This window comes from Varanus komodoensis, unplaced genomic scaffold (genome assembly GCF_004798865.1).
Source record: "Varanus komodoensis strain SLA01 unplaced genomic scaffold, ASM479886v1 scaffold11, whole genome shotgun sequence".
Classification (NCBI taxonomy): Eukaryota; Metazoa; Chordata; class Lepidosauria; order Squamata; family Varanidae; genus Varanus; species Varanus komodoensis.
The window spans coordinates 31130049-31272288 of NW_025335317.1; the positions used below are offsets into that span (position 1 = coordinate 31130049).

At 49.3% G+C, this 142240-nt stretch overlaps 3 protein-coding genes across 4 annotated transcripts; 1 reads left to right on the forward strand and 2 right to left on the reverse strand.

The window, feature by feature from the left end:
- Window positions 1–9275: 9275 nt before the first annotated feature.
- On the forward strand, window positions 9276–80220 carry RBFOX3 (RNA binding fox-1 homolog 3). The gene is made up of 12 exons (XM_044420029.1): window positions 9276–9377; window positions 65676–65936; window positions 67291–67431; window positions 68281–68334; window positions 70400–70492; window positions 71631–71691; window positions 72080–72133; window positions 73193–73325; window positions 74975–75014; window positions 75963–76033; window positions 79043–79124; window positions 80161–80220. The coding sequence occupies exons 1-12, from the start codon at window positions 9276–9278 to the stop codon at window positions 80203–80205; spliced, it is 1137 nt and encodes a 378-aa protein (XP_044275964.1). The 3' UTR covers window positions 80206–80220.
- Window positions 80221–88202: 7982 nt separating this feature from the next.
- Window positions 88203–105588, reverse strand: ENGASE (endo-beta-N-acetylglucosaminidase). Of its 2 annotated transcripts, none has more exons than XM_044419865.1 (14): window positions 105526–105588; window positions 103183–103259; window positions 102897–103098; window positions 101406–101554; window positions 100327–100487; window positions 98119–98267; window positions 96871–97036; window positions 96255–96358; window positions 95937–96045; window positions 93683–93867; window positions 90736–90887; window positions 90141–90243; window positions 89326–89440; window positions 88203–88657 (listed from the first exon to the last, which is right to left on the reverse strand). In XM_044419865.1, the coding sequence occupies exons 2-14, from the start codon at window positions 103244–103246 to the stop codon at window positions 88235–88237; spliced, it is 2082 nt and encodes a 693-aa protein (XP_044275800.1). In that variant the 5' UTR covers window positions 103247–103259; window positions 105526–105588; the 3' UTR covers window positions 88203–88234. The 2 variants fall into 2 exon arrangements, with proteins under 2 accessions (XP_044275800.1, XP_044275799.1); XM_044419864.1 differs by having other exon boundaries at window positions 90141–90246.
- A 17018-nt stretch (window positions 105589–122606) lies between these two features.
- Window positions 122607–129229, reverse strand: C1QTNF1 (C1q and TNF related 1). The gene is made up of 3 exons (XM_044419866.1): window positions 129099–129229; window positions 126132–126268; window positions 122607–123157 (listed from the first exon to the last, which is right to left on the reverse strand). Exons 1-3 carry the CDS (start codon window positions 129227–129229, stop codon window positions 122607–122609), a joined length of 819 nt encoding a protein of 272 aa, XP_044275801.1.
- Between the last annotated feature and the right edge of the window lie 13011 nt (window positions 129230–142240).

The window sequence follows — 142240 nt, forward strand, 5'->3', positions numbered from 1 at the left end:
AGGTGGGTCTCCCCTTCCAAATGTGCCTGCATGTCTGTGGTGCATCTCAGGAGCTCCAGCCCCCACAGAGATTTTTATTATTCAATGCAAATAAACAGGTTCATCACAATTCCCATCTTCTCCCTACCCCTTCTCCCTCCCTCCCTCGCTCCCTCCAATTCCAGAATCAAACAGGGAGATGGACACGTTATTTGGCCAATGGGGATAAAGCAAACAATAACTGTCTGTTGCTAAGGAACTGAGGGCACTAGAGAGTGAAGGTTAGAAGTGACTACTTCCATGTCTCCTCTTGCCAGGGAATTCTATGGTGTTTCATATGCGCAATGGTAAAATGATGATCCTGGGTTCAAACAACCAGAAAAAGCTGGAGTGAAGTATGGAAACTTTAGAACAGACACTTGAGTCTCTCTCTGGTTTCAGAATACTAATCCTACCACAAAGGGACTCTGGGACTGGGTTCAGATGATACAGCTGACCCACAGTAGTAAGGTTTCACTATGGCTTTGCTTGCCATGCAAACTCAGCTACTGTCAGCATCACCACACTGGCAGTGTTACTTTCAGTTTAGAAAGAAGCTCACGGGAAGGAGAGCAGTCCTGGCAGGCATCTCCCATGTTGTAAGGAGCCATCAACACCACTGCCTACTATTCCATTGCGGCTCACAAGGCAATTCGTGATGCCTTTTGCGGATCATTGTGGAATGGCATGATTGAAGCCTGGCCTCTCAAGTGTTCTTCCAAGCACTCCATCCCCTGAGGGGTCTTGATATTTGAACTGGGCCTTGATTCATTCTGAGTAGCCTATCCCTACCTGCAGCACTCCATGGGAAGATCTTGAACTACGTGATGTAGCCAAGGAACGGCAAAATGACTTTAGCGAGGGTTAACTATATAGAACGCTACGTGAATATAGTGACCTTCTGGAGGCAGCACACAGGAAATATGAAGGGGAGAGGCCAGCAAAGGATTAAGAATCACAGTGGACTGCAAAATAAGTGATCGAAGAAGAAGTCATTTTAGGGGGGAGATTTAGTGGAGGAGAGAGAAGGTAGAGCAGAGAGCAGGGAAGGTGAGCTTGCAGAGAAGGCATGAGGTGGGAAAATACCACGGTGGTGGGTTCAATTTTGACGTCCTTTGATTTTCTCTTGCATTCACCCTTATTTCCCTTCTTTTTTCCTGTGCTGCTCTTTATATGTTTGCAGTATGCAGGCAAGGTATGAGGAGAGGCAAGAGCAAGGCTAAGTGCAAGCAGGCAAACGGAGCGGGTCCACTGGCAAGGGAGCATCCTAGCTTGCCACACAGCATGAGGATTGAGGTGCCCCTTCCCAGCAGATCCCTTTGTGGGGGGGGGGGGTGCTCCGGGATGCCTCCTGAAAAGCATCCAGGACACATCCTGATGAAAAAGCATTTCTTGCAAGTAATCAGACCAGCTTGCTGTTTCAGACAAGAGCAATGCTCCCCACATGGGCTGTATGCCCTGTACAGCAGCAGTAGCAGTCTCTTGCTTCTGGCACATCCTGAAAGATACCACACCAAAAAGCAGGTGTGCGGCATCTTATTTGGGAGCTGGTGGACTCAAAAGATCGTGCAGACTGTGGGTCGGAAAGAGGCTTGAGGAAACTGGACTGCCTTCACCCCTCCCAGCTTAATTTTCTTGGGCACCAGCAGGTTGTTTTTTCCTTCTGCTGCGTTAGTTCAGACAGATTGCTTTGACTGCTCTCTCTGCTAGAATATGGTTTGGAGAATCTGCACAAAGAAATCTCCTCAATCTTATTCTCCAGCACCACACACACAAACATATTTTCGATATTTTGCTTAATCAGAATTACTGTGTCACCGTCAGACCTACAGGCCTGCTTGCTGCCAAATGACACTGTTCTTATGTGCCTTTGACATTGTATTATATTAGTATTAGTGTGAAGTGTCAGAAAATGAACGTATATTTATCATGAGTTGTATAGATGTCTAGAACTCCAAGTCCTGGCAGGTTCCTTGGCTGGCTAAGACAAAGCCATGTGGTGTCACGGGATTCCTGCTTATAGGGAGGAGGACAAAATGGGGTCCCTTTGCCATCCAATGGGAGCACGGGGGCTGCAGCAAAGGCGTGATTAGGATCTGAGTAAAACCTGAGTTACAGTTTAGAGTTTGGGGTGTGACCCAGGATTCAGCAATATGCTTGTGAGCTCACTGGTAAGTACACTTGTCACTTCTGTGAAAGAAAAGAGTCTGGGAGTGGCCCCTTCCTGTCTTTTGTGCCTAGAAAAGTGTGAAGGCACTCTGTGGTGCCAGGTAATTTCAGACGTGTGGAAAGATGGCAGGGACATTCCTTAATGCATCATCAAGCTTGGCAGACGATTTAGAGAGTCTTTGTTTATTTATTGCATTTTTATATCACCCCCTAGCCCATTGGGCTCTCTGGGTGGTGTGCAATTTAAAAACATATAATGACATTAAAATAAGCATATTTAAATTAAAAAATAAATAAAACCAACATGAGTTGACAGCCTACAGCAATTAAGGTAAAATTAATGCATTAGACTTTGTGCTGCTTTGCAGTGGCTTAAGGTGCAATCCTATGTATGTTTACAGGGAAAAAAAGGCTTACAACTCCCCGCATGCATAGCTGGCTGGGGCTTGCTGGGAGTTGTGGCCCTTTTTTTCTGTCTAAATATGCATCAGATTGTGACTCAGGCACACACTCCTGTCCTCCTCCTCAGCCAGGAAGGCAGGGTTCACTTCCCGCAGTTGCACTGCTTCGCAGGCTCAGTGTAGTGTCAGAAAACCTTCTCCTCTCCCTCTGAAAGGAAGGGTCACAGTGAGAACAAAGTTTGTATGAGCCCTGGGTATAAAAGGACAAGTAAGCTGTTGTTTTGGGGAGTTTTTATTTCTTGAAAATTTTGCAAATTAATTGTATAATTTACACTCAATCGCTTAGTTCAATCAGCTTAGAGAGCATCTGAGTTCATTTGTGCATTTAGTATCCTCCTATGATATCTGCTGTCTCCTATTTATTCATGTTTATTTTTCCATGTAGCTGCATGGGAAGACTCCATCTTCCTAATACTAACAGATATATTCCCCTCCCTTCCTTAGGATGGTGGTTTTTTTGTTTTGTCTTTATTGCCAGCATGCTATTATTCTGGTCATCACATGTGGCATTTTAGTTGACTGTATAGTTAAGGTGGGATGGTGATCAGAGGAACACTGGGATGTTAGAAGCTGCCATATACAGGCTCAAACCATCAATCCATCTACCCATGTATAGTTGACAGTAACTGGCAGCAGCCCCCTAGGAGCTCAGGTGGGAATATCTTTGGCTGTACCTGGTGATGTTGACGATGATGGCAACCTTAAATTTATACCCCACCTTTCTCCCTCTTACACGGAACCAAAGTGTCAAGGGCCAGTTTCTCTCTTTCCCAAACTTTCGCCTTTTCCCTTCCCATCAGATCAAAAAGAGGGGCTTCTTACTACCATCTTTATTATGTTAGAGTTGGCCAGCCAGAACTTGCTTTGTCAAAAAAAGAGAGTCACATAAAGGCTGTTAGCAAGAGACATCCATCAAGCTAAAACCCTCCAATTGTGGTGTTACTTCTTGCCCACACTAGGAGTTCATTCCAGACTGAATTCCCTCCTTCTCCACCAAACAGAGGTGGCTCCACGCTGAGGGAAGCATGCACTGCTTGTGGGCCAAACAATGGGATGTTACTTAAATGTTCTGCTTATTTAACTAAATGTCAAACTTCTGGATGGATAAAGTTACACCCCTCCCACTCTGATCCTCCCTGTTCCACAGTGTCTCTGTCCCTCCCTCCTAAATTGGAGGGGGTCTGTTGCTCACCGGCCACTTGGCTTATCTTGAAGCTTGTTGACCTGGTATTTTGGCTAAGCAATTCTATCCTGTCTCTTCCAGTTCAGGTTTAAAGTTTGAGATATCCACATTGGAATGCTGCATTTTGGGAGAAGTTGGCCCAGTCCTTTTACCAAAATGGCTTTCAAGATTCTCCTCCTCTTACAAAACCCTGTGAGGTACATTAGGCTGATAATGACTGTCCCAAAGTCAGACAGTGAGCTTCACAGCTGAGTGGGGACTAGAACCCAGATCTCCCTAGTCTTAGGCCAGCACTCTAACCACCAATGCTGAAATTGAGCTGGGAGCTGCCCCATGCAAAGCGTGATTCTACCAAGTGACCCACAGTTCTTCCCTGAAGAACCTGGCAGAATCCTCTGCACATGAAGAATCATGGGATGGTAGAGTTGGATGTGACCTATAAGTCCATTGAGTCAGACCCCCTGCTCAAAGCAGGACTCCAAAGTAAAGTATCCTTGACAGATGGCCGCCCAACTCCTTCTTAGAAGCCTGCAGTGTGGGAGAGCCCACAACCTCCCTAACTAATAGGCTCCATTGCTGTACTTCTGTAACAGTCAAGACATTTTTCCTGATATCTAGCCAGAATCTGGCTTTCTGGAGCCCATTCTACCATATCCTACATTCTGGGATGATCAAGAAGAGATCCTGGTCCTCCTCTCTGTGACAGCCCTCCAAGTCTGCTCTTCTCTAGGCTAAGTATGCTCAGTTCTTGCAGTATCTCCTGATAGGGCTTTGTTTCCAGCCCCTGATCATCCTTGTCACCCTCCGCCAAATCCCCTCCAGCTTATCGACATCCTTCTTGAAGCGCAGCACCCCAGACTAGACACAATACTCAAGATAGGGCTTAAGTAGTGCCAAATAGAAAGTACTCAGTAGCTCATTTGATTTAGACGAGTCTCCCTTTTGCTTCAAGGACCTAGCATATAAGGGTAACTGTAGATCTGTGACCTAACTAGCCAACTCCACTGAAGCGCTATTTTCCCAAGCTCCATCTCTGCTAGCACGGGCAACCTTTGGCATGCCTTCAGCTCTCTGTGGCTCGTGCCATAGCTCCCTTTGCACCAAGAGCTCTGAAGTGGCAGCACATATAAATCACTCATTTGCCTGTATTCCCCAGTCATGGAAGCTACTAAGGACTCTTCGTTTGCTCCTCACTGAAGTGGATATTCTGCCCCATTTGCTGAGAAAATGTGCCAAGCCTCATAGCAGTTTTTTCTCCAGACTGTAAATCTGAAAATGTCTGTACCCCATTTGTCCAAATGGCTATGAATTGCAGGTGCACCCCCTGGCACATTTTCACCAATGCTCAGTACAGAGTGGCACTCCTATACCCCCTGCAGAATACCCCATGGCACAATGAAAAGAAGTGGGGATACACAACACTACCAGTGCTCTGAAACAGTACTGTTCATGCACTCACGCGCGTGTGTGTAATGGGGAGAGTCAGATCTAAGAAAAATTCAGCCCCGTAATCCTATGCTCTGCATTTTTCAGATGGTTGCTGCACTAGGAAGAATCATCCAATAAAATGCACTTAGAATCATCTCTGCCTGGCAGGGAATATTCTGCCTTTGAGCCTTGGAAGGCAGCCCAATTGCAGTGTACCCCATGTCCTGGCTGAACTGAATGCAGGATTCACGTTTATACCACACAGTGAAGCCCAGCACAGGTGGCTTTGCAGCTGGCTGGAGCATTTAAACTGGCCCTGCAGTGCATCAGCACGAAACAGTCAGAGAAGCTAGACTGTGGGTTCGGAGGGCTCACCAGGAAGCAGGAGGTCTTTTCATTCAGTGCAAGCCACCAGCTCTATCCAATGGACATAAAAGCCCGGACCTTGCCCAAGGTCTGCAGGTATCACATGAGCTTGACAGTCACTTGAGAGATGGGCTGCTGCCTCATGGCCATCCATGCAACAAATCTGTACCATGAGTCATCGGCTTTTCCAGAAATGTGGAGATTCCTTCCCCTGGAGACTCCCTGATGCCTGAACCCAAACACTTGCTAGTAAGGCATCTTTCTCTAGCCAACTTTTATAGCGGAGGTTCAGCCCACTGGAAAGGTTTTCGTTGTGTACTTACCACATTTTATATTTCACTGGCATTTTATGAATTTTAGTGAGTCATTTTGTTACTTGCTATGATCCCTTGAGAGAGGTTTCATTAAAAATCCCAACACATAAATCAATCTGTGTAACTAAATTTTCTGATGTGACAGCTCTGTGACTTGGCTATCCGTGATCTACTAGGCTGGATAGCATCTTATCACAGAAATGCAATACCTATTGCCCAAAAGCAAGTTGGGCTGTAAGCCGGTTATGTTTATTAGCCCTCAGAAAGGGCAAGGCATATCCCTGGTTGGGCCAAGGAATCCCTCCCCCAGTTAAACTCTTGCATACTTTCTCAGACCCTCCTTATTGCTACAGCTATCCCAAATGCCACTGTTGACTCACTGATCAGTAGCAAAGACTTCACAGCAGACTTTCCCCAAAATTGCTCTCTGAACCAACCATCAGGAGGTACAACTGTAGAGGCACGATAAGAAAATGCTAGGAGGTGAATACAGGTAACTCTTTGCTTGCCCCATGTTCATGTGACTATGGGATGAGAAGCTGATCCTGTCGAGTAGCAAGGAGGATTTTATTTTGCTTTATTTTATCAATCGATCCATGCATATAAATGCATCTGTAGAGAGTTCAGAGTGAACGAGGGAAACTTTGCCTGCGTGCAGCCCCGACCCACCGTCTGAGCTGGCAAAGAACTTGTGTTGCCACCTCGTGCCCCCTCATGCCGCTCCCATCCCACCCCCTTCCTGTTACCTTTGTTGCTGCCACATCAGCTCTTCCAGCTGCAGAGCTGTCATGAATGCCCAGCCGGGCGAGGCCCCATAGCTGTTTCCTTTGGCCGCAGCAGCAGCAGCAAAGCTGAGAGGGACACAGCACAATGGAAGCAGACAACTGGCGGCTGCTCCAGATAACTTTGCCAGCTGCTCTCTTGCTGTGACAGAGGCTACGGCAGCGGAGTCGCTGGCAGGGCTTTCCAGGGCACCCACTAGAGGTCACTGGTCTGTGGGGGCAGAGGGCCTTTCTGGTGGACACAGGAAAGGAAGCACAGTTTGCTGCTCGTCCCACTCTGCTGCCTCCGTCGGTCTCATAATGGGGCCAGCCACATGTCCCAGACAGGGAAGACAGACCGCCTGGGGAAAATGTGTGCAAGATACATTGGAGAGAGAATCTCCCAACTATAGAGCCTCCTATTTGCTATGCCATGCGCCTGTGAAAGCTTCCCTGCAGATCTAAAATGGCAACTCCTGTCCAACAGGAGTTGTATCGAAAGAATAGTTTAAACAGGTGCAATTTATGCAACATCAGTGGCGTAGTGAATGATGGAAGAAGCAAATGACAGGAATGCAGTAACATATGTGAAAGGCTCTTCCTTCATCTTTGAGCATCATAACATGGAGCACTGAGCCATGTCCTGTGGGCCTTAACTGGTTTAATATCCTCTTTTATAGGATGGTGCTTTACAGCAGACTCTGGTTCCTTTTTCAAGTTAAGATACTTTGCACATGCTTAAAGGCTCTGCGCTTAAGGTACTAGGCGGTCGTGAAAGTGTGCTCCCTTGAATAGAAAGGCACTCTGCATTTGCTCAGAGACCAGATCTTTTCAAATCAAAATCTGTCAGCACAAAAATACCTACATCTTCCTCTTTTCCATGTGTCTTATGATCCATGTACACATAAAGGGGCAAGGAATGGAACAATAATTAAATAACTCTGCAGCTTCTAGCCATTTCTGCTGGCCATCCTACTTCAAGACCTTACGAAGACAAGAGGAGCATGTGTTGTATGTTGCACAGTATGTTTGCAGGGCTGCTGCCATTGCCCCCAGCCACCCCCACCAGCTCCCATCTCACCCAGAAAGCTAACAGGAAGTATGGCAAAAACATTTCAACATTCATCCACAGTTTATAGAACCAGAGTATGGGGCAGAGATACTGGTGCTCCTGAAGCCTGATTACACACATACTGAATGATGAGGAGTTATGTGATGTGATTGCTACAATCTGACCTACCAAAATAGCAGCCTGTGGTGAAAAGTTGAAAACATGCTCAGGCTTGGCAGCTTCTGGCAGCTGCAAAAGACCCTGACATTGGACAAGAATGTTCCCAGGTAGCCCAGGCCTAGTAGGGGGAAGGCAGAAGGAAATACCTTCCTGCTCCTGCAAAATCTGCTGGGAACTATCTCCGTGCAATGAGCTGGGATCCATTTACTCTCCTATGGGTCATGCTACCCAGTACTCGGGAATAATCTAGCAAATGCATCACTTGCCAAATTCTGCTCCTGTTTCAGGAGAGGTCAGCTGGCTTCCATCTGCTTGGGGCTGGCATGCAATAATAATGCGTGCTTGTAGGTGTGCAAGTCCGTGTCTGACCACAGAGTATGTAAGGCCTTTGATGCAGGCATCTGCGTGTGAGAATCCAGGTCTCCTTGTCTGGCTGTCTTTTCCTTGATAAACAGTTTTTTCTGAGTGTATGAAGGCCATTCAAGTTCCTGTGTCAATCAGTGTGTCTAAACAAGATATCCATAAAATTGGGACACTGGTGTGTGCGTGTGTGTGCGCGCGCGTGCGCGAGTGCGAGGAGGATGGAGAGGGGGAGAGACTGGACCAACTGTGTGGGCTGAGACCCAGCATTTTATGCTAGGCAGGCTGTGCATAGGCCTGCTGCATCCTAGGGGTGCTTCCAGCCCTCGGGGATTTGGGGTGGGGTGAAGGTGGAGAGAAACATTAGGAGGAGGGTCCAAATTCCTTCACTGTGGGTCTCTGCATTATGTTGCTGGAGCTACTGCCAAGACCTCCGTCTTGTTTCCCTGGGCTGACACAAGATTAGGCAGCAGGCGACCGGGCTCGGTACCCCAGTTGAGTGTCGAAGCTTGCTTGGTGGCCTATTTATCACAGGGCAAGAGGCAGAGCCGCAGTAGGTGAGGGGTTAAGTGCAGGCTCAGCTGTTCCGGATTTTCTTGGTTTCGCAGCGAGCTGTTTGATGTCTGAATGCACAGGGGACTCCCCCGCCTCTCAGCCCTTGCTCCCCCCTCCGCTGCTCCCCCCCCCCACGCGCGCATACACACACACGCTCCCTTTGCAGACCATGCATTCATTCAGCAGCTTCGTCTAATGGCACCAAGTGACTCTCAGCCTGCACGCTGCTCCTTCTCCGTTTGAGCTGAGGGCACAGCATGCAGCTCCTCCGATGGAGCCTTCTTAAATAGCTCCGCACGGGGGAGCTGCCAAAAGAAGCGGGGGGGGGGGGCACACGGAGAAAAAGCAAGTACTGTGAAGGGAAGAAGCAGAGGGTCTGGGAGCAGAGGGAGCTGCCAGCACAGCCGCTTCTGGGCTTGCCGGCCACACATGCTCTGCTCGATGGCGAACTCGGGCTGCCTCCTGGTCTCCAACTCAGCCTTGCTCCCGCACTCCCTGCCCTGCCCCCCGGCCTTCCTCTACCTCCAGCAGGTAAGTCCTCCGCTTCGTGCCTCCTGCTTCCCACGTGGTTGGAATTCCCTGGAGCTAAAGGTCAGGGCTTTTGCCACCCCTTCTTTCCCTGTTCCCCCGAAGGGCACGTCCGGCTTTGTGAGTTGTCACATGAGTTGCGAACGGTTCCCGGGTAGCACCTGTGTGCCGTCTGGCTGCAGAGGAGCTGACATGCCATTGTGGCATCGGCTGTGAGCTTGAGATCAAGGAGAGGACACTTTCCTGGGCTTTCACGTTGCTAATGTGGCTACAGATATATGCAACTTTGAGAAAAGCATTTCTAGAAAAGGGGGTGAATGTGTTGTCTATGGAGAGTGTGTATGTTTACGGCACCAGCAAAATCTCTTTGTAGGGATCTTTGTTCGGAACACAATCTGTGTCATCAAATGATGTGTGTGTGTGGTTTTTTTTTTTTTCCTTTTCCTTCTGTTCTAGTTGCTTTTCTGTTGCAGTCAGTTTTTTGCCTCCAGGGTGCTCGGATGTGACTTTTCTATATGTATATGTGTGAAGTCATTTAAAATATAGCTCTGTCTGTCTCAACTTGGCCCTCCAAAGTGCTGCAACCCTGTTTCCAGCCAGCTTTGGTATTGCCAGCTGAATCCCAGGCGTGTCTCCCTCAGCTGAAGAATCTCACTGCAATGTGAGTCTAGTTCCTTAACTTCTCCGGTGGGGGGAGGGGGCGTGAGTGCCATGCCCGCACCCTCGCCACCAGCAGTGCCACTGCACTTCCGTGCACTTCATCACTCTGGTCCTGGAGCTGCACATGCTTCCTTCCCCAGGATCTCCAGAGGAAAGGAAGCCACTGCTTCAAAAACCTCCTTGCAGCATCGGAAAGCCCCATCTCCCAGCTGTGCTAAGCTTTCCATTTGTGCATGCAAGAGTTCTTTAAAAATAAAAATTAAAATGTGGCATCCCAACCACTAGCACTCAGTGATCTACATGGCCAACAAGCTTTTTGGGGGCTGGGGTGGGGGCTTGTCCTAAGATTTTAAGCAAAAGAAAGAATGCAATTGCTATTTGCTGTAATCCTTTAAAATCTTTAAATGGAAGGCTTCAAAGCTGCAGAGACAAGCCAGCTCAGACCCAGGACTTCTTCAAGTTTTGCAGAGTAAGATAGGTGCTTCTTCTTTCCAGCACAGTCTAGAAAAGAAGAATTCTCTGAAAGATGGTGTCCTCTGAGCTGAGCATGCGTTGAGTGGAAACCCAGAATTACCTGTCCTAGAGAAAGACAGAGGTTTTGGATGGGGTCTTCCTATAAATTCTGGTATCTTCCTCCTTGTGGTTGGGACTCCCTGCGGAAAGGAAGACTCATTCAGAAAATATCCTTCGGTTCCAATCAGTTGCATGAGGGATTTATGAATACTTGAGAGAAGCACTGTGGGAATCTCTCTTGTTTGGAACTAGAAGGCAGTCTGGGCTAAGATGATTAAAACAGGGAGGGTGTTCTCTTGGAGGAATCCCTTTGGGTTCCTGCTTTTGGTCGCACTGCGTAGCACTTCAGTCAGCTAACTCTTCAGCAAAGCTGCATGGACACGTTTAGCCTAGTGTTTATTGCATTTCCCCTAGACTGGGCAAGGGAATATTGTGAGCAAGTTCATTAAATGAGTGGCTAGAGCCCACAGCACCAGCACAGAGGAATTTAGGGGAAGGAGCGGTTTCACCAAGCAGCTTCATTTCCCTAGCCTTTCTCAAGCCCCTTCGATTTTATTTGGCCTCCCCTCCCGCTTTGCTTTTTCCCAGCCTCCTGCACTTTAGATTCAGATTTTCAGGTATTGGAGAGACTATATATATTTGGGGTGAGTGGGTGACTTGTTTGGGGTGGTGTTTTGTTTTGTTTGGAGGTTTGGCTGACATAGATCCTCTCATGTTTGGCAGCAGTCATTATTCTGCATCTGAAATGCATATTAATTTAAAACAGCATTTCAACGCAAACGAAATATGAGGGGCAATAGAGTTACGCGTGCAGATGGCCTGTGCACAGACTCTTCCGAAGCCTGCAGTTTGCGGCATGAGTGTTTTTCTTGTCCCCACTTTGTTCTGGGGTTGGCTCCTGGGAGGCCTCGGTGCATGTGTCTGAGCGTGGGTTCTCTGCCATGTTTTTCTGTAGCTCAAGGTTCTTTCGGGGGATTTCAAAGTAACTCTAGGCTTGGATGTTGTCTTTAACCTTGCCCTGGGCAGAGCCCACTTCTAACATTATATAGGATGTAACAAACCACATTTTGTTGTGAGCGACTGCCTGAGAACTCTGCTTTCCAGGGAGTGGGGCCTATAAACAAACCTCCACCAGGTGAAAATCTTGTATTTTAAATTACCTAATCCATAAAATGAAGGCCTACCAGCAGGCAGGAGATGGTCCCAAGTTTACAGTTGCAATCAGTATGTCACTATCTTGTATCTTGATTGGGAAGAGCTGGATGTGGACAGCAGGATGGCTGCATTTCAGGGCCAGCCCAAGACATTCTGGCCCCTGAGGCACTAAATGCAAGTGGAGCCCTTCCACCTGTGCCCCAGTAATAGATAGTTTGGCCATTTGGCACCTTTTAATGGAGCCCCAAATCTGCCAACAGTAGCTCTCATCTGACTGCCTCTGGAGTAGGGTAAGACTGATCCTGCCCTTTCAAACATCCATTTTGTTCTGTGGATTCCTTAGAAACAGTCAGTATTTTATTTACTGAGAAGGATATTCCATTTAATATCCTATCTCTGTCAGTACCCTAACACAGTGACCATGAGTGAATGTCATTAATTTTAAAGAAAAAGCAGCCAAAAGTGAAACCGCAAATTAACATTTTGCCTCAACCTTAGCAGTGATCCCTCATCATATGCCTTGTCATAACTGGGCTATATTTGTGCATTTTAAACATTTGTATATAAGTTCATAGATGCAACACACAGAAGGGTGTTCTGACACAATCTCTAGTGACCCTTTATCTCCCACAGGCCCATTAAGTGTTCAAGCAGCTCCTTCTCTGAACCTCAAGATGAAAAGCACTAATAAAAACACAATCAGCCTCTCCTTCAGTAGCCCTTGTTAACTGATTGGCACTCTTGGTGTGCCTCTGAATGGATGTGTGTACATGTTTGTATAATATACTCTTTTATCGGATCTGTTTGGAAGAGGAGAGATGCAGCCACAGTATTTACATACATTTATTAGCAACTGTGTATGATTTGGCAGTACAGTGGGATTCAGAATGGATTTAAGAAATGAGAAGCTGTGGTTTGGCTGGTGGGAATTCTTCTGTGTGTAGATAAGTAACAGGTGTGAGACTAAATAAATCAGCATGCATTTTCAATGGATGCTACATATATGTTTGTGCATGCATTAATTATATACATATGATGGTACCAATTTTAAATAAATGGGTGACATCTGTGTGGATGTGTAGAAATAGGCAGAACATGTAGGCCTTTATTGCTGGAGCTAAAGATTATTATTGTGTGTCTAATGGCCAGACTGAATGCCGATGTGAATTTCCAGACTCTGTTGGCAGTGAACGCCACTAGTAAACGGCAGGGCTGAAACAAATTAGGTGTTACCAGTGCCCGAATAAAATTTGAACATTTGGCTCATTAGGTTTGATTTATTCAGCCCCTAGTAAAGCCAAAGTTTTAGTTGAATCACTTTCATATTAATTAATCCCTTATATTTCACATTATTAAGTTATGCTCATTCAGTAAGGCAAGGTGATCCACACAGCAAATTCCACTGTAGAATTATGATTGGGTTTGATTGAGAAAATAACAAATCCACAAACTGTAACAATAAAATCCAAAGCTGAATTATTTGCAAAATCATTTTTTCATTATCTGCACCTGCAAATTTTGAATTGATGTGCACAAGTGTTTTTCTAAAACTCGGTTCACTTCACATACTTGTTCTTTCCTTACAAGAGGTATGTGTGAGTAGGGATTTGCCCATGGAAAGTGGGATAGAAATAAGAGCATCAGTAGCCATAATTATTCTCTCTCTCTCTCTCTCTCTCTCTCTCTCTCTCTCTCTCTCACGCACACACGCATGCTTGAGCAGCAATTATCTCTTGAAAGAATAGAGCAGAAGCCATATTAAAAGACAAGAATGTTTCTTTTTCAGTTTCATTAGAAATAATGCCTCTGTCCCTTGTCCATGCTTTAGATTGTTTAGTGACGGATTCGTATTTCTATGTCTCCAAAATTATGTTTTCGCAAGTTCAGGAATAGCCAAGAGTCTGAGAAACTCCAGCACCCTTTGGGGCCAGTGGTGGAATGGTTCCTGCAGTTAGCAAGGGCAGCAGAGCGGGGCTGCCACCATCCCAGGCCTGTGGGAATTGAACTGCACAGGTGTCCGCTTGGTGTGCCATCACCTGCCAGACATGCAGAAACCACCCGCTGAACCGTATTTTCCTCGTGGGCACAGGTAGTAGGATACTGGGAGGGGGAGAGGGAAGTGTTTGTAAGTCCCATTGTGCTAAAAGAAAAATAGGTTCACCAGAAGTGAATGACTGAGCTAAATCAGACATTGGGGGGGGGGGGGGGGACACGCCGCAAAGCTATCTTGAGAAATTTGCTACAATTGTGGCAACATTTCCCCTTGCTGCATACCTGGCAGAGATTGCCACCATCCCGCTGAGTTGCTTGGTGTTTCAAAACGGCCCTCAACCTCATTAGGAAAGAAGGACAGAAAATCTTGCGTGGTTTCTGCAGCACGCAGCCTTTCGGGTGGCCCACGCGGTGCAAGATGCACCATGAAACACCCTCGGTATCCGGTAATGTGTGCAGCGGTTCCTCTAGCCGATGGGTGGCTCCGTTCACGTGTGCTCATTTGCAGAGTGGGTCAAAGCTAATGTTAAATTTATGCTCACATGCCACCACATGTTGTTTGAAGTCTGAAGGCTGCTGAGGATCCTGGAGAGCACTTGGGTCACCCCAAGCAGAGTGCATCTCTAAAATGACAGTGCCTTCCTGAACAGAAAATTGCCATAGCTTAAAGGCAGCTTAGAGGAGGGGGAAAATGATGTCGCCAGGTTAAACATCTCCAGAGAATAAATGTTCCTTCATCGCTAACCACATTGTTGCAAGTGAAATCCTTTCCTATTCATCTATCTATCTTTGCTACTGCCTCTTTACCCCTTTCATTTTTCTTTAGTTTTGACAGTCACAGCCTAGCTGGGATCCTGTTTTCTCCCCGGGCCCTTCACCCATGAAACAGCATTTGGGTAGCAGACACAGCTGGGCCAAAGGAAATATTTTTCACTCTGAATTTTCAAGATATTCTCAAACACAGGTTAATATAGCAGATTTTGCCAATTGATTTTGTTACCACTGTGTTTTCAGTTTACGTTGCAAACCAGCTTTCTCTTAATAAAGAGTTAGTGAAAAAACAGTAGGGGGGAGAGAGAGAGAGAACAGATTAAATGGGAGTTAGTGATTATTTAGCTATTTAGGCCACACTGCTTAATCACTGGAAGCATTTTTTTTTTCCTTTTACAGAAGCAAGAAAAATTGTGATAGTGGGAACATACTGTGTCTCTGTGGGTAAACGGACCCCATTCAGACTAATGTGACGGTGTGCATGTTCACTTAAGTTACACCTGCTTATGTTGTTTGACCCCTGCACACGCAGGCACATGCTGTCAGCCTCATGCATACTCACATAACTCACATCCTGTTTCATTGCACTTTCTCACAGACTGCAGTTTCTGTATAGGCACCCCCATCATCAAAACTTCTCAAAACAATATCACGAGTTTTCTGTAAATTCAGAAATACAGTGCCTCACTCTGAGGGTGCTTCCAGATGGGGAACGCATAGCACTACCAAATGAAATATACCGCACATCTACTCCATCTTTTTCCCTTAGCAAATGCTTTTTTGGGGGAGTGGGTGTTTGGTCTTTTTTGGCTCCAACTTCTAGACCCCAATAAAACTGTCCAAGTGCTGCAAAGCCACTGCACAAGTCTTGTCTGGAAGCACCCTTACATTTAAGAGGGCTTACCCCAGCTTTATTCTTTATACAAGGTTATACAGAACGAAATAAGCTCTGATGGGCAACTCTGACCTTATTGATGAATTCAGGAAGAACCTTCCCTTCTGCACACTCTCATGTTTATCGTCACCCTTTGGCATCTATCAGTTCTCTTCGCTTAGTTGCCACATTCGCTTTATGGGTGGCGTTGAGGTGGAGCTGAGGGAGAGGCGTGTGTGATGACGATGCCGTTGCCATTTTAACTAGGCAGAACCATCCTGCAAATTCAGTGTTGTTCTCCGACATGTTCCATATTTCTCTCTTTGAAAGGAGTCTGAGATGTTGTGCCATCATCACGCGCAGCATCCGAGGCTTGCTTATGCTTCCAGGCAACATAACCTGGTTTGGCTGTGAGAAGTTCCTGGATTTCATGACTTGGTCATATTAGTCCAGCAGAAGAATTAAAGATGGAAAGGCCACATATGCGGAGATACTATGCAGTCTCTTAATCTGTACTGGCCAGTGGAGAGTTACGAGAGAGAGTAGTTTTCGGGTTCAGCTCGTGATCGCATATTTTACTTCTAACCCCAGAAGTTAACCCTGGAGCTTGTACTGTGTTTATCTGTGAATGTGGGTGTGACAGTTTGGCCCTGGCATCTCTTAGTCCTGATATGTACGGCCAGGGAAGGGAGGGTCCACAGTGCCTTCTCGTCCCAAGATGAGACGACCCATTTCACTGGGAAGTGCAGCACCAGGGAGCTGGGCCCTGCAGACCTCACCCCCGGGCCAAAGGCGTTGCTTGGCTGGCCTGGGCAGCGGGTGAGCCTTTGGCTGAGTCCAGCAAAAACCTGACTCAGCTACTGCCATTACAACCTTCAGGGCTTTGGGAGAGAAATCCTCCTGTGCTTTTGTCCTCCCTGCGGACTTTCTATGATGGCAATGCAAGAGATGGGATCTCTCTCTCCCCCCCTCCCCGTCTCACACACACACATACCCTCTGTTTGCATGATCAGCCATTCCACAAGCAGACCAGCAGGAATGGTGTTAGGAAAGGTAAAGATCCAGGGCTCCCACCACAGGACAAATAAAGGTGTTTAAATTTGCACGTGCCCATTTATATATGCCCTAAAGTCTCTCCCTCTTCCCCACTCCCTCTGTGCATGTGTGCCTTTGTAGGATCCCACCTCCCATAAGGAGACCCCTATTTGTAAGAATAGTTGTTTGGACAGGAGGGAAGAGGGCATTTGATTCCAGGAAAAATCTCAGGCTGAAAAATCCAAATGCAGGGCAGCAAGAACGGAAGCACATTTAGGCGAAAAGGCAGCTAATCCGCCGTTGCTGTCCCTCTGTACCCATGAAGAGCAGAGTGGTGGGGCATCCCAGAGATTCAGGGCTAATCAGGATCCTAATGGATCCCCACCCTGCTCCACATGGCCTCTGCAGGCCTGTCTCACAAGATCAGGCAGGATAAACCCATGACAGGGTCAGGCTTGCTTGCACTTGCCAGCAGACGGAGGAAGAGCAGTGCAGGTGGCCATCTTCACAAACAGCGGGAAAGGCTTATCCTTGCTCCTTCCCTATAATGTGGAGACAACCAGTCTGCTGAATAGTGTTAGGGTACAAAGGGGGAAAGAGAACCTTCTCCCTGCCACGGACTGCCTCATGGTGCTGCTGGGGGTTAGTTGGGGTGGGGGGTGAGAAAGAAGGCCTCAGGCCAAGAGAGACCCTCTCTTTCATTGTGTCCTTTGGCATAGCTCAGCTGTTCTGGGACACCGGTGTCCAAATTCAGGCTGCAGGAAGCGACTTTTTGGAGCTGTCAAACCCCCCTCCCCCCGCCCCAAGAGTGGCCCGTTCTTTCTGAAACTGTCCCTGCTCATGCCGTGGACACAACTTTTCTCAAAATACAGTTGTCTGTAAGCTTCTGTAGTCACTGGTGGGTGAAAAAATGGGGAAATGGAATATAAGCAGCCCACCCATCAACCATCTGACTTTCTGGAGGACCTTATTAATACCCATCGGGCTGGCATAAAGAGCACTGTCAAGCTTGCACAAAATCAGTTTTCCCTGTGCTAACCATATATTTATTTATTTATTTATTTATTTATTTAAAACATTTCTATGTCACCCCCATTGCAACAAAGCCTCAGGGGAGCTCACAAAAAAATACAGAAAAACATACATAAACAATAACAATATAACAATTTAAAAGAAAAAAAAATAATACATATACTTGTGGGACTAAAGAATCCCACCCCCCTGCCCCTGCCACCGCCAAGTTGGGATTCCAGGCAGGCTGGAGCCCAGCTCCTTCTCATTTTAAAAATGAAGCGACTTCTGCAATGAGAGCAAGCTAGATACCAGCCTGCCTGCAATCCTAATGTGGGATGCCATTCCTTAGTTCCATAGATATATGGTTAAGTGCGCAGGGTGGATTAATCAGTCCGTAGTTGCTCAGTGGCATCATCGTCATCTTCACTATGTATCCATGGATAGAAGGGCATTGGACAGACCCCGTCCTAATGTTCCCCTGAGAGCAGATGCGTCACCCGCTGTCCCTGGTTCCTGATGAGGAATCCCACCGCATTCCAAGCACTGCTGTGGTCGGCCTTCAGATGCTGAAGCAGGATATTTCCTCTATTTTGTCACACTGCAACAGAAAACAGATGTCTGTGTTGGATAAGGCTATCTTTTCCCCTTTAATTTTCACTCTGCTACAGGGTCTAGCATCCTGAATTAACATTCTACCACCCAAACAGCCTCAATTCAGCTGTTATCATTAATTAAGAATTTTAACATGGCGAATTGGGGACAGGAGAGTAATGCAAACTTTTTAACAGACCAGACTAATGGAGGTGAAGGAAGGATGGCACGGGTATGTTTACAGACAACAGGGCTGTGGAAAGGAACTGTGCTGTATGGAATTCCCACTTCTTTCCCAGTGGAACCCCCACACTTTTATTAGCTTGTGGAAATGCCCTGCATCATTCCAGCTTTTCTTCATTGGTATGAATATCAGGGACTTTCTCTTTACAGGGCAAGATTTTGTGTTCTACATGAGATACTTCAGTTCTGTGAATTCTCTGCCCAGGAGTGTTGTTGCAGTCCATGCAGACCCTGAGACCCCTCCCACTTGGCTTATGTGGCTGTTCTGGAAGAGGTTCTGGGGCAGGAGAGGCTGCGTGTTTGTTTTCTGTTCGCCTTGTCTTTGCAAGAGAAGGCAGTCCTGTCAAAATCAGGCAGTTGGGCATCTGGCAAAGTGCATGAGGAAGTGGATGGCGCTGCAGTTCAGGGGAAGGTCCTAGCCCACTTAAAGCCCCCTCCTACTATGTCCTAGCCTGGGTTTCTCCCTGCCAGCTCTCTCACTGAATCCAGAGAGCTCCAGCTGGCTCTCAGCTACGCCATCTTTGGAGAGCTTCTGCCAGCTCTGAGCAACCTTCTTGCTGTATTTGAGATACATGTCCATTACTGATGGAGTTTGCACTGAATCAGCAGGGATCCCATCCAAGCTTCTGGATGAGCTTGGATCAGATCCTGCAAGAATGTAATCCCTGGCACAGGGCACTTTCTACAAGGAATGAGACAATCTCTGGCAGAGAAGACAGTCTGAATAAGAGGCCTGAGGAGGAACGGCCCCAAGCAAGAATATTGGGGGAATTTGGAAGCCCAGCTCAGGTAAGGACCTGAGGAGAAGGGCTGAAGCAATGTGTAACATAGACCAGGCTAGGACAGAAGATTCAGAGAAACAGAATTTTCTTGCAGCTAAAATCCTTGTTCTGGCAACTTGGCACAAGTGAAACTTCCTATAGCCTCAGGAAGCAGATACATCCTCTCTTTCTATTTCCTTCACTTTCCTCTCTTTCCGCTTTCCCCATAGCATGCAAAGTATTTGGACTGCCCTTAGCTAGTTTTGGGCCTGCCAGCAGAACTAAAACCTCTGATTCATCCTTCAGGGTTGTCTTGCTGTCCCTGACCTGGGACCACAGAGCACAACATTCCTGGCCGGTGCCCATGCCGGCTGCAGCTGACAGGAGCTGAAGTCCAAAAGTCTGGAGGGCACCAGGTTGGGGAAGGCTGCCCAAGAGGTTCTTCTCTGCTTTCAAGCAAGCAGTGTCCACAGGGGCTGGATGCATTTTGCGGCCAAGCCACAGTGACTCCAGAGCATCAGACCCCAGCTGGACAGCCTCCAGCACTGGGCGCTTGCACTGCCCCATCACCACAGCAAAGGATAAAATAATTTAGCATTTAGATAACATTGCCTCTTGGTGCTGAAGGGCTTTTTGCTGCCGTGTCACGGATGTTGTGTACAGATCATTATTGCCAGGGTTGTGCTAAATCACTTTCGTTGATTAATCATCTCCCCTTTAACAGACTCACCAATTAAACATTTGGAAAAATATATATGCATTTCTTGAACATCAGTATTGCTGTTTGAGTTAGAAAATGAAGACAGCGAGATGACTTACAGTTTAACAAACCAAAGTTACCATCCATTATCAGGAGGAGAGGCTATTTGTAATGTTCCCTTGCTCAGCTGCTGCAGCAGGGAGAGGCAGCACTGGCCCAGGACATTTTGCTGCCCGAGGCAGAGCAGCAACCCCCCCCCCCTGCCCCCACTACTGACACGAGGCAAAGTGTCGTGTAGCTAACACTTGCCTGAACACCTGCGGCAAGACGCCTCCCAAGCACCTCTCCTTCCACCTTCCCGGCAATAACGGGACAAGTATAATGGATGCAGTGGCTCATCGTGGCACCCAGACTTGCCTGCCCGAAGCAGCCACCACACTCTGCCCAATGGGAGGGCCTGCCCTGAGCAGTTTCACCAGAACCGGTACAGGCTTTTAAAAGCATCTGCCTTTAACATACTACCCAGCTCATTAAAATTTGTCCTTACTGATTAAACAGCTAAAGCCTTAATCGAGGAATTTGCTAATTAAGCCAGTTGTGGATAAACCTTTTAGCAAGGATGACACAAGTCAACCCTAATCATGGTAGGAGGTGCTGGATCCAGCATGGTGGTTCGACCAGCGGAAGGATCCAGCTGTCGGAGTGGAATTTCTGTGCCCAAAGCAGGTTTGGGGCAGGGTGAGCAGGCAGGAAAGGATGCAGAGTGGCGCTGCATTCAACCTCTGTGCACAGGGAAAATTTCAGTGTTCCTTACCAATTCACTCCTTGTGTACTTCAAAATGCACTTTAAATTCAAGATTAAAAATAATTGTTCTTTGTTGTGGTCTCTGTGCGTCACACATATGGGTGCTGCGCCTGCACAGTGCCTGTTTTGGGAAGATTCTCTCAGATAGCACGGTTTTTGGCGGGAACTGCACTCCCCCTCATATAAATGGATGGAGTCCCCACCCTCTCGCCAGTCTGCTTTCGACTGCCATTTGTTGAGCCTCGGGTTCTCAGTTTGATTCAATTCCCTCAGAAAACCTCTTTCACTTCACTTACCTTTAAACTTATCTTCACAACTTTACTCAAATACTTTATAGACCTCAATCCCTACCTTCACCACAAACGTTATCCTCGCACTCCCTTTTCCCCTACACTCACACATTTCATCCCCCCAAAACGTAAAAAAAAATAACAAAAAATTAAACCCTTCTATCGTCTCTCTTACCCTTATTTTCCATTTTCACTTTCTCCTCGATGGCACCGTGTTTTGCTTTTAGAAGGTGTGGCCAGTGCTGCGTGAAGACGCCGTCCACGGACATGCACTCACTCTGCTTGATCTGTCTTGGTGACGGGCATCGCATGGACAAGTGTGTTCATTGCCAGGCCTTCACCAAACAGGCTCGCAAGAACTGATAAATTCAAGAATAAAATTATTGTTCTTCAAATGAATTAAAGCCAGGCAAGGATCAACTAAAATCTCACCAAGTGGAGAATATAGTTTAGTGTTCTCAGAATGAACCAACATATATATTTACTTATCAGATTTGGTCAGCCCAAGGTAATGTACATGGGGACATGCCTCTTTATCTACTTCACAAAAGAATTCATGTCTCCAGCTATACACTGTCAACTATGACCCACAGATACCTGACAAAATTTAAAGGTATAGTAACTTTAGATATGTGTATGGTAGGCTACAAAGGATGAAGCGAATTCACCAGCATGAAACAGCCTGTGGGAAAATAAAGGGTTGCCCCATTGATTACAAGGTAGAAATGAGGCTTCTGGCTAAACCATGACTCACACTGGGAGAGGAAGTCTCCCCTAACAACTGTCTCTGATCACCCACCCTGAGAACCGGTGGATTTGATTAAAAAGAAGCATCACGAGGTTCTTGACCATCAGGGTGGCAAGTTGACTAGCTTGACATAGGTGCCCCTCCCCCCTCCAAAAAAAAAAAAAAGGAACCATTCTGGAAGGAATAAGCAGAAGGAAGAAATAGAATGAGCCAGCATATTGGTTTGAGAACTGCATGTTGTAGGGAGTTAATTAGAGTTAATTAGACTAATTAGCTTGCAAATGAAACTCAGCATTTCCTTGCATTTCTTCCTTTCTCTTATGAAATTCTAACTAGATACATATTGCAATATGGTTGTCCTGGACTAAGAAGCAAAGGCAATGGCTGCACCTGATTGAGGTGGGAGCTATCCTCCTAGAGTAATTGCCAACAATTACTGTTCCTTCTCATTGGCATAAGAATTCCCATAGCTTTTCTGCAGAGGCCCCTCCACGTAATCCAGACTGCCCAATCTCACACCAGGCACTGGGATTCAATAACACTCCTTGTTTAGGGAGAGTGTCAGGTTGTGCTTAACCCTGTGGTTCTCCAGGTAGCCAACTCTCTCAAATACGCTCAGAGCAGGAAGCTGTGAGATCAAGTGATACGGCTATTCAGAGGGCAGTGCTTCAAGATGAGACTTTTGTCACGCCTCATTCTGCCTCATTCATAGAATTTTATGGATTTGATACGTGGTGTTCCACTTGTAACCCTCCTGTGTTTTCCCACCGCTTCTTCCATCTTTTTCCTTGGAACAAAAAACCCATCCAAGGCGAAAGAGACGGAATTGCTGCACCGTGTCTTCTGAGTGTTAGCACTAGGAGAAGCACCCCCAGGCCTCTTGAGGCCAGCATCTCACGAACCCCTCTTGGCCACAAGCTTCTCTAGACTCCACTCAGCCTTTCCAGGCTTACAATATTCCGCATTCTCTGGCTGCTCCTGCAGAGATACTTGTATAACACAAATAGGAAAGTGTAGGGTGAAGATGCACATAACATATTTGCAACACCAGAAGTGACCTGGAAGCACCCAAACTGCTATCAGTCCAAGCGTATCTCTTCTTCACAATCATGGTACTCTTTATGCTGCTTGAGTTTCCCCTCTGGAGGTCACCAAGAAATCTCCCCTTTCTCCATCACCGGAGCAGCGTTCTTTTTTCCTTTCCTTTTTAAAATTTCCTCTTTTGATCTTAGTAAGGAAAAAATGAAAAGGTAAGTGCACATTCTCATATAGCACTTCAAGGCATATTAGAAGGCAGACAGTCCACCTCAGACTTCAGCAGCCGAGCCAGCGTTCAATTTGGTGGATGCACATGATCGTCATAAAGCCAGGCTCATCCTGCAGCTGCGCGGCGTGCTGTGGACTTGGAGCCGTCTTCACCTGCAGCCCACACTGTTTCTAGCAGAGGCGGCTGCTCCCTTGCGTACAGTACAGCACAGGTCAGGCCAGGCAGGGTTCTCTGGGCAGCAGGGAGGTAGCCCTGTGTCTGGGAGCAGGCGAGGGATTGTCCCTGGTGGTGCCAAATGTGTGGTTGTTGCACACAAGGGTTAGCTTTGAGACTTTTTAGGAGGACTGTGAGTTGTTTGATATGCAAGAGGTTGTGAGCATGATGATGTTGACCATGGCTCTGGCTAGTGGAAGATACCGGGCGCTCAGAGCTCTTCTGTTCAGATGTTCACGTGTTCCTGGGCATCTTTGTTGGGTGGCCTTGGCTACCTTCACATCGGGCAGCTACGCAGCAGAATGATGCACAAGGAGAAACTCAGTAGCTGCTTTACTAGCTCAGGATGGACAGCACAGACTGGCAGCAAAGGCTCTCCCAGGGAAGGGGTTTCCCCACCATACCTGCAGATACGGGGCACTGAGCCTGGAACTCCTTGCGTTGCAAGGAGGATGTGCTCTGCACTGAGTCGCAGCCCTCCCTGACCCGGGACCCTGTCCAGCACACAGCTGCGTTGGAACGCCTGCCTTTGCAGACCAGCCTCCAGCTGCAAATGCCAACAGAAGTCGTTTTCCCCATACAGTTCCTCGCGCGCGCGCACGTGCGCCCCACTGCACTGTTCCTGCAACCTGATTCTATTAATCGCCCACCCCTTTCCAGTGGCCACTTCAGCGCTTTCCCACCTAGCAGAGCCAGAGTGCTTTCCCCAGCCCTCACCGGCCCATTCCGAGCCCCTGACAGCCACGAATCCCTGACGCCGACACCTTCTCGCTCCATATCGATCCCCTCTCCTTTCCAATCAGCCCTGCCAGGGTGATGGATCAGAGATGCTGTGGCCTTGTGCACCCTTCTTCCCTCCCTGCCTGCCTGCCTCCCTCCCTCCTCTCCCGGCTGATGCACCACAAGGTCTGGGGGATTGAGAGGGACAGACTAAGACCCTCACTCTCCAGTGGGAGCTCAATTCCAGATTAGGCAAGACCTGCGCACTGCCCAGTAATCCCAGCGCTGCTCTAGAAACCCCCAGCTGTTATGCTCCTTCCTATGTAAAGCTGACTTTTTAAGCCCCTTTAGAGATTTCTTGTGTTTTGGGCCAAAACCCTGAACATGCATCAATCACTGAGTGAAACATTTGCTCATGCGTAAGGATGACAGACTCCAGGATTTCTTGAGTTGCCTTTGCTTTTAGGTAATTGAGCCATCAACTGTGTTCCTTCTTTTCTGTTTGGTTACTGGAATGCATGTGATGACAGGGTGAGGGTCAGTGCTGGGGGGACGTGGGTGGTCACGAGGAATTAACCTGCTCAGAACCTGTAAAAAGGAACTGCAGTGTGCAAGTTTCGGGGTTTGGCTCAAGACCCATGGAAGTTGTCCCTCTAAGTTTTCACACCGTATGTGACAAGGGGTTTTGGTATACTACCAGTCAGAAGATGTTGTGCAGCTATTCCATTTCTTCTCCCTTAATGGGTTTTTTTGTGGAAAGAGAAAGCTTGGAAGAAGTGCTGGGAAAGTGTGTATGAGAGTTACAAGTGGAAGAAGACAATGTCTCGATGCCTGTAAAATTCCGCAAGTGGGGCAGGGTGGCTGCAGAATAAAAGTCTCATGTGGAAGTATGGTTGGCCTTCGGGGAAAACCATTAAGTAAAAGCAAAGTCTGTGTGCCTGCGTGCATGTACGTACATCCATGTGCATGGATATACACGCATTTGCTCTCTTCCGGATAAAGCCGTGAATCTCCAACACTTTTTAAATAAATTTTTAAAAGCATACCTTTACCACAATTGAACTGATGTTCAGTCTTCAGTTTCTAATGTGTATTGATCTGAAGTGGGCTGAAGTGTTCAGTGTTTGTTGTTTGGGTGTTTGCTTGTTTGGGAATGGATAATACCTGCATAGTCCAGGTAATGCACAGACTGTAACAGACAATTACAAATTGTCCATTTGTAATGGACAAAATGAGATTCCTGGATGTAATATAACAGGAGAGCTCATTTGTCCCTTGATTAATTTGATGTACATCTGTCATTTCAGTGAAACAGTGGCTCAGTTATCTGTCTTGCACCTTCTTCATGGTTCCAGTAGACTACATATTTTTGAAATGGTGTTTTAAAATGGTTCATGGCTATTTATTCCTTTGTTGGCTAAAAAAAGGAGTATTCTTTTTAACAGCATAAAACTCCTTTACATCTTGGGAGGGAAACAGCACATTCACACCATGAACAGAAGGCTTCTGCTTCAAACCTACAGAATATCCCCACCACCAATCACCCCCACTCCCACCACAGCCTGGAGGGAAAGAGGTACATTTTGATTGATCCTAATGAGGGCACTTCCAGAGCAGCCCAGCATTCTTAAAAATGTTATATCTGTCATGACTTGTCCATGTTCACAGGGCTGAATCCAACATTCTTGTTCTACTGACAGAAGCCATTCCATCAGCCAAACACCTACAAAATCTGGCTGCATTTGGAAACCTTCCAAAACAGATTTGAGGGCAGCACAGAGGGCTGCAGTGGAGAGAAGAGTGGGAGGACGCCCTGTTGCACTAGAGGATTTTTGCAAACATGACAGTGGATTTAACCCATATTCATTCTTTTAAGAGCACTTGCCATGACTATCGGCCAAGACACTTCAGAATATGAATGCTGTCTCTGCCTTCACAGTAGCGAAGCTTGCATCTGATGTGGTGTTTATCTAGCTGCTTATGGAGCCCTAGTTGTCGGCTCACTTTGTGACAGACCATAATGGATCATTGGATGGATGAATAGATAGATATGGCAGTGAAAGATGAAAGATGGTGCAGAGCTGGCCTGGGACATTGTGCTGCCTGAGGAGAAACAGCAGATGGGCTGTTCCCCTGCACTTCAGGGGATGTAGTACCCAGGACCACCGCTGGTCCAGGATAGAATCTGGGACATGAAATCTCTGGCTGCACTCCCTTCTCCTGCTTCATCTAAACCGAGAGGGAGGTCTGCTGAATAAACAGTTCCTCTTTAAGCAAGCACTATGCACACACAGTTGTCCTGCTATGGCAGGACAGTGAAACTGCCTTAGTGAGAAGCTAGTGAACAGGTTAGGGGTATCATGTAGATAGTCCAAACTAGGTGCCTGTCAGAATGCATCCAAAATGAAACCGACTTGTGGAAATGCTTTCGTATAGACATAGCCAGAGATCAGGTATGGCCGAGCCTCCCTGTACAGTGACCAGATTTAAAAGTTTTAAATTCCTGAATTGAAGCTGACATACAAAATGGAGAAATCTAATAAGATTCATCTGGGTTCTCCCTTTTCCTTGTTTTAAATCTCCAAGTTCATATTTCCACCAAGGTCAATAAAAAAAGAATGGGTTGGTTTTTTCTTCTATGAAGGATGCAGCCCTTCTGGTGTCAACAGGTAGATCTACACACAGGTAGATTTACACACAGGTACAGCAAAGCCCAGCTTTGTGTTAAAATTGCCACAGCTAGTGTCCTTTAATTCCTCAACAGCAACACACCCTATTCAACTGTGTTCCTTTCCCAGCTCTGTAGTTATTCCTTCCCCGCTGTTTCTGCAGCAGCCCACGGGCTTTGTTAGCACAATGTGGTTCAAATGTCTGATTAGTCGTTAGGAGAGCAAGGGGTCAATTTGCCAGAGCTCCTTCCTCTCCATTTAACTAATTTAACTGTAGAATTGTTACAAATTCCATTTTATTAGAGCCCTGTTTCTCAGTCCAATTGAATTACCCAAATCTCATTTTCTCAGAAGTGCTGAATATGTAATTAGACGAAAAATTATGCTCCTGATTCCTATTAGTGTGGTGCGTGTGTGAGAGAGAGCGTGTCCGCTTGGGGGCGGGCCACTGCATGTTCCTCTCACACAGGACCATCCCTCTGTCTGTCCATCCATGTGCTTTTGCCATTTTCTGTAGAATCACAGATGTTGCATGCCAAAGAATCTGCATGTATGTTGGGTTTGCATCAGAATGCATGGTGTTAGTGTAAGTCCTGTTTTATGGATTATTTTTGATGCCATGGAAATCATGAAAGGGGAAAAAAAAGCAGGGGGGAAGATGAGAAAGAAAGAAAAAAGAACCTGGGAACTAAAGACCAGTTAGTCTGACATCAATCTCTGGAAAAAATCCAGAGCAAATTATAAAACAAACAGTCTGCAAACACCTTGAAGACAATGCAGCAATCACTAGAAGCCAGTGCTGATTTCTCAAGAACAAATCCTGCCAGACTAATCTGATTTCATTTTTTGACTGGGTGACCTCCCAGATGGACTGTGGGAATGCTGTGGACATAATCTATCTAGACTTTAGCAAAGCCATCAACAAAGGGCCCCATGACATTCCAGTGTCCCAACTAGCAAAAAGTGGGCTAGATAGTGCAGCCAATAGGTAGATTGGTTGTGAAATCAGACTCAGAGAGTGCTCATCAGTGGCACATTCTCAAAGTGAGGAGAAGTGACAACCGGGGTGCTATGGGGTTCTATCCTGGGACCAGTAGTCTTCAACATTTTAGATGAAAGTGCAAGGAAAGATAATTAAATTTGCAGATGACACAGTGCTGGGTGGAATAGCAAACACCCTGGAAGACAGAGATAAGATACAGGGTGATCTCAATAGGTTAGAAGGCTGGACAGAGAACAGAATGAAATTCAATAGGGACAAATACCAAGTCCTCCACTTAGGAACAAGAAACCAAATGCACTGCTAGAAGATGGGGAACACTTGGCTCAAGAATACTGCAATTGAAATGGATCTTGGGGTTGTTCTAGAGTGCAGACTGACTATAAGCAGGGAATGTGATTCAGCTGCAAAAAGGGAAAACGCTATTTTGGACTGCATTAACAAAAGCATCACTTCCAAAACGTGTAAAGTACTAGTTCTACTATACTTAGCACTAGCTAGATGTCACCTGGAGTACTGTGTCCAGTTCTGGGTACCTAAATTTTTAAAAGATTCATAAAAGCTAGAAAGGGTACTGTCTGAGCAGAACTACAGCAGAACTTATTACCTGGGGAAATTGTGGGCTCTCCCTTGCTGGAAACATTAAAAAGGATCTTGACAGTCATCTGAACGAGATGGTGTAATTTAGTGTCCTGCAACAGCAGGGGGCTGTACCAGATGAGCCTCTGACACCTTCCAACTTGACTATTCTATGAATTCTGTCGGGAAAGAATTTATAGAATTCTGTCCACTTCATGAAACCCAAATGAAGGAAAAGTGAGGTGGAGGTAGGAGGTGCGAATAAGATAAGGTTTTGCACACCAGTGTCAGTAACTGCCCACCCAGCAAGCTGAGGAGCCTTTCTGTTTCCCAAAACCAATGCAAATGTATCCCCCTTAATTGAGCATGTTGACTCCTAGCAAATTCCACCAGGCGTATCATCAACCTTAATTCTATTTTCCAGAGCCAAACAGCAAGCACTACCACCCACATCCAGCCCTTTGGGACACATGGATATGATTGGGATAAAGAGTAGTTTCTTCCGCTGTTCCGTTTATATTAAGTCAGGTAACACTTACAGGTAAAACAAGAGAGAAAATTGGGAGAGAAGTGCAGGATGGGATTCAGCCTCAGTGAGCATTTCTAGTTTTCCTGGTTCTGCAGAGTGCAATCTGATGCATGCTCAGCCAAAAAGAAGTCCTACGACTCGCAGCATTCCCCAGCATTAGCATTCACCAACTCCTAGGAACACAGAAAGCACCTGCATATCAGGTCAGTTTGTCCAGCTAGGCCAGTATTGCTTACTCTGACAGGCAGCAGCATCACTCCAGGGTCTCAGGCAGAGGCGTTCCCTATTATTTATTATCTGATACTGTCACACTGCAAGTATGATGCCACCTTGACCCTGATCCTGACCCGGGGTGAAGGCATTGGATGCCTGGGACTGAAACGGGCTTCTCAGTAAAAAGCATCTGATCAGCCATTGAACCATGGTGCCTAACCCCCAAATCAGGATGCCATGCTAGATTTATTTTCTGTGCTCCATTTTACCTCATGCTTCCACATACGCGACTTAAGAGTTCTTCAGAGATTCTGTCCTGGAAACAGCCCTGTGAGGTATGCTGGACTGGAAGGGGTGGGGGCAGGCCCAGGACTGCAGAAACAACGCTTAAGCTTGATTCAGATCATTTATGAAACACATCTCCTTTCTAATCTATCTCCCAGTGAATGTTACATCTAGGAAAGACTTGCACATAGATCCTTCAGAGCTAGCCCAAGATTTTGCTAATTCACAGCACTGACTCTGAAACCAGGACAAGGGCATAGGAAGTCTTTGGGATCCATAGATCTGCAGCCCATACCTTGGCTGCAAACTTCAACCACATACAATTTGTAACTGTATTTTTATAGATTCTGTGGCGAGGCCAGTCTGATTTCGGGGAGTTCTCTCTCTCTCCTCCTTTCATAGACTGTGGGATTTTGGGTTGCTTATCATAGGTCAACTGTAAAATCTGTCCCCGTTCCTGAATATTTTACTGTCACCAGCTCCACTTTCAGAGCCAGGAAAGCATAATATAAAGGAGTCATTCCTCTAGATTGAGGGGCCTACCATTTTTCTCTCCCCCACACCCAAGCCCTGTAGGCCATCCATCTCCTCAGACTACTCCTTAAATTAATTGCTGACCAAGGCCACAGAAGGTTCAAAACCATCTGTTTTAAAGATGACAGGCTCCCCTATGAGAGGAATTGGTGACATAATTTCAAACCTTTTCAAACTCATTCAGTCTCAGGCTTTCAGTGTAGGTTAAATATTCATATTTTCAGAGCCGTAACTTCTAACCTGGAGCTAGCCAATAGGTAACAGGGTTACTTATCTAGCAGAGAGACAAACAGGAAACGCCGGGTGGCAGGGCTTGCTGCAGGGTGGCTGTGCTAAGAGCACTTAAGAAGTCAAAACTGGGCTCTGAATTTCAATTTGATGGGTCATTGAGGTGGGCAAAGAAATAGATTGAACTACACCAAACAGGTTTTCCCTGTCACATTGCCTGATCTGGACAGATCAAAGCGTAGTTGTCATCTTGTTCTTAGGAACATAGAAGACAGTCACAGGTCTATAATTTTATACAGTTGCTCAGCTCAATTCCTCTACAGGATCTTTTTGTGATGAGTCCATTTCTGTGAAGTTCCACATTGCATTATTTTTTCTTTTTCCATTCCAGTCCATGAAAATGGCCAAAGAAAGGAATTTGCTTATCTCTTCAATGATTGACTGCTTGTTCAGAAACGCACTTGTGGTGGAAGAAACAAAATCTGTCCTGAACCAGGCCAAAATACAACACACCAGGCAGTGGGTGCAGTTTGAGGGATGATCCCATTAGACATATAAATGTGTTTATCTTGATCTCTAAGTCATTTCATTCCAGGAGCTTAGGACACATAAAAATGATAATAATTTTTTAAAAATCGAATAACACCCAAGGTAAAATGCCCTGAATTATGAAATACTGTATAGATTATTTTTAAATTACAATTATTTATATCCTGTCTTTCAGCATAGATACCCTTCCCAGCTGGTTTTAAAGTAACAACAGTTGTGTGTGTGTGCTTGCGTGAGTGTGTAACAAGTGATCAGTATCCTTCCTACAGAGCACATCCTGGTAAGGGAAAATATGACATGCTGCCTTATCCCAGCTCTTATTCTGGAGTGTTGGGTATCAGAAAAGAGTTGCTGTTAGCCCTCAAGGTACTTGGGGAAACAGGAGTGAGGGGGAAGTGTGGGGAAAGTCCAAAGCTAAAGAAAGGGGAAGCCATTCGTTCTGTTGCACTGTGTTGGTGGAGCTGAAATATTTTGAAAGGGTAATTGCTGTTCTTGCTCTCCCTCAAGTGTTATGAGCTTGGGAGGAAATTTGAGGGAAGGGCATGGGAAGTGTGGTAGAAATAGATTAGAAAGGAGATGGGTTTCATAAATGATCTGAATCAAGTTTAAGCTTTGTCTCTGCAATCTGTTTAGAAAACCATGGGGATTGGTCAGGCTAAACATCTAACAGCTGGATTCCAGCCCAAAGAGAGAGAGCCTTTTAACACTTCTAGATAAATGTGGTGCTTCAAACTGACAAATTCCCAGAGGAAGAGAAACTCATGCAGGGGTCTCTCCCAGCCTCTGCCACTCTCCCATTAACATCATGCTCCTGCTTGTCAGTAATCTTGCATGCCGTGTGTACTGGCATAGAAGACGATCCTTGGAACTGAACATAGCAAAGCAAACATCGGGGACCCTCTTACAAACCAGGTGAACATTTCCCCTTTCCATAGTTTGTCTTCTGCATCATATCGCAAGCCTCGCGCAGGGTAGCACACATGGCCACCTGCCTGGTCTTGAGTCCAGCGCCTGAGCAGCCCACCCGCCCACCCTCACCAGGGTGGGGCGCCATTCCGGGGGAGCTCATCCTGCATTGCATAACAAGCCTTGCACACAGCTGCATGCCCAGTCCTGAGTCCAGCGCCCACCTGCCCTCACCAGAGGGGGCAGCACACCTTTCCAGGCTGGCCAGCATCACTGCATCTCTGCTCCCAAGAAAGTTACGCTCAGTGTGTTTCTGCTTGCCGGTGTCACACCTCAGGATATTCATTTCCTTTCTTATAATAGTAATTCTGCCACTGAGCAACATTCTCTGGAAAGATTACATTTAAAAGACTAATGCACCAGGCAAACCGTTGAAATATAACCTACAGCCAAATATTTAAACTAATAAAACACAAAGCAGTACAATATAAATAGCACTAGAATGGATACAATGGATAAAAATCTAGAAGAATGTGTCCAAATGCCCGGGAGAAAAGAGACTTTTGTCTAGCAGAAATATAGCAATGTAGGCACTAGGCAATTCTCTTTGGGGAGCGTATTGTATAAATGAGATAGTCTTCTCGCTTGTAGGCCCTTGCCTAGCTTCCAGTTGGCATCCTTGTTCCTCAACACCTACAACTCATCTAATTCCAGTATAGCTGCACCGGATGGCTTTCTGGATACTTCCAGTAATGGAGCAACAAGAATCTAAGCCATGGCCAAAACAAGTGATTTTTTTTTTCTTCAGAGAGTGCTACAAATTTTTTACAGTGAGCTGTTGAGAGGGCGACCATTTCCCTCTCAGGGATAGATCATGGTGAAAGAATATATTAAACTCTGGAGTTAAACATAAATATTGGTGGAAATTCCAGAAAAACACCTGTTCCCCTTCTCTTTTACAAGGTTTTCAGGGTAGGTGTTCTGCTGTGGTTATGGATGTCTAAATGTGAGCTGCTCAGGAATTCTCTGCACTGGAAATGGAGTTGTAGGTTTCATCAATGAGTGCTGTGTGAACATGCTTTAGGGAAAAGCTGTAACTCAGTGTTGGAGGAGCATGTGCTTTACAGGAAAAATGCCCCAGGATCAACCCCCAGGCAGGGCTGGAAGAACTCCTGCCTGAAAGCCTGGAGCGTTGCTGCGAATCGTTGTCAACAGATGGATCAGTGGCATAACCAACTCAGTGTAAAGCAGTTTCCTATGTTTCTCTGGATATAGGAACAAGGCAGAACTGCCATTTCTGGCCATAGCCTAGGTCTTTTTGTACCGTGGAGCTTATTTGGAGATATGTGTGTAGCTCCTAATAGACTAGGAGGGAAATAAATGGAATCATAGAAATGGCTGTTGCATTACTCACCTTTTACAGCAAGCAGTGGTACCTGTAGCTGAACAGGCCCTCTTGCCCCTACAGCATTTCTAAAGCCTGAATTTGTTTCAGCACGGGAGCAGAGGTTTCTGTCAGGTACAAGAAGCCCATCCCAACTGTGTGTTTTAGGCCTCAAATTCTAAAGGAAAGAAAAGAGGCTTATAAATGGTTTCTTTTTTTTTTTTTTTTTTTTAAAGTCTGATCATCGTCTTAATCCTAGCAGGGAAATGAAAGTTATCTTAGCAAAGAATGTCCTCACCTGTAGTCTCTTGGGCAGAGTATCACATCACAAAGGCAGGAGCATTCTGCATTTGGGGATTAGCTAAGGACTCAGACAACCCTGCCTGGCCCCACCTAGGACTGCTGTGTCCCGATGCTTCTGGATGCTGTGCAGATAGAAACTGGGAGATCACCTGATCCTCTGTCCATGAAACAGATGGAGCCGGTCCCTGACTCTGCTGGTTTAGAGCGCATGCACACATACCTGCTCCACTGGGTGCCAATTAGATGTCCTTGTTTTAAGAGTCAGAGCTGGACGCAACCAGGGTGCTGTCTGGTCCTGGGTATCTTTCAGCTTGTACAGCCCAAGGAAATGAACAAACGGCCTGAAGACTGAAGTCCATCACTTGCTTTCTAGACTGCTGCTCATCATGGCTTGTTTAAATCAGCCAGAGCTGGGCTGTATGGGGATGGAGCCCAGCTTTCTGACAATGCAGTATTCCCAGCCAGACGGTTCAGATGCAGAATGTGAGATAAATGGGGTAAAAGGGGAGGAGTTGGCAGGGGACCTTGTAAAGTCAAGCTTAACAAGGAGCAACTGAGAACCTAACCATCTTGGGCATGGGGGAAGACACTGCAGGACCTGATAGGAAGGAGAGCGAATTTCTAGATCCAGTGAGGCAATGGCAAGCCAAATAGATGGACCACGCATGTAACATCAAACATTCCCACAGTTTGGATCACATGTGGCGTGAACCACCCTGGGAGTGGAGTCAAGACTCTGAAAAAGGGAAAGGAGGAAGGGGCCACTCCAATTTGGAATCAGTTTTTCATACGGGCAGAAGCTACTCCCACAGATTGGAGGGATAGTTATTTTGGCTTATGCAATGTGTTAGTAGCTCTTACAGAAAATCACAGCAAAATCTGTTAAGCCCTAATAAAGGACTCTATTTGCAGAGCTTTCAGTTTGGTCTGCTGGAAAGGAAAAGCTGGCGGGGAGAAACATGCTGAGTGTTTGAACCTTGGAGGTGAAGGAAAGGGATAAGCTCTACTAGTTCCCTTCCACTCCAGGGAAGGAGTGGCCTTCCCTAGTTTAAAGGAAGCAATAGTGCAGCCGTTGCTGAAGAAACCTGGTATAAATCCATTGGTTTCAGGGAAAGACTAGCCAGTGTCAAATTTGCTGTTCTTGGGCAAGTTGTTAGAGCATGGCTGACTTCTCAGCTCCAGGTAGTGTTGGACAATATCAACTATTTGGATCAGTTTCAATCCAGCTTCAAACCCAGTTTTGTGATGAAATCAGCCTCAAGTTGCTCTAGTAGGTGATTTACATCAGGGAATAGACTAGGGAAATTGAAATCCCTGTTAGTTCTTTAGGACCTCTCTACTTTGACCATGATATCTCAATCATTTGTCTGGGTTGTGCCTAGGAACCCTGTACTATGGTGGCTTTGATCCTTTCTGGATAAACCGTTTCAGAAGGAGGTGCATGGAAATCTCTGCCTTTGGTTCCATCTTATCCCCTGTTTTTTAACATCTGTGGGAAATCACTGGGGAAATCATTTAGAGGTTTGCATCAAAGTTCCCTCAGTATGCAAATAAGATGAGATTTGGTCCTAATAAAATGCAGTTGTTGCGGGTAAAAAAACAACAACCAAACTGGATAGAGGATTACAGCTGGTCTTCGGCTGGCTTGCACTCAGCCAGAAGGACCAAGTACATAGCATAGAAGGAGCTTCCTGGGAAGCTCAGATGGTGACAGTGGCCAGGAGTACTTTTTACTAGGTTAGGCTGGTACATCAGTTGCAACCCTCTCTTGAGCGAGAGGATCTTGCTTCAGTTACCATGCTGTGATGGCATCCAGGCTGGGCTATTGTAGTGCCATGTATGTGAGGCCACTATTAAGGTGGCTTGGGAATTTCAGCTGGTGCAGAATAGAGCCATTCAATATTGGTAGGGTCTGAGTGGTTAGCTCATGTGGCACTCCTACTAGACTAGCCCAATTTAAAGTGCTGGGTTTAACCCTGCGCACAAATTAGTTTTAGAACTGCCTTTTCCCTTACTAGCCTGCCCCCATATTGAAGTCGCCAGCAAAACCCGCCCTCCTTCACCTGCTGCCAGGGATGTTTTAGACTGTTGAGTAAGAATGAGAGGGCCTTCTACATGGAGGACCAGCATCTCTGAAATTGGCTTTCATGAAGACTTCTTGCAGGCTTCACAAAGACTCAGAGGACCAGTCTGACCTGGCTCACCTTTCTGTAATTTCTTGGGCTGCTAGTTCTAGGCAACGTCTGTTTTTACTAAGTTGTTAAAATCAGTAATTTTTTAAATTAAACTTTTACTGAATGTGTAGTTGCTGCATTCTGTTGTGTCTGTTCTGGGTGTTTTTCCCTTATAAAATTGTTTACAACCAAATGAACCAATTCTAAAGTGAAATAAATTAATAAATAAAGGGTGAGCACCCTGAAAGGGGCGTTACTCCTTCCAATGAACACAAGGCCCCTGGTTCTCAGGGTTATTGAATGTGCCGGCATAAGAGGTTCAAGCTGTGTCCCCTGTCCCAGCACATTGTTCCCCCCCATATGCCTCAGTTACACAACATTATCATCCCATCACACTCTGAAATATACATGAAGTTGGCTGAATGCAGATGAAATTGCACCATTTACAGCATTAATATTTCATGCTGTCTCAGCTCCTTGCTTTCCGGCTAAGGAAGCCAAGAACAGGACCCTCTCTCTCTCTCTCTCTCTCTCTCTCTCTCCCTCCCTCCCCCCCCCCCTCCCTCCCTCTCTCTCTCTCTCTCTCTCACACACACACACACACACACACACACACACACAGAGTGTCTAGTTCCCTAGTGGATGCTGGCCCTGTGGTGTGGGGGTGTGCATGTGTGTCCCGTCCATGTGTTCATCGACGCGCATGTGTGCATGCATGCATGTAGGGATGCCCAGGTGGAGAAACAGACAGTGAATATGTGCATGCTCCAAAATGGAAGGTCCTCTGCTATAGGATGAAGAAGAAATTCATATTCCCTTCCTTTCTGCTATTCTCGCTCGCAGTGGACTTTTTCTTTTTACTATACAAAGCATAAGCTAGCCTGGCTGAAAGGTGGAGTATCTGAGGCCTTCCTTTCTGGGCACCAATACTCTCTCAGGCAGAGTCCGGCCTGACTTGATCTTTTGCCCCCAGTACTACTGAGGGTGTCTGTGCCATAAAATTCACGGAGCCCCTCCTTTCCAGGTTACAGGCTAAGGAAGGAACTGAAATCGAACAGTACGTGCCTTTTTATCACTTGAGCTGGAAATTAGAAGGCAACTGGTGGCCTGAGGCTTTAAGGAGGCTGTATAGCTGGACAGCATGGTATGTGTCTGAGTGAAGAAACGAGGGGTTGGATGCCAGGGAGAAGATGGATTCTGCTTAGCTGTAGGCAAGGAGAGCTATTCGAGAACGTAGGAAGCCATTGGTGAGGCCATTGGTCCATCTAAGCCGCCCTGAAGCTTCGGCGAATGGGGCGGCATATAAGTTTGCTAAATACATCATCATCATCATCATCATCATCATCATCATCATCTAAGCCTAGTAAGCGTAAGCGGTGTCGCAGTGACTGTGGTAACCAGCCTAGGAAACTGAACCCAGACTGACGTCCTACCCGATGCCTTCACACACACCCCCCCCCGACCGTTGCCACTTGGCCGCACGTGTGCTGGCGACACTTGGCAGCTTCTCTTGCCGGTCGGTTGAATGCGGAAGTGCACGTCCATTCTATGCCGTGAGCTTATTCCTGGACGCTGCAGATCAGCGCCCATGGCCCTGCCTGCCTCATCCCCACTGCTGTCCCTCCTCGGAGAACCCACACTCGGCCAGGGTGGGGCAGCAGTGCCGGGTGCATCCATTCATGCTGCCGGGGGCACAGCCACCATGACTGCCTGCAGTCATCACTGCAGCGTGTTTCCCATCCCCTTTTGCCGCCTCACGTTGACTTTTACCTGCAGCACGGCAGAAGAGAAGCCAGCAGAGCAGCGTGAGAGAGAATCCTTCCTCCTACTCACCAGGGACATGACAACCAGCCTGCCTGAACTCTTTCTAGGATGCTTGTTTTAGCAAGCCGCGTGCCCCAGCCTCTCAGCCCCCTTGGACCCATTCCCCCTTCCCCTGTCAATGTGACCAGTGCTTGTTCCCACTGGCCGGGCTCCCTGCTTTGTATGGATGGTGCAGTGTTTAGGGTAATGAAATATTCACAGGTCAGTGCTTTGCTGAATGATGGCAGGAGCCGTCAGTTCCTTCTCAAGGAGGCCGTTGCTTCCCCGGCACGACCTCGGCTTCCTAGCGACAGGCATTGGCGTGAAAAGGAGGCCAAACTGGAGATGTGGCAGCACGTGAGTCGCCCAGAGCCAAACCCTGCTTGCACCAGGGCCCAGTCCCCAGTGCCAGCCACAGAGAGTGGGTGAATAAATTGACTTTCAAATGAGCAACAACTAGTTCGGGGCAGCGAGAAGGGGATCTCTTAAAAGGGGAATCATACTCCTAAGAGGCTGTTACATTGAGTTAAATTCATCTTAATGTTTTTCTTTAAACGGCCACATTAATTGACCATTTCGGATGTACTTCAGTGTGTGCGGCTCGAAAGTGGGCATCTCCATAGCCGCAGTATAGAGAGATCTTGTACCTCAGGTGGGGGACATTTCACGAGTGCAGCTCCCAGCAGATGCCTGGCGAAAATTAGGTTGCCTTTGATCAGGCCTCTCCTCTGCCTTTACAATGGGCTGAGATGAGCACAAGTGGGGTGGCTTGGTGGAGTGGGGGAGTGAGGTAGGAGAAGAGCTGGAGCCTCTTGGATCAAGCTCTGCTGCTTAATAGCTTTTGTGCTGGGAACATAACACTCTGAGCATAGTTTTATCTGGCAGGCAGCTCTGTTCTGGCACAGGCCCAGAAAACTCAGACAGAGACTACGGCAGTGCATGCATGAAACCCCTGACACACTGTGTTGTAGGCAGAGCCGGGCTTTCAGGATCCCCATCCCCAACCTCCTGTGGCAAGCATGATGGGCTATGATGTGCAGGACAACTTCACCTTCAGTAGCTGCCCTTCTCCACCCTGTAAGAGATAGCAAGCTATATGCGCGTGTACTGTTGGCTTTTTGCATGCGTGTGCCGATACATTAATTATTGGCACCTGTGCAGGACATTATTGCTGAATAAGCAGTTGGTGGTGCTGGCTTGTGTTGCCCCCAGAATATTAGCTGGGTGTGTTTTTGGTCGTGACACCCATGGAGAGTGGGGCAGAAGAACCATGTATTGTTTTGGTTTGCAGAAAGTGAAGGGGCCCCGCTGACTTCCTGGTACAGCCGGTCCTCCTCAGTGCAGAGGGGGCCTGAAGAAGCCGCACGGGCAGGGGGAACAGAGCACCTCTGCGAGGCACTGTGTGGCCTGGCTTGGCATTTCAGCCAGGTTGCCAGGGATCCCTACCCTGGACAGATGCTCACAGCAAGAACAGAGTGGCCAAAGGAGCAGTTCAAAAGGAGCTGCACAGAGGAGTAACAGAAAGACTGGTTCCTGCCCCAGTGAGATCACCAGCTAACATTCAACAAAGGACGAGTCCACAGAGGAAGGGGAGGAAGCTGGAGGCAAAAGTAAACAGGTTAGAAGATGAATTCAGTGAAACACCCTTAGGCTTAGTCTCAGTAGGGAATGAACATGCAGGATGCTGAGAAACTTTGTTTCTAGGTAGTTTAGTTTTCAGCTGAACTGAAAACACTGTTGGTAAACACGGCTAGGATAGCAAGTATGTTTTAGAACCAGGATAATTTAGCTGTCACCCTTGAGATGATAACATGCTTTTACAGGTGTGCTGCTTTTGTGTGGCAATAACAACTCTGCTATGTTTGGACTAAAAGACAGCTAATGAATCTGACCAGAGCTGGGCAAACTACAGTCAACATATGGCGCTTCTGAGCTTTTCTTGGAGGGGGCAAGTGACAAGAGAAGGGCAGAGAAGGGACTCCCAAATGAGAAGTGACGTAACATTTCCTTCGTTTGTAGGGGAAGAGGAGAGGATTTCTTTTGCTCTCCATTGCCTCAGAGAGATCCTTCTGTGTTTCAGGGAGGGGGTGCCATGGGCTCATGACCCACAGCCTGGGCTGGGTGCTGCTGCCCTTGTGGAACCCAGTGGCATCTTGATAGCTGTGCTGTGAAGGTTCAGCTGCATCAAGATTTAAGGTCATTGCTTTCCCCCAAAAAATAACGGGGAAAAACGTTAAAAATGGAGTCATCAGGCGCGAGGCGACAGGCACCATCAGCAAAGTGCCTTGTCGGCAGGAACCAGCCCCACTCACTAAATGACTCGAAAGGGAATGGCCCCGCATTTGTGCTGAGGCGGCAGAGAGCAGCAGTGAGAGAGCAAGCCAAGCAAGCCCAAAAACTCCATTAATTAAAGAAACTCGTTAATGAGGGACATTTAATCAGTGCAAGATTAGATCCAACTCTGAGCCTTGCCAATGAGGCAGGCGAGGCAGCGCGGAAGTGTCCGGAGCAAGATGGCAAGCGGGTGAGGTGGGTGAGACCAGGGCCATCTTAACAGCATTATGGGCCCCAGGCAAGCAGTGTACTGGGGCCCCGACGACAACTACAGCTACTGTTAATTTTGGAAGTTTTCCAGTTTTCCAAGGGTTAACATACACAGATGAGTATGGGGCCCACGGGCAGGTGCCCATCAGGCCCATGCGTTAAGCCGGCCCTGGGTGAGAAGCCAGGGAATAGGGGGAAATATAAGGGACAGGCTGGGGCAAGGGCGGGGTGGGACACAGGCAGGCTCCAGGCAAGGAGGTTGCTGAGAGTAGTAGAGACACTTAGGTAGTACTTGGGACGTAAGAGAAAATTGTTCCATTTTTGATCAGGGTTCACCTGGACCAAACATGGGCTTAGACACAATCCACTGTTTAAGTCCATACATTTCCATGCTTGCAGTGTGATTTGCCAACGCCTTTTCTCAAAATGTGTTCAGTAGCATGCATACATTTGAAAAACACACTCAAAAAATGCATACTTTTGAAAAATGTGGACCTGTCCAAGTAAGCAATGAGAGAAGATGTTATGCATTTCAAAGATGTGTACAATTGGTGTGTCCAGTGAGAAACATATGCATCAACATACACAGCGACTGATACAGACTCATCAGAACAAAATTTCAAGCTACCATTTGGAAAATTCTATAGAGCTCAACTTTTGTTGATTTTCACATGTCTGGCTCTTACTGATCCAAACGGCAGCCAGGTGCCACGCTGCAAGTAAGGCTTGTAGGGATTCCTAGAGGTTTCATCCCTTCCCCTTTCCATCCACCCATGTTAACCTGTGGAAAAAAATGTCTACATGAGAGGGGTCAGAAGCCCAGTAGGGAGAGCACAAGTGTGGGGCAGGCTGGAGTGAGGAACAGCCCATGAGCCACATTCCCTAAATTCCTAGCATCTGATGTGGCTTCCAGTTTCAGTCTAGCTGCAAGTATCATGCCTGCTGCTTTGTGTTTCTTCAAAAAGAAAGAAGAAATGCTTTCTGCTATGTCTGGGTCTAGTTTTGGGGCTCTAGTCTAGCATTTGGGATTGTGGAGACAGCAGCTCCACTTGTTCGAGATGGACCGGATGTGGTCTGTGAGAAACATGCCCAACAAACTGTACGGCACATCTAAGGGGTCTGACCTGCATGTACAGTAGAATCTGTGGATGGTAGGATGGACTGCCTCATCTTTAAATACAAATTTTATTTATTTGTTTGTTTGTTTATACTTTCATTTATATGCCACCTATTACTGTAGTCTCGAGGCGGCTTACCATAAAAAACAACAATTTTGTTGAATTGTTGTTTAAATGTTCCCCTACCCTTTTGAATCTAAAAAGCCAAAATGCTCCTTTGTTCTCTTGCATATGTAGGCCATACAAGAAAGAGGTGGTAGACATCTGGACTGTATGCCTTTCAAGCAGGACATCTAATGGTAGGGCTGGTCCTGAGACTGAAGGCCACATTTAGAAATCCTCGTTCGTGGTAAACAAGTATATCTGTTGCTCAACAACTATTTCTAACTCTGGGGTAAACAGGATTTTCTCTGCTTCTACAGACCTTGCTCTGCAGGGGAGATCAGTAGCTTTGGGAGTACAGTGTACTTGAAAGTGCTTACCATTGACTCAGGCTACCCCTAATGAGGCCTTTTCCATTAACACCCGTGAGAAAGACATGATACAACCATAGAAATGCTCCTGTTTCATCATGAAGGCCACGCTGAAGCACCAAGTTGGTGGAAGTAAATGTTCAGTTCCCTTCAGCACGCGCCTGCTCATCAAAGCACAAACCAGAGAAGGAGGCAAGAATTACAGGTTTAAAGGAGGGTGTGTGGCCCGAAGCTGAAGCATTAATTTGTCAGAAATAGGAAACATGAAATGCATTTGGGGAGGGTGGCATGGCGGGATCCATTATGTAGAGAGCACTTCCTGCAGGAGCAAGCCTCAACAAACGGGTGAGTGTGAGGGAGGAAATGGGGAGCCAGGCAAGAGCCCCGATTAGGGAGTTCTTCAGCTCGGTCCCAGCACCCCACGCTTTCTCCGCTGCAGACTGACGAGCGCGTGCACACGCCGTGATCGTGTCCTCATCCTTCTGCCAGAAGGGTTGTCACTAGGAGCTATGGATCTGGGCGAACGTGTCACAGAGAGCGCCGCCAAAGATCAGGTGAGCCTAATGGGCCCTGAAAGGAATCTTCTTCAGGATGATGTGTGCTGAGACAGGCCAAATTAATAATGGAGATGATTAGGGCCATCGTGCAGAAGGGAGATTAGAACCTACGACTTCAGTGGATGACAAGCATGGCTCTCCCGCGTTTTCTCTGCACTCTTCCCTGTCCCCTCTGGCATCCCTCCTATTAGCCACCCACTCGCTCCCACCCCCTGCGGCCCCATCTGCTTTACAGTTAGAAAGGCTGCTGCACACGCCACAGGTACGCCGGCATGGAGAGTCACGGCTGAAGACAGACGGAGAGTGGCAGAGCAGCACACAGAAGATGCCCCTCCTGGTGGCACGCTGGCTCTCTCAGGCTCTCCTCCCCCGTGTAGCACGGGCCAAGAGCGGGAGCTGTTGATTATGATTGTCAGGTGTCTGTTATTTTGGAGACACCCCCTGTTTTACACAATTGTCTCTAATTCCAGGTTATCGCCACACCACAGACTCTACTGTCAGTGACTAATTTCGGAACATTATGGAGTCCCTCAGCAGCTCTGCCTGTGTGTGCTTGTGTTATCTTCATATTAACATTGATGTGACAGCCCTTCATCAGCCGAGATGAAAGAGGGGCCTTTTTCTGTGGAGTGGAGGGAGGAGGCATCTGCTGAGGAGGACAGACTGGAAATTGGGGCAGAGCAGCAGCAGCAGCAGCCTGAAATTTAGTCCGTGTTTTTGCTAAGGCGTTGGATGGGCAGAATAACCGTATCCCGTCTGTGGGCAAGTGCAGCTCATGAAAACTCCCACCGAGGTGTGAGCTGGATGTAGGAATGATGTTCCTCCGCATCTGGGGAACAGGGTGCTCCTCTGGTGTTCTGCTCAGCACATGCTTAATTCAGCCTGTCAGATGACTTGCGCATGCTATGCCTCCCCCTCTGCCCTCCCTCCCTGCCCACCTGCCGCCTCCCCCTCTGCCCTCCCTCCCTGCCCACCCACCTGCCTGTCTCTCCAGAACTAGGCACATCTCATTTATTCTTCTTGATTTCACTTAGACCATTTAAAGAACAGTTTGCAAATACCCATATATATATGGGGCTCTGTGTTCTCAGAGCACAATCGTATATTATTTATTTATTAATGTGTGCCATTCCTATGCCGCCCTATTAGCCATGAGGCTCTCTGGGCAGCTTACAACACAGTCAATAAAATCAAGAGACGTAAGTTTCCTTGAGTTCCTTCCCAGGGACTTGCGTGTAGGGTTACAGCTTCAGGAGCTCTTTACTTCGCAGTCACTGCTTCTTTGGGAGTGTAGAATGCATTTTGTGCGTCTCACCTTTCAGATCTACTTCTGTTGTACATCCGAATTGCAGAATATGGTGAAGGAATCTTAGGTTGGACAACCATAGTCCCAATGTGTGTGTCCTATTTTCTTCCTTGTAAACACTCCATGTAGTAATCTAAGTAATTGAGAGCCAGTGAGGTGTAGTGGTCAGAGTGTGGAAGCAGGACTCTGGAGAACTGGATTCTAGTCCCCACTCAGCCATGAAACCTACTGGGCAACTTTGGGCTGATTATTGCCACTAAGCCTAACCTACTTCACAGGGTTGTGTTGTGAGGCTAAAATGGAGAGGAGGAGGAGGAACTGGTAAGCTGCCTTGAGTTCCTTGAAGATACAAATGCAGTATCATAATAACAGTAGAATAATTAACCTGCGTTCTTCAGGCAGCAACCTAACTAATCTAGCCATCTCACTCATGTGTTAGTTTCCTTCAGCACAATGCTTCGTACATGGAGTGCCATCAACTCTCAGCCGTAGTCCGAACTGGTATAGTCAAGAATTTGAACAGAATGAATTAGGCCCAACCTGGTTGTCCTGCTGACACCATGGGACTTCCCCTTCTTCTCCCCACTGCAGCCCTCTGGATACCCTCCAAATCCAGAGGGGAAGTGGCACAAGGAAGTTGGATTTAACCCAGCTACTTGTTTTTATTTAGTATCTGGCAAGAGCTTGTCAGAATTTTTCAATCTTTATTATTGTTTGACAATATTCTAATAAAATAATTACTTGAAAGATCTACGGCCATTCAATTTCCTGCAGGCTTTTGTTTTTCTGTGCTTTTTAAAGTGTTAAAATCTAGTAATCTAAGCAACAATTCTCCAGTTTAATAAAGAAGTACAGCCAGTGTTTGGCTTTGAATTAAGACCCATGTCTTCCCCTCCATCTCCCTAGTGATGTGAAAGAAACATGTGATGTGCTATCACAGCATTCATGTCCCCAATTTGCTCTGCTCACTTCTGAGGCAAATGTTACTGTATGACATCTGACCATGCCTTTTTCATCTATGCATTTCCCAGGAATATGCAGGAGGAGGGAGGGATGCCGGCTGATGTTGGCAACACATTACACTATAACTTGTGTTTGGACCTAAGGCAGCAATCCTGTGCTTGCTTCTCTGAGTTTAATTTCCACTGAGCTTGCATCCGAGCATAGGACTCAGTCCAGTCTTTGTGTTTTAAGTGCCATGGGCCACTTTGATAATGGTGATGCTGGAAGCCAGCATTTCTTATGTGGCAGTCCAGAATGTTCAAATTATGTTCAGAGGTTGCTGGAGCAGTTGCTGGGGTGATGTGTATCTGAAGCAATTGTTTTCCACTCTGGAGATGTCACGCGTGGTGGTGATGGTGGTGGTGTTTTAAATCCAAATTGCATGTTCTTTATTTAGAGTTGCTCTCAGCATTTCATACCACAGTGCAGGTTGATGCACTGAAAAACTGTTAGTGACAGCTCTCTTGTGAGAAGGTGTTTAGTTGGTGGTTTCTTCATGTCATAAAAAACACTCTGCTTTCTCCAGTAAAATTTTGACAGCTAATCAAAAACTTCCTGATGTGATTTATTAATGAAGAATCCAATGAAAGTAAATTTAAAGCTTATTAAAATGTTAATTTATTGTAAGATGTTTTTATTTTGTTTTGGATTAAGAGTGCTTCACAAAATGCATGACTTACTTTTTTTGCATTTATTTAGTGCCTGTGTATTGCAAGCTATTTGTATGGTTTAGAATGGACTGTTATTTCTTGGGATGCATAATATTGCTCAGGGAGTTATGAAAATATTTTCTTCCCCAGTCCAGGAAGTAAGGTTGTGATCAAAAGCAGTCTTCCACGCGTGGAGCTGATATGGATAGCAGATGCATATGTAGTGCATATCTCCACCTGCATTCCAATCTCATCTGAACCCCCATTAATCACCGGGAACTTTTTGATGTATTTGGAGGATGTAAATCTCACCACATGGTGCCACCAGTACAAAGCACAGTCAGTTACCTGCAACAACTACTAAATCATGTTTGGTCCTATGCAAGAATCCTTATCCTCTCTGAATAAGCAAGCTCATTTCAAGTAATCAGAGTGGGGCTGTGCTGAATGTTTGGTGTTGATAATTTTCAACAGGGTATGTGTGAAATGTTTTGTGGAAATCCCCGAACACCTGTGCCTTTTGTGGCCTGATTGGCTCTTCATGTCTTCATCAGATTTGGCTAGGTAATGATCTCAATGGAGGCAAATATAGCTAGTTCAGAGTGAGGGCAAGTATCTTCAAGGTGACTCAGGTTCATTTGCCCTTCGCAACGTTGCAATGTAGAAGAATCTGTTTGGACACGTGATGGTTCCATTATCGCAAGGAAAAGAAAGGCCTGAAAAAGGCACTATAGCAGAAGCCAATCAGGGTTTAGGACGTTCTGGGGTTCCATTATAACTGCACCGGAATTCCAGGTACAAGAGAGGAAAGTGTGAATGTCTCCGAAGGAAAAACAGCCATATGAACATGTTGTGCTTCTCTTTAGCCCACCCCAATACAGTTGATGGTGAAAGTGGGGCTATTGTGGTCCGTGAACATGGCTGGAAAGTAGAATGGGCCAGTTTGGGTCACCCTTAAATTCAGTACAATCCTGCACTTCACAACTATTTGGGCAACACTGAAAGGTCTTTGACATAAAAGTAAAAAGCAGAAAGGGTGCCTCCCTATTTTGTGCATTTCTCTTACTTGCAGTCACTACTTTGTGTGCTTCTAGTTCCAATACTGAAAGTTACAGATTTGCACTTAGAATTCATAAAATCATGCCTTTTTCTCATATTCTCTTTCATACCAATTTAAAGCTCAGCCCTGGGTGCTTGTCACTTGTAGTCATTTTTTAAGTCAGTGGAGCAGACAAAACTGTGCATTCATTTTCGTTTTGGTGAGCTTAGAGATGAGTGTCTGTATTGTTAAGAGATGTCCAGGAAAAAATCAGTTTTGTGTTCCTGACTTGTTTCACATTTCTGTAGGTTAGGGTGGGCAGCATAAAAAGCCCAGAGAGCTGCTTTTTATGACTCCTTGCATGAACATCCCTCTCGCCTTTGTCAGAGCCCCCTGACCTGCGTGTTCCTCCTAGCTCCCACCACGATCCCAGAGCCAAAAACTCCCCCTGCATGTAGATCCACCCATTCCACTTGAAGGGATCTCTCCGCATGTGGGCAGAATTCTGGAAAACCATGGAGTATTTGCCTGACCTGGCTCTTTTGCTCCGCTTAGGAGGAAGTTAGTAGGGAAGAGGGTTGATGCGATTAAAAAAACCTGCCAACTTGTACATTAGTATTGCAGCATCCTTTTGTTGAGGATGTTGCAGAACAGCAGCTTGCTGATATTGCAGCTGTGGAAAATTGCAGAGCATTTACAGTTCCTCACCAGTGACCCTGCAGTCAGAACAAGATCTTGGTTATTCCTGTTGGTGAGTCAAAGCATAGGGACAATTGTGAAGCTTCGCGCCCCCGTTATCTGCGGCTTCTGTTTCTTGGAGAGGAGAGAGCATTGTGGGTGGCCAGATCCCTGCATGCCGGTGGGGAGCGTATGGTGGTATTCCTTGTCATTAAGGCTCTTACTTGGCACCAGATGCGTGCACACACATTCTCCGAGCAGGATGCTGACTGATTTCGAACAGTGAAACATGCACGCTTTGCTCATTTTCAGTCATGTTAAAATCAGCCATTTAGATCTTTTAGATCTCCTAACTTATTTATGTATTTAAAAGCATTCTTATCATGTCTGTATCCAAGATGGATCTCTAGATGTCTTACAAAGAGCCAAAACCATAACAGCACATTAGAGAAAACATAATTTCAATATATAAAATATACAGTAAAAACATTCCTGTATTGTATAGTCAAAAATCATTCAACCATTAAAATACAGGGTGAATAAAAAGAATAAAGCATCGACACCAGGCATACCTCTTTGCAGATCAGGTTCCATAGCCAGGGCACTACCACGGAAAAGATCCTTCTCTGGGTAGCCACACTCTTTTAACCTCTTTCAGAGAGGGCTCCTGAAGAAGGACATCAGCAGAGTGGTGTATATGGAAGATGTTCCGTCAGATATGCCCCTAAACTGTTTAGGCCTTTATTTATTTATTTTCCTATTTATATCCTGCCTTTTTCCTACAAAGGGCTCAAGGCAGCTTACATCATTCTCCTCCTCCATCTTATCCCCACAACAACAACAACCCTGTGAGGTAGGTTGGGCTGAGAGTCTGTGACTGACCCAAAGTCACCCAGTTGGCTCCATGGCCGAGCGGGGACTAGAACCCAGATGTCTGAGTTTCCGTCCCGTGCTCTTAACCACTACCCCACACTGGCTCTCCAAAGGCATATCAAAGTTAATGCCTTAAATTGGGCCCAGACTTCAATCAGTAACTCTTGAAGATGATACAAGAGTGGAGTTACGTGGTCTCATCTCCCTTCCCTTTCATTCCCAACTGTTCAGTTACAGCAGTCTCCTTCCACCACTAGGAAAGCCAGCAGCTTTGCAAGTGGCTGCCTGGGATGGCAAAAACAGCAGGCGTTCCGAAGTGATACAGAGATTGAAAGGAAGAAGCAGGTTCACCCGTGGAGGGAGATGTGCCACTGGGATCAGGAGCACCAAGAAGCACAGCTCACTGCCTCTGGGCCCCAGTGCCACTGAGCCTGCGTCCAGTGACTTTCCTGTGGCATGGTCTGCTGCCTCCAAGCCAAGCCTCCCTGTGAGGCCGGCATTCTCAGCCCCAAAGGATTCACACACTGCTCTGTGCAAAGTCACAGGCAGCATGGGCAAGAGGGTTGAGAGGCAAAACAATGCTGGTCTGGAAGCCAGAAGTCTGCCGCTGTTAAGCATCTCCCTTCTGCAGAAAGGAGGCAGAGTCAGGAAGGGTAGTCAGGCCAAGAGACAACGTTCAGCGAGCACCAAGCCCTTGTTGGGAGATGTCATGTCTTCCTTGGAACAAGACTGGTCAGAGTCAGCTGACTCCAATTCTTGGCAGTTAAGTTCTTGCGCAGTCTCTCCCTGATGGTCCCTGGCTTTGGCCACCTGCTTCAGACCACTCCCCAGCTGTGGCCTTCCCCCAGTTTTCCTCCTTGTAACCCCCTTTCATGTTTTCTTGTATCCATTTGCATGAAGGGGTTACAATTAAGAAAACCCTTCTACCCACAACGCTCCTGGTTAGCCCTTTCCTGTTTCTTCTTTTACTTTTATGGAACCAAGGAGAATAATTTGCAGTCAAGGCAAGTCTTTGAGAAAGAAACTCAGTGCTCCTATTCCAACATACCACAAGATGGGAGGGAAGAAAATTAGTCAGACTAGGGGAGGCAGTGTAACTAAGTTGCTGTGCCAACAGGGCAAAGGCCAGGAGCTTTACATATTGAATTGGAAGCCCAGCCATGCTGGGTTTTCAGTAAACAGTCTGTGGGATTTCTTGGAATGTCTTTTAAATAGTGTTGGCCAACCAATATCCTTAGGAAGAGGTGATATAAAAATTAAGCACATGCTAAGATTGTGGAAGTGTGTATGGCAGAAAGCTGTGTTTCCAGCCTCCTTTTTCTTTTTAAAACAACTTTCTAATCCTGTAGTTGCAGAGGACAGTCCAGCATGACATTGGCTCTGTTTTGGTTATCCTTGCTTACTGTGTGCTGTTTTGCTAAAGACTTAGGCAGAGGCTAAGCCTGGATAAGGACTTCAGCAGTCAGGGAGAGAGACTTCCTTCCAGACGGAGGTTGAGACCTGTGGAAAACAAGATGCTCTGTGCATGCACGGGACTCTGTCAGCTACCACAGTCACAATGGGTGCCCTGCTGATATGTCAGGATCTGGATTGTGGCTTGCACATGATCTACAACCACCACCACCCTGTCTGGTTCATGTGGACACGATGCTTTAGAAAAGGAATCACCCCAGATAGCCCTTCCGGAACAGAATTATGTATCTGCCCAAAGGGTATGGCATGCTTACATCAAACTCACTTTATAAGCTAGCACAAGATGCATCATTCCAATTTCCAAATTTGGGGGGGGGGGCAGGTTTAATGCAAAATTCAGTAGTCTCTTTCTGAAGTGCAGGGGTAGCACAGCTGGCAGCACACATCTCGGAACATGAGTGAAGGTTTGGTTCCCAGGTTGGACCCCACAGAGATATTCTGATCAGGTGAGGCAAAGTGCCTGTCATTCAGTACCATGGAGAGCTCCTACTGAGCTCTGAGCAGGCTTCAAATTGGGCAAGATACCTCACTCACTAAAAACCCGAGGATGTTTCAGATCGAGCTGCACTCCCTCAAACCCAAGGTCCAAATGTGGTCCTCTTTGTGTTCCAGTGCAGCCCTCCAAGGTTCCTCAAGAAGCCTTGCCTCCTTGCCTGGGCCCATGCCTCCCTCCACCCTTGCCACAACCACCAATGCTTTGCTGGCTGGTTTTTGTCCCATTCTGAAAAGTCAGAGTGCCTTTCTGAAGGCTTAGTTACCATCAGGAAGCACTTCAAACTAACATGTGCTACAATTTTTGGTATTTTGGTCCTGCCTCTTTACCTTTGCCCCAGCCATTTTGCCTTCAGCCCCACTTGTGACTGGAAAAGAGCCCCCAAGAGCTTCTCTGAAATGAAATTCAGCCCTCAGACCAAAATGCACTCTGCACCTCTGCTTTATATAACCTGGCAGCAAGAGGTTTGGGGGATACCCTGCCTCCCTGAAGCAAGTCTTCCTGCAGCCTTAAAGGGACCGTGCCCTGTTAGGCAGGTGGGCATTCCAGTGGGGCTGGAATGGCTCTCGCAGGACCTGGGCTAGGGTGAGGGGGAGAGGTTGTGAGCTGCTGGTAGTTCAGGGAAGAGTCATCCAATTCCAAAGAACAGGGCAGATCCTAAGTGGATACTTATCTGTTGGAGTCACTGAAGGGAATTTTCTTGGGCCATCAAAGCATCCATTGCCCCAGCAGAAACATCTAACTTAGGATACTTAGGTCTGATTTTCTGCCACTCCCCTACTTTCTCTGTAGCATGTACACTGTGCGGGTGCGAGAGTCCTCAGGTGCAACAGTGCCACCACGCCATACTGTGCTACCGATCCAAGATAAGGCTCCCCCCGCCCCTACTTGTTGGTGGGAAAGGGAGCATTTCTCAGCACTGGGCAAAGAAAATGTCCCTGAACTCATCTGCATGGATCAGCTGGGGAGGTGGGGTTAGGAAATGTGTGCCTCTGTGTGTGATTCTCCAACCCCACCTTAATATATGTGCAGTTCTCGTTTCCCCCTGTCCCCCCATGAAAATTCAGTATTAACTTGATGCAGAAAAAAACTGAGTAACTCTTAAACCATTTGCAGATTCAGAGTGGCTTCCCCCTGCCTTTTATGTATTCCTCTTCACCACTGTGTCCCAGGTGAGCAGGTTTTGCTGGATCCCCACCTGCACATGTGACTGGGAAAAAGGCAGCTGAACAACAGAGCCAGGGTGGAAAGGTTTCCTTCTTCAAGCAAGCAAAGCTTGCCTGCCTAAGTCTGTCCCACTGTGATCTTGCCTTGTCATAAATTAACCACACACACAATTAAAGAGCCTGTCTCAGCTCCAGGAGCTGCGGATGTATTTCATCCCAAGAGAGAGAGGCACTGCTGTGTGAGGGCTATAAAGCATCTGAGAGCAGAAGTTGGGCTCCTAGCAGAGGGGCTTGTGGCTGTTTGTCAGCACCAGGCAAGGGACATGGTGTCAGATGGGAAGCACAGGAGTGGGGAGCAGCAGTGCACAGAATGGCGTGTTCGTGGGCAAGTGAGGGAGCTTGCATTTGAAGAGGGAGACCTTTCTGCAGGCCGTGTTCTCATAGAGCCTCCACATGCAACTCTTGTCTGAGGCCAGCCCTCTTATGTGCATAATGTCATCCACCGCTGCCGGACTTTTCTGGTAGCAGCTAGTGACTGGGGTGGGCATGGGCGCTTGCCTTTCAGACAGAGCAGGCAGTGCAGTTGCGAGCTGCTTAGCCCTCATTATGGCTATGGTGCAGAGCAGCTGCTGGGCAGAGCATGGTTCAAGCAGCTCCCAGACAATAGCCAACCCCCATAGCCTCGGATTGCGCTATGGCGCAGTTGTATAGGTTCCAGTCCAAACAGGGTGCGTTGGAAGAGGGTGTGGGGGGAACCCTCTCTTCTCTTCCCTTCCAAGTAGCAGGCGCTCCCGCTTCCCTGGCTTCCATGTCTTCAAGAGAGAACAAGGGGAAATTAAAACAGACACCACTAAGTTCCGCCACTGTGTCTCAGTTCTGGCTGCCGGGGAACATGTGCTCGTGTGCTGCCTGTGGGCTTCCCAGTGGGGCATCCAGTCAGGATTTATGGAAATGATGCTGCACTGGAAGGGTCTTCATCTGATCCAGCAAGGCTCTGCTTATGTTCCTGTCCTGACCACTGTTATTCCCCTGCCGACTTAGCTCTCCTGATACGGATCACAGGGCTTATGCAGTCACACCAACACACTTCCCACATTCAGAACTAGCCCGGAGCGGATATCAACATTTAAAAATATATTAGGCTAACTTGGTTCCATATCAGTGGATGAGCTTCTACTCGTACCGCCCTTCTCTGTTGATACAGTTAGAAATAAATGCAAACCAGAGTACGAAGGCTAGAACTGTCTGTTCCTTTTGATGGTCAGTTGACTGTTAATTTTTGAGATGGCACATAGGGAGTTTCTTAATTTCTTAATGGTGGCAGCCAAGTTATGGCAAAGTTCTGGAAATCAAATACAACAACTTCAGTGGAACATTGGCAGAACATATGGACCAAAAGAGCTGACTAAATAAATAAAAGCAATAAGAGACAACAAAACACTGGCAACTTTATGGAAATGTTCCATTTTATTGCAAATGGAAATAAAAAAGACAATACTTTGAAGGCTCCTGACACTCATGGATCACTGGAAAGACACCATCACATAAATCAGATTTTCTAAGTCCCTCTTATATATTAGCTATATGATGAGTTTATATTACCTTCAAAGGAGCTAAACTAGTGTCATTCTCTTGAGTTTATTTTTAAATCTAGCAGTTTTATAAACTTAATGGAAATTAGAATAACAAAAATGCCAGTCTAGCAGATACCGGTAGCAGAGTGGGACCTCCTCAATCCCCCCTCCCCCTCCCCCACATTCCCCAAATCAGTACTGGAGGTTTGCCGGGCATTTGAAAGTAGTTTGGAGGGTGCACACAGAGGGCAGGAGAGGATGAGGCAGTCTTGTGCCACCAGCAATATCCATTCTGCTAGTGGATGATGAAGTTGCATACAACCCCGTGAATAAAATGGTTTGTTGTTGAAAAAATCTGTTAATAAAAAGGGAACCAGCTCAAGTCTGTTCACCTCTTTCCTATATCAAACATGTCACTTTGCAATCTTGCAAAATTTTCTTCAGGGACAATATGAACAGAGCAGAAATCAGGCATATGAAAGATATAGAAATAGGTTTCACTAAAGAAATTCGTGCTGTTCCAATTTTATTTTTAAAAATATTTTAAAAGCATGTGAATTTAGCAAAAAAAAAACAAAAACAAAACATTGGATTGGGCAAATCTGATAATATTCTAGGTGAAAAAAAGCCTCCTTAGAGATTTTCAAGAGCTTTTAAATTTCTACTGCACTAGTCCTTTGCTCTGAAATTTTTCTATTTAGTTCACTCTTTTTACTTTTTTCTTTTAAACAGGGAATCCAGACAATACCTTTGTCAAATCATTGCAGTCTGGTGTCTTCCACGCTGTTTTCCTATATTTTTTCTTATCAGAGTTGTGATTATTTTTTCCACCCAGTAGAACAAAGTAGGAGTGCCGGCTTGTCAAATGTGGACAGGTTAAGCTTCTTGAGACTTTGTGGGCTACTGTGCCTTTAATTAAGTTTCCTGTTTGCAGGTATGTACTGCTGCTGCCTGTAGATCACAGTGGGGGCATTTGTGATAACTAGCCTGGTAACTGCCCTTTCAGTGGCCCAAGGCCAATTTCTCTTCATCTGGGGTCACAGGGAGTCTTCAAGTACGTATTTACTTGCAAAGAGACAAGTAATGAAAGCCACCCTCCATCCTGCAGGAACCGAAACAGATCCTGGAGCAATTAGCAGAGGTTATTCAGGGGGCAATTACTGGCTAGTCATAATTAATCCAGCAGCCATGATTACGAGGAAATGCTAAAATAGGTAGGACCTACAAATGGGAAAGTATTCCTTGACTTTGGAAGGGACCTTTAGGAATGGGATGCAGTTTTGAGGAAATTTCCTAGAAAGACTCCAGGTGCTGCTGGGCCGCACGGCACTCTGCTGTGTGTTGTGGGGCCCCCGTTCTAACACTGCTCTCCACATATTACAAAAGAGCAACACGGAAGGGCTCTAATGTGGAGGCAGCCTTGGGCGACTGCCTTTCCTCTTGGGAGTCACTCCTTTTGTGCCACCGCCCTCTGTGGGCAAAGCTGTCCCAACAGGTGCAGGCAGGCCCCTTCCGCGTAAGCGCCCTTCTTCAGGGGAAAGCCACTTCCGTGCTTTCGCAGAGGCAGCCCTGAGCCTTTGTGGAGGCGCGTTTTGGGACCCTTGGACAGCCGAGGAATTTCAGTGGGAGCCCTTCCCCACCATTCCAGTCTGCGCCCCCCTGGCAGGTTCCTGCCACATCCTAGACTTGGCCTCAGGATCTTCTTTTGTCGATTGTGATGTGATTCTTGGCTGAGGTTTCACTTCATTTTTCTTTTGTCTTTCCTTTTCTTTAGATTAGCATTCTTTATTTTCAGTTGTTAGATTATGTCACTGCCTTCGGGCCTTGTAGCATTGAAGGTGCCATTCTGCAAATGTGTCAAGTGTGGGAGCAAACCCCCGCTAACCAAAAGAGGTTCTCTTTACGTTTTTGCTTAGATGAAGTTTTCAGCCACTTTTCTGACCAGGTGCAGCAGACAACTTAGTCCCCCGGTTTGGATGTTCAGCCAGCCTCACAACAGACAACTGACACTGTCTGTACCAGGGTGGCCAAACCGAGGCTCAGGAGCTGCATGTGACTCATTGCGTTTATTTTGCAGCTCACCCACTTGCCACTTGCTGCCCACAGACGCTGCCCACATCTGCTGTTTACCGTATGCGTTCTTCTGTTGTGCAAGCCCAGCCACCCCTGGTCTGTACTGAAGCTGCTACTCCAGTGGCAGTCCCCTTGTGCAGACGGACCTGCATTTGTGGAAAACTCCGTCTCCCATGACTCCAACGTCTGAATGGCTGAAGAATATGTAATGGGTACATGAAAGGGATGCTGCATTCTTACTGCAGGCTCCAAGGCCCAACTCAATCGTAGCAATCTCACAGCAAGTAATACAGAGTCCACTCTTTGCTGGTGGACACAGAAGGGAGATGGCACAACTGGGTGGACGTGCATGCTTCCTCCCCCGCAGTCCTTTAACTTCCAGTATCCTACCAGCAGGCTGTGAGGGCACGTTGCCCTCCTTGGGAGCAAGAGAGGATTGCTATGTGACCATCTTCTGAAGGGCCAAAGGGCGCCGGCAGATTAATGCGACTCCTCACCAAGCAGACTGCGTCACAAAGGGAATGGTGGGTGCAGTGGCACTGCAGAGACAGGTGTAGCTTAAATTGGCAGGTCCTTTTCAAAAAGCTCAATCATGTATAAAATACCTTCCATTTGATGAGGAGAGCAATTCAAAGATGGGTGAGACAGTGCGCGTCCTCTGAAAAGCTAGGTCCAGAGCCAGGAAAATGGGTATAAACCAACCTTCATCTATCTAGATGAACCATAAGTGGTTGTATCGACCTGCTTTTCTCTCATCTCACCCCAGCCAGACTGTTTCTATCACCGGCAGACATCCTCAATACCAAGACACCAGTACAGATCCCCTCAGTATTGTCCCGACGGTGAAAGGTTGAATGTCACTGACAAATTGCACTTCTGACTGCCTCTTCTTGGCTTGCCCATCCTCCTTTGATCCCATCCTTGAATCTCATTTGACCTCCTCTCTCCCCGACAGTCAATTGCATCTGACTCATGGGTTTTGACTCTTGTCAGGAGGGGCTACACAATTGTCGTCCTGCCTTTAGGAGCTGTTCATATTACTGCCTTATCGCCTGTGTTGAAATCAGAGAATTTCCTTCTTAAGAAGGGAGCAATACAACCTTTTCCATCTCACCAGCTGAATCTGGGTTTCTCCTCCAAATGCCTCATGGTACTGAAAAGGGATGAAGGACCACTTTGTCCTCAGCCCTTCCATTGTTGCGCAAAGGAGATTGGTTCACCTCCATAGGCTTGAAGGAGGCATATTTTCAAATTGTTATAAAGAACTCTCACCAGCGTTATTTGCGCTTTTTCATTGGTGCCCCGGCTGACCAATTCACAGTTCTCCCATTTGGTTCGGCAACAGCTCCCAGAGAACTTACTAAATGCATGGCCGCAATATGTGCACACCTTCATCCGCACGGCATTCGTAGCTCTAGTTGTTAATTGCTGCCATGAAGCAAGGCTTGCTCCATTCTACCTTCCTTCCTTTCTGGTGCATCAGCCCAGTCTCTGTGCCAACGCTGGGAAATCTGTTTTCGTTCCTTCACAGGCAATCCAGTTGCCTAGATCCCACAATGGCTCTACAAAGCTTTTTGCCAGGGGATATTGTTAGCCGTTGGCAGTGGAGTTGCTCTTCAGATCATCAACTGCTGCCTTTCAGGTCCAGTGCTTACTTGGCCCCATGGCAGCCAGTGGTTCATGTTGGGTTTCTTTGGACCTTCAGCCCTTGCAAAGATGCTCATTGCACATGTCTTCCTGGCCCTTCTTCAGTCCTCACCAGAGGGATGTCACTACCTAATCTTATGCAGGATTCACCTTCATAACCTAACTGCCTACTTGGATGCTGACTAGCAACTTGTCTCTCAGCAGCTGGAGAGTCCATGTTTGAAGTCTCACCAGGGACTGTGACCCATCCCAAGTCTTGCCACCACATGAACATTCTTGATTTGCTAGCTATCTGATAAGTACTTTGGCTTTTGAGCACATAATCTACAGGCAATTCATTCTAATAGCTGTGGAGAATGCAACCATGATGTACTACTTGAGGCTGGAGGACGGGACTCCCAGAGACCAACTGGCAGGGTCCCAACCCCTGGGTGACAGCTTCTTTGCAGGCACAGAGAATGGGGGTCTTGGGGAAGGAGGTTATCATTCTGAGGAAGAGGGAAATGATCCCTTAGAAGGGACCCATTCCTTGGGAGGTGAGCATGAATCATCTCACATTGATGACATGCCTCTGGGGGTGAGGGGCTTCTGGGGGTGAGAGATTCAATCATTAGAAACAGATAGCTGGGTTTGCAGTGGGCATGTAGACTGCATGATGAATTGCCTACCTGGTGTGAAGGTTGTAGATACCAAGACATGTGAATAGCCTTATAGATAGTGCAGGGGTGGAGTCGGTGGTCATGATCCATGTTAGTACTGCTAGTTAACAAGGCAGGGAGGTGAAGGAGAGCATCACTGTGGATGCAAAAAGAGGTGATAAGAGGGATTAGACATAAGAGGAACCTCCGCAGGAAATGGGCACTGGGGCAAGGAGACAAAAGGGTATACCAGGTGGAGGTGACCTATTGCAGAAGGATTCTTTGCAAGGATAAGGCTGATCATGAGCTGAGACTTGCAAAGAATATCAGGAACAACAAAAAGGGCTTCTATTAACATGTAAAAAGCAAGAGGAAGGGGAGAGAGCCGGTGGGACTGCTTAAGGAGGAAGGGGATTCAGTGACAAATGTGAACGGGCACAGATGCTAAATTATTATTTTGCCTCTGTGTTCTCCCCAAAGCAGGATGCGGGAGGTCTATATGGGAGACTGGATGAGGAGATTTAGGGGCACAGATTAGAGTCATCCCTCTAGAAGTCAAGGAGCTCCTTGGGGCACTGGATGTTACGAAGGTGCAGGGCCTGACGGGTACTTTGGGAGTTGGTGGGGGTACTCTTATGCCCATTGGCCTCCATTTTTGAGGCCTCGTGGAGAATGGGTGAGATTCCAGAGGACTGGAGGGAGGCATCAGTGGTCCCAATCTTCAAAAAGGGTAGTAAAGGGGACATGGGGAATTATAGGTCTGTTAGCCTTACATCCATTCTAGGAAAAATGATGGAAAGGCTCATAATAGCAAGAGATCTAGTAACCCTAGATAAGGAAGGGAGGTTGGTGGCCATACAACATGGCTTCTGCAAAAACAGTTCCTGCCAGACGAACCTTGTGGAATTCTATGACAACGTTTCAAGGTGGCTAAACGGAGGGGACGCAGTGGATGTGGTTTACCTGGATGATATCCTGGTTGAGAAATTGAGGAGTTTTGGGATAGACCAATGCACTGCCCAATGAATTAGGGCATGTTTGCTGGACTGAAAGCAGAGGGTGACTGTTAGTGGGGAATCATCAGGATGGCAGCTGGTCCTGATGAGCAGGGTCCCCCAGGGCTCTATGCTGGGACCAATCCTGTTCAATCTTTTCATCAGTATCCTGGGAGTGGGGGAGAGCAGTCTGCTGATCGAATTTGCAAAAGATGCAAAAATGGGGGTGGTGGCTACAACTGAGGAGCAGGAACTCTGGATCCAGATGGACCTGGACAGAGTATGGAAATGGGCAGGGGACAACAGGATGGCGTTCAATGTGGATAAGTGCAAGGTCTTGCACTTGGGGCATAGGAATGGGTGTCATAAGTACAGGTTAGGGGACAAGCGGCTGGAGAGCAGCACTTGTGAAAGGGACCTCGGGGTGCTGGTTGACTGCAGGCTAAACATGAGTCAGCAGTGTGATGTGGCGGTCAACAGGGCAAACTCCACCCTTGGATGCATAGGCAGAAGCATCGCTTCTAGATTGAGAAGGGTATTACTGCCACTCCGTGCTACCCTGTTGCAGCTGCAACTGGAGTACTGTGTTCAGTTATGGTCTCTGCATTGCAGGAAGGATATAGCCAGGTTGGAGTCAGTGCAGCGCAGGGCCACAAGGTTGGTGGCTGGATTGCAGGGGATGCCGTATGAGGCAAGGCTGAGAGAACTGGGTCTCTTCAGCCTGGAGATGAGGAGACTCCAGGGGATTTGTTGGCGACATATGAGTACATGAGGGGGTGTCATGTGGAGGTGGGTCGAAACCTGTTTTCCCCTGCAAAGGAGGGCAGGATGTGTTCCAATGGAGCAAAACTCAGGGAACCAAGGTTCAATTTGGATGCTTTTAAACTGAACTCTTGGGGTGGGGGGGAGCCAACAGGAACTGGGAAGCATCTGATTCAGGTCAAATCATCCCTAGCAGGTGAAGGGGAGGAAATTTCAGCTTGCCCAAGTGTAGAGGGGAGAAAATAGGCAACAAGGTTACAGGAAGCCACAATAACTAGTTAGAGGACAAAGTGCCAGAACAAAAGTTGCACGTGGCTGGAAGGGGACACTGTGCTTAAGTGTTTCTATGCACATGCTAGAAGCCTACGGGCCAATGGGATAGCTGGGCTACTATTGATTCTAAAATCAGTAGCATTAAACCAACATATTCAAAACATATTAACAATATAATTAAAATATAAGGATAATATATCAAATTAAAATATATTATAAAACATAAAATAAAACAATTTAAACTAAAATTGACTAAAACCAACATGGGGTCAATTTTAAAACCAGATAGCCATTAAAATCCACTGTTAAAATAACTGGAGAAAAGGTGAGCCTTTCCCTGGCACCAAAATGCTCAAAAGGGTTGGTGCCAGGCGCACCTCTCTAAGGAGCCTATTCCAGAGGTGGGGGACACCTGCCGAGAAGGCCCTTCCTCTAGCCAGCATCCCCCTCACCACCCTAAGAGGTGGCTCCTTAAAAAGGGCCAGGTTTGAGCCTAACGGATGGGTAGAGACATGTGGGAACAGACAATCAGGACCCAAGCCATTTAGGCGTTTATATGTAAGTACAAGCACTTTTAATATTGCCCAGACTTCCCCTGGTAGCCAGTATAGTTGATATAAAACTGGTTTGATATGGGCTCGTGGACTAGTTCTTGTCAGCAATCGCGTGGCCCTATTTTGGGCCAGTTGCAGTAATATGCATGCTACAAGTATGCATATTCCTGGTAGCACAAAGTCCAGGAAATTACCAGCATGGTTAATACAAACAATCAAGAAAACTCTTAGGGAAAGCTTCCTTCAAGAACTGGAACTCTTGACCAAATGAAAGAAACAAACTGGACCACAAGTTCGCACAGGGGAGATGGAAGCAACGAATTAGAGAAACTAGGAAACAGTTTGAGAAGCACATCACTAACCATACCAAGGCTAGCAAAACAGAATTCTTTAGCTATACCAAAGGAAAGAAAGCCACTAAGCCATTGGACAATAATGGAATTAAAGGAGAACTAAGGGGAGGCAAGGAAATTGCAGAGAAGCTGAATGAATTTTTTTCAACTGTCTTCACAGCAAAGGATGCAGAGTGCATATCTGTTTCTGAGTGTATATATTCTAAAATAGAGTCTGAGGAATTAAGGCAGATGGTTGTGACAAAAGATGAAATTCTCAACATTGACAAAATGAAAGTCAGCAAATCACCCAGCAGAGATGGCAGAGTTCTCAAAGAACTCAACATGAAATTGCTGACCTCCTTATCAAAATATTTAACAAGTTCCTAGCATTAGCCCTTATACCAGAGGACTGGAGAATAGCCAATGTAATACCAATTTTTTAAAAGGGGTCCAGGGGGGGATCCAGAAAATTACTAGCCAGTTAGCTTAACATCTGCTGTGGGTAAACTGCTTGAAAGGATTATTAAAGATAAAATCAGGAAGCACATAGAGGAGCAGGCCCTGCCGAAAAAAAATCAACACTGAGTCCACAAGGAACATCTGGTCTTGCTAATCTATTGGAGTTCTTTGAGGTTGTTAGTAAGCACTTAGACAAGGGTGATCCAGTAGACATTGTTTGCTAGGACTCCCAAAAGGCTTTTGACAAAGTCCCTTACCAGTGGCTCCTGAAAATAAACAAAGCAATCATGGAATAAAAGGGGGAGGCGTCTTATGGATCACTAAATGGTTAAAGAACAGAAGATAAAGAGTGGGAATAAATGCCCACTTCTCCTAATGCAGGTATGAAATCAGTGGAGTCCCACGGGGTTCTGTATTAGGACCAGTGCTTTCCAATCTATTCATAAATGATCTGGAGTTAGGAGTAAGCAATGAAATGGTCAAGTTTGGTGATGCCAAACTATTCAGGGTGATTGAAACCAAACGGGATTGTGAGGAGATCCAAAGGGATCTCTCCAATCTGGGAGGATGGGCATCAAAATGGCAAGTGCATTTCAGTGTAAGCAAATGTAAAGTCACACATGTTGGAGCAAAACGATCCCATCTGATGCAGTCGGAGCTAACAGTGACTGAGCAACAAGGGGACCTTGAGGTACGTAGACGTGCACCGCTCAGTGAAAAAGTGCAGAGCGCAGGTGCCCTGAAAAAGGCCAGCGCCACCCCAGGTATAATTAGGAACCAAACAGAAAATAGAACAGCCAGTATCTTACCCCTCTTATGCAAATCTTTGGTATGACCACACCTGGAAAGTTTGTTCAGCCTTATCTCAAAAAGAGCATTACTGAGGTGGGGAAAAAATACAGAGAAGGGCAACAAGAATGACCGAGGGCTGAAACAGCTACCCTTTGAGAAACAGCTGCAACAGCTGGGACTGTTCAGCATTTAAAAACAGTGAGTCAGGGAAGGCAGGATAGAGGTGTTTAAAGTAATGCATGGTGTGGAGAAAGTGGAGAGGGAGACCTGTTTGCACTCAAACCTGGGGTCATCCAGTGAAACTGATTGGAAGCAGGTTTAGGACAGATGCAAGAAAGTGCTTCTTCACACAACATAAAATTAAACTAAACTATTGAGTTCACTGCTACAAGAAATGGTGATGGCCAACCATCAGGTGGTTTTAAAAGGGGATTGGGAGGAGATTTATGAGGGAGGAGGCTCTCAGTGGCTACTCGCCTTGCTGGCTGTGCGCTACCCCCTTGACCAGAGGCGGCGTGCCTGCACACACCAGTTGCCGAGGCGCTCGGGCAGGTGGAGGTCTTGCACCCATCCTGCTCGAGGGCTCCTGTGGGCAGCTGCTGTGCCATTGTGTGTAGGGAGTGCCAGGCCAGATGGACCTTTGGTCTGCTCCTGCTTGGCTTTTCTTATGTTCCAATGTCCTCAGGGAATGATCTCAAATATCAAAAGAATGGGAACTGAATCTGAGAGTCATGGATCTCACTGAAAGTTCTTTCTCTATCCAGACAAAGAAATCATCACATCCCATTGCTTATGAACTGTTGTGCTGCTATCAAAGCAAAATTCACCATCCAGACAAACACATCCTGAAGCTGATTGTTTGGAAGATTCAGAGCTAAAGGCTGTTGTGACTTACCTGTCAAGCTTCACTCTGCCCTTGAGAGAGCAAGAACGCCTGCACATGACTCGAGTATAGTAGAAAATGGAAGTCCTTTTCATCTTTGCTGCTAGGGCAGGATCTGATCCGGTCCAATGTTGAATTTGTCCAGTTGTGCAGTTCTTGCTTTATCTCTTTGAGAAAGGTCTCAAATGTTCATCTCTCCAAGTGCACCTTACAGCTATGTCAGCTTACCATTTTCCAATGCAAGGCTTCTCCCTGGGTTACGAATGATTTCTGGTCTGGAGAACATCTTTAAGTCAAATTTGTATGTAAGTTGGATCACATGCATACAGATTGTATTTAGCATGACTAAGTCAAATGTTGGTCTTAGTATATGTATATATTTTACCTTTCTATGCATATAAAACAAGAAACATTTCTATATATGGTTGGCCTGCTACATTCGCAGGGGTTAGGGCCACAGCACCCCTGCAAAAGTTGAAAAACCATGAATAGCCCCCACCAAATCTTAACGCAGTAATGTTGACAATACATGCACTGGATTGCTGCCCGCACCTCCTGAGCTTGGTCTGATCCAGCAGGCCCCTCTTCTTCACTTATTTCATTTTTGTGTTCTTATCCCCCCCCCCCTTCACTCACCTGCGCCTCCCCTTTGCACCAAGGAAATGCTGGCAGGATTTTCCTCCCCAAATGGGCAGAGCAGGAAAGCCCGCTTCAGAGACCTCCCTCTCTCCCCTTTCTCTTCCCCTCTCCCTATGGTGATGACAAGTTTCTGCAGTAGGCCATGGAAACTAGTTCACATTCATTATTATGAACTGTTTGTCTTTACCTCAATTATGTAAATTAATAGGCCTTATGGCAGATAATTCATAAGTAGGGGTGTCCGTAACTTGGACATTCATAACCCAGGGACTGCTGGTACTCACTCATCCTTTCTACAACAACTTCATTTTAAAAGTAAGGAATGTTGCGCCTCCAGTGTGATCCCCTGTACCTACGCTGGAGCATTGTGAGTTGCCTTGTAGGATTTTACAAGGAAACCCTTAAACCACTTGCTACAATTGATTTCCTTTGGCAGTCTTGAAAAGTGCCCTTTCTCATTCCTCGCACATCAGCTTGTAAAGCTAGGGAGCTTTGTGCTCTCCAAATAGACCCACCTTATTTGATTTCTCAAAAAGATATGACAATGCTGTGTCTGGACATTTCTTCCCTTCCAGAGGTGGTGTCAGGCTTTCACCTTAATCAGGATATTATACTACCGGCATTCTTCTCTGCACCAACTTGACTCCACGAGTTCACTTTGCGTGCGCTCAGGGTCAGATGGGCCCTTCCATCCTACAAGGCCCACATGGAGCCTTTTCATAGGTCATAACAACTCGTATGCTGAGGAACACCAGAGTCTTGCCTGCCTCAGCAACTGGCATCATGGCTGCTCCATTCAGTTACCCTGGATGATCAGTTCAGGGAATTGGAACTTGCAAGTTTGCCCCGAAACCATTTTACCCATGGAGTTTCAGCTTTGGTTACATTCAGGTAAGACACTCCACTTATGAGAACTGTATCAGGCAGTGAGAGATGGGATTCTTCCCTTATCCGGTGCTATAGGCGGGACATTGATGCAAAAGCTGACTGGTTTTGTGGAAGAGGACAGCCTCCCTCCCTTCTCTGATAAGTTAGCTTGCTTGTTGTTGATGTGCGCAGTACACACAAACCATGAAGAAAGTACAACAGGTTGTTTACCTGTAATTGTAGTTCTTCAGGTAGTCGCCCATGCATTCTCACAACCTGCCAACCACCCCTACTTTGGTGCTCATGCTCATATTTGTACTTCACATGGGTGCTTACACATGGGCGCTTACGCGGAAGGGGCCTGCCCTGCACCTGTTGGGACAGCTTTGCCCACAGAGGGCAGTGGCACAAAAGGAGTGACTCCCAAGGCAGTCGCCCAAGGCTGCCTCCACGTTAGAGCCCTTCCGTGTTGCTCTTTTGTAATATGTGGGGAGCAGTGTTAGAACGGGGCCCCCACAACGCACAGCAGGGTGCCGTGCGGCCCAGCAGCACCTGGAGTCTTTCTAGGAAATTTCCTCAAAACTGCATCCCATTCCTAAAGGTCCCTTCCAAAGTCAAGGAATACTTTCCCATTTGTAGGTCCTACCTATTTTAGCATTTCCTCGTAATCATGGCTGCTGGATTAATTATGACTAGCCAGTAATTGCCCCCTGAATAACCTCTGCTAATTGCTCCAGGATCTGTTTCGGTTCCTGCAGGATGGAGGGTGGTTTTCATTACTTGTCTCTTTGCAAGTAAATACGTACTTGAAGACTCCCTGTGACCCCAGATGAAGAGAAATTGGCCTTGGGCCACTGAAAGGGCAGTCACCAGGCTAGTTATCACAAATGCCCCCACTGTGATCTACAGGCGGCAGCAGCACATACCTGCAAACAGGAAACTTAATTAAAGGCACAGTAGCCCACAAAGTCTCAAGAAGCTTAACCTGTCCACATTTGACAAGCTGGCACTCCTACTTTGTTCTACTGGGTGGAAAAAATAATCATGACTCTGATAAGAAAAAATACAGGAAAACAGCGTGGAAGACACCAGACTGCAATGATTTGACAATGGCATCAGCTATGGAAGTTTCCCAAAATGAAGATCCCCACAGCTGCAGAACCCTTAAGTGTCATGCAGCGAGACCAGAAAGAACTATGTATTGTTCTCTCACACTCTCTCTCTCTTCCTTTCTAACAAGGATCTAGGAAGAGCCCTGCGGGATCAGAACAAGGGTCCATCTAGCCCAGTTTTCTGTTCCCACAGTGGCCAGCCAGTTGCCCATAGGAAACCTTCAAGCTGGACATGCGCTCATGTGTGTGGGTGTGTGTATTAGAAAACTTTTTTAATTTCTTTCTCTTTTTTTTACATGAATAAAAGTCCATTTCAATGGTGGTTTAAATAAAGTGTTTTACTTTTCATTTCAGGGTGATGTGGCTTTTAGATGTGATCCCTGCTAGAAGCCAAGACAGGGGTAGTAGAATGAATATACAAGTTTCTAATAGCATTCCGATGCAGGTCTGACGTTCAAAAGATGGCTGCACTTTGGTCAAGAGAGTTGTTGCCATTAGTGCACATAAGCAAGTGTGGTTCCTTACCGCAGTCCTCTTGCTTTCCCACCCATGCCCCCTCCAGCTGCACGGAGCAAGTCCTGGAACTGTTGCTCCTGCCATGAGAAAGGTCTTGCTGGATCTGACCAAAGCTATCTAGTTCTGCTTTCTGTTCCCACAGGGACCAAACACAAGGGCTAGGCCTAATAGCACCATTCTTCTAATCTCCACCACTTGATTGTTTTCCCCCTCATTCCCTGACGGCATGAGATCGTAATACCACAAAGGAAGCATGTGGACACCCCACTTACTTTGTCATGGCCAGGACTGCATATATGCTTGGTGCTGAAGCATAGCAAAAACATTGAGGTTGGTGTCTGGTACAGGGTTTGAGGTCCTGAAAATATCAGCCTCGTTTTTGAAAAGATCAAGGGTTAGATCCAAGATCTACTTTCCACAGGAAGAAGGCAGTGTCTTTTAACTCCCTGTACAGCATTTTCAGACAGCTAGAGGGTCTACCATGGGTGGGAGGCGGGGAAGTCCACTTCTACAAGGCTGATCCAGGTTCAATCTGAATTTCTGTCTCGGTTTCTAGCCTGAACGTAAGAGAAGGTTGCCAAGAGATAACCCTCCTAGCTGCCAGGGAGGAGCTAACTAGGCCTTCCAAAAGTTGGGTGGGGGGGTGTCTCATTTTATTGTCCTGGAGATGCCTTGGGTTGGATTTCAAGACCGTTGTTCCACCAGTAGAATAGATGACCTGCTGGAAGGAGGCTTCTCTGTCCTCTCTTTCCCCCTGCACATTCTCTAAATCTCTTGCAGGTGCTGGGGAACCCTCCCAAATAGATTTGGAGGGAGGGCTGCAGGGCAAGTAGGAGAAGGTGTTGCACAAGCTGTATCCATTCGACTGGCGGAACAACAGTGTTAGATCTTTCCTCCCTACCCCAGCCAGAAAGGCTGCCTTCAGTTGCTTTTTTCTACTTCAATTCTTCCAGTGGGTTCCAAAAGATTTGAATCAAAGTACCTGAAAACAAGGATAAATATGTGCACGCCTGCAAATCGCTCTCTCCCCACCCACACCACTCCTGTGGTCTTTGTAATGAAGGATTTGGGTTTGTTGCTTTATTTAGATACTTATTCGTTGGCCCAGCACATCCCTGGCTGTAGCATGTGGGACACTCCTCTGTGCACAGCCTCACACCAAAAGAAGGTGATTGTGGCTTGGAAGAGCCATGGGGCCGGCTCGTCCCAGCCCCTTTGAAGGGGAAGGAGGAGCGGGTAACCTGCCACGCATCGTGGCATCCTGGGCCTGCAGTCAGCCTTTCCCCCCTTCTGTCTCCGCAGGGCAACCAGGACGCCACGGCTCCGCCTGACGCAATGGCCCAACCCTACCCCCCAGCCACGTACCCACCGCCTCCGCAGAACGGCATGCCCGCTGAGTACGCGCCTCCGCCGCCGCCGCACCCGCACCCAGCACAGGACTACTCGGGGCAGAGCACAGTCCCCGAGCACGCCCTGACTCTCTACACGCCAGCACAGAGCCACGCGGAGCAGCCAGGCACCGATGGCAGCGCGCAGCCCATGGCGGGCACGCAGACGGCAGCGGTAAGCGATGCCGCACGGAGGCTGCCTGGGAGGGGCAGCAGGCGAAGGCTGCGTGAGGGACCTGCCGGTCAGGAAGGGCAGGCAGGGAGTGAGCTCCGCAGCCGGAGGGTGCAAAGCAGAAGCAAAAGAGTGAGAAACCCCGGCACAAAATGAAGTCTCAGTTGGGGAGATGCGGGGGGGGGGCTCCAAGGGGGAGATCAAGGCAGCAGATCTGACCTCTTCCTCCCCTCCCAGGTGCTGGCCTCACCCCAACCCAGATTAGAGCTGCCAGGTCCTGCAAGGACCAGAGTGGGGCCGGGCCAGAGGAGCAAGATGCTTGTGCGGTGGGAGGCCGTTGCAGGGCCCCGTTGCCCCCCTGGGTCTTTGTGGCTCAAGGCTTAAGTTTCCTGGCTCCCCTCATGTCCCTAATCACTTGTAATCTACCTGCTTGGCCGTGTGCCAATCCCGTCGTGCCAGTGATGTGGTTGTAATGCAGCTCAGCCAGGAAGCGCTGAGTGAGCATTTTCCAGCTGCTCTCCAATCCCCGAGTGCCAGGCTGGCTGCTGGCCACCACACAGCTAGGAGAGCAAGCCCTTCTGTCCCCCCACATGGCTGTGCACAGGCAGGCCCATGTGCCACACCAGGGCCGAGCCAGCCCCTGTCAGCCCTTTCTCCCCTTCCCGGGGTGAGTGCTCACACCAGCTCTTCCCTTCTGTGCCACAGATCCGCCCTCCATTATCCTCCCCGTCTTGTGCTTTGGGAATCCGAGGTTAAAAGAGGGCGGCTGCTGGAAGGCTAGAGAGTAAATGAAGGGAAGCCATAAAATTCAGTGGAGGGCCCCCTCATTCAGAGCTCCCATTTTAGCCCCTTTGCTGCCTCCATGTGCCACCCGTTCACACACACGTGCAGCTCTCAGCCAGCCACCCAGAGCGAGGCTGGGCAGCCAGATGCAGGCCTCGGCCTAACTTCGTGCAGGTGAGGGAAGCCCTATGGGAGAGAAGAGGGGCGGGAGGTGGGGCGGGAGATGCAGCAGCGGGAAGCTGGGTGGTTGGCGGGATGGAGATCACACCACTGGCTGCCAGAGGCATAGCAGGAAGGAGAGACAGACTGAGCGGGGGGGGGGGGGGTACCCTCTGCTAGTCATCAGTCTGGATTTCTGGCAAGAGCAATCATGTGGCCCTTGGCATGGGGGGGGGGGGGTTGCCCATCCTGGCCTGCAGCATTCCCACCCCTGGGAAAGGCTTCCCCTTTGGCTTGAGCAGGCGCCACTTCCCAGCCGCACTGGCCTCATCTCTCCGCGATCGGCCTTCTTTAAGGGAAAGTGAGAGAGAGCTTGCAGCCATGGTGGAGACACTGCTTTCTTTCTTTCCCCCAGCAGACGGATGAAGCGGCACAGACAGACAACCAGACGCTACAACCGCCAGAGAGTGGTTCTGACAAACAGCAGCCTAAACGGTTACATGTTTCCAACATCCCTTTTCGCTTCCGGGACCCTGATCTGCGGCAAATGTTTGGGGTGAGTCCATCCCCTCCCAAACATGCCCCCCACACACACACACGTATGGGGTCCCACATATGCTAGTGGTACAGGCAGAGTTTATTTGGTCCACCTCTGGGATCGAGTGTCGCTGCCAAGCCTGCCTCCCAGCCGTGCCTCTCCAGCACCCTCCATGCAGCTCCCTCAGGAGAGCCCATGTGGGCAGAGCGCAGGCCAGCCTCTCTCCCGCGCTCTCAGCTTCTGGCCAAGTCACACCTGGGCAGGAGCTCCCTCCTTTGCTCTCTAACGGCAAGTGCACTGCAGATCCTCTGACCCCAGGGGGGACCGGCGCGAGGGGCCTGCCATTAGGACAGAACACCCCTGCAGGGAGACACACGAGGAGGCAGGTCCAAGGCCATTGCCTACCAACCAGTCAAAAACCGCAGGCCTTCTCATCCTCACATGCCTGCTGCAGTGTCTCTGCCCCCCAGGTCTATTCCTGAGGGTGGGGGGACCCTCTGAAGCAGATGTGAAGGCTCTGTGGTGGGGGCTGCAGCAGGGAAGAGAGGACAGGGGAGTCCCATTCTGCCCCGGTGGAACAGCGGCCTGGGACCCAGCACAGGACAGTGGGCTGCTGTAGGGCCTCTCCTTGTGCTTCTGTGCTCCTGGGTCCTCGTGGCCCATGCAGGAACGAGTGGCAGGCCCCAACATCTGGGACTGGGGTGGTCCATCCCACCGCTTCCAGAGGTTGCTTGGCACACAGTGTCTCTTCAGAGTAAATCAAGACATGAAGGGCTCCTCATATTTCTAAGCTGGGGTGGAAAGGGAACGATGATTCTACTTCCATTTTCACCTGCCCTTCTCCCTCCTCTTTTTCCCCTCTACCAGCAATTCGGAAAGATCCTGGATGTGGAGATCATTTTCAATGAGCGCGGCTCCAAGGTAGGTTCAACATGTTGACGTCTTACACAACCCAAACTTCAGAGTAAGTGCATCATCCCGGGGGCCAGCCTAACACTCCGTTCTTCACTGCTGCTCTCCCTGGATTCCTCGCCATTCTTTCTGTGCCTTAAGTTGCCTGAGAGCTTACAGAGAGTTCCAAGCCACCCCTTCCCTCCACCACCTGAACTGTCCAGCAATGCTCTTGGAATCCAGTGCTGCTGTTTAGCTTCCCAGCAGAGGGCACAGAATGGCGCCACTTCCCTCCGCTCCAGCTCCAGCCTCCACACAGCTGGTGCTCTCCAGGTGTTTTGAATGGCAGGTTTCATCAGCTCCTGCTAGTATGGCTAATAGTCAGGGAAGATAGGAGCTATAGTCCATGTCATCAGAAGGGCACCAGGCTGAGGAAGGCCACCATACATATGCTTAATTTACAGTGAACTATATGCAAATGACATTTATGACAATAAAAGCAGGAGCCACAAATCTCTGGCTCAGGCAATTTAGTGCAGGAAAAGAACACCCTCTCATGGTGAAATCAGAAATCACTCTGTTGAAAAAGAGAAAATTCTATATTAAAGAGACTTGCTACAAAGGTTGGGAGGAGACACAGTGGGCATGGTTAAATGGCTTTCTCTTTAGGCGCCCAAAGACTGAGTCAACATCACTAGAATTTTGTTTCCAGGAGAATGGAAGAACACAGAGTTTGATAGGATTCATAATTGTTTTCAGCCCTAAAGAAGGACGCCTTCATTTGTTTGTGATATTTATATACCACTTAACTATAATGAAATCCTTAAGTGGTTCACAGACAACTTTTGCTGAGTTTCTCCAGGCCCTGCCATCTGTTCCAGTGTTAGAGGCAAAGCAGACTGTAACATGGGAAATCCAAGGTTAAATCCCCCAGCATCTTTTTCAAAGCATCCATTCAGAAGTAGAGGTGTTGGAGCAGGCACTGGGGTGGGGGGAGATGTTCAGCCCCTTCCCCTGCTACAGTGCTTTCCTGATTCAAATCACTGCTCACACCCGAAGCCAGTGCGAGCCTCGCTGGGGGATAGGACGATGGGATAATCGAGCTATTCAGTTGCTGAAATGGCACGTGGAGGAAAGAGTTATCCAGTAATGCATCCTGATGAGTCCCCAGCTGATCTTAAGCGCTGAAAAAGAAAGTGGGAACATTGCATTGTTGACACTGACTGGCAGTGGCTCTCTGCAGCTTCCGGCAGAAGATTTTCCAGCCCCACCTGAAAATCCCATGGACTGAATCTGGGACTTTCTGCATGCAGAGCAGGTGTTCCACGGAGCTATGCCCCTGGGAGTGCTGAGTCCTGGACCTCTCGCCTCACAGTCTGATGGGGCCTGTCCCTTAAGAAGGACTCCCCACACTTCCCTTTAATCAGCCAGAAAGACAACGCATCCAAGCCTCTGTGGGCTTCACTCCGATGGGCCGGGGTCCTGGTGTTTGAGCTCCTGTGTGTGATGACAGGGGTCCCCTGCAGGCTCAGCAGAAGGCACGCCAGCTCAGGAACGTTGCCGGCAGGCTGCGCATCATCAAGGGGGCAGGGCTGGCCCGGGGCATTCACGCCTTCCAGCAGGGGTGCCTGGCGAGGGCTGCAGCATCTCTTGGGGGCCGGCAGGCAGCTACTGCAAGCCCCAGGAGCCTGCCCACGCCTCCCTGAGGACCCATTCCAGTATGGGTCTGGTCATGTCCTCTGTACGTCTCGCCCTGCAGCATTTGGCTGCGGGAAGGCAGTACCTTCCCTGTGCCTTTTGAGCCCTCCCCTGCCTTTCTCCTTGCTTCCCCTCTCCCCTCCAAGTCCTTTGGGTGGCTCGAGATGTTTATCTCCTGCCTCCTCTCCCAGACCCTGGGAGGGTTCTGTCTCTGCTTCTCCTGACTCACTCCCTCTCCCTGTCCTGTCTCTCTCCAATTTTTCTCTCTTCATTCCTTTCTCCTCCTCTGACCTATCTCTTTCTCCATCCTTCTCTCTCTCTCTCATTCTCTTTCTCCTCTCTCCTCTCTCTCAATCTCTCGCTCCCCCACATTCCCCTTTCTCTCCCCAACTCACAGGGTTTTGGGTTTGTAACTTTTGAAACTAGTGCAGATGCCGATCGGGCACGGGAGAAGCTGAACGGCACCATCGTAGAGGGACGCAAAATCGAGGTGCGAACTGTGGCACTGCCTGCTCTGCGTCGGACACTAGGAGCCCCACTGTCTGCCCCATCACCCTCTCCTGCCTTTTCTAAAAACGCATTTCTGTCTCTGGGACCTCACAGGACAAGCCGGCGGGCGAGTGGATGTTGCATGCCCTGTGCTGTTGCTTCCTATTCGGACTGGGAGGGGCACGAAGAGGCAGAGTCGTGGGAGGAAGGCAGAATTTCTTCAGCGCGCATCTGCTGGAGCAGCGCAGAGTTGGTTCAGGGCTAAAGGCAGTAGAATAAGTATGGTATCGGGAAGCTTCCAAGCCTCCCAGCTTCCCAGATGAGGAAACCAGACTTGCACCCCCACGTGCTGGAAAGACCAGGCCTCAAGGGGAGATGTCAGTCATCAAATTGCCAGCTGCCAGTGGTCCTGGACTTCCTCTTGGTTGTTTACCCAGCTCACAAATACTATGTGATGAGCAATTTCTGTGTTACTCACCCAAGACATGGAAACGAATGACGTCTTGGTGTAGTCCTGGGAGAGCTGTGAGCCCTTTCTTGTTCCCCTGGAAGTTGAGGGTGCTCTGCTTCTTAAGCTGCTGCAAGGGGACCTGGCCACATTTCTCCAGGGCTGTGGGGAAGACAGGAGGTGCTGCTCTGCTGAGGCCAACTCTCTGCTGCTGGAGCTCCTGCCTTCTTGCTCTGCGTTTGGTTCCTTAGGTCTTTCTCCTCTTGTGTGGCTCCACAGAGCCTGCCCAGTAAAGGGTGATTCCACTGTGCATGAAGTCTGGGCAGGACCCTGCATGTCAGCTGTGTATGTGACTCTGGGAATGGGGAGTTTCAGGAACGTTTCCTTGCAAAGTGCCAAAATCGCAGCCTGTTCTCGCTTTGCTGATGCCCACACACTAGGAAGAGCTGCAGCTCAGAAGTCAAGCCAGAGGAGCTCCAGGCTTAGGAAATCAAGGGGGCAGAGCAAGAGGATGCCGAGCGTCACCAGCCCAGGCCATTATGGGAGAATCTGAACCCAATCCCAACCAGCATTTGTGAATCTTGAAACTTTCCTCGAGTCTCCAATCCCAGATGCCTTCCAGGGAAGAGGAATAACATTTGGATTCAAGCCCCGTCAGTCACTAATTGTATCTGCATATTTATCTCACCAGGTCAACAATGCCACAGCACGGGTAATGACAAACAAGAAGGCTGCCAATCCCTACACAAACGGTAATGGAGCCAAGATGTGGCGGGCGGGTGCTTGGGCTAGGCCAGAGCTCGTACTTTCTGATGATGGGCCAGGTTGTTCCTGCTACAGCCCTGGCTGAGGGTGGGGTTCTGGCAGGTGACGGGTCTCAGGTAATCCAAAACTGGGCTGTTAACCTGGTTTTGTGGTGCTTCTCAGGGCACACAAATGAAAAGAATCACTCATCCTGGTAAAGAAGCTGAAAGCACTCCTTGGGCTCCCTGCTTAATGGACCCGTCAGCCTGTCCCTCCAAGGGCAGGGTCCTTTGGTCCCCGCTGGCCCATCTTCCCAAATTGCCAAACATTACTCTGGTGGTGAAGTAGGTAGGGGCAGGAGTGACGCTTTCCTCTCTCTTTGCTCTTTCTCCCCAGGCTGGAAACTGAACCCCGTGGTGGGCACGGTCTATGGCCCCGAGTTCTATGCAGGTAATGCCTGAATCAGGCTGGCTCTGTGGGCAAGAGAGCAGTCCTTCAGGGACCCGCAAGATTGTGGGGGTTTTTGGCAGACTTAAGTGCTTGCTTGGTCCTCGTCTGCAGTAGGCTGTTGCTGCCGGGGAAGAAGCAAGGAGGGGCAATGGAAGAGCCAGGGCACCACAGCACTTAGAAGGCTGAGTCAGGACTGGAGAGACCCAGGTCTAAACCTCCACTCAGCGGTGTGATCCTAGGCCAGTCGCCATCTCTCGGCCTACCCCAGCGAGGAGCAAATCTGGATCTCCCGGTTGTAGTGGATTAGCAAGGGCTTTTGGCTTGCAGTAATTTAACCACAGCCATATCCGAGAAGTCATTTACATGCACACTTGAACGGAGAGAGAGTAAATTAGGCCGTTACAATGCCCAATCCATAGCAAATCAGATGTTGAGTTGTACTTGCATACACTGTACGGCTGATGGAATGCTGTTGGAAGGAACCTCAAAGTTTATCCAGGCCACCACTTTGCCTTTGCTGCTGCCTCCTGCCCTTATTTTGCACCTGCCTCCCGTTGGTATATCTGTGAGGTTCTCATGAAGAAACAGAGTAGATGGCACAGGTTTGAAGTCTGCCCATACCTGGTGCAAGCAGCCTCATGGGCAGGAGGGCAGAGTTTGGTTGTTGTGGGGATAAAATGTAGAGGGAAGGGAAAGCTGAACACAGCCTTGAATTGATTATAGGAAATGTGGGATATAGATGTAATGAAATGTTGCTCTTGTTAGGGCTTCAGCAAAGAAGATGAGGCAGAGTGATGTCAGGGCACTGTGCTGCCTGCCCCTTCTCACGGAAGTGTTGCTGGCGGGTGTTTCAGGAGCAGAAGGGCCTGAGCAATGGGGCAGAGGAGGCCTGGGCTCCTGCACTGCCTCCTGGCCCCGGGGTTTGTCCAAGGACACCACCAGGGGGAAGAGAGCAAGCTGGGTGCTCCCTCCGCGAAAGGACTCTTGGCTGCCGTGCGCAGGTCAGGCTTGGGTGCAACTCCCGGGCTGCGCTCACAGGTGCTTCTTTCTCTCCCGCAGTGACCGGCTTCCCGTACCCAGCCACAGGAACAGCAGTAGCGTACCGGGGGGCACACTTAAGAGGGCGGGGGCGCACAGTCTACAACACGTTCCGGGCAGCTCCCCCACCCCCGCCCATCCCCACGTATGGAGCGTGAGTATCTGGCAGGGACTGGGCACTGTGAAGGGGGCACTGAGGACTGAGGTGTCGGCCAAAAGCATGCTCCCCCATCTCTCCCGGGGCCCAGTAACAAGTCTGAGGCAAGCGCTTCGTCGTTCTCTTGGCTGGAGCCAGCCTGTGCCTTCGGCCATGGGATGCTGCAGGGTCTGGGCAGTCTCCTTTTCCCCTGGGAATCCACCTGTGTTTTCCCACCACTCCGTCCATCTTTCCTCTTACTTCAGAAGAGCCATTAAGGAATAAAAGAAGGAATAGCTGTGCCGTGCCTTCCACCAGGCAGTGCTAGGAGCTGTTCATCTGGAAGCCCCTTCCACACCCCTGGCCATGTTAGAGGTCAGGCTCACCTGGAGTGGCCGCAGTTTTCCCTTTTCTTAAGCTGGTCGCACATGTTCCTGTGTGAAAAGATTCCTGCCACACAGCCTGCATTTAAGCCGTGTAGCAGCTATCAAGCATCTGTGTACGTGCAGAAGCTCGCACTTTCTGCCTCAGATTTCACTTGGGCTCCATCAGGAATCTTGTCCCACTTTCTGAGGGTTCTGTTAAACTTTCCTGTGGGGACATGATCACCTCCATGTACGGAAATACAACATTGTCAGTATATGTCAGGTGGAGAGTGCTATTTCCTGGTAGTTCCCTAACAGGCAGCTAAGGCAGCGCAGCGGCTGTGGCTGCCTGTGCCAAGTGCTTGCCCCACAGATGGCATTCCCATGGCAGCCTGTGCATCACCTTCGACTCACAGCCGGGAAACATGCGCAATAGCAGGGGTGAGCAAGCTGCCTCCCTGGGGTCTAATTCCACGTGGCCCTCAGCCTCGCCTCAGAAGCCAGAAATAGATTGGATCATCTACCTCAGAGCAGAGGTAGATGCCTGGCGAGAAGAGGCCCCACCCACTTTGCTCTCTGCTCCTGCCCACTGCTTGGTTTGGCCCCGCAGGAAACGCAGCCCTCAGCAGGGGAGACTGTGCCCACCCCAGCTGCACAGCTATGCGCTTTGCCAACGAGGAACCCATAAATACCATCCCTCCCGAACGAAGCAAGCCCATTAAATTTATGCGGCTATACTTTGCACAAAATATTTATTTGCACACTCTGTTCTACATTTTGTGCAGGGTAGCATTTTTTGGTAGCAAGATATGTGTGAGGGGCTTATCACGTGAGCAAGAAAACATGACTAGAAAGACCCTGCAAGTGGGGGACAGAAAAGCATGGAAGGCACAGACGTTCCAGCCACAACCGTTTCTATAACCTTCCACCACAAGGGTTGGCAAGTTGCTTGTAGAAGAAAAGACTAAAGTGAGACAGAGGCTGTGCATGTTCAGGCACACAAAGCATGTCTGAGAGTGGCTGTGCCCAGATTCCCGCAAGAGCATCTGCTCCTTGTTGGTCATCCCACTTGCCTGTCAGGCAGATCATCCCATCCTGCGTGATGGCTGGTGCTTCTGCATCTCTCCGGCTGCCAAGGCAGAGGAAGGCAATTAACAGCCCTGGAAACCAGAGTCACAAAGGTCTGGCTGGTGCCAGGGGTGGGGCTGCCCTCGGAAGGAAGCTAGCAGCCCCACAGAAGCGGACTTCAGTCGCTCGCACAGCTCTAAGTTCTGGCTGCCCTTTTGCTTTCTTCCTTTGCAGAGTGGTTTACCAGGACGGATTCTATGGTGCTGAAATTTATGTAAGTCCCCCCCTTACAGTTTGATTCTTACTTCCCGATTCAAGCCACAAAAGCCAGCCGCCGATTCTCCTGCTGCCCCGTTCTCTCACACAGAGGGCCTTTTCCGGCACACGGTTGCCACCTGCCCCATGGGAAGGCCACCTCCCGCCTGGCAGATCCCACCTGTTCTTACTGGTTAAGCAGTGGGAGCAGGGAGGGCCTTGCAGAGCGTGTGCTGCAAAGTGGCACGGTTTCAAAACAGGACTGCTGGAAGGGCCGTGGCCGGTTGCAGAAAGCTGAGCAACAGAGATAGGAAGGCGTCTGCCGCACGTCTGCCACAAGCTCTCCTTCTGATCATTCCCAAATTGCCATCCGTGGCAACCCCGGTTCTGCCTCTCCCACTGTGGAAAGACCAGGAAGCGGGGAAAGGCTTGAAACAGGCCTCCTCTTGCACTTGTGCGAGAAGCCTGGGATGAAGGAGGAGAGGGTGGCAGTGAGGGCTGCATGGGGGGGGGGGGTGCCACCACAGCCAGTGCCATCTTCTGCATCAGCTCCCGCAAAGGGCAGGATTTATTTTCCTGGTTCAGTGTCAGCGTGCCGTTTGACAGCGGCATTTCCCCTCCATATATAAAGTGCTCTGGGCAATATTTCAGGCACACGCTGACGGATTTATCAGAGGCAACATCTCGTTAACACCGCCACCCGCCAGGGAGGTGACATTCTCTCCTCAGCATGTTTAATTTCTGCAGGTTAATGTTAGCGAGACCCCTGGGGAATGATAATGAGACGGGTGTTGGGCGAGTCTGGTGGGGCAGCTACATGCCTCCCTCCTGCGCTTGGTTCGCGCCTGGTGTGCCCAGCGCCTCGCGAAGAGCCTCCTGCCTCCAGGCACAGATGCCTCCGAACTGCCGGCCAGGCCAGTCCCGTGCTTTGCCCTGACGTTTCGCCTCTCTCTCCTTGTTGCTCCAGGGAGGTTATGCAGCTTACAGATATGCTCAGCCTGCGGCAGCGGCGGCAGCAGCGGCAGCTTACAGCGACAGGTAAGCTGCCTTCCCCAACTCTTGCTGTTCACAACTTGTTTCTGTGCCCAGAGTTGTCAGCCAGACCCCCTAAATGCTGGGGAAAGGAGTGACGCCTGCCTGCCTGCCTGCCTGCCATCACCCCTCTATCAGGGCTTCTGGCGGGATGCTTTGAAGAGTGCGTGAGGTGCATCCTGGGTGCCTCCAGCAAGGACCATTTCCCACCAGCTGGGCTGGGAAGAGAGTGGGCTGCCTCCATAAAGGGAGCCACAGCCTTGAACTGAGAACAGCTAAGCAGGGCTGCCGTGGACGGGACCTTAGGCGGGCTTGCCTTCTAGCTGGTTGCCGTGAGTCAGAGACAACTCAACGGCACATAGCAACAGCACTGGCCTCTTTGGGTGCACAAGGGCCATCGCCTGTCCTGGCAGACTCTGAAAAAGCAGCTCAGCCACAGGAGGGTGCTGAGAGCCAAGGGAACCTATCTTGGGCTGTGCCCCTTGCCAGAGTTCTCCTCCCATTCTGCTTTGCATGAGGTGCAGCTGCACTTTTATGCCTTGCAAAATCCATGTGTGCTCTGGCTAATGGAGATTCCTAGTTGCACGAGGACAGGAAGTCCCCAAGGAGAAGGGAACCCAACGCTGCTGGGCTGCATTCTGCAAGGAGGGCTCTGCCACAGGATAACGTGCCATTACAGGAATGGCCAGGGGGTGCCCACGGGCCCTTGGCCCTGCTGCTCCCGCTGCACTCTGGGAATTCAGCTGCCAGCTTGCAGAGAGGCCAAAGGGAGAGACAATGAGCCTGAATTAAATTGCAGGGGCAAACCAACAATTTTTGCTGCTGCTGCACTGACACATTTCAGCAACAAAGTGATAGCAGGGATTGTCCGGGGGGTGAAAACTGGTCTCCAAAGTTGCCAGGTCCTACATCATCATCATAATATTATTATAATTATATTACATTTCTATAATACCCATCCCCAAAGCTCTCTGGGCAATTCACAACTACTAAGTCACCCATCCAGATTTCAGTCAGGCCCAACCCTGCTTAGCTTCTAAGATTAGGCAGGATCAGACATTTCAGGCTATACAGAAGCTATTGTGACAATATAGCTGCATTACCCCTTGCTGTCTCCGTCATAATTCTCATCACCATTATTCTGGTGTGTCCTATCATGTTTTATTGTGAAGCTGCAGAAAACATTGGATATCTGGTTATTATTTATGCTTAAAATTCCTCTCGCCCATTTGCCACCTTGTTTTATTTTAAGCATTTTATCCAAAGTCCTACTTGATGTTCCCTGAATTTGTTACTGGTAAATTATAAGGAAAAGCATTGGACAGGACTCCTTTTTGTATCATTTCCTGAATGACCTCCTTCCTCTATGAAGGAATCCAGCTGAAAAACAGCATGACACAATGCAGTGAAACATTCACTTGAATTTTCAAGGAAAGATCTACAAGCGGCATACTGGATTCTTATCTGATCCTGCTCGCAAGCCTGTATGAGAAAAAATACAGGTTTTTCTTTAAAAAATCCTACCATCAAGTTTTCCAGATCTGTATTATTCCTTAGCAAAGGAAAATTGTGTGTTTAGCTATTCAATTTGGTTTAAAATGCACATACGTTTTAATCTAATTCATAGACAGACATTATAAAAGGTGTAATACAATGGTTCAAAGAATGAACCAAGGTTCAGATCTCATTTCAGCCATGAGTGCATTGGAATGGCCTTTGGTGAACAATTATTCCCTCTGCTTCCACCTTCCCTCCTGCAATACATGCTAATAGTACTGGCCTTCCTTATAGGGCTCTTTAAGAATTACTGGGATAATGCATGTGAAGTAGTTGGAACGCTTAGGAGAATCACTCTGTGAATACTCAGAATTCTTATTATAGAATCCCCTTAGGTTTCACTGCTTAAGACTTTGCTGTTGAGTATCAATCTTACGTTATTTTAACTCCATTCTTCTTTTGGAATATTGGCCCAAGAGTTTCTGAAATTCAGCGCTTTGTTCCTTCTCTCTTCCTCCCCCCTCCCTCCCCCTCTCTCAAAATCCTCTTATAATTTTCTCCTCTTGTTCATGTGAGCCTGTCCTGACAAAAGATATGCTGTAGTGGTGCCTCCCTCGCCCTGTTTTCCTAATGCAGCTAGAAAACGATTCCATCTCCATTTGCTTCACACCATACAAAACCAGTTCTGTTCAGCTTGACCCCTTCTCCATCCAGTTAACCACAAGGTCATGCATTCCAATTGCTCCTCTCTTGAGTCAAAGAACTACTGACGGATACCCTCATAGCCCTCGCCAAGATTTAGGAGCCAGGCAAATTTTTAGGAGCCAGATTTAAGAAGCCCACAGCCCATCCACAAAGAAGACAGGCACAGACTTAATTCTTCCCCCTCCTGCCACTTTCCTTCTGGCTGGGGTTCTACCAGATTAAAAGCACAATTGAATTTCAACAATGAAAGAAATAAGCAGCAGCCAGCCAGTTAGAAACCCCTTTGTGACAGAACAGTGAATATGCCCAAGGCCTGGCTGAATACAAACTCTGGAAGGAGGAGTTCCATTGCCAGTGACAAGACTCTGATTATCCTCAGACTGGCACCCACCCGCCCGCCCCATTGCCAGTGTAGGATGTCCCTGGTTCAAGGACCTTTCGTTCACCCTCTGAAACTGTTCGGGGAAATTGCAGCCAGCATATGGAGCAGGATTGGGGGTGGAAGAGGGGTGGACGGCAAGATCTAGTTTGCACATTGCTCACGAAACCTATTCTAAGGATGTCTGAAGCTTGAAATGATCTCTGCAGTTGCAGCAGAAACAGAAAGTTTGATTGTAAACTTTCAAGTTCAGACTTTAAAGCCTAGACTAAATGTAAATGCTCAGAAAATAATCCAGTCTTTTCTGTTATGTGTATCATGACTTTTTTTAAAAATGCGATGCCTGCGGCCTGATTCATGATTTTTTGAACATTTAGGGTTGGCAACTCTGCGGTCCCCCAGTTTCTAACGCTGCCCCCTGTGTTCGCTCCTAGTTACGGCCGAGTTTATGCGGCTGCAGATCCTTACCACCACACCATCGGCCCTGCTGCTGCCACCTACAGCATTGGCACCATGGTAAGAGCCAGCCCTTGCCCCGAACGGTCTGGGGAGCATGCCTTCTTGGGTCAGCTTAGCCGCCGAGGGTACAGGGAGGGCATAGGGCATCTCCAGGAGCAGCCGTGCTCACACCTCAGGTGCCTTCGCATTGCCAGTGCTCCCCGGAAGAGGAGACCCAGGAAGGGGGACCCCAGAGGAGAAGCACGCAGGCCAGGGCTGCCGCTTGCCCTGCTGCCCTCACTGCTGGCGGAAGCACATGTGCGCATACCTGCCGGCTCTCAGGGTTGTCACCAGGCTTCTGAACATTTAACCCACTCGCCTCGGAAAGGTTGCTTCCAGGAGACCCCCCTGCCCGCTCGGCAGAAAGTCAGCTGGAGCAAGCTGGAGCTGCTCAGGTGTGAGCGGCCCGTTGCTCCGGATCTGTTTCCCAAGGCGCAGGAGGAAGTAGAGCAGGGGGTGCGTGCGCCCTTTCCCAGCCCCTCCTGACCTTGCACACACAGCCCCACCCGGTACCTGCAGGGGTGCCTCCTCGTAAGCCGCCTTCCGTCTAGCACCAGAGAGGAGAAACGTCCAGGCAGTCTTGTGCCCTCCCCAGCCCTCTTCCGCGCACTGCCCACCCGCCAGCCCCCTCAGCCTGTGGCATTCCTGGCCCACCGAGAAATGAGTGGCCTGTAGAGGCGTCCCACAAGCTTGTGAGGTCAGGGGAAGGATTCTGGGCTGGATATGGGAAACGAAGGCTTGAGTGCAAGCCACGCACCTTGCGACACTCACTGCTGGAATTGTCTGTAGGAGACGGCTGGCCACCTGCTTCAAAGCCCCGTGCTGCGGTTTAATCTAGACCAGGCCCTTCCCTGCCCGTTATTTGGACTTCCTGTGAGCCCAGGCCCAAAGCAGCACTGCATGCTGAGAGTGGAGCCCCGCCCCCCTCACAAAGCAAGGCCTCAGCCAGCCGGGGGTCCTGAGAGACCACTGTATCGGCTGAAGTAACGGGGCAGGGATGGGCTGTGCCTCTCCTTTATACTGACTGGCTTTTTCTCCGTCTTTGATGTTGCAGGCTAGTCTATACCGAGGAGGGTACAGCCGCTTCACTCCCTACTAGCAAGACAGACCCAGCCCCTCTCACAATAGTAACACTTGACTGCTCCTTAGAAACCAAACCAAAACCAAACGGACACGGGCCCCTGCCCCCGTGCTGCTAGCCCTTGGCAGCCTAAGCCACCTATTCTTTACCTCAAGCCGCCTCTCACGCCTCACCCCCCGCCTGTCTCTGACGATGTGCAGCCGAGTTGGTTTCCCTTTTGCAAAGCAACCAGCCAGGGGGTTGGGACAGGGGCCTGCTCTTTACCAGACAGACAGACCACCAGCAAGCAGAACCGCAAGGGCGAGCACCCTGCCTCCGCACTGTGCTCCCAGGGCCCGTGCTGCCGGCCCCTGGTCACTCTCGCACTCAGGGGAGGATGCCCAAGGAGGGCATCCGGCGTCGTGCTGAGGGCGAGGATGCAGCTAGGAGACCTCAGGATATTCCCCTCCAGATGCCAGGGGTCTGTTCCCCACGTTCACACAGGGCCTCAGTGCCACTCAGGACCAAGAGAGCCGGGCGGCTGGCGCTCCCAGAAGCCCAAGACGCCCAGGCCCAGCTTCCACAGAGTTGCAGGGGGGGATCCTCTGTCCCCATAGCTCCATGGGTGGGAACCTCTCTCACACACATACAAACACGCATCCCGCATGGGAAGGATGGGGCTGTTCCCTAAACTGACTTGGAGAGGGGGCTCCCGTCATCCGGGATTAGTGTTACCGTGAAGGCACCGCCAGAGCAAGGCGGGGTCCCCTGCAAGGTCCCCTCGCAACTAGTCTGTCAGCTGCATGATGCGCGGGCTGAGACCAGCCTGGGGAAAGTGGAGTGGGCCCCCCGCTTCCTCAGCCTGGGGGCGCCAGCTCCGCCGAGGAGATGGGGAAGGCCGGCCTGTCACGGATGAGCTCCGCAGGATTAGCGCGCACACCCGCACAGGAGGGCATGAGTGGCGAAGGCATTTGTGCAGAGCCTGGAAGGGGGTGAGGGTGAAGGATGCTGGGGACGGAGGGCTGATGCCGCCTCCCGGTGTCCCAGTCTGGACCAGCACACGCAGCCCCGGCAGCACTGTCCCCAGGCGACTGCCTGCAGGTTGCTCCATGGAACGTTCTGCCTTTTTTTTCTGTTGTAGTGAAACCTTCAGCTGTTTCCTTCTGGGACCAGGAAGGGCACAAAAAAAATTTTTTTTAAAGCAAAGCAACAAAACAATTACAAAACTAACGAGCCAAGCGACTGCGTGAAAGCCCCCTTCTGTCCACACATGCGCCCCGAGCGACAGGCCACCTGGAGCGCAAGCACCGACCGACTGGACGGATGGACGGCCGCGACCCACAGACTCTGCCAAAGCCGTCCAGGCCAAGAGACCCGTGCCCTGCTTCCCAAGCCCACCCCGCTGCAGACCACGGGGCCAGGAGGGACAGGCACCGAAACAGACTGCACTCTGCAGGCCCCAGGCCACCACCACGTCTTCCTTCCAGCCCTCCTGAAGAAGAGCTGCGGCCTCCCTGGACCGCAGAACACGCCACGAGTGCCCCTGCAGGGCCCGCAATCCTGCTCCTTGCTTCCCAGAGCCTCCCGCAGCTTCCTGTGCTTTGCTGGTTCATCCATTGGTCAAGTTGGCAAGGCTTCGGATTCCCCGGCGGGGCCAGGCCAGGGTTTTTGGGGGGGTCCTGCGAAGAGATTGCACTTTCCCCTTCCCCTGAGGATCCAGCCCCGTCGGGGTCGAGCGCCATCTCCGCTTCCCTGCCTTCCTTCCTTGCACTAGGCCTGACCGATCTCGCCGTGGCTCAGAGAGCCGAGATCTTCTGAGTCTGCCCCGCGCCACCTTGGGGACCCTGGGCCCGCTCTCCATGGCTGCCACATGCACCCCCAGCTGCACCAGAGCCAAGGGCTGGGCAAGCACATTCTTTCCAACTGCACGACCAGGCCAGGGAGGGAGCACCGCCATCCCACGTGGCGGCAGAGAGTGGGGCAGCCATGCGCCAGGGCTTGAGGACTGCTGTCTGCAAGCCCCAGAGCCCTGCCGGTGCGAGGGGCACCCCACGCCTCGGCTCCCTGTCTGCCCACAGCCCTTGGCGGGAGGAGTGCGTGTCCTATGGCCCGGTTCCCCTCAGCCCCGTCCCGCCCCACCTGCCCCAGAGCCAAGTGGACTCAGGACCTCCCTCATGCCCCGACCCCCTCCTTGGCTTATCCATCTCATGAAACCTCACTTTCTATTCAGCATTAAAGCTCCTGACACGCCAGCAACCGACGATCCTCCTTTTCTATTCCCGTTGTACATAGTCCCCCCCACCTCTACCATGCCCTGCCCTTGTACAAAGCTCCCCCCCCCCATTTGCTGCCCAAACTCCCACCCTGGGAGCATCAGCCACCCACCCCATTCTGTATGCTTCTAAGGTGTGACCATTCAAATAAACAGTATTATTATTTATTACTACTAAGATGATTATTATTAATAATAAGATTATTAATAAAGGTTTCTTTCTTCAACCAGGATGGCTCAAGATTTTGACTGGGGAGAAAGTTGTGGCTGAAAGTTGTGAATAGCATAGTCAGGAAGGAAGTGGGGAATGTGTGCTCCTGCTGAAGCAGGGAGGAGGCGTGTCTTTCCCCGGCTTGTTGCCAAATGCAGACACTCGGGACAGGTCCGAAAGCTGCACAGGTAGCAGCCAGGAGCAGAGCTAGCAAAGAACGAGTGTCTTCTAGGAATGGCAAAAGAGCTGCGGCAGAGGAACGGAGGCTTACCTGTGGGCAGAGACCAGAGCAGAGGTGCATGGAGAGCCCTTCTGGTCAGAGGTATCCCATTCTGGTTGCCCTATAAGGACTAGCCTGCACATGCCACCCGGGAACTGCGCCCTCGCGATCAGGCTCACACAACCCATGCTGTGGCACACCCCACCAGATGCCAGCCACAGGCCATGCACGGTGGCCCACCAGTGGCTCCATTCGCCACTGGTGCTCTGCGCCTGCCGTCAAGGCATCCAGGAGGGAAGCGCCTGGCAGGCCAAAGCCCACGGCTCTTGGGTGGCAGCCAGCGCTGCAGGTCACCACTTGTGCAGGCCTGCTCCCTATGCCTTTACTATTTTGAGATCATCCTAGAGCAAAGAATGTTCCACACAGGTAAATTGTGTGTAACTTGGGGTCTGGATTTGTTTGGATGGTTTTAAACTTGCTGCTGGTAATTATATTCAAACTGTTCTGTAATTATTATATATTTATTATATAAAAGGGTAAATAAAAATTCTGCATTCACTTCTCTCTCCATACCTTAAATTTCCTCTTATTTCTAGCACCTCCCATTGAGAGTCTCCCTTCATAGGATTGTCAGATGCCTTTTCCCCCCTTACTTAAACCCAAAGAAGCAGTGGGGACAGCTGTGTACCCTATCCAAGGCATACATTGTCCACAGATTTGTGCAGAAACACTTTGCCATGTATTTCTCCTATTCCCAAAGATGCCTCAGTTGCTTGCAGTGCCAAAAGAAGAAAAAGCCGCATCCAACCGTCTGCTGTACATGACCATGAATGAAAGGGCACCCGCAGAATGGGTTTCCCTTCCCTGCTGCAGACACCCTTGGGCGCTTCCACCCAAATCCACTGAGGACCTCGCTAGGATGGATTTGGAAGATGCGTGGTCTGCCAGGAGAGAGGAAGGCCCATGATGTGAGTGAAAGCTCCCTCACTTGACACTGCATTTAAGCCAATGAGCAGAGCAGAGAAGTGCTTTGGTTGGCCGCAAAGGCCTGGGCGATGTTGTGCCATGCCAATGTTACAAGCACAAGATTAAAAGCCAAAAACAACATGGCTTATGAGAACTGAAGTTAAAGGAGAGTACTTTGGAATCAAAGCCATGTGACAGGGCAGCATGTTTCAAACTGTCAGTTTGCTGATTTTGTTGCAATGGTACCCCTCAAGGCAGCCCTGACAGTGTCGGTGGTGTTGTCTCAGTTTCCTTAGCTTCAAGCCATCACCCCATGTGGGCACAGGGCCTGCCCAGAAAGGCGCTGAACACTCAGCATGCACCGTGCCTGGCCAAGCTCCCTGCTGCTGATTGCCTGCATGCCACACTGTGAGGGAATAATGGCCGTTATGCAGTTTCTCAGCAGCTTTGCATCAAGGATCTGTGGAGGGGGAGTGCAGCAATGGTGGCGTGAAAAGCAAGGCAGCAGAGATGCTCTTCCACTCGCGCATGCACGCACACGGAGCAAGCAGTAGCTTCTCTCTGTGAGCACTTTATACCTAGATGGCCTGGAAAGGGGGGACTTTGCAGAGAACACCTTGCAAGAGCACCTCCTGCCAGATCCCCGCTCTTTGTAGAAAGCACCATTCTAGTTTTGCATTCAGGAACACCCTTTCTCAACCTCTTTCCAAAAACCTCTGGATCCATTTGTTAGTTGTTTTGGCAGAAGGACTGGACAGGGTGGGTTCCCTTATTCATTTATTTAAACCATTTCTATCCCATCCAGTTCCAAGGGACCATTCTTTGTCTTGTCGTTTTACTTACTAGAACAGCGACAGCCCCCTCCCACCCCTGAAGGCGAGAGGAAGAACTTAAAGTATTCCTGCTACGGGAACAGAGGAGAAACTGCAGCTATGTGTTAGTGGGAAAGCCTGGGCTGCGGAAGTCCTTCTCCATCACGTTCAGATCGGATGCCTCCCTCCCGTTCACTCTCCCTCTCTCTCAAGTGACTTTCTAACCACAGAGCAAGCTGCCCATGCAGAGCAGCCGACTGTAAATCATTACTTCGGACTGGTTTCTTCTCAAGCAGAATAGTTGTGCCAGCTCAGGCCAAACTAGCCAAGATAGTGAAACAAATCTGTGCAAGATTTCTGGAGTGGGAACGCCAGCATTAGCCCTAATTCTTGGAGCCGCAGCACAGCGGAGGGGCTCAGAGCCCCTTTCCATTGCAGCAAGCCGTCAGCCCACAACCGGCCAGCCATAAAGCTCTGCTGCCACCCTGTGGACCATGCTGATACATGTCCTCTTTCTAGCCTCACTTTCTGGCACAGGCGTGCAGGTCTTGTTCAGAGGCACAAAAATGGGGAGGAGAGGAGGGGACATGCATGGACAAGCAAACCAAGATAGCTCTAATTGACCATAGCTTTGTTTCGTCCCAACCAGTAGCCTATGGTTATGAACTTCAGAACAAGCCCAAATCTTAAACGTCAAACCATGGCTTAAGATCTTGGCTTGTTCTGAAGCTCAGAACCACAGATTCTCAGCCTGACTGAAAGAAGAAATGAGGTCCAGTTGTTTTCTGGCATGACACAGAATTATAAAAGAACTGCTTATTAATCTAAGACACATTTTTATTGCCCCTATATGTGCTTTCACTTTTCTTATATTTAAATGCCAAAGTAGAAAGTGGGCAGAATGTAAGCGCTCCTAGATCCCTGGGTGATTAGTAGCAAATCATGGAATTTAAATAAAAAGCCAATTAACTCATCAAGCCTAAAGTCCATTCTGGGTCTAAAGTATCCACAGAACATGCACTCTGGTTGTTTTCTGATTTTTAACCTTTCCTGGCAATCCTGGAGAAGAAAGCAGATTTTATTTCTCACACTTAAAAATAGTACCTCAAGTGGAGCTACTGAACAGAATATATTAAAATCAAAAGAGAGTTTTTATTGTGCTTTTGTCAATAGCTGCAAAAAATTCAGCAGAATAATGGGAATTAACATAGCTAAATAAGGTTATGAATAAATCAGTAATTAGCAACTTTGGTTTGGTGTGGAAAAGGACTCAGAACATTTCAATCATGAGAGATTGATGTTAAGTTTTAGGAATCATAAGACTCAACAGTTTCAAACAGTTAAGCTTATTTTACTTTCCTGTCCCTTATGCCTTCCATTTTTTATGATGATTGAACTGAATGTGCAATCTATGCTTCACGAAGCCATTTAATATTCACAATCCCTTCTTGTTGGCCCAAATGGGCAGGATTGGGAAATGAAGGTGTACATATTCCCAGCGTTACATAGTCCAAAGGCAACAGCTGCTCCTCACACAACTAGGCTTCAGCAACCTGAAAATGGGGACCTGCTCTCTCAGCGTGGCGCTCATTCACCAGCATGCTTCCCATGCCGCCTGGACAGAAGCACCTCTCTTGGCATATTATCCCTACCCAGCCTGAACAGGATTTCTTAAAAGCTTCAGTGAAATCTGAAATTCTTTAAGCAACCTTGTGTCCTCCAAGTAGGCTTAAGTACCAGTCCGATCTTCCACTGGCCATCATGGGTGCCCAGCAGGGTATGATTTCTTTAAGAAAATTCAAATGCTAAAATGGCAGTCTGTGGTGCATGAATGAGGAGTGTTTGAAGGATGGTTCAGGCTGCTGCTCTGGAGAAAGGAAAAGATTGCTCTCCAAAACTTTTTGAGCATTCACATCAACTAAACCACCACTTCTTCCAGCACTGGAAACTCATTTTTATTCCCTTTTTGCTTTCAAATATAACAAAATATAGCAGTGTTGCAAATCCTCGTGCCTCACTAAGGCTGACGCACTTTAGAGAGGGAGATAGACAAAATCCCTGGGATGCCCACTAAGCTCTATTTACTGTTTTGCTAAAACTTGCCAGTGCACATCTCTTCACACCAGTGTCTCCATGCACAAAAATTGCTGGATGTATGTTGAACTGGATGGCTTCTTTCATGGCTTAACATTAAAAACATGCATGAACTCCAAATGAAGCAAAGTATTCCCCCTTTCAGGCCACAGAGATGTGAATTCACAGCCCAAGACTCCACACAAATCCCCTATTATCATAAAAGCAGCAAAACCATTTCCCCCAGCACACAACCAGTTTCCATTCTATATCTTTGCAGAGCAACTGCATCAGGAAGTGGGGCTGGGGGGAGTCTGAGCCCCACCTCCTAAGCCCTGATAGGCTCAGACCAGCCAGGATGAAGTGGGGGCGGCTTTTTCCTCCGTCTGACAATCCTTGTCCAAGTCCACCACCTTCCCAAACAGCAGGGAAAAGAAGTGTGGCCACCCCAGAGGAAGGACAGCTATTCCTTCATTCCAAGTACATGCCCAGAAGTGAAGGGGCTTTTGATTCACTGAATCCCAAACTGCCCTTACTGCCACAGGAGAAGTCCCAGGAAAACTGCTTTATGCCATTGTTTACGGGACGGGAGGGGACAGGGCTGCACAATTCCTCAGCTCCTGGGATGCCCTCTGGGGACCACGTCCCCGCCCCTTACAAGCTTTTGCATTAACCCAGAAGGGCAGGAATCACCACCCTGCACAGCTCTTCAATTGTATTATTTAATGCCCAAGACAGATTCCCTAGTCCTTATTGCTTATTTATTAAGAAACATCATTTATTTATTTAGCCTGGTAACCAACCGACGCATATTTTGATACCAAGTAGTCAGAGCTCTCTGAGCAGTTCACAAAAGTTAAATTAACTTTAAAATTACAGCAGTCTTTTGAACATGCCTTTTCTCAGGGCAAACGAAAGAATGTGCTTTGGCCTCATTTTTGGAGCTTCAAAAGCTGCAACCTTTTGCTTTGATTTGGTATAAAACATTCTGGTGATGTGAACAGGCCCATTTACCCACGTCGGCATCTGTCTGTGAAAACAATCCAATCTGTACTTCACTGTTCCAGCAGGCAATGAGCACTCACCTTAAGCTGTTCCAAATCTTAGCAGCACATAACTATTTTTGTGACATCGTATTTCCTTTTTTTTAACATTTTAAAAGGTTGTTTCACGTATGTGCCGTAAATTAATGTGTTCTGCACAGTTTTATCCCGTCTCCCAAGTACACCATAGAACTGCTTTCCTAGGATGCATTTCCCTGAAATACTTCTTTTCTGATATCAGTTAACTCCTGTGCTAAAGGCTTTGCCCAATGAAAAATTACCTTTGGTATCGAATGTCAATAGGACGTGACTGCATTTCTGAGCATGTTAACAACTGCCTAATGCCAGAGGTAAAAAAAGCCAGATCCTATTGAAAAAGGCCACTGTTCCGTGACTTCGCTACTTAGAAACAGAAATGGCTTTGCCCAACAAGTTCAAAGTATAAATTAGTTTAATGAGCAATGGGTTATCTCAAGCACTGGTACCAGCGTTTGGTAGCTTCGGGGCAGAGTAGACAAAGACCAGTTTCCCCCACAGCTCCATATCTACTGCGACCCCATCGCCAGGAACCGGCTCCACAAGGAACTCCAAGCGGCAGGAAGACTCGGCGTCAGGGGCAGGCACCATGAGCTCAGTCACGCGGTAGGTGGGGGCATGCGCCTCCCCAACCAGGCGCAGAGGCAGCTCAGGACCAGCGGCACACGACCCACCCCGGTAGTGCACGCGGAAGCAGAGGGCCTTGCTGGGGGGGAAGGTCCAGCGTAAGGTCAGGCTGAGCGAGAGCTGGGCTCCCTCCGAAGGCCGGTGCCAGCGGACATGGGCAACGTCCATGGGCCACTTCAGGGTGGCGGCATCCACTGGCGACAGGGAGTGCAAGGTGGCCGCGTCCAGCACCTGTGGAGGGACACACAAGATGGCCACCACGAACGGGGGCAAGCGAGAGGAAGGGCAGAAGGGAGCGGGCCTGGAGATGCAGGAGGGGAGATGGGCAGGGCGAGTCCGGCTGTCCCAGCCTCTGGGGCGGACTCAATGGGACCAGCAAGGGAGCCACAGCCAGCTTCCCTGGGGCCCTCCTGAAGTTTCAGCATCCAGCATCCCTAACTGATGACCATGCCATCTGGGGATGATGGGAGTTGTAGTTTAAAGCAAGAAGAAGGCACATGATTAGGGCCAGCTGGCCAAGGACCAAGGGCCGGTCTTCAGGGTCAGGGACTGTTTGCGGCACTGGCCTCATCCTAGCACTACTCCAATCAGGAGGGGAAAGGAGTGCCAGGCTACCAGATCAGACATGGTAAGGCCTGCAGCTGTGAGGGTCAGAAGCTTGGGCAGTGAAGCAGCTCCGAGAGGCCCCATAAACAGGCCAGGGGGCAGCAGTTCAAGCCATTTCATTCGGGAGCAGAGACTTGGCAGTGCTTTCTGACAGGGCCACCTTTTCAAAGCAGCAGGAGCCAGGCCTTCCCAGGAGCAGAGGGCGCCCCTGAACCACTGGGGTGGCTGCAGGGAGAGGCCCCAGCCCAGTCCAGCCCATGGCAGAGCCCCACCGCTCCCCACAGCAGACTTACCCAGATCCTGCCCAGGCGGCAAGCAAAGGGCGCCTCCTCCTGACCAGCCTGGTGCCGGGAGACCGTGACCGAAAGGTCATCCAGGAAGCCGTTCTGGAGCTCCAGCTCAAAGCAGCTGTGGGGGGACGAGATGAAGGGAGGCTCTTGTCAGTGGCTGTGTGTGGAGAAGGCCTTCCGCCATTGCCCACAACTCTTCCGGCAGCAGGCCCAGGGCCAGCCTGCACAAGGCCGAGGCATCCAGGCCTTCTAGAGAACCGCTTGCTCACATGGAGGTTCAGAGCAGAGCCGACGGGAAACTGTCCCCCACCCCGAAGTCAAACCTTATCAGGGGCAGGTCCTGCAGCCCTTCCCTTACCCTGGAGGAGCTCCTTCACACAGAGAGGCCATACGCTCCTGCCTCCTTCTGCACGGAGAAAGTGGCAAAGGTCGAGGAAGGCCGGGCCCTCTTGCTGCCTTTCACTCCGGGAGTGGAGGACCTCCGCCCTGCTGAGGGTGCACCCCGAGCCCGGGTCCTCTCCCAGGGCTGGAGGAGGACAGCCTTCCCCTCCCCACAGCCCGCTCAGTGACTGGAAGCAACGGCAGGGTTTTGGCTCCCCACAGAGGGGGCTGCCGACTGAAGGCTCCTTCCGGGAGTTAAAGGGACAACGGGACCCCATGCCGAGGGGCTGAGAGTTGAGAACCGGACGAAGAGCGACCACAGAGGAAGGGGTGGGTGGTGGAGAGTGGAAGAGGCAGGGCTGGTGATGCCACCGGGGGTGCACCGCTTCCACCAGCTCCCTTCCGAGCGCCTGGACCAAGGGACGGCCACCACTTACCGGCTCTGCCAGCCGCGTTCCCCGTGTCGGCCACATCCTCGGAACAACTGAGCCAGGCGGGGAGGAGGTGTGGGGAGCAGGAAGGGCTTGTGCCACGTCACTTCTGCTGGAGGAAAGGCAGCATTAGGGCTCATGCACAGCCAGTGTCAGCTCAAGGGCCAGGCTCCATTTCCAGGAGCTTCTGGGGCCCGTATTCCTTGGGGGTGGGGGGGAGATAGCGAAGGCAGAAACAGCAGTGCCAAAATGCCAAGAGGACCAGCATCTTTTTGCTTGATGCACTGATTCCCAGCAACCACTCCTTAGCAGAGGCATTTCAGCCTCATAGAGACAGAGTGGCAGGGAAAGGCAGCAAGGGCAGGAAACCATGAAGTGATGGGTGGTCAGGCAAAAGGGGTGCAGCCGAGGGAAGAAGGCTTGCAGCCCTAAAGGTTCGACACCTTTGCACTGAGGAAAGGCAGCAGAACAGCAGAGCAAAGAGGAGTGAGCCAGGGCATTTCCTGAGCTGCTGAGACGCTTCTGGAAGGCACCGAGTGGCTTCCGCAGGGCAGCCAGAGGGCGAGTCTCAAAGGAAAGGGCAGAAGCAGGACTCCAGTACCAGATGAAGGTGACCTGTCGCTGGCAGAGGAAGGTAGCGACGTCCTCGTGCTGAACTGCGGTGCCATGGCCACAGTCTGGGAGGAGTTCCCGCTCTTCTCAATTAAGACAAGGAACAGTCGAGGGGGGGCCGGAATCTGGAATGAGAACAGCCTGTGACGCCCCCCACGCCCCAGACAGGCAGAGAGAGAGACAGAGAGAGGGCACGGTCACTACCCGCTCTGGCCCCTGGCCAGCACAGCTGCAAAGGGGGCAGCCGGGAGGGGCCCGGCCGCACGCCTCCTTCTCACCAGCACAGCATTTGCGTGGCCGCCTTTGGCAAGGCTCAGACCAGGGCCCTCTGCAGGGACAACTGTTTCCCCAGATGGCCGCACAGCGCTGCTAGCTGGCCTGGGAAGCCCCCCGGGCTGCTCGCAGCACCAGCGCCAGCCCTGCCATCAGGCAGACCGAAGCAAGTGCCACGGCCAGCAAATGCCAGGAGGAAGCCGTGGCAGCACCTGCTTGGGCTGGGATGCCCAGCCATTCCTCTCCGCTAGGGGACCGAGCTGGGTGAACCGTGTGCTCTTTCCCACGTCCCTCAGCAGGTGTGCCACCTCAGGCTCGGCAGAGGACCCTCCCCGCTCACTGGTCACCCACCAGCCCCGTCCGCTTCTGGGCAAGGAACGGGAGTCTGCCCACTCCCCTTGCGTGCCAAGCAAAGGGCCTCAGGCTGGCCCCATTCAGTGTGCATCAAGCCACCTTCTTTTCATGGCGAAAGGGCCTGCGGCAGAATCCCACACAGACGACATTCCACATTTCTGTCTAACTCGTGTGCTAATGTGAACACTTGGCATCACTGCCCAGTTTGACCCTTGCTTGGGAACCCTCTGCCGAAAGGGAGCCGGAGGGGTGCAGTGGCTAAGAGGACAGGGCTGGGCCTCAGGCGACCGGGCTCCAGTCCCACTCAGCCAAGGAGCCAGCTGGGTGACTTTGGGCCAGTCACGGACTCTTGGCCCAACCTCCCTCACAAGGTTGCTGTTGTGGGGATAAGACTGAGAGCGGCAGCAGGAGGCAAGTGATGTAAGCCACTCTGAATTCTTTGTAAAAAAAAGGGGGGGGGGAGAAATCTAATAAATAAATAAACCAGAGTCCAACTCCTACTCGACACCCCCGCCTCTGTCAATTCCAGGCACAGTTAACAGTCCATCCCTGCCTTGGCTCCACCCTTGACAAACAGTGCCCAGGTAAGAGGCGGGGTCTGGCGCAGCTGCCAGCGCCTCAGGAGGAAACTCGTGCGCAGAGACACGGAGCTGGAGACGTGGCACAGACACCAGGTGGCCTCCACGGGCCCGAGGGCGCTCCAGCGCAGCTCCGCCCCATCTCGGCAGCCCAGCCTGGACACCTGAGGCTTAGCTCACCCACGACAGCCCCAGCCTACAGACCTGGCCAGATCCAAGGGGGACGTGATCTCCCCTCCCCTCCCCTCCCCTGGCCAGCAGCCCCTGCTGCTGTTCCGGCCTGCCCCCACCCCAGCCACAATTGCCCTGTGCCCCCAGAGGCGGCCCCCGCAGTGCACGTCGGGCAGCGCCAGCAGCACAGGCTGCAGGACAGGCAAGGAGCCCAGGGCAGCCGGCCCCAAGTGGGCTGCTCTCCAGCCATCTTCTTGCCCATCCCTGTCTTAACACTCTAAACGCACACCCTAAGCAATGCCCCTGAGGCCTCTGTGGCATTTAAATCTTCTTCCTTAACTTGTTTAGCTACTGCACCGGCCTTCCTCAGGTGGGGACCCTCTGCTTAGACATCCTTTCAAGCCCCCCTGCTGGTTTCAAAAGGCTCCTCCCACTGCCCCTAGTTCCAGGGCACCTCCAAAGCCTCCCCACATCTCACACAGGTGCCCCTCCTGCCACTGCCACCGTCCACAAGAAGAGAGGTGCACTTTTCTCTTGCAGCCCCTGGACGCCCTTCCCGGGAGCACAGGGTGGCAACCTTGCTGTCTGCACAGCACAGCACTGCACTGTTTTGTTTATTTGGGTATTTTTACTCCATCCGATACCCAGTGGGTCTCTTTGAGTTCGGTTCCTTCATGAGCTGCTTCTGGGGCCCCCGGAGAAGGCACTCAGTGGGCATTAATACAAACAAAACTGCTCATTTTGATTTGGCACATTTTTTAAAAAGCTGCTCAAGAGAAAAAGGCCTGGACTCGGTTCACAAAGTCAGGAATGGGAAGAAGAAAACCATTACCGCGTGTTTGGCATGCAAAATATGGAGGAAAACCTGGAGGAATTAAGCACGTTTAGTTTTGGAATAAGCAGACAAAGAGAGGTCATGGCAACAGATCTCACTCATTGTGGTGTGGCAGGGCAGGGAAGGGAGAAAGGGAAGAGATCCCCGACTCCCTCCGAACTCAGCAAAAGGTTGGTTCTGCTGCTGGGAAAAATCACTTTTAAAATGAGAAAATCCCATGAATGCACCATCTCCAAAATCCTTCCAAACACTGATTCTGTATCACACACCGATCTGCATTTGCACCCGCGGCAAATGGACACACATGCATGCTTGCGAGCACACTGCACTGAGCCTGCATCGGGGTGGGAGCCTCTTCTGCCCTGGGAGCAAAATGCAACTAGGGGCGAGCCCCATTCCAGCAGTGCGTGGGGCCAAAGGCCAAAAGGGCAGGGCCCACAGCAGATTTTAGCTTCAGGTTCTCACTGCCGGGACTGAACCCTGCAGCATGGGCAAACCCCGCACAAGGCCAAAACGGCACCAGCATTTTGGTGGAATTGGTGGCTGGCCAAGGGAAACCTGGAGACCCAGGTGTGATCCCTGGCCCGGGGCCTGCCCCCGACTCTGCATGCTCTCCTGGATTCCTCCTGTTGCCAGGCAATGCCCACCCCACAAGCCCGCACACCCGCTTCCAACTCCAAGTAAGGCGCGGTCAGGAAGGTGCCACAGCCTGGGCCAGCACTCACCTCACAGTGACGTGAGTGGCCTGCGGGGGGATGGTCCCCTCCAGCAGCAGCGAGCTGCCCCCACACCAGGCATCCTGGAGGCAGCAGCGCGTCCGCAGCCAGCCCCCGTGAGGCTCCGTGCGGTGCAAGTACAGCGGCTGGATCTCCTGCGCACTCAGGTTGTACCACGGCTCAGCCCGACTCTCCTGAAAAGAGAAAGAGCCACCGCAGGCCAGGCCGGGGTGCAGCAAGAGGACTGACTGCCAATGTGCTACTGCAATCGGGCTTCTCTTACACTCCCCTCCTCTCAGAAGCCCACCTTTGAGGTGCATTTCTTTTCGAGAAGTTAGCCTCACATTTCAGAGCCACTTGCATGTTTGTGGCCCATGCAAATATCTATTTCCTGTCTGGAAGTGTCAGGCCTCGTATGCAAAGACTATTCCTAGCCAAAGGGACTAGGAGGGAACCACCTTTCTAATTAATGAACCTACTCCTTCCTGTGATGTAGTGAAATAGTTCAAAACTTTCTAGCCTGCAGGAAGAAGTTTATATTCATTCCAAAGGCGAGTCCATTTTTTTAAAAAAGCAAACTACCTGTGAAAAGCAAATGCACAAGATGGCAGGGCCGAGGGGACAAAAAGAGGAAAAAAAACTGGCGGGTCCACGCGGAATAGCATTAGTCCCCCAGGCAGGTGAATGGCAGAATGGGGATCAAACCCACATGACATTCATGGTGTAGTGTAACGGAAGAGAGCCTGCACTTGGCCACAATTTGCAGTGGGAGGGCAACATTGGGGCTTCACTTCTGATTTGCTTCCTGAAATTTGCATCTCCCACTCCCTTTCAGTGTATTTTTAAAAAATAAAGTTCATCTTCCACTGACTTCAGTGGATTGTTAGGTTACTCCCCCCCTTTTTTTTCTATCTTGTGAGCTACCCAGAGAACTGCCTCAGTTAATAGGTGGCAAAGAAATCAAATAAATAAATAAATAGGAGCTTTTACAAAATTGAAGCAACAATACTATACTTGTTTACCTGAGAGCAGGTCCCATCAGATTCAGTGGGGCTTACCGCTGTGTAGACATGCACAGTGGTGTGTGGGAAGTGAGGAAAACGCCTGACCCCAGAACCCAGAGAAATGGAGACCAGGATGGGCCAGAAGACCGCTAGAGATGGCATCTTGCCTCCTGCCCTTCCCTTCAGAAAGCTTTGCTAGAGCTTCATCTTTGATCCCAGTAATCCCAGTTAAGCTGTGACTGCACGGACACGCTCAAAATGGAGGCAGCTCTTTAGTTTTATTGTTGTGGTTGGCAAGCCTCTTTTTCAACTGTACGCAAGTAGTGCACAGTGCAATTACCATAAAAATACCCTGGTGTGCGACCACGACAGCGATCCATGTCACCTAGAGAGGAAGTTGCCTTCCTGCAGGGCAGGGCACTCCTCCCTCCCTCCCTCCCTCCCTCCGAGTGGCGGCAGCTCTCCAAGGACCCAGACAGAAGGTCTTTTGCATCACCTGCCGTGGGTTCCTTGCAGGCGAGATGCCGGGGATCCAACCAAGGGCGTTCTGCACACAGAGCAGGGCCCCCCCACAGAGCCAGGGATTCCCCACCACCAGCGCCCTGCTCCGGGTCATGCGTCCTGCACAAGCAGGCATCAGGAGCCCTGGCAGGGGGCAATGGCTGGGGTGACGGGACTCCAGTGGAGGAGACTGAGCCCGGAGAGGAGCCCTGCCAGTCAAGAGGCCTGCAAGCCACACACAGGCATCATCATGCAGGAAGAGAGCCCCCGCTCACCAGAAAGAGAAGGGCCCAGCAGCCCGCCCAGGCCAGCCGCCTACCTAGCTAAGCAGCCCTGTGGGGGCCTCCATTCAGAAACACGCAGGGGCAGCTGGGCAGCAAAGCCCGAGCCACAGCCAGAGTCAGAGCCAGCTGAAGGGCTCACTGCCCTTCTCCCCTCCTGGGCTCCAGCGCCTGCAGAGGCGTCTCTGGAAGGCTTACAATATGAAACGCCTAATAAATACATTGTTTCTGTCAGCTGCTGCTGTTCCAGGCAGAAGAGCTGGCTGGGGAGGCTGCCATGCCAGGCATCCAGAAGGCCCGGGAAGCACCCCCGTCTATGGGGGGGAGGTGGCACAGAGCAGGCAAGGTGGGCATTAAAGCCGTCGGTGGGCACATCACTTGCTGAGTCACCCGCAAAGGGAAGGGCCATTTGCCATCCTTCCTGTGCCCCATTTCCTCCTCCCCAGCAGCAAAGCCCAGTCCTGCCTCGGGTCTTACCTGCCCGTTGCTGAAGTGCCTCTGGCCCATGCCCAGGTTGAAGCTGGTGCAGAAGGGGAGGGAGCCAACGCTGTGGATGGGCAGCAGCTGGGACAGCAGAGCCCAGAATCTACAGGCAGGAAAAGGAGATTAGTTGTCCCACGGGGGGTGGGGGGCCCAGGCTGCACCTCAAGGCCCCTGGGAGCCCAGCCTGACTGGACCCAAGCAGGAAGGGCAGCTAAGCCTGATGGATCCCCCCACAAAGGGTGCCCACTGCACCAAGGGGGGGGGGCGCTCTCTGGGAAAACATGCTCTCCACCTCCTCCTCACAGGCCTTACTTGTCCTCATTGTTCAGGAAGTCCGCTGAGCCAAGCTGCTCGTAGACCCAGCCGGGCGCAAAGATGGCCACCGAGAGGCCCTGCTCCCGAATCATGCGCAGCGACTGGAGGGACACAAGGGGCACCAGGTCGCCATTTCCCCCGGGGATTCCAGAGCACTGCTGGCCCGGCTCCGGGGCGAGCACTGCCTGCACCCAGGCCCGACCCCTCCCATCGCACAGACTGCCCAGCCTGCCCGCGTGGTAACGAGGCCCTCGGCGGGGGGGGGGGGCAGAACTCAAGCACGCAGGAGCTACGGCTTGGTTGGCTGGTCTTGAACTAGACGCTGAGGTCCACCAGCCAGAGCCAGGAGCGAAACACCTGCAGCCCAGGAGGCTGAAACAGTGCAGGCCCAGAACAGGCCGTTCTGGCAGAGCTCTGCTTCTGGTTCCCTGGCCCCTGGTGCGGATGTTCAGCAACCCAGCGGAGTGGGCAGGGCGGGGATGTGCCGTTGCCGCAGGACAGCGCAGGCACCTTGCAGTGGACCCGACTGCACCTTCCGGCCACCCCTGCTGCAGAGTCAGGCGCAGCACCGAAGGAACCCCCAAAGCGGAAAGGTGCAGCCGGGCCCTCCTACCTTGTTCGTTTCAAAGCCACCACTCACAACGTCCCCACGTGCAAACACATCCACCCCGACATAGACGTCTGTCCGGCGATCATCTGCCACCTCCCTGGAACGCAAGAGGTGCTCCTCCTTCCAGTTGTAGTTAGTGAACAATCCGTCACAAGCATCGAAGTAAACCCTGCAAGCACACAAAAGAGGAGGAGCAGCAGTCACCCGTGGGGCTGCGAGAGATCCCCTCGAGTTGCCTCTGGTTTTGCCCCAGGTCACCCAAGGAAGCCCCACGGCTTAGATTCTGTGGGTCCGTCCACACAGCTGGCGCTGCAATGCCTGCAGTCCAAGCCTGTGACGTGCCTGCTCCAAGGCGGACAAGAATCCGTGTGGTCTGGAATGGCCAGGCACTTGTCATGACGGTCCCCACAGACACCTCCGCCAGGAGGATCCAGAATGTGCAGGCAGCCAAGCTGGTCCATCTCAACACACCCGTCTCTAGCAGGAGCAGGTCTGGAGCAGGCACACCCGTCTCTAGCAGGAGCAGGAGCAAGCCACTCCAAAACGCTGTGCATTACAACTGGGATCGGGACAGCTCAGGGCACTACACTGCTGCTGAGAACCTGCTGTGTGGAACGCAGAGGAAACAGGGAGACCGAAAAGGACTGGCGGATGATGTGAGAACCAGGAGCCCTGCTAATGAAAAGGCTGCTGCTGCGTCCCTGCGATCCCTGGCTCCGCGACACCACAGCCAAGGATCCGGGAGCTCTTGGGACCATGTCCAGGGCGCTTCCCACACACCGGACCGTCACACTATGCACAGACCTGGAACAGAACGGAGCACCACGGCCCAAGGCTGGGTCACCAAGCCGGCGCTCAGAGGCTGGGGGTCTGGACACCTCATTAAGCATGGCTCTCCTAGGCATCTCTGTGCCTCATGCCAAGAGAGGGAGCACGGGATTATCCCATGTTATCCTCGCAACAGCACTGCAAAAGAGGTTAACCTGGAATACAGTAACCTGTCCAAAGCTGGGCAGGCTTCTGAACCCAGGCGCGCCCGGCCCCAGCTCTCCCCTGGCCTCTCCCACCTTGTGGATGCCGCTTCCTACTGAGCAGGCAAGTTCTAGGAGGGCAGTGCAACCGGACCAGGACAGAGGCTCCGTGGGGACTGCCTGGGCGACTGTGAGGCTTGCACACTCTACCCCCACCCCCCGAGAGCAACTCACCGCCTCCAGTTGGGGCAGGGGGGACAGAAATGTTCGCCGCACTCACTTGTTGCTCTCGTTGAGCTCGTTTTGCCACCGGAGCTCCCCGCTTGGCAAGACGCTGTCGTACCACAGCACCTGTCCTCCGGGCACGAGTCGGTGCACCTGGGCCGTCAGGTATCGCAAGAAGTGGGGCACGTTCCGCGCTGCTGACACCTGCCGTGGAAGAGTTGCACCATCACGCCGGGCGGTGGGGAAGCCGTCTGCCCACCGCTCAGTGATGCTGTAACCCAAACTTGTCATGGGGTAGGCTCTCATCTTTTACTGTCTATCAGTAGTAAAAAGTCCTACAACTCTTAGCCAGCCATGACTGGCTGAGGGATGCTGAGTTGCAGGACTTCTTTCTGTAGAAATATGCACAGAATCATGCCCTTAGAAAATGATTTCCAGCCTGGAAAACAACCAGACATACACCGAGCAACAGGGCCACACTAGCAGTGTGCTCATCAGGGGCCTTTCTCCTCACTCCCTGTGGCTGCTGCCGAGCCCAGTTCAAGTTGCCAGTTGTTGCTGGTTGTTACCCTAAATATATTGGAGCCATTATTTTAACATGACCATCTCCTCCTCCATGAACCTGCCTGGCAATTGTGCTCCTCCTCAAAGTTCTTCCTCCACACCTTGTCACAAAGAGAGGTGTAATTAGTTGAGATATGAGATGAGGCCTTTTTGGTGGTGACACCTGCCTGGAACTCCCTCCCAAGGGAGGTTTAGTTTGGTTTCTTCATAGCTAGCTTTTAAACAGAGGACCTTTCTATTCCATCAGACTACTGATCTATTTTAATTCCTCCTGCATGTGGGTTTGTTTTACTGACTTGTTTTAATACTGCATGGGCTTTAAAAATCGTAATGCTGTAAATAGTCTGGGAGGCCCTTTCAAAGGCAGAAAAGAAGCATATTGATGGTTTAATAGGTAAGTCTGGAAGTGCGCTCACATGGCTCTTCTGTTCCCAAGAACTTGGGGGAAACGGCTCTGCTTGTTTGCAGAAGAATTCACCGAGCACAGCACTGGCTGGCTGGAACCACTGATATCACATGCCCCACCTCCCCAAAGGAGTATTTCAACTTGTTCCTGTTTTGAGCTGGCACACAGTCACTGGATGGAGTGAGCGAGCGTGCAGTGTTTGTAAAATGGTGGACAGCCAAGCACGAGAAGGTTTGGCCAGACTAATGAATCAGCATTCAGTTCCTCACTTAGCTGGCCTGCTAGCTGCCCCCAAAAACATGGAGCGGGAGAGACTGCAGGAGCACAGGGTAAGAAAAAGGAAACAGATCAGGTCCTGATTTAGGATGCATCACACACCCCGGGTTATTTTGGTAAATCCACTGCCCTTCAGCACCCCCTTCACTTCCAGGGAAGCTCGGCACAGTGTGGCTTCTCCTGAATAGGAAAGCTGGGCCTTCTATGCACCAAGAAGCGAGGGTGACCATTTTGATCCTGGACATTTTTACTCAAAAAAATGTGGGCCATGCCTCCACCTTTACCACCTCCTTTGCATTCAAACCCCTTCCAAACTCTTTCCAGTTGATTTTTACCCTACCCCACCAAGGAAGCCAGGGAGCTGGCACAGCACAATTTGTATGAAAACAAACAAGTCACAAATAACATGCATACAAGGAAGCACAGATTTAGCAGGCAGAATGACCAAACCCTTCAGCCAGGCCTTGGCAAAACAGTGCCATGTCTTCCATTCGGAACATAGTGTTTGCATTATGGTTTGTGAATCCTGAAGGACAGATTGGCAAGCTGCTGTGAATGCAGGGAAACAAATGCATGGGCAGAAAATCTGTGTTCCTGTATGCAAACCTGCAAGTGCTGGCACTGAGGAATTGCCTCCAGCCGATTTCAGCTCTTCTTGCAAGCACCTAAGTCTAAGGGGAGCTTGTAAACTTTTTAGACTGGGGGAGGGGATTACAGTAATGCCAGGAAGACTCCCAACATTTAGTGGTTGGGGGGAAAGGGGGTGTGAAAGAGGGAAGAGGGCTCAGGAACTGCTGGACTGGGACCCCCTAGAAGTCCGGATCTGCCTCCCAGGCCTGGGCATCTGCACCCCGGTGAATATGCACACAGTGACTGCACTGGTCTCTGAAGCTGCAGGGATGGCCACAAGGCCAGCCATCTGTCAGGGGAAGATGCCGAGACGAGCTCCAAACTGGCTCTGGGCTGTTAAGCTCAGTCTGCAGGGAGAGAACAGAGGAAGAGGGCGAAATGGCTCACACTCAAGGAGTTCTCAATGTTGACCAGCCAGCCATCAAAACGGTAAAACTGCGCAATTGCAGCCAGCTGTGCGGCCACAGCCTGGTACGCTTCTTCGTCCTCGCCTGCCAGGAAAGCCTCACACATCTTCCCGCCATCCGTCCACTCTGTGATGAATGTCCCTACAGGCATGGGAGGAAACACAGGGAGACGCTGAGTCCCTCCCTCTCCTGCCCTGGCCCAAATTGCTCAGCATCAAGGTAGGCTTGCTACCACTACACCGAGAGCACCCTGCCAAGGATAGGCAGCGCCACCCAAACACAGGCCATGGCGATTTCAAGCGACACAGCCTATTGTACGGGAAGAATTACCTCTCCCATAAAGCAAAGCTAAGGAACAGCCGGGACAGCTCTTTGCAGGGATGCCAACATCCCCCAAAGAGAGGGCTGGGCAAGAGACTCCCAGGCTTGCAGGCAGCACAGGCGAGTGGGTCAGGCTTCCCCAGCAAGAGGGACTTTGCAGTACAGGCAGGGGCCTGGGAGCCACGTGTACCCCAGCCCGGGTCCAAATCTGACCCTGCCGGCTTGGCCAGAGGGTCATGCCACTTTCTGCAGCTCGCCCCAGTACCCTGACTGCCAGTGGTGTGCCGCCTTCCCAGCTTCGAGTGTCTTCTCCCATTCCCAAAGGCCTCTCCTAAGGCTTAGGAACTGGCAGCAAGTGCTTCAAGCTAAAACACACCGGCATTTTCACCCCACCTCTTTTCATCTGGTGGCTCCCCTTTCGGCTCGGGCCACCACAGTGGAGCCCCTGGGGGCTCAGAATTCGACTCGCAGGCTGAAACAGAATTCGACTCTGAATTTGGGCTGAAGGTGGTGAGGCCCCCTGCTTTGCAGCACAATGCAGAAGGCAGCGGGGTGCGGGGGAGATGGCCTGGCCCAGCCTCTGGAAGCAGCAGGGCGGCTGCAGGATTCCCCCAGCCCCTCCAACCCAGCGTGGGGCAGGGTGGGGCACAAGAGGGCTGATGCTGAGCACCTCCTCCTGTGCAGGCCCAGAAGAGCGTTCACCTCGACGACACAGCAGGATCGATCCCCCAGACTCACCCAGCATGAGGACGCCGTTGCGGTGGGCTGCGTTTGTCCAGACCACTGGTGGAATGGTGACTGTGTGATGGCTGAAGTATATGAAGAGGTCGATGTAGTGCCAGTGGTAGAAGACGTAGGGGTCACGCACAGCGGCGCCCTGGATGAACCTGCCCACAGCCAGGGGAGAGAGGCGCTCAGCACAGGCCAACAGGCCACCTGGGGCTCAGTACAGCAGACCACGCACCACTGCAGGCAGCGGTCCTGCTTGACACTGTATAAAGGCATTCATGGTAAAGTGGGGACCCAGCATGGCACAGTGGTTAGAGTACTGGCCTGGGATTTGGGAGACTCCCTGCCTGCCTGTGGAGCTCACTGGATGACTTTGGGCTAGTTGTGAACTCTCAGCCAAACCAACCTCACAGGGTTGTTGTGAGGCTAAAAAAGAGCAGGAAGATCTATGTAAGCCACTTTGAGTTCCTTGCAGGAAAAAAGGCAGGATATAAACACATTAAATACATTAAAAAGCTGCTAAATTTTCTTTCATGTGTACAACTAATAACACAGTTTTGGGCAGTGCTTTCACACCTGGGTGCGCATCATGATAGTTCTAGGGGGAAACAAAACTGGAGGCAGCTGCCTTGGTCTGTATCAGCCACCCAGTTCTAGGAGTTTCATCGGCAGCCACCAGGTCTTTTGTAAGGTCTTGAGGACCAAGTCATCTTCAACTACTTTACATTCTGGACTGAAGACCACCCTGCACTGGGGTCTTGATCAGGACTGAGAACCCCCAAGCTGCTTTTTCCTAGGAAAGGGACCTGCCTCGCCCTAAGCAAGTTATTTAAACACCCTACTAACATCACACACAGTTTGGCAATAAGAGCACAGACCACGAAATTATCCAGTCAGCTCTACCATGCAAGCAGCTATTCTCTCATCCTCCACTCCTGCTGCACACAAACATCATCTGCAGGACAGAGATAATAATATCACAGGCCTACAATACAAGGATGATGGAAAGATGACAGAGATCATGTATGCAAAACACTTTGAACATCTGCTACAGCAGTCATTTTTAAAACTAATGTTTAACTATTCACCTGGTTGCCATATGTGATGAAAATCTAATTCCATGCAGGTGATCTCATGGAATTCCATGCAGGTGAGCAGGTGAGCTGACAGGAGGAGGGATGGCTCACATTGTTCCACCTTCAACTAGGAAAAGCTCCTTCCTCCACAACCTGCACCAAAACGAAGCACCCTAGCAAGATGATGACGATGACGACGATGAATAACAGGCTAGAAGCTGTTCTGGCCTCATACATACACAGAGCTAATATAATTAATATTACTACTCTGTCAGTCAATCCTCATATCCATGCAGATGTACCCAAGCATCACACTAGTCTCCCAGCCAAGGTAAGTTTGTCATCTTTCATTGTTTTGGGAATGAAAGAACAATGGTGTTCACATCTGGAAATTTCCCCGTCCAGCATGGATCCAAGCCCCTACCTGTCTTCCAGGTATCCACCCATCATGTCATGGCACACCAGTGTGCGGGGCCTGTGGTTGCCAAGCGGAGGCTGCCGTTTAGCCAGTGGCTCCGTGGACACATTGAAAGCGTCGTCGCTGGTGGGCTTCCAGGCAAGCAGCTCTTCCAAGCCTGAGAGGTAGAAGCTGATCGGCTCACTTGTCTTTATGTCATACTGCCGGGCTGGGAAGATGACAAGATGCTACCGTTACCATCTCACACTGACTGTAGGGTTGCAAGGGCATGCCATCCAACAGCAAGTCTTACCAGGGAGAGGATCAGGGGCAAAACTGACCACCCGGTGGAGAACAGAAGTTCTTCGGCTCTCCATATCAAGCTGCAAACTGAAAAGGGAAAGAAGATCAGAAAAGTAATCCTGTTTGGGAATTTTCTACGATTGCCTCCTCCAGTGCCTCTACACTAAAGAATAATTCTTTTAAAAGTAACCAGACCGAAATATTTATTTGTATACAGCCAGACAGGCTCGCCTGGCGCCTAAGTTATGGTCTTTTCCATGCCAGATTCTCCGTGCAGCCCAGGGATGGGCAGAACATTGACCACAAGGGACTGACTAAATGTGGGTCTGGAGGCCCCCCAGTAAAATTCCATGAAAAAAAGGCAGGGTGACTGCAAAAAGAAAGCCTCATCTGTAGTCTTTGCAATGGCTGCTCTGGTAGTAGAACAGGAAGAAATTGGGGTGAGGTCTTTCCAAGCAAAGAGGGCAACTCAGTTAGGACGACACCAGTGCAGCAGCTGGGATAGCCCTGGCAACATTCTGGTAAGACACGCAGGAGAATTTCTCCACTCCCGATCTCCGTCACAGTCCTGCTTCGGCATCAGAATTCTCTGCAGCTTAGCTGCTCCTGGGATGCACCAGCAAGCCTGTTTTCGAATCTGGAGACACCATATCTCCTGGGAAGCTTAAACGTAGCACAGCAGCTAGTGTTGGATTAGGCCTGGCAGTGGGTTAAACTGCTGAGCTGCTGGGATTGTTGATCGAAAAGTCAACAGTTCGAATCCACACACGGGGTGAGTTCTTGTGCTTCGTCCCAGCTCCTGCCAACCTTGCAGTTCGAAAGCACACAAATGCAAGTAGATAAAAAGGTACCACTTGGGTGGGAAGGTAACAGCACTCCGTGCACCTCGGTGTTTAGTCATGCTGGCCACATGACCACGGAAACTGTCTGCGGACAAATGCTGGCTCCCTCGGCTAGGAAACGGAGATGAGCACCGCCCCCAACAGTCAGACATGACTGGACTTTAATGTCATGGGGAAACCTTTACCTTTATAGTCCCCTACTCATCCATGAAGCTCACTAGGTAAATTTGGCCCAGTCACTGAGCCTTGGTCTGACCTACCTCACAGGGCTGTTGTGGGGATAAAAGGGAGAGGTGGAGCACCATAGGCACTTAAATGGGCACCTTGCGGGAACAGGCAGGAAATAACTGTAACTATAAGTCCCATGGAGTTCAATGAGTCTTGAACGGGGGCGTGTGCACACATAGATTGCACTGGGATCCCCCTGCCCCAGGCAGGGGCAGACCTTCCTCTGGTTGGGTGAGCCACACTGGGTGCGGCAGGGCGGCGCTCTGCCGGGTGCTCCCCCAGCCACAGGACGAGTCATTGCTGGCATCAGCTCAGCATCCTGTCAAGCAAGTGTTTCTTCCCCGCCACCTCTGATGCTAATAAGGCGGACGAGGCTGCCAAGCCACTGCCGAGTCCATTGACCCAGTTAGAAAACAAACTGAAAGATCCTGGATGCCAACCCGGGCACGGGACGGCCAAGCAGAAAAACTCCAGCCCAGGCCACGTTGTCCTTGACTTGCCCAGCTTGGAGCATCTCCATCTCCGGCTGTGGCTGGCTGCGTGGCAGAGGCATCCTGCCCGCCAAGTAATCTGCCTGTTCGCTGGTCCTATCAGGATTTAACTCAGGAATCCTGCAGGGGTCTCTCGGCGCCCGGGCTCAGCTATGGGCTGGGCGGGCGAGACTGGAGAAAAGCGATGCCTCGGGCACATGCGGAGGAACAGGATAAGCGCCAGCTGCCCCCAAGCGGCTCAGGGAAACCAATGTTGTTCTGTTTTCTCATGCAACTGCAGTTCGCCACCCAAAGAGCTTCGACAGGACGCAGCTCAGACCATGATTGGGCAGACTAGAAGGGAATTTTCTCATAGGCCGGACAGGGCAACCAAGCAGGCAATCAAGGCTGGCCTACTTTGAAAGGCCCTATCAAAGTGGGTGAAACTTGGGGACCCCACAGAGCCTCTTGCAGACCGTGGTGCTTTGCCAAGGTTCATCGGGTTACTCTTCGCTACCAGTCATGAGCGCAGCCCTGACTGGAACACTTGATTAATAAACACGAACAGGCTTTTCTGAGCATGTGCCGAGTGTCTTTCCCTCATCACGGAGTAACTGGCGATTTCGCGCATTAGGGCTTTCTCGGTCTTTCAGACGAGATGGACGTGCTTTGAAGGAAAAGGAGAAGGCTGCATCCTTTCTGTCCCCTCCCTGCCCCCACGTGCCCCCGGCAAGGTCCTCTCCAGTCTGTGGCTCGGGAGGATGGCGATCCCTCTGCGTCTCGCTCCGTCGCTGGCTCCCGGAGCGTCCTTACCCCAGGCCGGGCCTGAAGCGCCCCTTGGCCGGCCCCTGCGTTTCGCCTCCGCCATCACGACTCTCCTCCTCGGCCCGCTTGGCCCCTCTCCCCCCGCCGCCCTGCTCCCCTCCCTCCATTGCTCTTCGGCTCCTTCCTTCTCCGCCCCGTCACATGGAGGCCGGCGGGGGCGCGCTGCAGCCAATCCTTGCAGCGGCGGCTCCGCGCCATGAGGCGCACTGGCGGCAGCGCCGGGAAAGCGCAGTAACGGAGCGAGCCGAGGAAGCGCGTGGGAGCCGGCCGGATGGCCGGCCGTGCGTGAGCCATGCCTCGGCTTCTCTTTGCTTCCTCCCACGCTCCGACGCCGCGCCTCTGTCGAAAAACCTGCAGGGCTCAGGCTGAAGGTAATTGGTGGAAAGACGGCGAACTCACTTTGCGCGTTCTCAGAGGCATTCTCTTCAGCGTCACAGAACAGTTTCAGGAACAGGCCTGCCTGAACATAGGAGTGGGAGGGGTGCACCCTGTGTAAACAATTAAACTCGCATTGTCGGGGGCGCTTTTCCTTTTAGCGCCTGTTTCTTACTCGATCGAAGGTCTATGGGTCCAAATTTAGCCTCTGCTTTCAGGTTCGGCTTTGCTTTTCAGGAAGCCTTTCCAGGCGATTGTTTCCTACAGTCCTGTATAAGGTGAGGACAAAACCTTCCTCCAGAAGCGCACAACCGCCATGAGCGCAGTGCAGCAGCTTTAGGTGGCCACCTTTGGGCTGTCCAGGAATATGAACACCACATTCCTGTTTGCCTGGGCATGCAGGAGGACAAGCACCAGTAATGGACTGAAATGGGGTAGTCAGACCATGAGGTTGCCAGTGTTTATATCACACAGTTGCCTGATCCATACACCTTTGTGACGGTTACCACAGAAAATAAACTCATGCAACTGGAGCAGCGGCTTAAAAAATGTAGTAATACACTGAACCTTTTCTCTTGATAGATCAAAGCAAGATGTTGGATTCCTAGAGCCTCCCCACCTCCTTAGTGAAAAAAGGATGGTACACATGCTCCTTTTTATACTATTATACACTTATACTGAACTTTATAGAATGCAAATATACAAATTAAGGCACACTCTTAAATACAGGTTTCTGGAGGTTTGCTGGCAATAACCGCAATGTAGCAAGAGTCAAAGCAATACATACTGGGCAGAAGATACTTAGATTAGTTGCAAGTCAGACTGTGAGAGAGACAGTTCCTTCTCCAACCTGGCACCCTTCGGATGTTCTGGACTACAATCCCTGTCATCCATAGTCACTATAGCCATTAAATAATGGGAGTTGTCCAACACATCTAGATAGTGCCAGGTGGCAGAAAGCTGCATAGTAACATACCTTAAGGAGTCTACCTGGCCATGGCAAGATATGAAAATATTTGAGTCCGCAAATGTACAGCCAGTTACCACTAATTGGGAAATTGTTACTGGAAAACACAACACTTATGAAAAACTCAGCAGATGGGAAATAATTTAGAAGGGAAAAGGGAGAGAAACCCATGTTTCGCTAATAAATCAGACAAGACAGCAGATCAGAAAGGTTCTTCTTTGCTATCAGAAACAACACATGGTGCAAGGCCAGTGATGGACAGTGGCATGCAGAACCCAGCGGCTGGCCAGGCGAGGCTCAGGGCCCTCTGTCCCTGCACTGCATTGCACTGCAATTCCAGTTCCGCTCCCAAAAGTGCCATTCCATTCAAAAGGCTGACTTTCTGCTCGACGCTGTTGATTACAGCGTCAGCATATGCCAGGAGCTCTCTCTCCCCTGCACACCATCATTCCATTGTTCTTCCACCTTGGACACTATCATTCTGATTTCATTTCCCTCTGGATAGTGTTTCAGTCGGGAACTTGTCATTCTCCCCTTTCAAGACAATCATTACATTATTGCTCTGCTATAAGCAATTAATCACATTGTGCACCTTGGTGACCTCCATGCCATCCTGTTCCCAAATGACTCCTATGTTTATGTGTATGTGTTTCTCTTCAGTCATCTTAGCACTTTTATTCTTCTAGTTTAATATTCCCCTGGGTCCTTTGTACTCTGATATCCGTCCCTGTGATGCATCAGTTGCTTCTTGGATAGCCCAGCATGGGCAGTCTTTCTAATATCGCACCCACGCTATGATCCTTCAGAGTGCTTACCCATTTGCTTTAACCAGGCACCCAGTTATTAAATTGGCTAAGCCAATTTTACTAGATTTGGGGATGCCCCAATTTTACCACTGGGATTAAACCTACCCTAAAACATCCCAAGAAACTAGTACCTGCCAGTGCCCATTAACAGAGCAGAGCCCTGAAGTAACAGCAGTAGAATTCTGTACGCACAATTCTAGGCTATGCAAGTTTAGACAGGAAAAATGTCCTACAACTCCCAGCATTCCCTAGTTAGTTATGTTTGCTGTGGAGGGCTGAGAGCACAGGGCATTTTTTCTATCTAATCCTGACATAGGAGCTCATCCCTAAGAATCAAGGGAAGCAGGCATCTGACTGTGGGACGAAGCCACCACTTTGCCTGATCCTCAGTCTCTGTCATCTCATGTTTGGCCTTCCTTTTCTGCTTTCTACTTTCCCTAGTACAATTGTCTTCTGGGAGATTTGCTTTCTCATGATGTGCCAAAAGCTTCAGTTTTGTCAATTTGGCTTCATGGGAAAGCTCTGGCTTGATTTGATCTAGGACTCAGTTCATCTTTCTGTCAATCAAGGGTATTCACAAAGCTTTCCTCCAGCAGCATGTTTCAAATGCCTCCATTTTCTTCTCTGCTCAGCTTTCATAACCATTCATGGTGATTGGGAATACAGTGCGATGGATGATCCTGGCATTGGTCTCCAGTTAAACATCCTTACACTGGATCTTTTCGAGTTGCTTCATTGAAGTATTGTGTGTGTGGAGTGTGGAGCTTAACAAACATGCTCTGACATGCCCTAAGCAATGTGGGAGACAGCCTTCAAGATACCTGCTAGGTCTTCCATTGGTAGTCCCATCTTTTGGGACTCCTTGAGCAAGGCCACATGAATAGGCCCGTCCTCTTCAGTGTTGCCCTCTCACTTGTCCTCTCCCTCTGGGTCTAATCCACACAACTGCTTGGAGGGAAAATGGCAGAGAAGGGGAGATGGTGGTTTTATTTGCTTGCATGCCCCCAGAAGACAGGTGACCAAATGAAGAGGAGCAGCAAGGCCAGGAGACCTCAGAGAATGGCAGAGGGACCCCCTGGAGGAGTGGGGCTCTTGGCCATTGCCCATCAATGCCTACCCTGATACCAGCTCTCGGACGAACAGGTCAGCACCTTCAAAGCTCTCCTTCCTGGACCGGGGTGCCTTTGAAAGCATGGATGGGGCCAGCGGTCTGATGGCTCAGCCTGCACTTGAAGGTGAATGTGTAGATATGATCAGCTCTCAGCTACCAGATTTGCCCCTCTGCTATGAAAGATCCATTCTAGGAAGAAATAGCTAGTCAAATGACAAGGGTTTTCTCCTTCAGACCAACAGCCTGGTCTTCAGGAAGGCTAGTGCACTAGCATTGTCTGAAGACTGAAAACTGAAGAGGACATCATTCAAAAGACTTCCTTCCTGACCTATAGGAATTTGCCTGTGAAATTGACAGAATGGAAAGCTCCATTTCAGCTTGTTGTTGCTAGTCACGAAGTCATGTCCGACCCATTGCGACCCCATGGACAACACTCCTCCAGGCCTCCCTGTCCTCCACCATCCCCAGAGTCCACTTAAGCTCATGCTTCAGTGACTCCATCCAGCCACCTCATCCTCTGCCGCCCCCTTCTTCTTTTGCCATCTATTGTTCCCAGCATTAGGCTTCTCTCCAGGGAGTCCTTCCTTCTCATTAGGTGGCCAAATTAGGCCAAGTCAAACAAGGAATGCAGGAAGGAGCATTAGGCTGTCTAACGTTAGACAAACGTACCATTTACATGCATTTCTACCATTTAACCTTTAACTACCCAACTCCCTGACGCACATGTATTGTTGTGTCCATTCCCCATCGCTTTCAACCGTTGATTCGAAGAATTTTCCCTAGTGTATTTTGATACTGGCTTTGCAATGCTCGGCTGGAGGTTTTACCAAGTGGAACAACTCTGGATTCTAAGTCATCCCTCCAGACCTCCAGCTTGCCCCACCTTACGACCTGAAACCCACGTCCCTTCTTTGAAGAGGTGAATCAAAAGACTGCATCCCTAAGTCTGGCAGGCGGCTTCCAAAGCAGCCTCCGTAGGGGAACCTTTGAAACGGTGGTCGTAAGAGGAAACCAGGCCTCTGCAGCCCTTCATAGCACACCACCAAAGCATAGGCCCTTCTCCAGAGATGGAACCCATCCTCCTTGAGTTCTACCCAAGAGAGACTTTTAACAAAAGAAAGAAACACATGCTACTTAACCCGTTGTGGAGTGCGGTGCTGTCCCTCAGCCTTCTCTGTTCTTCTGACAGGAGAAGTTACACTTGCTCCTTCCAGACCTCCTTTTCCAGCCCTTCACCTCTTTTTGGCTGACTCTGCCAGCCACAGGCAGCCAGGAAGGGACTGAGCACTGACTGCTGCTGCTGCTCCTCCTCACATCATCGGCATGCACAGTGTGGCCACTTAAACTCTGTGAGTAGGTGGAGCACAGGGAAGGAGGAGAGAGCCGACAGCACCTTTCCAAATGCTGTCACTGCGCACCTTGCTTTACCTCCGGCTGCTGCATAAACAGCAGTGGAGCTAAAGCAACTTAGCATCTCCACCATGTTCATACGAATAAATCTTTCCTCACCTTCTTTTTGTTAAGCCCACATCACTCCCCAAGTCCTCCCTTGCTGGGCTCTAACAGAGCTTCATGTGGTTTGATCCTTGGGCCTTACTCTCTTGGCAAGGGGCTGTCTTATTTATGCACATTGCAATGTGCTGTGGACGTGGTTTGAAGTGGGTCAGATGCTCAGTGACATGCTCAACATACTGTCCTGATCATGAGGTAGAGATTATACTTCTATCTTCCCTTTCATGGAAGCTCACATAATTTTGCTCCTCTCAGTCTCATCTTCACAACAACCCTGAGAGGTAGGTTGGACTGAGAGTCTGTGACTGGCCCAAAGTCACCCAACTGGCTCCATGGCTGAGTGGGGACTAGAACCCAGATCATCTGAAACCCAAGCCCAGCACCCAACACTGGCTCTCATAACAGCAAACTAAGGGGGCCACTCGTGTGGAACAAGATCGCCATTGTGACGGTTGCCCTGACTTTTTCAGTCAGCCGTGTTGGAATGTCCTATTGATGAGTGGGGACTAATGGGTTCCTGTGGACCCTTCAGGATATAGCTCCCACCCACAGCTCCAGTGAGCAGAGAAAGTAGATGGGGCCTTAAGCTTGACTCTGCCTGACCTCCAACTCTTGTTTCAAAGGTGGTGGGCTGCACCCCACAGACTCTGCTTTCCAAACAAACTTTTAAGTTTTATCTAAACAAAGGCTTTCCTTCCTAGCTCTTGCCTCTCCCTCCTCAGGCCAGCAGCAGTGGGTGATGCCCTTGAGTTCTTCCTTCCTGGTTCCTCCCAGGAATGCTAAAATGCCTGCTTGCGCAATCTGATCTGGTTCCCTTGGGGCAATGCAACCCTCTGCCCCATGCATTGTGGGTGGCACACAAAATGACACCTCTTGCTGGCTGTGATGAGGCAAGCAATTCCTGTTTGCAGGATTGGGGAACTGCTCTGGGCGGAAGGGAAGAAGTGGCTGCCATTAACAAAGTGGTTTTGTACACATTGGTGCTTAAGGTCTTTGTGTGTAATCACTGTAGCCACACTAAGTTGGAACTAGGGATATTTTTAATTAAAGACTGAATAGAATAGATAACAATTTCAAGCTGAGTCAGGCATTACTTTAAATCCATTTTTTAAATGTTCACTCTGCAGTTAGCACAGTGGTCCCAACCTAGATTATAAAAGCCTCTCTACCCAACCATGCTACGTTTCTGATCTGGATTGGGCCCAGTGTACCCTCCCTAGAGTAAAAATGGAAAAAAGATGCAGCCAGTACATTCCTGCTTAAAGTAATGGGCTTCTCTACATGAGGCCATTAATACGTACTCCTAACTCCTCATTTACAAAAGTTATGAACTCTTAACTTACAGAAGTCTTTAGGGCCTTTTCTTGATGCTATCATCCTCCATGGTCTCTCCCATTTTTTCCAGCAACTTTTTGTTTTTAGGGCAAGGAAAATCAGACATTAAATTTCAAAGCCAAAAGAAACCAGACGGAATGTCTCCTGCCACGTGCAGTTCCGCTGCACTGCAGCTGCCCCCCATCACTACCATGTGGTTGAACAAAGAAATAGGCAGAGAAGAGAAATCGGGGTGGGGGGACCCCAATGAAGGACACACTCTTCTTCTCACAAAGAAAGCAGAGGAAGCTTCAGTAGAACCATAACCCCCCCTCCCCGCCCCACTTAGAAAAGCCCAATGGTTGTTCAGCCCTTCTTCCGGCCACACTGTTTATAATGCTGTATGTATTTCTGGGCTAATTCTTGCAAATGCTTACTGTTTCTTTACCATCACTCCGCAAGTGACTACCCAAGCAACTGCTCAGGCCTTGCCTGTTTTTGTCATTGAGAGCTTGCTTTGGCTGTGCAAGTAGTTAGATCAGCTAAATGCCATGGAATATAGGACTCATCAGCCGCAAGGCTGACTTGCAGCAATAAAATCTTGCAGTCCTTCCCTGGGAACGCTCATTGTGGCCAAAAACTGCACATAAGGCAGTACAGGCCCTGCACAAGCACAAATCATCTGTGCAAATATATTCCCGCTTTTGAGGAGCAAAGCTCTGGAAAGCATGTTCCTTTTGAGGTGGCCTTTACAGGGGCATGCATCTCTTTCGACAGAGAAACTACTGGAGATGCATTTGTATGTGCAAACAGGCTGGCGTTATGCAGATGCATGAGTGCAGTGACCTGAGACCTTGGGTTGAATCTGAGAAGCTGGTTCCAGTTCATCCGTGTCATAAGCTGCTCATGACCTTGGCTTAGCCCCACACTGCTTTTCCTCATTAGGATGTGACTCATGGTGATCTACTGCTCAAGATTTCACTGTGAGAACAAAACAAATCTTAACCAGCTCTTCCCACAGGACTTTTCTACACCAAGCATTTGTTGAGTGCTAGTGATTCCTCGTTTATGATGGTTTGCAAGTACTATGTGCAACATTATCATCCTGCAGGGCCTCCCCTGTGCTTTGCAACCATTTTAGGCTCCCCCCCCCAAGGTAAGTCTAGTTAATCTGTGAATGGGGCTATGATGCGCGGGGGGGGGGGGGGGATTTGTGCAGCTCTGCTATACCACAGCACCACCTAGTGGTTCTGCAATGGAACACATTGGCTCTTTCTGTGTGAAGGTTGAACCTGCTGCTTTACCCCAAGGCTTCTCCTTCCAGAGCCCAAAATGTCCTGTCCTTTGGCTTTCTTTGTAGATTCAGTCCATCTCATATCCCCCCCCCCTTCGTCTTCTGCCTTTGACTTTCCTTAGCCTAGTTGTCTCCCCCAGGGAGCCTTGCATTCTCCCGATGCCAAGAGATAGTCTGAAAAGCAGAAGCCTTGGGAGAAAGTGTGCGTCTTTGCCCTCCAAATTTGTACTTCTACCAAATAGACCAGCGAAGTGCTGCAACAAAATCTCCACCTAAAAGCCCCCCTAGGCAATGCTAGCAGTAACTGCTGGCAAAGGTAATATCATTTATTATGAGATAACTGGGAAGCCAGGAGCAGTTTTGAGGTATATCCAAGCATCCTTCTGAAATCACCTTGGCTAAAAGAAAAATTAACACCCATCTGGGAAAAGTATCTCTCAATGATGCCAAGAATGAGACTGCTATGTAAAAAACCATTACCCAGTGCCTTCTGGAAATGAGAAAAGGCATCGCTCAGGTGATGAGAGAGGAGGAAGGCTGGGTCAGCTTCACATTTATTCCTCTTACTATGATTATGAAGGTGACAGGCCCCTCTGGATAAAAAGCTCCAAAAACAAAACCTCTTTGCTTCATTTTTAAAATGAGAAGCAATATCATTTATTTTTTATTTAAAATGTTTATATCCTGTCCTTCCAACAAGCGCTCAGGGCAGCTTAATATAAACGAGAACCACATAGCAAGACGGTTGTTGTTTGTAAGAGGCAGGCCAAGATTTACATCTCAGACCTGAACCTATACAAGACACTGGAAAATGGGTAGTAATCCTAGAGATCTTTGGTCACCAGCCCAACAAGGAGAAAAATGAACTGGGACATTGGAAAGGCCCTAAAAGCAGAGTTAATATGTTGAGTTTCCAGACTGGAAACCTGCAAGGTTCCTGCCTGTTACAATCACTCCTTTCTGTCAGAAGAGAAAAATATTCCAAGCACGCAGAGAGTTCTTTTTAAAACTTTATTGCAATGAAGCCATTTTTCTGTTCACCTGAGCACATGTTCACACACCCCTTTTGAACCCTGCTCCCGGCCGGCCGCTTGTTCCCCCCTCCTTTCCCCTAATTGGCTAATAGGGTACTGAGAGTTTACACTCTCCACCCGCCTACTCCGTGCTGCCCCAACACCAACACCAGCCCTTCTTCCCAATCCAGCCCTGCCCCCGGTGGGCTACAGTAGGCTCATTTTGTTCTGCCCAGTTTGTCAATAAACAAACAGGGAGTATTTGGCCCTCCTGCCTACCTGCCTGTTTCCCCATACCTTGTGCTATCTGATTTTGGCCCCTCCCCTCCTTTGGGCGAAGTAATTTTCTTTGTTATCTTTTTAAATCTCTTTACTCCCTTGTTTCAAATCATCCTTTCACACCTATCACTGCCCTAGCTGTACATAGATCTGAGGCACCCTCAGATCAATGTTGGAGTTCTTAGATGCAGGGCATTTGCGTGCTCATGGTTCCTTCTTCACAGTTGTTTACAGGAACTTTTGCTGACATTGTGACCCTCCAGTTTCACTGATAACTTTCTCAGGGTTTTGTTTTGTTTTGTTTGTTTGTTTGTTTGTTTTTTGGAACAGGGAGAAGGGGGAATTGGTTTAGAACAAGGAGAATGGCAGTTTCTCCTGGCATATTTGAGCTATTCCATTATCAGTCAGCTCTGCCCAAAGCTTTTCTACAGAGGGCTGTTAAATCACTTTGTGTACTTTTGTTTTCATTGAAGAACAGAGATCAGAGTTCTTCACAAAGAGCTTTTCCTCTCCTGTTACATAATCACTATGCAGTGTGGTGCTATATTGGAAATACTCAGCAGAACAGCACAATTTCCCCTGTTCAAACAAAATAGGAGAACGCACTGAAAAAAGCAGAGGAACTGGAGGACCATGGCATTGTTTATGGGCTCTGTAGACAACTGTGAGGAAGGGATCAGAAATGCACAGTAACTCCTGAAGGTGATGTAGCAGGAAACAAAAAGCTTTCTGCAGAGCTCAGATCTGGATTCCACAATCAAGCCATACAGCAATGCACAGCCTTGAGTCAACCAGTGCTAACACAGAGAGCCGCATCCGATTGGATTAAATGCATTTCCAGCCAACTGTTGGAAGATCCTCTTGAATGCGGCTGATGCAGCATCCCTCTCCACCCCAACAGTTTTCCCAAGCAGCCCCAGTTCATGGATCGAGACCATCTTCAGGCTCTGTTCTCCCACAGCTGGGGCCCTGCAGAGTGGGAGCCCCTCCGCTCACAGGAGAAGACAGGAAACGCCAAGCCTAATGCAGAGGACTTGGGGATCTATTACAACGTCATTAAATTGCAGTTATTTAGGCTACAGTCTTACCCACCGTGAACACAGTAGGGCTTGCTTCTCAGTAGCCACGCACAGGCGTGCACTGTTGATGTATTGCGTTTTATCGCTGAGGTATGTCGTTCAGCTTTTCCATCTCGGGTGCCAAAACATCTTTGACTTCGAGTCCCTTTCCATTTGTCTTGTTGGGTCTGTGCGTATTTTATACTTCCTGTATTAGCCATCATAAGTTTTTCTTCAGAAAAAAAAGTCAGGCTCAGAACCAACATACCTTTCCCATAATTGCTCATTTGATTTTTCATGTGCCACATGGGATATTTGATTAGGATTGTTTGGCTGAGTTTTGTTCTATTTATTTTTGGCAGATACGGACAATGTATTATGGCTGGAAGGGTTTGAAAACAAAGTTATCCAAACTGCTACCATTTGGGGAGCAGGCAGAGGTTTTAGTTACGGGAAACAAAGTCTCCAGGTACTGTCCTGTCACTGGAGATGAAATTAAGTAAGCACTGGGAAGCGGGTATCAAGCAACAGCTTTCTACTCATGAGGAATCCCATTAATAGCATCAGTCAGTTTAACAGGAGAAAGTTGGAGAATCTTCTCAGCATTCTCTCACACAAGCAAAGAGAACAGGGAGGCAATATTCTTATGCAAAAAAGAAGTATTGGCTGCTTCGGTAGCGTTCAGGAAGTTATTTTTCAATGAAGCAACAAAACACACTCCGAGCAACCTAAGAACTTGCGCCTTGACAACCCGGCTGCCTCGTTTGTAGCATTTTCTTGGGTTATACTAGAATGCCAGCTTCAGCCAGGCAAGCCTCAAAAGCTGCTGGTTGTCCCTGGTTCTGTTGCAACAGAAATGAAGATATGCGTTCATGGTGCTGAAGGCACAACCAGGATGGGCCCCGTCTTCCACCTCCACCTCTGAAGGCGCGACATTTGCATCACCAGCCCTGCCACAGATTCGAGCAGCCCTCATCCTGCCCCCCAGGGGCAACCAAGGTGGTGCTCTCAGTGGATTCCACCAGTTGCTCACCTGCTCCCTGGAGAGGAGAGGGCTGAGCAGCTGGTCAGCTCTGGTTTGCGGTGGGCAGCAGCCAGCTTGGATTCAACTGCAGGTACTATATTTGGCCGCCTGTTGCAACTCCATTCTCAGGCTGTCAGTTCCAGGACACAAAGGGCAGGCATCCTCAGCTGGAGCAGCAGGGCCAGTAGGATGGAAGTGGACAGAGAGCTGAGCAAGGCACAGAAGGGCCAGCGATGAAGGCAGCCTCAGGAGCGGTTGAGGGTCAGACGCCTGGCAAGGCACAGCACAGCCATTTCAAGGGTCTTCTATGCACTCCAAAAGGCATGTAAATTAGCTGATTGTAAGCACTTTGTTTAGGGAGGCAAGCAGACATTTGCTTTAAACAAAGGCATTTCATAAAGCAGACTTGATCGTAGGAGAAAACACAAACAGATGGTTGGCTTTTAGACATAAAATTTTTTAAAAGGCATTTCTCAGTTACAATGCTTCTCCAGGCCCCTCTCTCTTGCACCTTTTGACCTGTAGATTCGTCCAGGTGGCCAACACAGAGCTCAGAGTGGCCAGTGCCTTGCCAACAAATGCCCAGCACACCCTTCCTACTGTGCTGTCAGTTACACAACACAGTATATCTAGTAGATGGGGTCGTGTTGATATCCTTCCTTCTGTGAAGTTTCCCCTGAGGCTGTGCAACGCCACCCGACTCCACTGCCCCTTCCTGTGCAGCGCAATGGCTCTGCGTGCCACTAGTGCCCTGCTTCAAGCCCTTGAGGCTGGCACTGCAATAGCGTTGTGCCACACCGAGGTGCTGGTGCACCATCCTGAGCACTTTTGCACTGTTGTTACAACGCAAAGGAGTGCTGCTTTTGCTCAGTGCGTATGCTGGCACAGCAAAGCGTGATAAGACTGGGCAGTTTAAAAACACACCGTTGACCTTGACTCATATCTCATCTGCCCATCACAGGTACATTTCCAGTCTACCTACACTAGTGAGATGCTGAATAATTTGTTTTCTGGCATAATCCTAGCCATGTTCAGACAGAAAAAAAGCCCCACAACTTGGGGAACGCTGGGGGTTATAGAGCTTCGTTCCATCTCAACATTGTCCCTTTCTTCTCCTTTTCAATCCTCTATCTATGAACCTAAAGAGTTGAATGAGCAATTACATCACATCTCAGGCAGTTATGCTAGGAAATTAGCATATGATTCATCCTGTTTTTAGCAAGTTCAGACCAGTTTGGCAGCTTTCCATCAACCCTTCGCCCTACAAAAAGAGACCTTCCTAATGGAAGTGTGAGCTGCTTGACTTCAGATCTTTCTCCGTGGTGTACCTTACCTTATTGGGAATACCTGTACCAATGCTACCTCATTAAAAAGACATTCAAATAACCCTGACATCTTGCTGCGAAGAGAACTGGGTTGACAGCATCCCTCTGCTGATCTGATCTAGCGGGGCTTCCCTTATGTTCCCTTTCAATCGAAGCACCACCTTGTAGTTAGAGGAGTTCTTGCGGCTGCATTCAAGTCAGGAGCAGAACCAACAGCAAGAGGGAGGCAGTCCAGATGAAAGGAAATCATGCTTAAAGCTCTTATGGCTTAGCCTTAGAAGAAGACTTTTGTATTTTTCAAATGGGAGTTGGGGGGCTGCACAAAACCCAGCAAGTCACCAAATCTCAGCAGCTGGGAAGAAAGAGTAGAGCTGGGGAAGGGGCCATGGCCATCTGGGGAAACCTGTAGGGCCAGAATGAGGCCCCCTGGGGGTTGTTTTTGGCCCAAACACACCAAATGGTCTCATGGGACTCTCGCTTACAATCATTTTTGGGACATGCAACCAGACTGAGCCTTCTGACCCCTCAGATGCTCTTGTTTCCTGCAGGGACCGCCCTGGTGCTCAGGATTAGCCCAATGTATAACCATCTTTGCATCCCCTGCTGGGAACCCTCTGCAATTTGTTCTGGGATATTCAGAGCACCCCTTCTGGATTCAGTATAGTTTGTTTTTACAAAAAGAGGCCCTGATTTGCATTGGCGCGGTCTCTTTAAATCCAAACAATAACTTCCAGGGGAAAGCTTATTTATTTTGGTCAGTTTCCATGGTAACATCATTGCCAAGCAGAGAAAGTTGACAGAAGGACTTTCTAGGAAGATGAAAAACATTCAAATATGATCTGTAGGCAAATACCTTGACTATGTGTGTCCTGAGCGCTTGGGTAACATGCAAGCTTGTGTAGACCTTGGAGAAAAGGGAGGACATCTTTTCATCCTTAGCAAACCTGCATGCTCCTTGGACCTTGCCAATTACCAGAGTCTGCTGCAAAAATAACTTGTTAACCTGCTTTATTATATACTATATTTAAATAATGAAAAGTAGCTTGGCAAAGTTTTGGTTGGCCATTTTTGGAAAGGATGTATTGTGTTTACGTTGAAATGGCATCCTTTTTCTGGGTTTGTGACCTGTAAAACCCAGCATGAAAGATGACAGAAACACCAGAAGAGATCTCTGAAGGAGGCCCAGATGCTCTGCTAAGGCACTGCTTTAATAAGAAGAGCTGATCGCACAGAGACCGTTTCAGAAGTTCCCGCTGATGTTCCTGCCGCGTCTCACAGAAGACTTGTTCTATGCAGGTCTCCAGAAACTCACCCAAACCGCTGTAAATGGTCATATGTGCCCACATGTGCTTTGCACCATGCACATATCCTTGAGAGCTAGAATTTTTAAGCGTTTTCGAGACCTGGCAGACACGAGGGATCATTACTCGTAACAATCTGCAGGAGAAGTGGGGCATTCTGGGATGCTCTGTCCTTATGGGTATCTGTCACTCCGCATCCCAGCAAACGGCATGCAAGCCTCTCACCCTAAATCGTTCCCTCAGCCCCCAGGCATGTGCCATCATCCTTGCCTTGCTTCACATCATCCCAGCAGCCTGCTCCTCCTCTGTCTCGCTCCAGGTCCACCCACGCCCTGTTTCGATGGGTGCGCTTTCAAGCAGGCCGCAACAAACCCGTGCTTGGCTGCATGTTGGTTTGGCCAAGGGCGACACCGGGGCATCTCCTGTGGCTGCGAAATCCTGAAGCAGCGTGACCAAACTGAAAAGAGGTGCATCTCTGGCCATTTTCTGGCAACTTCCTCCTGGCACGTGCTTTATGAATACCAGCACGCTAAAACTGGTGCAAACTGTGGTTTATTTGTTTCTTTTTGCAGCAGGATTCCCAGGAGACGGTGGAGTCCTGCGCTGGGAAGGCGATCAGACTCAATGGGCCCTTCCAGCTCCATTGCACTGTGATTCTGGGATGTCCCCACAGTGCTGCAGATGCTGCAGATGAAGTGGGCACACAACTGCACACACGGGGAGCTCTTTCCTAACATGCAAAGCACTGTCCTTTCTGTACACCAAAGAGCTCTTCTGGGTACTGTGCTTTGGAGGACAGGATATTTGTGTGCTGAAGGGTCCACTTAGAGAAACTCTCACTTTGCACTGAGGCCAGTGGCCTGGAGAAGAAAGCAGAGCAGATGGAAGGGTTTGCCAAGAGCCTGCTTTGTGATCCTAATTGTTTTGGTATGTTTGATGCAAAGGCAGCCTTAGTGAGAGCCCTGGCATGCACGTGCCACCCCCTTCCCCCAGTCCGAGATGTGATCAGCAGATCTGGTCAGGCAACAAGCCTGCAGGGCACAGCAGCTTCCTGTGCAGCACAGAGGAAAGGATGGGGTCTGCTGGGAATGGAAACCAGGCAACTGCTGCCTGGTTCATGCCAACTGCAGCATTCCTTCTGATGCAAAGAACAGCCATGGTGGCCTGGATGTGGTTCAGGGCTGCAGAGGCTGCAGGGAGGTCTTCCCATAGTCCCCCTGCTACCAGGGTCCTGATCTGGATACGGCCTCCAGCATCGGCTGCTTAATTGAAAACAAAAAATCTTCATGTGAGTCATGTCACATCATGTTTGGCCCTGTGCAGTCTCTGGAGTCAGAGCTGGAATCTGCTGGATTCATCCAATAGGCATCCCTTTGGTAGAATATGCCAGGATCCAATCACACACATGGACCATTTGGAACCAAGGGAGTAGAGAAGGATTGGGGGAATTTGTTCAGCTTCCTCCCAGCTAAAGACAGAGCAAGGTTCTATTTTCCTTGACAAAATGTTCATGATCAGTACTAATCTTTCTTCAGTCCTCAGGGACAAGTTCATATTTTAGTGCACTCCCTTTGACATAAAGGAGTTTCCATGCTGAGGATCTTGGCAACCCTCTTCTACAACTGTAGACAATGGTAAGACATGACAAGTCATCCTTGTCCAGCAAGGAGGCCCTGATACCAACAGAACCCCATTCAGTGCAGCACTGAGCTCAACTCACTTCACGTGTAGCTGAGACTCAGCCTGTGACTGAGACTACGGAAGCCAGTGCTGGATGAAGCTGGTGTCTCGGTGTTAGGCTACTATGGATACATGGATAGAACATGAATCATCTGAAGGATATCGCCATTTAATGGTCCCCATCACCAATAAGATAGGGAAGTCCTCGTCTTCTCTACACAAAGCAACATTTCATATTCCAAACTGGTCCGGCATTAGAATAGAATAGAAGTAGAGTTGGAAGGGGCCTCTAAGGCTATCAAGTCCAGCCCTTGCTCTGATTCCACATGTGGTCACCCATCCAACTTCAGGTCTGCATCTTTCCAGCTTAGCACGGGTGATGCTAGCCTGATGCATAGCTATATAGGGGAGGGGGATAGATGCACCAGTGTGTGCTATACTGAATAATATCAAGAATATTTGCCAAGTTAAAATAATGCCCAGCTAGGTGGAGGAGGGAGAACGAGCGAATACATAAGGGAAGGTGTTAACTATTAAGGGAAAGGAAGCATTTGCCCTTGTTCACAGAAGAAGACAGATGTGCTGTAGAGAACTTGGAGACTTAATGAGCTAGTTCACATACAACGAACAGCCCATGGTTGATTATTGTTTGGGAATGTGCAGGGCAAGCAAGCAAGCGTACTGGATGGCACCTCCTTGGCCACTTCGGCTGTGCTAAACAAGACAGGGATGTCCTGAGTTGTTTTCAGAGAAGACCACACTCTGGGTTTTGAGGTAAAAACAATGCAGGGTTTTAATCCAGGAACAAACCATTTGTCCCTTAACAACCAGAATTCTGTCTTCCCACATCACAGGTAACAACCCAGGGATGGGAATTTTAGAGAATCTAAATGATGATGGCTTCCAGTAATAACCCCGCTGTGTTTTCGCACAACTTCTCTCCTTTTTCTTACAGCAGAAGATCCACTCAGACAGAACAGCTACAAAATGCCTTCTCCTTGGTAGCACTAGGAGCCCTCCAGCTGGAAGCACCCTTAGCTCATGTGCCAGGCAGAGGTTTCTTGCACAGGGAATGAAGTCGGCAATGAGAACTGCCAGGCAGCACAGGGCCACAGCCGGGGAACATGGCTGAGCTTAGCAAGCTGGCAGGAGCACTGAAAAATGTGGGGAAAGGCCTCACAATTAAGAATGAATTCAAAAATCAGTGTGGGCAAAGGCTAAAGGTCAACATAAGCATGAGCAGAGTTAGTGCAGTTAGGATTTAAGGGATGAGCTTTCCAGCAGAATGGAAATTCATGGGCTGCGGGCAGACATCATCTAAGGAGCCTTGTAGAAAAGTTATGAATAAGGAGAGGAATTGGTGAACCATGGATAGTCTAAGGCAAGATTTTGGTTAGATGAGTACATAGGAAGACCTGGACGTACTTATGGCTCAAGGCTGTCGGGATAGGAAGAAGTGCAAGAGATGCTTGTAAGGGAAATGCCCAAGGGAAATGAGTTCACAGTTTGACCCTGCTAAAGATCTACATCAGGGTAAAGAACCTCTTTTGGTCCAAAGGCTGAATTTCATTTTGGAGAAGCTCCTGGGGGCTGCAGTACAGGGGTAAGTGGGGCTGAAGGTGTGGTCAAAAACAAATGGGCAGTGCCAACATACCAAAAATACCATCATACTAAAGCTCTTACTGCCAGTGATATGCTTAGTTGGTTGAGAGAGGCATTTTGACCTTTTACAATGTGGGGAAAGTGCAAAAGCTGGAATTTGTCCAGGAGAAAGAAGACAGGGCCAAGGAAAAGGGAAAGGGTTGGAGTTATCCAGGGAACCCTGAAGGGCTGGATTTGGCCCATGGGTCTTAAGGTTCCCCACCCCTGTTCTAGGTTACATGGGCAGCTGCAGAGCTGTGGAGTGAGTTCAGCCAGAAAAGCAGTGTTAGAAACGAAGAAGTAGGAAGGTAGTAGAAGGATGGAGCACGATGGTGCACTTCGTAATATGTTGTCCATCTGCCTGCAGATTCAAGGCTCAGAGCTGGGCTTAATTAGGTATCCGCTGAAGGTGATGTAAGTGTCATAGTCATCGCTGAAGATGGCATTTTCGCGCTCACCCTTGAAGAGCCGCACCCAGACCTCATCCTGGTCTTGCAGGTCGAGCATGAGGCTCTGGCTCTGCATGATGCTCCTGTCGCTGGCCTGGGCATACAGGATAGCCACTTCGGCCCCGTTGCGCATGATGTGCAGGTAGGTCTCCTTCTGGTTCCAGGTGTGCACATTGAGACTGAAGAAATAGATGCCAGGCACGTAGCAGTAGAACTTGCCCATGAACATGTTGAAGTGGCTGTAGAGATTCACATACTCCGTGTCAAAGACAAGTGTCTGGTAGTAGTCGTTGCTGTGCAGGGGTTTCCTCCGGCCCACCGAGAAGGCTGCATAGGTGGTCTTGTACCGCTCCCCCGGGGAGCCCGGGCTGCCCTTCTTCCCCTTGAGGCCCACCTGACCCTTGCCCCCTGCAGCACCGGTCTTGCCCAACTTGCCTTGAGGGCCACGCTCGCCACGGTCCCCTTTCTCACCTGGGGAGCAAAGAAGATACATCTCAGAACTACTGCACCCGTGCCAGCCTCAGCCTCAGAGTGAGCTCACACCGTTGGTGGGCCGTTCCCAAGCTCCATACATACCTGGATGCTGGGGGCTTTGCATAATTACCCTCCGCAGCATGGCTTGTTGTGTCGTGCGAACCCAGCCACTGTGGTTTGTTGCCATGGTATGCAGAATGGGAATTCAGAATTCCTGAAACAGCCTGGGGGTTCTTGGGGCCTAGTGCTTTTTGATTATTACCTTTTCCCCTGCAGATTGTGAAGAGATTTCGTATGTATACTTCCCTAACCACCCTACCCTGTCTAGTCATCTTGCCTGTTGTAAGTCATCTTGGTATGTTTAAGAAGGCCGGGATAGAAATAGTGTAAAAGTAAGTAAGTAAGTAAGTAAGTAAGTAAGTAAGTAAGTAAATAAATAAATAAATAAATAAATAAATAAAACAGTCCTGCCGAAATCCCTGGTTCCAAAATAAGCCTTCCTTCTGACAGCTGCCCAAAGTATGAGAACACAAAGGGGAGTGCGAGGGCTGTGGTAAACCAAGAAGGGCTCATGATGGCTGTGGGGCCAATGGCACTAAACAGTGGTAGTCACCCCAAAGGGCTTTTTGGGCACTTGTGGGACAGCCGTCACTGGTAGAGCTATGGGCAAGTTTGACAAGACTGGCAAGGAGGGTTTGCTGCTCTTGCTGAAGGGCTCACTCACCACTCCAATGGGGTCAGGCATCTCATTTCGGGGAACACCGCAGCCCATAGTGGGTACAACTGTCCTCGTTACCCATGAAAAAGCCACCCTATGGGAAATGGTCTAGATTTGCAAGACACAACAACTAACCACAGCTTATTATCCATGGCAGGCTGTGGTGTCTTGCCCAGCCAGTCAATGGGGTTGTCTAGAAAAATGGCCTTTTTAACTGGAAAAGGAAAAAGAAAGGAGCAGCTTAGACATTTTAATATATGAATAAATACAAAAATGTAAACATTTACTCTTGGAAGAGAAGCCTGAAAAGGAAATGATCCAGACTTCTTGGATAACTTCTTCTTGGATAACTATTTGATCAATGATGATGAGATGAGCTATAGCACAATTGGTAGTGCTTGTACTTCCATGGATTCCAGAACGGCCAGAATTATGTGTTAAAATGGGCAGTCACTAAAAAGATGCGCGTTTGCCACAAAAAGAGATCCCTTGGCAAATGGGCTTCTGTATTAAGTAGAACTGAAACTGAAATTGACAAATACAGGCAAATTCAAAGGCAGCATTGCAGGTTTCTGCTTGCATAAAATGTATGCCTTAAAAATCTGATCTGAATGAATCTAGTGTTAAAATATGTTAATTACGTTTATTGATTGGTGAACATGGAACAGGGGATCAGAACACTTAACCAAACAGAAGGAACCCAAATTGACCTTTCTGAAGTTTTTAAACTACACATCTTTTCATGCACCTACCTTTCCAGCTACAGCAAACCCTAAAACCTATTGCAAGAATTCAAAGTGTTCAACAATCTAGAGGGCTCATGTGATGACACAATTTTCCCATCCTTCCTGTCTTTCTGCCCAATCCAGGCCCTGTCCTAATACAACCTCTAGAGTACTGGGTTTGACTCAAGACTAATCTGGCAGTTTCCCTTGGCCTGGGTAAGGAAGGAGCTCGGACAAAAGTATCATAACAACTCCTTCAGGCCAGGAAATTTATTTAGCTCATACAATTTCTCCCAAACCAGCTCCTCTGGAATCTGAAGAACCCAAAGGTTCTTCCAAAGCCAGCCACCCCGCCCAATAACCAAGCCTGGGGACTGAAAGCAAACTCAGTGCTGCCTCTCAAATCCAGCCCCAGCTGCCAATTGCTGGCAGTTCTGCTGAGGCTGTGGGGCATTTCAGAGGACAGGCAAACCCCTGAACATGCACCATTCTTCCACCCTGGCCGGACACAGGGCTGCCAGGGCTCCACCCGTCGATCTGCTGTGACCCTTTCCATTCTCCGATGTGTCTAGTCCAGAGACAAGGCAGCTGCAACCGCTCTCACCCCTCCCTCCTCTCGCTCAGTTGTCCGCCCTCCTCTGCATCTGCTGTAATCAGCAGAATTTATGCAATGTAAGGCAGACTCCAGGTGCGGGCCTGGGGGAGGAATTGCCAGAAGTCCTGGCTATGCTGCCTCCTGATGCTGGGGCCGGGGCAGGGGGCGTTACAGAGTATAGGCCTGGCATCCACATATCAAAGTACTGGGCAGTCACCAGAGTTTCCTTTGTTTCTGGCATTCCTGTCAGCATCAGGCAGCTGGGTTCACTGCCGCAAGATGTGGGCATGGCTGCCAGTTGAGATGGTTTTAAAGGTGACAAAAATTAATGAAGGACAGGCCTGTCCATGGCTACCAGGCGTGATGGCTCTGTGCTGCCCCTATGATCAGAAGTTCTGAATACTGGTTGTGGGGAGCAAGGGGGTGTGTGATACCATGCCCTAGCCCCGCTTGTGGGCTTCCCTTTGGGGCAGCTGATTGGCAGCTGAGGGAAACAGGATACAGGAGCCAGTGCGATCGTGGTCTGATCCGGCAGAGCTCTTCTGATGTTCTTATGCTTGGGACATGCCATTTTAATTTCCCACAATGCCCTGCAGCAACACTGTGTTGGGGGTGCTGAAGAAAATTACAATGGTCCTCTGGGTGGAGTGCCGCTAACCCCAGAGGGCCCAAGCCAGGCATCAGCCCTGACGCGAGATCTCCGGACTGCGATCCGGCAGCGCCGCATCCCACCCGCTGGCTTCAGGCCTTGGATCAGCGAAGACCCGGGCGGGAACAGCGGTTTTCCCCACAAGCCGGAAGAAGGCCTGTCTCAGGAGCCTAGGAAGGCAAGTAGAGCACCTCCGGGGCCCTTGCTGCTTGCCATGCCGTAGTCGCCCTCCTGCCCTGCAGCCCAAGTTCTGAACCCACAGAGGCAGCGTCAGCCCCCCTTACCTTTCAGAATGGTCATGTTGATCTGCAGCGTGGGCTGGTATGTGGGGGGCACCGTGACCGGCTCAGGAGGATTGCAGCAGCGCACACACCCAGGCCCTCTCTGCTGCCTGCTGTATTTTTCATAGCTGTTCTCAGCCCTGGGGACAGAAACAGCACAGGCAGGCTGGGTCCTAGGGCCAGCCCACAACAGGGGGCACAGATCTCTGTAACCCGCTTCCCTTGGAAGGACCCCTCAAGTCCCTTTTCTGAGATCACAAATGTGCCTGTATTTAGTTGTTGTTGGTTACAGAGGCATCCCAGCTTTCCTTCAAACAGCTCAAGGTGGCTGTGCATGATCCATTACCTCTCCTTTTGATCCCCACAACAACCATGTGAGGTAGGTTAGGCTTAGAGTCAACCTGAGATGGGATGAAAAGGACCAGCCCAGCCTAGCCCAGCTCCAGTCCTATCATGGTTGCAGTTCTTTTGCCTTCTTCTAGCCCAACCAGCCAGGCAGGCCAGCCTTCAGCGCCAGCGTTGCTCCTTTCAAAGTAAAACTCCCCCTCTACACACACACCCCCTCCATTTCTTGAGAAGCAGCAATCTGAACAAATCAGATGCTGCCTTCCAGGGTCCCAACCACCAAGGAAACAGTTAAAGCAAAGCTGGGAAAGAATTGTCTGTATTGAGATTGCTATGAGGTGTGTGTGTGTCCGTGTCTCTGCACACACGTGTGCCTCTGTGCATGTATGCACATGTGCACAATCTCCAGCACCCCAAGTCAGTATCACACGCTGCCCTCAGGGCCAAAAATGATGTACACCTCTGATTGAGATGCATGTCTAATAGATTCAATATGCATCCACCCACCTCATTAAAATATCTGTTGTCTAAAGATTCAAGGCAGAAGGCAGAACCCAAGGACTTTAATGCAGCATACTAATGAAATCTTTAGAAAGCATCTCTCCAATCTTCCAAAAGGCAGTGGATTACCAGGGACAACCACCAGAAAAAAACAGTACAGCCTCTGTTAGGAACAGTTGGACATCCAGAGAGCAGTCAGATTGCAGGATGGCCAAGGGTGTATAGTCAGGCAGGCCTCAAAGGTGAGTGCCCTGCTTATCCCTGCACAGCCATCTGCGTATGGCTGGAACTGCTCACAGATCACACCTACGTAGCTCCATCAGCTGTGGAAGAGGTGAGGCCTTCTGTGAAGGCCTGTTTAGGGTGGAAAGTTATGGGCCAGCAAAAGCAAGGAAATGTACCCCTAAACAAGGCCACAAAAAAGGATAGTGACTTGCATAGCCCTTGTATATGTTCATCCATCCACCCATCCACACATATAGAAATAACTATTAGAATGTAAGTTAAATAGAAAACTACAGCATATCTCACCACGCCTCCAGAAACTGTCCAGGTGACCTATGTGCCTGCATATGCAGTTTGCTGCCCAGGTGCAAACTGTGACGGGCAATTGTTTTTTTTTATTGTTAAACTGGAATTGGACTGGGCAGCCTTTTAAACAAGGGTGCCTTTTAAAAAAGAATGATTCTATGGCAGTCTTTTGAATGAAGGACTGCTTCTGTAGAAGGGGACACCTGGCCACCCTAAGTCAGGTGGAAACTTGGAAGCAGAGCTCTGAACAAGGCAACTGGACTGAAAAGAAAATCTTAACCCTTAAGATAAATAAAAGTGGTTTGATCTCATGGACACAAAGCCACCCCCAAAAGTACAAGATGGGGGACGCTAACAACTGATTTCACTTTTCCCTCATCAGAAATGGGGTGATGCCAGTGAGCTCACTGAAGGATGCACCTGTTACTGAGGCAGGCAGACCCTCCAGCTATACCTATTAAATAGTTCTGGCACCTTTCTTACTCATGACTTGCAGCAGGCAGCTGCTACTACAAATATGTGCCAATTGTGGCAGGCAATATTTGGCCTGCAACAGAGACAACTGATACACTCGCCAGGAGATCGAGCAGAATTCTCACTTTCCACAAATTAGTTGACACATGCCTCTAGTTCCTGTAAGCATCACTGGCACCTTCGCAGCACAGTTTTCCTTGTTCCTTTCCCCCTTGTGCTCTAGCACAGGGACCCATCATTCCAAAGGGAGCTTCTCTCTGAAACCCTAAACTAGCAGAAGATTTGCAGCCTTGGCAGGGAAATGGGGACGTTTCAGTATGCAAAACACTGCAGAGGTTATGAATGTACCCAGTGTTTCAGACCTGGTGGCATGCAGTGTGATATGAAACAGACACATTACAATCACGAGCTGCTTCCCTGCTCAGCCTCTAAGGCATCTTTATTTGTTTAATAACAGGTGAGAAAGATCTCTGGTGAACAAGAGCGGTTCACGGGAGAGATCTAAGAGGGACAGGACTATGACGGCTCACTCAGTCCGACGTGTGCATTTCAGTTCCTTTGAGCTGGAGGAAGGAGATGCGAAAACAAAACTCTGCAGGACAGTTCCCTTCCCTACGTCTTTAACAGAAAAACAAAACAAAACGAACCCTTTGCTCCTAACATTGCTGCACTCCCTCCCTGCTCCACAATAATCAGGCCAAACGAAGATTGCATGAAGCCTTGGAGCTGTAATACTTTGCAGTGGCAGGGAGAGACCTAGAAAAACAAGGCCCTTCGCAAGTTAAAAGATACACCCTGTAATGCTCACTCTGGTTAAAAGAACCTTAATTTGGTGCCCACGATGCAGCCATTAAGGCCCCTTTTGCAGCCATTTCCACCTCCTCAGGAGCCGTCCTCTCCCAGCAGCAGTCTCTAGCTCCCTTTAAAGTGGGGCAGAGTGATAGAGTTAATTGTGCATTAACTGCAGACCGAAGATGCACATTAATGACGTTAATTGGGCATTGAAGTAACCACGAAGTTATTTCATCCACTGTCAGCAATTTTAGCTGGAAGGATAGAGGCAATGCGCAGGGAGAGTGGGGCATCCCGTGGCTTGCTGGCTTCACCGGCGCGACCCACCTGGAGGTGTGGTGCTGGTCTGGTGGCTGCGTTGTTGGTCCAACCATCTCCTCCACATCCCTCTCTTTGCAATATGCCTGGAACAGCAGGCAAACAAGCAAAAGGGCCCTCGGTGCCAGGGATGCCTTCATGGCGTTGGACCCCTGTCCACAAAGAGAGAGTCAGGCAAGCAGAAGTTAGTGGGTGCTGGCTTGGTAGGCGGGCAAATATCCTGCTTGCTTAGCAGCCTGCTTTGGGGGCTCTTCGCCCTCTTGGCAAACCAGCATACAAATGGACCTCGCAGAGCCACAACTTCAGAACCGGCCCAAGTGGGTATCAGAGAGCCCTTCATCCTTTACACCGGCCTGCCCAAGCTGGTGCCCTTGACAAGTATTAGACTACATATCCCAGCATTCCCCGGATACTGACTAGTTGCTGTCCAACATATCTGGAAGGCTGCCTTTCTCAGCAGGGTAAGTTCCATGGAACCTCACTAGCATTTCCCACGATGGACAGAAGTATGAAGGGCTGGTGTCTATCTCTGAACACAAAGCAGAGAGCCGGTTTGGTGTAGGGGTTAAGGCGGCTGTGCTGGGACCCAGGAGATCCAGGCTCTAGGCCCCACTCAGCCATGGAACTCATGGCTGTTTGGGCCAGTCACAGGTTCTCAGCCCAACATATCTGAGAGCAGACATGGTCGTGGGAACTGTGGGACCATGCCCCAAAGTGGCCTTGGGGCTGGAGAAGTAAAATGCAGGGGGCCCTTCAGGGGCATGTTGGTGGAAGGGTGAGGGAGGGCCTTTTCAGTGGCAGCCCCAGGCTATAAAAGCCCATGAGGCTGACTCCCTCTCTGCTGTTCTTCTGAAGGTGGCACAGCCAGTTCCATTCAACCAGACCTTCAGTTTGTAAACTGAAGTTAGGCTAGGTGCTGTTTTCAGTCTCAAAATTTTGGTTTACTTTTAATATTGTTAATCTGTTTTATTATTGTCTAACCGTAGGCTTTTCAAAAAGGGGTAATGATTGTTCGTCACCTTGCACACCCATTTTCTTGCTGGACAGGTATAAAGGTCACTTCACTCTTCCCCTAGCCTCCAATCCCCTCCTGAACCTGCCCAGTTGCTTTTCCCCAAGGCAGCAAGTCCCAGGTATGTATTTGCCATGTGGAGAAAGAGGGATGTGGAGGCCTCGCAAGCAGAAAATTGCAGTTGCCAAATGGATTGTATGCCCGGCTGTTCATCCCTACAAATCACCCCTCCGGCACCACTTGGAAGGAAAGCAACGGCCGTGGTGGTGACAGAGCCCATGTTTCCTGCAAAAAGCGTCTTCAGCTCTTTAGGCTAAACAAACTTAAAACAAGGAAGATGAATGCACAGCGGAGCCTCAGTGCCCCCTTTCTGCCATGCACTGGGGAAGAAGAGGGTGGCTGCAACAGCTCAGTGATGCTCCGACTGACTCCATCTTAGGGGCCTTTGGGCTGCCTGTTGCAGCAGGCCGATGGCTCCATCCTCAGGCCCATGTGTGCAGGGCTGTGCATGAAGGCAAGGCGAGCCAGTGGTTCCAGGGCAGAGAGCATGTGAGTGGAGAAATGCATGTGCACCATTTGGAAGACTGCCTGCCCTCGTTCTATTATAAGCCAGAGCAATGTAGTGCCAAGCAAAACTGGGCAAATCTCCTGATATCTGTGGTCAAAGAACCTCTGGGAATGTTCTCAAGAAATCAACCACACAGCTGGGTCAAAATCCAGAACCAGAAGCAACAGCCTGTCTGGTATAGCAGAAATGAGAGGGTTTGTGGAGCAAAGGACACCCTGCAACCCACATGCAAGGAAGACTCATTCTTATGCAGGCCATATCTGCGTATCAAAGGACACATACATTCCACAAGGGCTACAGTTATAGCCTACATGCATTTCCATGCTGAGCAAGGAATATACATGTGCTCCGCTTTATCCATGAGTACATCTACATCAGAGATCGATGCTATTTTGAAACTTACTTGTCCTCAAAGGATTTCTGGTAATTCTAGTTTTTTGAGAATGATGGAACATGCAGTTGTAATATTTAATTGTGATGGAATATTCCATTGTGCGATTCCACAACTGCAGTTCCCACGCTCCTTACCAAGAAGCCCTTCAATGCAGCTTAAGGCCTCTGAGCACAGAGCAGAAGCAGGAAAACTTGTTGGACAGTGACCACGTTTGGCAATCTGAAAAACTGGGCAAGAAACAACCCATAATTGGAAGTGTAGCAAAAGACAAATAACCTGAAAGACCAAGTACAAGGTAGAGGTGGGAGCCAAAACTGCCTGCTCCTGACCTGTGTTAGACTACAACTCCCATCAGTCCCAACATCAGTCTGATGGTGGCTTGCTGGGCGTGATTGTAATTGTAGTCTAACTTCTGGACAGCGCCAGATGAGGGAATGCAAGTGTAGACTCTTGTGCAATGCATTCACCACAGGCACAGCCACCCAGTGCGCAGTGCTTGTACACTTGCACGTACTCCGTGAGTATTATGCACACCCCCTCCCCCTACATGCACTTGCATTGTTTGTTCCATACAGAGTTTACACACTCCAAAGCATATAGGGAGAATTATAGGCAGCTTTCCTCATGTGTGTCTAATCTTACACACTGGCCCAAACGCAGTGCGTAGAAACATACAGGCAGAATCTGCACAGGGGCGTGTAATGCCCAATAAATAACGGGGAGCAAAACCTAGGAAACCTGGTGTTCAGCAAGAGAGACAGAGGAGGACATCCAGTTTGAAGGCACGTTTTTATAGCCATGACACTTCTTTGTGGATGCTATGTCCTGACAGAAATTTCCCCCGCACAGAGACGTACACAGGTGTGTGCACACACAGAGAGACATACAAGGAAACATGTTATTTAAGGAAAGTCCACATTTGCTAACACATTATATTTAGTACCTTTATATCATCTCTTTCTTCAAGGAACTCAAAAGGGGCCCAGGTAGTCTCCCATCCAGGCTGAGCCTGTATCTGAGCCTGTATCAGGCCCCCTCAGGCCACACCTCCACAGTCAGCAATATATTCTCACACACAACATACAAAATGCCTTCAATACACAAGTCAGGCTACACCTGTGTGCAGAGAGGATCCCGTACCAAGACTTGGTGGCTGCTCTGCAGTGCTGGGGTCCCCTTCGTGTGGCGGCTGACCGGAGCCAGAGCGTAAGCCTGGCTGGAAGTGTTGTGTCACCTCAGGTGGGCAGGCTTGATGTGAGTGCAGTGACGATGGCACGGAGTAGTGCCAAGCTGACTTTATTTCACAGTGAGCCGGGACTTAATCTAGTTTCAATGGTTGCATTTAAAGCAACTTATACCTGCTATTGCTATTGCAATCAGAGCCTGAACACTCTACAAGGACCTATACAAGAACTGGAATAACAGCAAGACCAATTTAATGTTCAGCTGAACAATCTGAACAAGGCAAGCGAGCCAGACATGTGCACACAGAGAGGCTGCTGTCTTATCCGTTGAAGGACAAGCGGAGAGAGGGAGAGAAGACAGACTGACTTACATAATTGGACTAACATGGACATGTACAGAAACAAGAGCAGAGATGCATGCTCCGAGCCGGCATTTGTTTTTTCCGGTTCACTCTGGCCACTCTCCATCTCTCAAGGGCCTGCTCCAGCAGCCGGTATCGCCTGGGAATGCAAGGCAGTCACAGCCTGGAAAAATGTCCCTCGGTGTTCAGAGAGTCAAATACCCAGGAGTCCGTTCCACTCAGGCAAACACTGAGGACATTTGGGGTGACGTGTATGAGAGTCCCAGGAGCCCTGTGCTCCCTGCAGAGCTACCAGCCTGTAACTCTCAAGAAAGTGAGCAGGAAGCACAAAGGAGAGGGCCGGGACTGGCCCATCGGACGGGCCACATCTGTTCGGTTCGAGAGTGGCTACCGGCAAGTCTGTCGGAGCTGGTGAGAGGCACTTCTCCCCTCCCCCATGCCGGGACCAAGGTGCATTGTGTAAACTGACCCCAGCTGATCCCTCCTCAGGGAAGAGAGTTCATGTACGAACAGGGGATGTGACTTGCTGGGCTGGAAAGCGGTGTCCTGTCCTGCCAGAGTTCGGTGGAAAAACTTTCCAGCATGACGTTACTTACAGGCTAATGCCAAGCAAAGCTGTGCAGCGGAGTGGTAGCAGGCAAACGCAGCCTTACTGTCAGAGCGCACAGGGCAGATCCGAGCACACGTTTGTCCCTGCCCCAAGTACCTCAAGCACCATCTGCCTGAGCACTGCAGCGCATGCTGGAGGAAGGGCCCTTGTGCAAGCTCCCGGGACTGCTACACCCCAGCGTGCCCCACCAGCCAAGCGCACAGGTGGATGCAGGTAGGCGGCACGCACAGGTCTGCCACACAGTCCTAGGCACCGGGCCCTGGTGGCCTGCCCAGCCGGCTGGCACCTACCTTTGGGGCAGGACTCCAGGCTGCCACAGCCTCTGCTTGCCCACCTTGCCTCTTTGGCGCTTCACAGCATCCCCTCAGGGAAGGCGCTTCCAGCCCCTCCTGTTCCTGGGCTGGAGAGGAGGAGGAAAGCCGCTGGGTCCTGCTGCTTCTAGCCTTCAGATGTCAGGCTCCCAGCAGAAAGGCGCTTTCTGGAGAACCGAGGAAGAGGGAAAGAAAGGGGCAGACTCGGCACTCCAGCCCTCCTCCTTCAGATGGGAGCACAGCTGCCGTTAACCGTATGTATGCCCAGCACCCACAGCTGGGACTGGGAAGCCAGGTTTCCTCTGCCAAAAGTATCTCCAGATGTTGGGCTCTAAAGCCAAGAAGGGAGGGAGGGAGGGAGGGAGGGAGGGAGGGAGGGGAGAGAAATGTACAGCCATTGCCCACAGCCATGGAGAGCAGACTGGCAGGAGGCAGGCTGTTCTGCAGCCCCGCTCAGCCTAGCCCCGGATCTCGCAGGCACCTCATCGTTGCCTCCTTTGGGGTTGTCTCTGCCTTTGTATTGCTGTGCGCACCCCACTTCCCCAAGTGCCAAGGAGTTCCAGAACTGCTGCTTGAGGCTGGCTTCCTTCAGAGAAAGAAGAGAGCACTGGTGACTTCTGGCATTCTTTTTTAAGAATTTTTTTGTGGGGGGCAGTGAATATTTTATTTACAAACATACAGGTGCAGCATGAGCAAAATCTGCTCCCACGGGATCAGATTCCCAGAGAAGGATCTCTGCACACCTCAATGCCTCCAGCTCCCAGTTCCCTCCCTGCACCTGGCAGGCACATACCACCTGAGTCACACAAAGACCTCTGCTGCTGGCTGCGGTAGTTTACAAGCCACCCTGAAACAATCAAGGGTTTCAAGACCAGTGTGTAAATCAGCCTAGCCGCCCTCCTTTGACAGGTTCAACTGACATGCCAGCCCATGCCCCATGTAAACAATTTTGCTAATTAGGTGACCAACACATGATGGACAGAAAAATGAGCCACAATGGCTTCTTTTCCCCCAGTGATCCTGCAAACCCAGCCAGTGGGTGCCCCACAGTCCACTCTGGGGAGGCAGATACAGCTATTAGCCAATGTAAACTTTTTTGACACCTCAAAGACCAACGCATTAATTCTGGCATAAGTGTTTATGTGGTGACCCACTGGATTTTTCTAATCGGATGTTTGCCATTTTGGAAGCATTTTCAGCAGAAGAGTGAGGCAAGCGTGTAAGAGCCCTGCCGGGTCAGTGCCAGGGTCCACCCACTCCAGCATTCTCTTCACACGGTGGTCCACCAGCAGCCTGCGGGTGCGGGTGTGGGTGTGAGTGTGGGCACGACACACTCCTTCCACCTTTGAACCCCAGAACTACTGTACATAAGCATGCTGCCTCTAATGCTTGCTGTAGCCATCTGGGGTTAGTAGCCATTGATGGTTTCTTCTGCCATGAATTTGGCCTGCCCCCATTTAAAGCTGTCCGAACTGGCAGCCATCACCACCTCTAGTGGAAGTGAATTCTGTATTTCTGCCCTGCCCCGTGTGAAGATGTCTTTCCCTTTATCAGTGCTGACTCTCCCACCATTCAGCTTCACGGGATGACCTTAGGTTCCAGTATGATGAGAAGGACAAAAAAATTCACCCTATCACTTTTCTTCATAACCTCTAGCTTTGGGAGAAATGTTTCAATAAATAAATAAAGTGATATGCCGTTTACAGATGTGCTGGGGACCAAAATGAAAAGGAGATGGTAGAAGAAATGTGGTGGTGTCAGAATTACAGAAAACTCGCAGGGCCAAAGGCTTCACAGGAGCCGTGTCTGCTGCCGGGATCCATCACTGCCCGCTGTCAGCCATCTGGGCCTGAGAAGTGGGAAGAACTCCGACTACCACTTGCTTCCCTCCAGCAGGAAGGCCGACCTGACCCTGGAGCATTTGTGCCCAGAAGGGACCCCTTACAGCTGTAAGTACACGCACGTGTCCTCTAGGCCCCATGGCCCCCTCCAAAGGATGGGAGCACAGGCACACCCGCAAGTTGCCTTAGGAGGGGCCTTCTGGCCGCTCAAATTATTTTGTCGCTTTTACTGGCAGCCAGGTTCTCAGGCAGCACCCCAGTCGGTCTCCTGCTGCCTGATCCCTTTAAGTGAAGCTCACAGCTGAGACCCTCCAAATGCAATGCCCTCTCCGCTGAACGCGCCTCATGAGGGTTTTTTATCCCCACAGAGTTCCCACTTATTAATATCTAATTCCAACTTGGGCAGGGGAGAAATGTGAGCCTGTGCCATTTCTGCTCTACAAGAAGCAGAGTGCTAAAGGCCTGAGCAAGGAGGACCTGCTAAGATCATTCCCATGCTTGCTTAGTCCCTTAGCCGGCCTGGGGACGGGGAGAACAGCTGGCCAGCTGCACCCAAAGACTGAGTTCCTAAAGCTGCTGCCACCAATAGAAAAGCGTATCTCTTTGCCTAAAGGAACACAGCCCCTTCACATATGTAGGTCAGATTTGTTAGGAATTGGCTGGCATAATGAGCGAGCAGCAGAAAAGGCAAAGTAGCTTGTGAGTCACTGACAAGAACCAATCTATGCACCAGCATGAAACGATTCTGCTAGTAATTCCCTGAAGAAACTAACCACACAAATAGGGGGGCACCTTTCCAAGGTGGAATCTCCAGCACAAAGTCTAATGCAAAGTCAGTGATCATGGAGCTAAGCCAGGAAGAAAAATAGCAGACAGAACAAGCCTTGTTTGAATATTGGAAAAAGTGGAAGCAATGCAAATCAGAACCGATGCACAAGGAGACACACTTTCACTCTAGTGTTCTGCAGCTTATGCTCTGAGCAGCTGTACAGCACAGCGCAGGGGTCTGTGCTCCGATCAGGTTTTCCCCTCCATTCTCCTAATGTTAGAAATGTGGAATCGTCCAGTGAAACTGGGGAGCTTACAAACAAGGTATGCGGGGTGGGGGGTTGTTCGATTCTTTTGGGTAAGTTTCCTTTATTGAACAGTAATTAAAACCAACACACATTTGGAAACATACATTTAACATTACCTATAATCCTTTCCCCTCATACCCCTAGATCAAGTTACATAAAGTAGAGCCAAAAGTCCATCAGAATGCATGTTGGTCATATAGAAACTGGTATGACAGCCATAACGGTGTTTTGTTTTGTGTTTACAATCCTTAACAATAGATGTGGTGTAGCAGTTAAGAGCCTGGGACTGGGACTCAGGCGATCTGGGTTCTAGTCCCCGCTCAGCCATGGAGCCAACTGGGTGACTTTGGGCCAGTCACAGACTCTCAGCCCAACCTACCTCACAGGGTTGTTGTTGTGGGGATAAGATGGAGGAGGAGATGTAAGCTGCCTTGAGCCCTTTGTAGGAAAAAGGCAGGATATAAATCGAAAAATAAATAAATAAATAAATAAACAATAACAAAAGCATATAATCTTACTACATGTACATCTTCTATATAACAATAGCTCTATTTACATCTCCATTCCAAATCTATTCCACAAATCGATACTCACAAATATTTAAAAAAAAATCTATAGACTTAATGTAACAGCAGACCAATATACTAGAAGGTTATCCAGCATATTTATCTCAATATTTGATTCCATATTCGAGGTTAGTAAGGGATGCCAAATTTTAATGAAATTATCTATCTTTTTCACCTCTCAAGATTTATAACCCACTGATACCATCCTCACATTGTCAATTATTTTCATATATTTAATAAATGGTAGCCAAATGGCCTCGAAAGAATCAAGCTTTCATTGGCCAAACAAAGTTTTTATCATGCCATCTCCCTGCCACATTCATGGAATTTTATGGTGGTCTGGGGGCAAATGATGTTGCCTTCTACTTGTTGCTCTCTAGTATTTCCCAGCAAATAAATATAATTTAAGAAAAATTCTGTTGAGAAGTGCCATTATTGACAGGGGATTCTGGCCAGGTAAAATGTTGCATTGTTGTTTTTTGTTTGTTTGGGGTTTTTTATACCAAGTTGATGGAATGCATTGCCACAAGATCTGGTGGTGGTCAAGCCACTGGCTTAGTTGGCTTGAAAAGGGGAAAAGGGGAAATAGAGCTGCCAGGTTGCTGACGGGGATGGGGCGTTATGCTCACATGACTCCAGTCCTCCGTCAGCTTCACTGGCTTCCCATTGAAGCCCGGGCCCAATTCAAGGTGTTGATTATGACCTACAAAGCCCTAAACGGCTTGGGTCCTGGCTACCTGAACGAGCGCTTACGTCCGTATATGCCCGACCGCCCTTTGAGATCTGCGGGAGAGTCCCTTCTCCGGGAACCCTCCATGAAAGAAATTAGGAGAGTAAGTACCCGGAGGAGGGCTTTCTCTGCGGTGGCGCCCAACCTATGGAATTCACTCCCCAAAGAGGTCCGCCTGGCACCGTCGTTACTGGTTTTTCGGCGCCAGGTAAAGACCTTTTTATTTAAACATCATTTCAATTGTTAAAACATATGATCTGGCCAGGGCAACTTCTTCTTCCTTCTCTTTCTCCTCCTATATTTTTATTTTATACTGATAATTTTAATTTTATTTTTGTAAATCAATGTATTCTTTGTATTTTTATATTTAATGGTAATTTATTATGTACTATTGTATTTCAATGTATTATATCATGTTGTAAGCCGCCCCGAGGTTTTGGCAAGGGGCGGCATAGAAATGCTATAATAGTAGTAATAATAATAATAATAATAATAATAATAATAATAATTACTATTAGATGAAATTTATGGGGGATAGACTGATCAACAAATATTAGTCATGATGGCTGTATGGAACTTCCAGGATCAAAGGCAGCACTTAATGCCAATTAATGGGAGGCACATGGTGGGAGAAAGAGCCTTGTAGACCTCCCAGAGACACCCATCCAGCCACAATGGGAAACAGCATTCTCGACTAGATGATTCTTAGGTGAAAGGGGCCATAACTCAGGGTTTTGGAACACCCGCTTTGCATGCAGGTGACCAGTTCAATCCTGAACATCTCCAGGTAGATCTCCCAAAAAAAAAAAAAAAAAAAATCTCACAAAATCTCTGAGAGCAGCTGCCACTCAGTGTTGACAATGATGGTCTAGAGATCAATGGTCCAACTCAGCATGAAGCAGCTTCCTGCATTCCTATGCAATAAAATAAAATACAAGAACATAAAATAAAATAAAAATCCGCTTTTACATTTTGCTCAGTGTGGATCCCTCTCTTGTGGTTTTTGTACCTATTTCGTATGATAACTTCCAAGTAGTGTGATGTGGTATTTGGGCTATGCTAAGGGCTGAGGGCAGAGAAATGTAACTGCCCAGATGTTTTCAACTACAGCTCCAATAAACACTGAACACTGACCAGCCTGTCGTGGAGGGTGGGGGTAGGTAGGGATGGTACCCCAAAACTTCCAGAGTCACTCACAGGTTGCCTTACCCTGGAATAGGGAATTGGAAGAGAATTGTTGGCTTGCTTTATTGACATATTGCTTTCCTGTCCATTGCTGAAGTGGTGACGTTGTAACATTGTTTTTTGTCCTTGGGCAATCTAGTGGGCTTTTCCCTCAATTTGCCCCAAGATTCCAGTATAGACAACCAAACTTAGCAAGGTAAGATTTTCAACCACAGTTCCATTGGCTTGTCTGTATTAATGCAAACATGGAGTGATCCCCCCCCCCCGCCCCCATCACAGCTTCTAATGTAACAGGAAGCTGACTGTTCAATAAGACCACCTGGATTTATCCCTGTCCTGCAGTGGGGAGTCACTGTGCTCATTGGAGTGTGGTTTGAATTGCGCAAACTCTTCTGACATTAGGAAACAGGCGAAGCCCTTCTCTGTTTTCCAGTGCTTTGAATAAGTGATTGGTAGCTGCTGTTTTTGACTGTGGGGCAGCATAACAATACTAAAAAAACAAAAACCACATAGATTTATTCAAGACATGATGTGCCAATACTTGGATGATGGCACTGCTGAATGAAACTGGAGTCCCACCAGGCTCCACAGTGGCCAGCCTCCTTGGAAAGCATGGGCCCCAGTGCAGCAGCAGGCCAGGGCAGACACTCGGTGCCAGTGGCTGGAGGATAGGCTTGGCCGTGGGGGATCAAAAGTTTGCTGTGGGGGACATGTTCAAGCCCAGCACTAGCCCTGAGTCAGTAGCATAGGAGGGGGAAAGACTTTTGCCCACGGATATGGCCACGTAACTGTAGCCTGCCTGCCTTTTACCTAACACAAGTCCACCCACTGATACCTCCTGAAAAGCACATGGATGCCCAGTAAATGCTAAGTCGCCAGACAATCAGTCATAGGCACAGGGGAAGTAGCCTTCCACGAAGTCAGACCACTGGTCCACCAAGTCCAGTATTGCAGATACTGCCTGGCAGAGGCATTCCAGGGTTTCAGGCAGGTTCTTACTGCTCTGAAAAATCCATGCTCTGCCTGTGGAGGACAAGGTTTTCTCCCTCTTTTCATCCCTGGCCTCGTGGCATTCTCCACGATCCAGGCCCGTAAAAGCCGGGATGTAGATGGTAGTTTACATGGGATGATGCACTTTTCATGCTTCCCACTCAGCCTTCCTGTACCAATATGCTGAAACAGTGTACACACAAAGATATACATTTCTCCCTCGATGCAAGGAGTGACAATAAAGCAGTGGACTTAGGCAAAGACTCAGAGCCCTGCAGAACCTATAACGATGAATCAACTTTGTGCAGAACTGATCTCCAAGTAACAAATGCCAAAACTTCCCAGATTTGAAACTTATTGGGCCAAACTTAAATATGGTGGCACACATCGTTTACCAACAGTAAAAACACAAGGTCAGGCTTTTCTCTCCACAACACCCCCAGTGACTCAGTACTTGGCTTAAGAGTCATCATGATGAAAGGATCTGGAGAACTTGAAAGCTTGCTCACCGTTTGTTGTTGTTGTTGACAATTTGGGCCGTTTCTACTAAAAATATTGCCTGACTGTGGGTATTTGGAGCATCACTGTCTCCGAGGAGGGACAATATCATGACAACACAACCCTTTGATCCTAAAATTGTTCTTTATTCCAAACATAGCCCTGAACTCTTCCGAAACTCGTTGACCTCCCAAGCATTCAAGAAGAAATGAGGCCTCATGACTGATTCACATCCATATTGCTGGCACTCCTTCCAATCTCTGTTAGCTCTATGTGAAGTGAAGTTTAAATCAGGATAAAAATAGAAATATATGAAAATAAAGGCAAGTATTTTTTATCATACATTTACAAGGAACTAATGCTAAGCCAGATATCTCATCAAAGCTTTTGGGCTTGCAAAGTTCATTTGTGGACTAAAAAGTGCTCTATTTGCTTTCATTCTAATCTCGTTCACTCTCTTTAATCTGATGCAAGAAAATGTCAGTGTTATCTGACTGTAATTTGTTGGGTTTTTCCCCTTTATCCCACCTCTTCAAGTGCCCACTATTTACATCTGTAACTCAATCTCATCAAGCTGCCCTCTCCCCTTAAATATTCTGGCTCCTCAGTTGAAATCTGCCCTTCTAGCAGCTGCACTCTCAAGGGGGGGGGGCAGTAACTAAGCAGATGTGTTCTCTCTAGTTAATTAGAGCATGAGCTCTTTGTCTGGAATAGTCCTTTTATTCTGAGTCACTACAGACATCACCATTATGAGGTCAAATTATTCCAGGACTAAGACTCCTAGGCATATGTTCCAGAACACAAAATTAGCAAGAACCAAAGGGTACAGAAATATGGAGCTTTCTTTTTTTTAACATTCAGAATAAGGAAGGAAGTGGTGGTGGGGAATTGTATTCCCCAGGGTAAAGGTATTCAATGCTACACCAGAGTTTTGCAGGAAAACATTGTGCCATAAGAGCAGCTGCACACGTTGTGGTTTCTTGTAGCTCACTCCAACCACTGCTAACAACCATTGCTAGGGGCCGGCCACACATCTTCAGCTCTTCGCCTGTTCACACCACGTAAGTCGTGGTGGTTCATAATCTGGGGCTGGCTTGTCCTGTTGTCTTAACTCAACCAAGTGGTAAAACAGCCATATTGCTGGCTTCAACAAAACAAGCCACCAGTGGCTTCCAGGCCACCATGGCTTATTGCCTTGTATGAACCCGTCTTTGGGCAGGTTCACACAATACTAGAAGCATAGGCTGGCTATATAGCCAACCTGAGCTTAAAGTTGCCAGGGCAGGAGGAGGAAAGAGGTGGGGGCAAGTAAGCCTAATGACTGAGCACAGGAGAGACCCTCATATGCTGCCTGCCCCTCTTCCCCCTTCAGTCCTCCAGCCAGGATCTCAGAGGAGGCCATGCTAGAGTAACTGATAGGAGCAAAATGACTGCGGCTCGAAGTCTGACCTCAGGCCAGCATCATCTGCCTTCCTGCCCTGCGCTGGCACAGTGGTGTGGTGTGCTTGTGAGCAGTCCCACTCTTGCAGCAGCTGCAGGAGGGCAGGATGGGAAACCTGGAGCGGGGAGCAAAAAGGGGAGGGCCACCTCACACTGGCTTCTTCGCCGAGGTCTCTCAGGCAACTGATTTTCAGCAGCACAAAGAAGGCAGCAAACTCTTGAATCGTTTCATTTTTAGAATTGTATGTTTGATGCCAGGGTGGGGTGAGGAAGGTTTAGGAATGCTCTGCCTCATACATCAAAATAACTTGACTGGCTTTGGGCAATATATATATTGACTTATCCAGAGGAGACACAATTTGCTGCTTTGCCTCAAGTAGCAAA

Coding starts and splice junctions, on each gene's coding strand:
- RBFOX3 (XM_044420029.1), top strand. CDS start 9,276: ATGCTCTGCTCGATGGCGAACTCGGGCTGCCTCCTGGTCTCCAACTCA. Junction 65,937..67,290: donor CGGGCACGCAGACGGCAGCG/GTAAGCGATGCC, acceptor TCTTTCCCCCAG/CAGACGGATGAAGCGGCACA. Junction 72,134..73,192: donor TGGCCCCGAGTTCTATGCAG/GTAATGCCTGAA, acceptor TCTCTCCCGCAG/TGACCGGCTTCCCGTACCCA.
- ENGASE (XM_044419864.1), bottom strand. CDS start 103,246: ATGGAGAGCCGAAGAACTTCTGTTCTCCACCGGGTGGTCAGTTTTGCC. Junction 90,888..93,682: donor GCCACTCACGTCACTGTGAG/GTGAGTGCTGGC, acceptor GGGGCGTCACAG/GCTGTTCTCATTCCAGATTC. Junction 88,658..89,325: donor GCCGCCTGGGCAGGATCTGG/GTAAGTCTGCTG, acceptor GTCCCTCCACAG/GTGCTGGACGCGGCCACCTT.
- C1QTNF1 (XM_044419866.1), bottom strand. CDS start 129,229: ATGAAGGCATCCCTGGCACCGAGGGCCCTTTTGCTTGTTTGCCTGCTG. Junction 126,269..129,098: donor GACCAGCACCACACCTCCAG/GTGGGTCGCGCC, acceptor TTCTGTCCCCAG/GGCTGAGAACAGCTATGAAA. Junction 123,158..126,131: donor CAACATGACCATTCTGAAAG/GTAAGGGGGGCT, acceptor TTTGCTCCCCAG/GTGAGAAAGGGGACCGTGGC.